Source organism: Nyctereutes procyonoides, unplaced genomic scaffold (assembly GCF_905146905.1).
Source record: "Nyctereutes procyonoides isolate TBG_1078 unplaced genomic scaffold, NYPRO_anot_genome, whole genome shotgun sequence".
Lineage (NCBI taxonomy): Eukaryota > Metazoa > Chordata > Mammalia > Carnivora > Canidae > Nyctereutes > Nyctereutes procyonoides.
In genome coordinates this window covers 9481892-9622975 of record NW_026575040.1, presented here as the reverse complement: position 1 = coordinate 9622975, position 141084 = coordinate 9481892, and the positions used below count along the sequence as shown (strand labels likewise).

Below are 141084 nucleotides of genomic sequence, written 5' to 3'. Positions count from 1 at the left end.
AAGAGGGCGAGAGAAGCAAGGTGGTGATGTGACGTGGGGAGACAGGGAGAGGAGGGCGCCGCCTCAGGGACAGCCCTGCTGTGGGAGGCAGGTGAACCTGGGCAGGTCACTTAGCCTTGTAGCATCTCAGTCTCACTTCAGAATGAAGATGAGGGGATCCCTGGGTGGCTCAGTGGTTAAGTGCTTGCCTTCGGCCCAGGGCGTGATCCTGGAGTCCTGAGATTGAGTCCTGCATCAGGCTCCTGCGTGGAGTCTGCTTCTCCCTCTGCCTGTGTCTCTGCCTCTCTCTCTCTCTCTCTCTCTCTGGGTCTCTCATGAATAAATAAAGAAAATCTTAAAAAAAAAAATCAAAACAATAAAACAGAATGAAGACAATGGCCTCTTTCTTGCAAGGATAGTGTGAAGACCAGAGATGACGTGTGTAAAAGTGTTTAACATCGATCCTTTACACCGGCGGCGGAAAGAGGGAAAGCTATCATGTCCCGGGGTAAGAATCAAAGCTTGGACTTCTGTGAACTTCCCAATTTTGAAAATTATTTTTCTCGCTGTGAAGTAGGGTAGGCTCATCGTCAAAATGTCAGTATGGTCCCCGACTTACCGCGGTCGGACTTGGGATTTTTCGACTGTGAGCGTGGTTGGTACACATTCAAGATCGAGTCATGAATTTGGATCTTTTCCTGGACAAGAGATGTGTGGTGGGAGCGTTTCTGGGGACCCCAGGCCGGGGCAGTGGCTCCCAGGCAGCCACGCCAGCCACGCCATCACGGGGGTAAACGACCCATACGCTTACAACCACTCTACACTCAGACATCCGTTCTAGATTTTTCCCTTTCAGTAACAGGAGTCAACAAATTACATGAGATATTCAACCCTTTCTTATAAACGAGGCTTTGTGTTAGAGGATTTGCCCAACTGTAGACTAACGTAAGTGTTTTGAGCACGTTTCAGGCAGGTGAGGCTGAGCTATGGTAGGTTATGGGTATTGGATGCATTTTTGATTTACCATACCTATATATTTTTAAAGATTTGCTTTATTTATTCATGAGAAACACAGAGAGAGGCAGACACAAGCAGAGAGAAAAGCAGGCTCCATGCAGGGAGCCCGACGTGGGACTCGATCCCGCAACCCCAGGATCACGCCCTGGGCCCAAACCATTGAGCCACCCAGGGATTCCCCAATTTACCATATGTATATTTGTTTTAACTTACCACATTTTTAACTCATAATGAGTTTATCAGGATGTCACCTCATCATAAATTGAGGAAGATCTGTATAGAGATAAGGAAAATAGCCATTGGTAATCTTTACCAATTATTATTATTGTTATTTATCATTAATTATTAAGTGTTAATGGTGGGGTTTAGGGCATAGGAGGGGAGCTGATGGCCTCATATTCTCAGAGTGCCTCAAATTATTCTGCTTAGGCTGAATGGATGAGCTACTGCCCTCTTCCGAAGGAGGGCAGCCTGGGGGGTGGGGGGGTGGCTGGCCCTTGATTTGGTGATGCAGGGAGCTGGCTCTGCCGGGGGAGGACACCCAGCCTCAGGCTGTGGCAAGCCTGCCCAGCCCACTTCCTGACAACATTTCAGGGACATGAGAGGGAAAAGAACAAAGAATTAAGGGTTGCAACCTAGCTTTGGTCCTAAGGTGCTTAATTTAACATTTTTATTATTTTGGGGGCACCTGGGTGGCTCAGTGGTTGAGCGTCTGCCTTTGGCTCAGGTCGTGATCCCAGGGTCCTGGGATCAAGTCCTGCATCGGGATCCCCACAGGGAACCTGCTCCTCTCTCTACCTATGTCTCTGCCTCTCTCTGTGTCTCTCACAAGTAAACAAAATCTTAAATTTTTAAAATTATTTTAATAGAAATGATGCAAGTGATTATAAAAAATATATTTTTGGGATCCCTGGGTGGCGCAGCGGTTTGGCGCCTGCCTTTGGCTCGGGGCGCGATCCTGGAGACCCGGGATCGAATCCCATATCGGGCTCCCGGTGCATGGAGCCTGCTTCTCCCTCTGCCTATGTCTCTGCCCCCCCCCTCTGTGACTATCATAAATAAATAAAAATTTAAAAAATATATATATATATTTTTAAATATAGGAAACGTAAGGACAAAACTATAAACCTAGCACCCAGAGGTAGCCGTGGTTAACTCGGGGAACATCCTTTCAGTCAAGTCTCTGTGCAGGGAGACGTGTGTTTATGCGACTTATGTAAACCAGGTCAAATGATGGCAACTGTGTGAGCAATGTGTCACTTGCCTAATTCAGCCTCACAAGGCCACCTGTGGAAGGGTCAAGTAGAGATGAATGGCCATCGCTGCAGCATGGACCATGGTGGGGGTCAGCAGGGGGATGCTGCTCACTTGTCCCTCATCCCCCCCAACCCCCCCATTGTATCCCGGTCAATGTATGCAAGGAGAGAAGGAAAGCTGGCAGCTGAGACAGAGATTGAAGAGCTCACATGTCCTGGACTGTTCTGGGAGCCAGTGTAACTCAGTGGTTAAAGAGAGTCAATGCTGGTGCCAGGCTACGTGGGTTCAAACCCTGGTTCTGCTTTAAAAAAATAAAAATAAAAAAAAAATCCTGGTACTGCCACTTGCTAGTTACCTCACCTTGGGCATCTTACTTGATCTCCCTGTGACTCAGTTTCCTCATTTGCAAACCAGAGCATAATAATAGAACCTCCTTGCCAGGTTTGCCTGAAGTTTAAATGAGTTAATTCAAATAAAGCACCTACTGATCCTCGCAGAAGGTGAGTAGTTCTTAAGTGTTGGTTGTTGTTAATGCCACTATTATTATTCGGTGGCCACATTGCTCTGTCTGTGGAGCCAGAGGGAGAAGCAGGCTCCCTGCGGGGAGCCCGATGTGGGACTGGATCCCAGGACCCCAGGATCATGACCTGAGCCGAAGGCAGGTGCTCAACCACTGAGCCTAAGGTGCCTCTGCCCTCTTTGGCTCTTGTTCACCAAAAAGCATGCACCTTTGGGTGCGTGAGTGATGACACTGGTACCATCTGTCAAGGGCTAGGCCCATGTGGGCCCACTGTTATCCTTGGCTACCACTGGCTTTCCATCTCCCAGGCCAGAAGCAGAGCCAGAGAAACTGTTGTTCTTGTGGCAGTTGTTTTCTAAAAACAGGCCATTTGGAGTCCTCTCGGCTGCCCTGCCATTGTACATAGAGGAAACGTGAGGCCCAGAGAAGTAAATACCATTGCCCGCTGGTAAGCGGTAAGCTGTGGCTCTAAGCGCAGACCACGAGCTCTTTCTCCAGACCCGGGGCAGTGAGGTGCCCGACCCCGGCCTCCGTGTCCACGGGGCAGCCTCACTGCTGCTAGGTCTCCGGAGGCTCTGTTAGCAGTTCCGTGCTCACTTCATGCTTGCTCTTCAAGGACCGTAGGAATGCATCCTCTGCCCTCTTGTTATACAGAGGAGGAAACTGAGGCCCAGAGAACTGGCTGGCGGCTCTGGGTCACACAGTGAGTCAGGACAGGGGGCCAGAGCCCAAGCCTCCTGGTACCTGGGCCGATGCTGTGCCCCCTCCACCCCCCTCTTGCCTTCCAGTCAGTGCCCTTGCCGAGCGCCTCCACGAAGGAGCCAGGAGCCAGAGGGGAGAGTGTCGGACCAAGAAGAGGGCAAGGGAGGATGGCACTCAGGGCCAGGCCTGGGGCACAGGACAGAGAACAGGATGGGGCTCAGGCCCACACCATATTCGTGGAGGGAATCCCTCCATTGGTCCATCTGCCTTAGGATGGAGGGGTGGGGAGGTAAAGGCCAAGCGGGTTCTTGGGCAGTTGGGAAAACTGAGGCAGTGAACTTTAGAGCAAGATAGTGGTTCGTTTGGGTCCAAAAGAGTCTCTACCAAAGCCTTCTGCTCTCAACTTCTGGCTTCCGAAGCTCTGGTGCAGGTACCCCAAATCCCTGAGGGTATCCCCACATCAGAAGGATCTCGAATTATGGGAGAAGGCCACTCAGCCTCTCACTTGCAGGCTCCCTTTCCTCTGCACGAGGTCCAAAGGGAGTCACTGGCCTCGCTCATCCCTCAAGGACTGAGATCACAGATGTGATTTTTCTTTAAAAATTATAGAGTGGGGCAGCCCGGGTGGCTCAGCAATTTAGCACCTGCCTTCAGCCCAGGGCATGATCCTGGAGACCTGGGCTCGAGTCCCATGTCGGGCTCCCTGAATTGAGCCTGCTTCTCCCTCTGCCTGTGTCTCTCATGAATAAATAAATAAAATCTTAAATAAAAATAAAAATTGTAGAGTGAAGAGCACGTGTGGGGTTCATGAAGAGAATCCAGAAAAGCTAGAGGGCTAGGGTTGGGAGTGGGTTACAATCACCCCAGGAGAGAAGTTATTATGGGAATTGTCCAAACTCCGTCGGTGTGTCTAACATCACTCTGTTTTTCGTATTTGTCTTTTGATTGCTCTCAAAACAGACTTTACCATGAGTGTAAGGAAACAGAAGTAGAAAAAAGGAAGGAAGGGAGGGAAGAAGGAAGGACAGACCCTCATGGTGTCAACTCCCAGGGAAACCACTGTTCATATTTGGTGGAGCTCCTTTTTCTTTCGATGCTGGTGCATTAGAAAATCTTTATGTATGTGTATGTTGAAGACTGTAGCATAGTATTCTGTGTATTATTAAAGTTTCCTCCTTTTTTCACTCACCAGTATTTTGATAACACTCTGCCTTGCCAACAAATGTTTATCTGCAGCACCCTTTTGTCCCTCCCAGCTGTGGGGAATTTGTGGCTAGGTTACTGTGGTCTGGGGAGCCGGCCGCAACAGGTCCAAGTGGTTTCAGTGACAGACCTTGCAACATCTTGAGGTTCCTGCCTCCAGGCCTTTGCCCCAAGTGGTGAGGCTGGGTGTGGAGCAGGAGGCCGGGGAGGCCTTCCAGAGGTGAGGTCTGTCCCCTGACAACACTGGCTGGGACCGTGGTGCCAGGACCTAGGCACGGAACTGCCTGCACCCATGCCCCTCCTTTGCCTGCTCTTGGGGTCTCTTGAAGAGCTGGGATGGTTCCCCTAAATAGACTTCACTACCTCACTGGGCTATAAAGTGCTGACCCCTGCCCCCCCCTCCCCAGCCAGAGCCACCCCAGTGTGGGCAGAGCAGGGGCGGAGCATGCATAGGGGTAAATGTGGCCTAGAGCTTGCTTGCTTCACTCCCTGCTCTGCTGGGTCCCCAAGAGGCGACTTTGTTCCACGGCAGAGAGGCCAGACACTGTTCTTTTGTACCCGTGGAAGGCCTTGATGCGGCAAGGAAGAGGGGTAGCTTGCCTGGGACCCAAGGGTCATCTGATCTTACGTGTCCTCCAGCAAGTGGAAACACTGAGGCCCGTGGGCTCCCAGCATGTGATGAGCAGCCTAGGGCTTGTCTGCGGTGCCTCATTGGATGAGAGATCCCAGTCCTTGGAGCCGGGCTTCTCCTGCTGCTGCCGTGTGGGAGGGACAGTGGGCGAGCCACTTACCTTCTCTGTGCCCGTTTCCCCTTTCCTGGAGTAGTTACAATAACTGTCACATATATCATAGGATTGCTGTCAGGTTTAAGCAGGTTGGCACAGGCACAGGGTCTCTAACGAGGCCCCCACACGGCAAGCGCTCGTTAACGCCAGCTGTTTTCTATCTGGCGCTCAGAGGAGAGGACGTGTAAGCCTGCCTGTGTCCCCTCCCTGCCCTCACCAATGTCTTCAGTCCCAAAGTTTTCTGAGCTGGAAGAGCACAGACAGGAGGATGTCACCTTTTAAGGGAGGGGCTCAAGATTGTCCTCTTTATACTGTCTTCACTCGGATTCCAGGAGCCTGGATTTTATGGATATTTGTCTTTTTAAAAATTATTTATTTATTCATGAGAAACACAGAGAGAGAGGCAGAGACACAGGTGGAGGGAGAAGCAGGTTCCCTGCAGGGAACCTGACATGGGACTGGATCCCAGGACTGGATCCCGGGATCACGACCTGAGCCGAAGGCAGATGCTCAACTGCTGAGCCACCCGGGTGTCCTGGATATTGGTCTCTGCTGTATCACCTGGGATAATCACTTACCCTTTCTTAAAAAACAGGAATTGGACTTCTAGATGGTTCTAGCTCCTTCCAAGGCCAAAGCGGAGGATTCTGGGTTGGAGCCTGGAACGGGGCAGCTTGGCAAGAGATGGACTTGGTGGGTGTTAGGGGCTGACTTGCGACCCTCCGGCATTTATCTTCCAGTAGCTGAGAATGGGACTGTATTTGGAGAGAGGGTCTTTAAAGAGGTAATTAGGCTAAGACGGTCATTAGGGGGCCCTGATCCAATGTGACTGATGTCCTTATGAGAGGAGGAGATCAGGACAGACTCACATGGGGGGAAGACTGGGTGAAGTCTGGAAGGGAAGGATGGTCACCTGCCAGCTGAGGAAGAGGCCACAGAAAGAACCGGCCCTGCTCACCCCACGGTCCTAGACTTCCAGCCTCCAGGGTTGTGAGAACATCTGTTCTTGAAGTCACTAAGTCTGTGGTTCTTTGTTATGGCAGCCTAGCAAACTAACAGGTGAGGGGCTGTCTGGTCCCACAAGGACTTTTGATTGACCAGGCTGCTAGAACCTGTTGGGGACAAAGAGCCTGTGTAGCCAGATGCTTCCAGAAGAGGACAGAGTCCTTCATCATTGGGCCGATGGACCCTGGGTCTCTAGGATGATAAAAACTGGCCCTGCAGCGTACCTGGCCCTGGCCATCCCTGGCTCCCCTAGTCATCCCTACACCTCAAGGTCGGTAATCTTAGTCATGCTGCTCAAAGGTGGAAGCAGAGGCTCAGAAAGTGCCCTGGCCAGGGATCCCAGCCAGCCTTGGTCTGCCCGGCCCTCGCCCGTGCTCTTTGCCCTCATACCCTGGCATCCTCCCAGAAGGCCTCCTGTAGTGCCCATGCCCACGTAGGGGCCAGTGCCCCGGCACCCCCGCATCCTGGAGACGAGGGAGAGGGGGAAGGCCCGAGGCTCTGGGCAGGAGTGCCCTCCCCCAGCTTCCTTCAGCTCTTTTTCTGTTGTTTCTTTGCTCAGCCGGGCCCTGTTATCTTCCGCTGAGTCTGACGCCTAGTTCTTCCTGTTTAAAATTCAGACTCTGGACCTTTCCTTTGGGGGCGGTTATGTGTTTGTTTTGTGTTTTGGATCCCCCCCCCCCCACCTGCCTTCGCCATAGCCCCTGCCTCTGGTGCTCAGGTCCCCAGGCTCAGCATTAACCGTGATCAATACCTTAGTACCCAGTGAGCTGGGGCCCTCCACCCGGGGCCCTCCACCCCGTGCCCTGGGGCACTTTGGCGGTGGGAGAGTGGGGAGGCATCTGTTGCTCTTTCCCTGGTGTAATATCCAGGCTCCAGTAGCCCTGCCCTGCTGCCTCCTTGTCACCCCAGCCCCTCCTCTACCCCAGCCCAGGCTGAGGGTCTCCAGGGTCCCAGGAGCACTCTGCTTTGAGCCAGAACAGGAAGGAGATTCAGTCATAGAGCAAGAAAAAATGGTTTGGACATGGGTCACTCTGGGGAGCTCTGTTCTTGAGAACCTAGCATGGGCTGCCTGCATGGGTGGGGGGGGGGGGCGCTGAACCCAGAGCCAAGAGACTGGGGCTCCCATCTTGACTTTCCACCCCGTACTGCGTGAGCCTGGGCACATCGCACCCCTCTCTTGGCCTCTGCTCTGTCACAGGAGGGTGGCTGAGGAGTGGAGCCAGCTGGCTCCTGAGTGCCTTCCAGCCCGACGAGCTGTCACCTAAAATGACCCAAGGTCTTTCATGAGATGCTGGTGGGGACTCCAGGTGGGGTGACTGTGTGAAGACACAGGGGACAGAGCAGACAGGGGGTAAGTTGTGCATGGCCTCGAGGATCAGACCCAGCATTGCCTGTCCGGGCTGCTTCCCTTCTTTCTGGCCCCACAACAAACACCAGGAAGGCCTCAGGCTTGAAGTGAGACTTTGGGAAGGTTCTTTTTTTTTTTTTTTTTTTTAAGATTTTATTTATTTATTCATGAATGAGAGAGAGGCAGAGAGACACAGGCAGAGGGAGAAGCAGGCTCCATGCAGGGAGCCCGATGCAGGACTTGGTCCCAGGACCCCAAGATCATGCCCTGAGCCCAAGGCAGACGCTCAACCACTGAGCCACCCGGGTGTCCCTGGGAAGATTTTTAAGCTCTGTGGGCCTCAGTGTTGTCCTCCGTCACATGGAGATGATGTCATCTTAGGGTTGCTGACAGCGTCTTGTGCACGAGAGGTGCCGAGTGTCCGGTGGTCCTGGTCATCGTTATCACCTGGTCGGGGGACGCATGTGAGGGCTGCTGACTTCCTGGAGGGCAGGTGTCGGGTCTGAGCCATCTGTGGGTACCCTGGGCCCGGGGAGCGCCTCCGTGGGACGTAGTGTCAGGCACCTCTCGAACCCCACCTTGTCTCTCGGCTCACCCTGGTACCACAGGCCTCACTGAGGCGGCTCTAGCTGTGCACAGGTGTCAAGGGCTGGCCCCTTGGCTTGCTGCCCCACTGATGTTTGCTTTCTGTCCGGGGTGATCAGAACCAGCAGGTCAGGTACCCTTCCAAGCTGCGGAGGCCTGGTTCTGGGCCCATCCCACACCGCTCCTCCACGGGCCTGACAGGACAGAGTCGCAGCTGCCCACAGTGATGACTGGCTCACTCACACCCTTAGACTGGCTCTCCGTCTCCGCCCCCCCCCCCCCCGCCCCATGAGGGAGAGGGGCTCATCCCAGTTCCTCATCCTGACTTTGGGGGCATCTGAAGTGGAAGTTTTGCAGGGATTGGGGTCGGTGTGCGAGCTGTGGCCCCCTTCTGGAAACCTCAGGCTGAGCCCGTGGGGAGCCCGGAGCTGCCAGAGGGAGCCCCGCTGCCCAGACTCCCCCCCTGCTCCTCTCGCCGGCCCAGTGAGCCCAGGAGGCACTGCCCTGTGTGGATGGAGCAGCTGGACATGAGCGGCAGAGCCGGGCACCGAACCTGCAGAGTCCCAGTCCACCCAGGTGTCCTCTGTTTTACCAGGCCCTTGAGGAAGGGCCTGAGCCCAACCAGGCTTCGCTCCAACTCTCCCTCTGTCTGTAGGCTTTATTTTTATTTTTATTGTTTTTAAGATTTTATTTATTTATTCATGAGAGACACACAGAGAGGCAGAGACACAGGCAGAGGGAGAAGCAGGCTCCCCGCAGGGTCATGCCCTGGGCTGAAGGAAGGCGCTCAACCACTGAGCCACCCAGGCGTCCCTGTCTGTAGGTTTTAGATATTTCTCTTTTTCTGGTTACTGATAAAAAAGAAAGTCTAGCGGCTCGTCCCCATCCCTCGGCCCTCCCCTCGGAAGGACCCATAGCTGAGGGACAGGGGCCCTGGACGCCCCCGCTCAAGGGGAAAGCTGACCGCCCCGAGAGGCCTGCAGACAGGCCCAGCCGGCAGGAGCTATGTTCTCCGAGGTTCTCTGGCTCCTCAGACAACAGAACCAGGCTTTGCAGGCTCGTTGAGGTACGGGGTGGAGGGCGCCTGGTGCTCGGGGCCAGAGAACCGGCTCCCAGCCCGGCCCTGCCACCGGCCGCCTGGGAGGCTTTGGCCCCGTCCGAGGCTCCCAGAGTCCCCTTTGGAGGAGGACAATCTCGAGGAGGCTCCGGGGAGGCGGGAGGGCCGGAGTGCTGGGGCCTGTCCCGCTGGCCCCGTCCCAGTCCCCACCCCAGCCAGCTCGGGCCCGGGACAGGCAGGCACGGTGACCGCGGGCGGCCGGCTCCCAGCCTCCTGCCGCCAGCTCCGTCCGCCGGCACGTCCTGCCCTGCCCGGGCTCCAGGGTGGCTGAGGGCCTGGAGCCGATGGAATCAGCGTGCCCTTCCCTCTTTTGTCTGCTGCCGCTTCCTTCCCTTCGCAGCATGCTTTCTTGTTTCTGGTTTATCAGGCCCTGGGGAAAGCGGGGGCCAGCCAGGCTCACAGCCGAGCACCCCTGGGAGGCCGCCAGGCAGGAGCAGCCGTCGCATCCCTGGGGCCAGAGGCTCAGCATCCCCGCCCTCCACCGGAGGCAGCTCCAGTCTGGGGGCCAGGCCCTCTCCCAGTGTGTGTGTGGGGGCCCAGAGATGCCCCCTTTCAGAGGCTTAAAGCCTGGGGGATGCTTAGGGTACCCCAAGGCCTTCTCTCACTTTAGGAGAAAAGGAACCGCCCTGCTTGTACCCGACTCTGGGAGGTGGGGGGAAGCTCTGTGACCTTGCATTTGGGCCCCAAAGCAGGAATTGCCTGGAAGGGTCTGACTCTCAGCTTGGGGCTCCTGCCCTATCAGCACACAGATGCTCCTTGTCTCTCTTAGGATACCTGGCGGGGCAAGGGACCTGCATCTGGAAGTCCCACTTGTGCACCCGATAGCCCCGTCAGTCACAAGCTGGGCGAATTAACACCAGTGCCTCAGTTTCCAATTTGTACGGTGGGGACATTGGTGCCTGCCTCACAGGCTGGGTAGAAGGCTAGAGGAGATCATGTGCAGGATTGCTCACCCTGGAGCAGGCATTCTCACGGGGGCAATGTTGCTCCCCCCTCCCCAGGAGGCAGAAATGGGTTCTGAGAGGAGATATGAGAAGATCTAGAAGATTCTCAGTCACAGATACACATACGGTACTCAGACAGGTAGACAGTATAACAGGGCCATTAGGATGTTGTAGTGGGAGTGACTAGGAAATGAAAAACTGTCCCTAAAAAGGCTCTTTGCTGGGTGGGGGTGGGGGTGGGGGTTAGGAAGCAGGTTGAAAATCACTGCCCTTGAGCTAGATCTCAGTTCACCCCTCCTCACAGCGTTTTCCTCTCACCTCTGGCTGGCCCCGTCCAGGATGGGCTTTTGAGTAAGATTAGGAACCAGGTTATGCTCATCTTTTCAAAAACTCATGAGAATGGGGAGTGAGATCCTCCAAGTTTTGACACTGAAAAACTCGTTTGTTCATCCACCCATTTGAGATTTGCCCAACGTCCCGAAGCTACCCCTCCGAGGAGGGTACAAGGTGGGCAATGACAGCTCTGGTCCCAGCTTCAATAAATAGCTGAGACACATGGTAGGTAAAGGTGATAAGTCCGTCTTGGAGATAAGACCCAAGCCCTGTGGGCAGCCTTGGTGTGCTGGCAAGCTTGTCCAGCTCAGAGAAGAGGGGACATTTGGGATGGGCTTTGATGGATGGGTAGGATTTTCTCAGGTGGAGCTTGGGGCCCTTCTCATGGGAGTCAAGGACACACAGTTCCTTTGGGGGTATGGGGTGGGCACCACTTTGGCACAGGGGAGAGAGAACTCAGTCCCATGGGGTCTCTTCTTTGGCTTTAGTTCCTATGCCCGACTTGGTCTGCCCTCAGAAAGTTCTTCCTCACATCTACCCTAACACTGTCCTGCAGAAGCTCAAACATATTTTTTTTTCCTGCCCTCTCTGCTACCTAAAAGTAGAAACTAGCTCCAGAGAGGTGCAAAAGCTCCAAGTTCCTGGATGCTTATACTCGGAAAGGTAACTAACCAAAGAAAGATGAGCCATAAACACCGACCCTCCCAACACACGCATGCGTGCGCGCGCGCACACACACACACACACACAACTCCCTGTAGGTACCTTGGGAGGAGACAGGTTTTCCCTGAAACACCTGCCTTCAGTTTCTCCTGACCCTCAAGCCTTTAGCCAGCTAAGCCTGGTGACTCACACCTCCTGTAGCAAAGTTTTCAGGTCCCTCCTGCCCCAAGGCAATGCCAGCTGCACTTGGGTTCTGCTCGGGCCTCCCTCTTCTCATCTGTCACATGAGGGAGGGGTACAAGTTGATCTGTTTGGCTTTTCTAGTACTCACTCTGTGATTTCAATGATCAGTCACCAATCACAGCTTTTGTTCATACTGTAGCCTCTGCCAGGGATAGCCTACCTCTCTCTCTCTCTCTCTCTTTTTTTTTTTTTTTTTGTCTGACCTGCTTCTACCCATGCTTCAAGGCCTGCTGCAAAGGCCACTGCTCCTGGGAAGTCTTCCCTGGTTTCGCAAACCAGAAGCAGCTCATGCTTTATTCTGGATCTCACCTTGCAGTGCTTTAGCTTGACAACACCTCTGGGAATTATGTCATTGCCAGCCCAGGAAAAACCTGAAAGCTGGGGCTGTTTTGCTCGGATTCCCCAGCACTAGTGTGATGCCTGACGTGGAGGCAATGCTCTGTGAGTTTACTGAATGAACGAACGAGTGAATGAGTGAGTGAGTGAGTCAATGAGTGGATGAATCTCCAGGCACCTCCTTTCCCCGGCCCCTAAGGGTCAGTGGCCTGGAAAGCCTCCTCACCGCCTATGTCTCAGCATTTTGGGGTCATTGGCCGATAGTCGGTATTTCATGTGGCTCGGCTGGGAAGGCTGGGTGAAGTGCATGCACCCGTTTGTTTGCCTTGGCTGGCCTGCCATGGGGCATAATGCCGCCTTAGTCTGGGGAAGCTCCCAGGGGCCAGGGGGAAGTGGGATGGGAAAGGCTTGCAATGGTCTCGAGATTCAGACTGCACCCAGCTGCCCAGGTCACCAGTCGCCTGGATCAGCCTCCTGGCCATCTGGCGTATCTCCAGGAGCAGGGCACAGAGATGGTTCAGCTGATCCTGGGGGCCACCAGACTGAAATGATTCCTGAGAGCACCTGCTTCAACTCTGGGCCAAGAATACAGTCGGGGAAACTGAGCCTAGAACCTATCATCAAATGTGCTAGAATCAGAGAAATTGAGTAGGGTGGGAACTCAGAGTTTTCTCGGGCCAATTCTATGAGTTTTTCTCTACATTTGTCTTGACAAATGGGGGGTGGGGGTGGCATCTGGAAGGCCACACAGCAAGTGAGCATCAGCCTTTGGTCTTCTGGCTGTTGCATGTCAGACATGAGGCTAAGTGCTCCACTTCTAGAACAGCACCCATTTATAAATGAGGAGACTGTGGCTCAGAGAAGGTAAGCAACCTGCTGAAGGTCTCACAGTTGCTAAGTGACAAGCAGTACCGAACCTGGGTCTAAGCACACGCTTGGGCTTGCACTCCCGGCCACTTGGCAGTAATGCCTCTTTGTCAGTTGGGGTGGACTGGACTGTGAATGAATTATATCACTTGGTTTTGTTTATCTGCACTTTCTCATTTTTCTTCAGTGACTATGGAATACTTGTATAATAAAATCAGCTAAATGAAAACAGCAGCCGTGTATGAGTTTGTGTGTATAAGTGTGTGTTTCAGTGATTTTAAACTAGGAAACAGAGGATCTATGCAGCTCTAAGTGTCCCTTGGCATCTCTGTACTCCCTCCTCCGAGCTGGCGGTATTGTTCTTTAAACAGCAGCACCCCCCACAAATTAATTGGGAAGCAGAAGAGAGGCCCCGCAATCTGCCCTCCCCACAACTTAACCAACTGCAAAGTAACTGGTGCCTTTTGAAAACACAGCCCCTACTTAATTCAGAATGTTTCCATGCCCAGACGCCAAGGCAACAGGGAGACCACTGGCCTGGGAGTCTGGCAGCCTGAGGTCTGGCCTGGAGTCCTGCTCTATAGGCCTGCCCCACGCTAGGCCTCAGTTCCTCCATCTGTCGATGAGAGGCTGTAGCAGGTGAGCACTTCCTGGCCTCGCGGTCCTGTTTGTGGAGCGTCCTGTCAACTGCAGAACCAAGGCAGAGATGATAGACCAGAGATGATCCGAAGGTACCTTGGATTAGAGCCCAGGTCTCTAGGGCAGCCAGAATTTCAAATAACTCTACCCCCCAAGCTGTCAGCAGAGCACTCCCTCTGGGTGACAGCCCTCTAGGTAATCCCTCCAATGTGTGTTGGGGAACAGAGTTCTCTGGGGTCCTGCTCTGTGTACAGAGTATTGAAATGTAAATAAATACTCTCCTATAATACAGCCCTAGGCCGCCACTAGCTTATCAGGTTTGGGTGCTATAGATTGGGGCTTGATGTCTAAGGGGGAATCTAACAAAGGAAGTGGCTGTTCCATATGTATATCCTTCTTTGGAGAGTTTGCAAATGATCTAGGAAGATGGGAAGACAGTGGTTATCAAAAAAGGAGTAGGGGTCTAAGGAGGTTTTCAGGATGGGAGATGGGCAGTGTCTTTCTGAGGCCCCCCCCACGGCACCTCCACGTAACCCCGTCCAGCTGGCATGAAGGGTTCTGAGTTGGTGGGGATGTCCCCATTTTTTAAAAAGATTTTATGTATTCATGAAAGACACACACAGAGAGAGTCAGAGACACAGGCAGAGGGAGAAGCAGACTTCCCATGGGGAGCCTGATGTGGGACTCAATCCCAGGACCCTGGGATCACACCCTGAGCCAAAGGCAGATGCTCAACCACTGAGCCACCCAGGTGTCCCAGGATGTCCCCATTTTCACACAGCCCCCACCCCTGCAATCATCCTGCTGGTCCAGCCTAGGGCCATGCTACTTACTCTCTGTCCCTGACATCCTGCCTTTCTTTGGCCATGACTCCATGGGGCCAGGTCTCTTTGGCCAGACCTCTTCCCCATGGTAGTCCTGACTTCCCAATCCATCACCAACACCATCAGAGAAATACAGGGAGCAAGCAGAGCCAGGAGCCAGGGGAGGCTTCCTGGAGCAGGGTGTCTCGGAGCAGAGTCTGCAAATAACCAAGCAGAAGAAATAACTGGTGCAAAACTGTGTCTAGAGAATGGCAGGGTGAGGTGGGAGGGGCTGGCAGGAGAAGAGAGCATATGTTTGGACCTTGGAGGCCATGGATGTTGTGCCAAGGAACCTGGGCTTGTTATGAGGCTGATGGGGAACCAGAGAGCCAGCATGGAGAGGGGAGCTGGGGACAGATCTGTGTTTTAGAAGAGCAGTTTCTATGGGGAGGGAGAGGAGAAGATGAGTTTGAGATACAAGGGGTAATGGGAGTGGGGGGTGGTTAGATGTGGGTGAGAGAGAGAGAGAGAGAGAGACTGAGAGGGGTCAAGGAAGACTCAGAGTTTCTGGCTGGGGAAAGGCAGAGAAGCCTAAGCGTCCTTTGGGGCAGGATGCTTTGACAAAGGCATCCAGAACAGGGAGCAATGGTATTTGAGAGTCATTTGTGTCAAGGAGGTAGTTGAATCTGTAAGCCTGGGCGAGAGAGGGGGAGAGGGAGGTGAGCCTGCAGCCGACGTTAGCGGTGGGGTGGAAGGTCAGGGTCCTCTTCAGGAGCCTGAGCAGAAGCAGTTAGAAAGGGGAGAGGGGGGCAGGGGGTAGAGGGCACGGGCCCTAGAATGCCATGGACAGGGGCAGTTCAGGGAGGGAGCAGCCACCGGGCCCAAGGCACAGAGGGTCACATGGACGTGGCCACAGGGGGAAGTCACCAACTGAACCTGTCAAAAGCTGTTCAGTGGAGGGGTGATGTGAGGCAGAAGCCAGACAGACCAACCAAGGCCAAGCCCCTGGCATCTGTTTTGTGGGCTCCTGCCAAAGCCTCCTGTCCGGTCTCCCTGCTGTCCTCACCCTCGAGTCCACTCACCACACAGTGGCCAGAGGACCCTTAAAAATGTCCCCAGTTCCCAGTGCTCTCCGCCTTCCCACCACCACCTTTCCGTGGACCACCTTGACCATCTTGAAGCCCTCTGCCTCTGCCTCCTCCCCATTCACGTTTTGGGGCTCTGCTCTGAACAGGGGCTAGCTTCAAGCCTCTCCACTCGGCAGGGCTGTCCCCCACAGCTTCAGCACACAGGAGGCCAAGGGAGCCCCCTTCCCCAGGGGCTATGAGCAGTCAGATCTCTGGGCAAACTGTCTTCCTGCTAAAGGAAGCACCCCTGGGGCACCCCTGCCTTCAGCCCAGGGCGTGATCCTGGAGACCCGGGATCCCTCTGCCTGTGTCTCTGCCTCTCTCTCTCTCTCTCTCTCTCTCTCTCTCTCATGAATAAATAAAAATCTTAAAAAAAAAATAAAGGAAGCCCCCCTGAGCCCCCCTCCACGCTCCAAAGTGTGGCAGTTTCTGCTGTCCTCACACCGTACCCCTCGTGAAATACTCCTCACGGCTGTAATTAAGGTTTTGTAGTTGAGTTTTGAACTGTGTTCCTCCGAGGCTTTCCCTTTAGCATGCAAGCTACCGTGAGGCGCAGGGGCCGGTCTGCCGCGTCCTCCACACGCTGCAACAGCCGACCGGTGCCGGCCTGCAGTCTGGGCCTGGGCACAGTTGAATGAATCAGTATTAATGAATGAAAACACGGATACAAAAGGATGAAAGGAAAACACGGATACAAAAGGATGAAAGGAAGTATGTTGAGCAACTGCAAGGCCGCTGAGAAGTTTGAGTGAGGATTGTAGGAGGGAGTGAGACTCCTGCAAGGGGCAGGGGTGGGGGGCTTGGCCCGCAGTGCCGGTCTCTCTCTCTCTCTCTCTCTCTCTCTCTCTGGTCTTTCCATTTTAAGAGTAATAATGATCCTAATTGTTGGGCAGACAGTATGTGGTCAGTAAGTGCTGGTAACCAGACCCGCATGGTCCCCTGGGGATGGGGGGGACCGGTGGGCCCCGAGGAGCCCATCCCTGGGACCCACCCCACTGGCACTGCTTGCTGGAACCCAGCACCCCACCCTCTGCTCCATGGCGAGCTCGGGGATGGGGAGGGGACCCAGCAGGCTGGCCCGCGGCCTGGGAGGAGGGAGCCCCAGCCCCCACCGGAGCTCGAGGGCGGCTGCTGTCCTCCCGGGCCTGGGAGGGGCCGCCGCCTTATCGTGCCCTGTCTCCGCACTGTCTCCGAGCCGGCCTCCAGCCCCGCCGGCCTCTCCCCCTCCCGCCCGGCTCCACGCTGGCGCTGGCGGGCTGCTCCCCGCGGGATCCCCGGGGCGTCGCTGGGGTTGGGGGGGGCCTGGGAGAGTGGGCGAGGGGCGGGCAGCTGGCCCTGGGTCCCGAGGGCCCTCACCACCCCCTTGGCAGCCACCCTGGGACGGGCTGGCCAACTTGGAGCCCGGAGGGCCTTTTTGGGAGATTGCCCCATCCTCATTTTATAGCGGAGACACTGGGGTGGGACGCTGGGATGGGATGGGATGGGATGGCCGGTGGGGGCCCAGGCCCTGACACAGCCCAAAGGGCCGGGCTCCTTTAGCAGTGGCCATGGAGACAGATGGCTGAGTCCTCTCTGTCCGGTGTCACACGGGCCACCTTGCCTCTCGTTGCTCCCTCTGCGTAGAAGACCCTGTTCTTCTCAGCTTATAGGACTCTTCCCCTCTGAGATGCCACCCAAATACCACCTTCAGCCCCTGAGCCATGGGGGGGCTAGAAGCTCCTGCATGCTAAAAGTCCCCTCCCTGCTGCAGGCAGTCTGAAGGAACCCAGGACTTTGCAGGTGAAGACACCTGGCCCTGGGGGTGGGGGCAGGGAGAAGGGTGGGGGTGGGAGGTGGGATGGGAGGTGGGCACTGCAGGGGAGACCTGAGCATGAGTCTGAGTCCAGATTTCACACAGCCACTCAACAGCCTGCTTGCCCCCTGCCTGTGCCCTGTGTCGCCTAGGCGGGCTGCCAAGCTGAGGGGCAGTGAGGGGTTTCGGTGGGAAGGGGCAGGCCTGGCGGAGGAGAGAAGCCAGGTAACACCCAGGTGCGGATGTGGGAGCGGGTCTGGAGCTGACTAGGTAAGCGAGGGCGGGACCTAGAAGGCCCTTATATCCCAAGGCAAGGACTGAAGAGCAGGTTTCATATCACATGACCGTTACCTCACCACATTATTAAGTTGATAAATGACAATAATGGGTGTTATGCCCATCTTCCAGATGAGCAGACTGCGGCTCAGGCAAAGGACTTGGCCAAGGCGACTAGAGGTGGAGCCAAGAGCATGCTGTGCACAATCCGGGGGCTGCTGCCTCCCTGTCACAGCCTCCAGGGAAAGCAATCCCGGCGATGTCTTTGGTGTCATTTGCTGCACTTTGCTCCCACCCTGTTTTCCTGGATGAAGACACGCAGGTCGGTCCCAAGAGGAGCCAGGCTTGGCCCAATTTTCCTTCTTCCCAATTGGACGCCCCCAGTACCCCTGGGAGCACCAGGTCAGGAGCTGGATAACAACACAGATTTTGATCCCCCCCCCTCCAGCCTCCCACCGCCCCATTTAGGGAGTTCCAGGCAGGGCCTGGGAATCTGTATTTTTGGCAAGCGGTTTTTGGTGGTTCTGGGTCTGCCGCTTGCCATTAGGCACTGGGGACCCATAAACTTTCCTTCGAGCCTCTCCCTGAGCCTCCTCTCAGCGGGCTGCCTCCTTCCTCCCTTAGCTCGCCCCCCAAGGGCACACATTCTCCCCATTCCCCTCCTCTCTTGCGCACCCGGGGCCCTTCCTCTTTAGGCTCCCCTCACTCAGAAAAGTGAAAACACATGGTTTCCTAGGCAACCGCATCCCTCCTCCCAGCTTGCCCGGAGACCTCCCAGCGTCTCTCAACCGTTCAGAAGAATATTTCAAATACCAGCCTCACCAGGCGGGGCCTGACAAAGGCTGAGTTCCCCTCAAAGCCTCTCTGAGGGGCAGGAGCCCTGCTCCCCTGGAACCTGGGGACCTGGGGTCTCAGGGGCAAGTTCCGGGCCGTTGCCTTAGTTACCACCTGGGCCCACTCCACTCACTAGCTCTCAGCAGAGAGCAGACATCCCTTGAACGGGGAGGCCGGAGCCTAGAGAGGGAAGGGACTCAGGACCCAGGTCACCCGTCAAAACCGTGTCCTGAGTTAGGGACTGGAGGGAAGAGGAAGTAGGATTGGTGCTACCTGCTTGCCACGGTGCCGGATGCTCCAGAGACATGAACATGTTACCCCTCCCCACAACCCTGTGAGGTCGGTTTCATTCCCATTTTATAGTTGAGAAAACTGAGGCTCGGAGAGATGAAATTCCTTCCCTGGTCACCCAGAGAGTGAATGTCAGAGCCACATTTCAGGAAGGCTGATCTGTCTTCCCAATAAGGCCACCGTCTTTGCACTTAGACTCTGCTGTTCTCAAGGCTGGGCGGCGGTCGGGGAATTACGGGGCTCTGTGAATTCCTTCCTGATTATTATTTTTACATTTCCTCATTAGAAGATTTGGCTGAAGTTCTTTGGGGGCTGGGCTCCAGATGAGCTCCTCTCTTGCGCCTTTGCTCAGCCCTGACCCCCTGGTCAATATTTCTCATCCCAAGATGCCTTTAATCGCGTGGCTAAGGATAGAGAGGTAGCGTCTGGGCAATTCACGGCCTTTCTCTGGGCCTCAGTTTCCCTGTTGGTATTGTGAGGGTGTTGGAATTGAAAACTATGAAGATCTGTCCTAGCTCAGATATCCTTGGGTTCTCACATCGAGTGTATGTGTATGTGATGGTGCATGCGATTGAAGGCAATTAAGCGTGTGTGTGATTAGGTGTGTGCTTGTATGTGGGGGCTGGCGAGTCGGGGTGTAATGGGTGTAATTGCATGTGTGAGAGTACATGTGTGTGGACTACGTGTAGGTGATTGTATGTGTGTGAGTGATTGTGTGAGTGATTGTATATGTGTGTAGGGAACAGAGACTGTGAATGTATCTGTGTATGTTTGGGGTGAGTGTGAGCATGTGTGCAATTGTGTGTGTGCATGTGTATGTGGGTTGTGTTATGGGGGTCTGCGTGCAGTTTGGGCTGTAAGCATGTTATTGTGAGAGATTATATATGTGTATGTGGACGTGTGTATGAGTGGTTATATATGGGCAATCTGGAGTGACTGGTGTCTGTGTGTCACTGCGTGTGAGACGGCCATGTGGCCCTTCTGAGCCTGGCTGATCAGGGCCTGGAGGGGGCAGGCCAGGCACAGGAGGGGACCCCAGCTGCCCATGATGCCAGCAGGGCAGCAGAGCATATCCCCTCGGTAATCAGCTCCAGACGTGGCTGCGTCGCCTCCCTCTGACAGGAGGACGCTGGAAACACACTCTGCCCCAGCCAGGTCTCTTTGGGGGAAAAAGTTAAAGGGGGAGGAAATATTCCCAAAAGGCAGATCTTTATTGAAGCATTTCGTGACACGCACACCAACTAATTGATTTCCTTATTAGTAGCAGATTTTTCTCCCGGCCTTTTCTCCTGCCTGAACTTATAAAAATGAAGGGTGGAGAGCCAGCTCGGTGTAGACCCAGGGCCAAGTTTCTCCGGGATCCTCCCAGGGCCAGGGAGTCAGCAAAGGCAGGATGTTTGTTCGCTTTTCCTGGTCTGATTATAGGTAGAGAGGACCTGAGCACCTGTGGGATCAGGCTTCAAAAACCTGGGGAAGCCCCCTTACCGTCCTTCAGTTTTTTCTGCCGTCCCTTCTGCCTGAAATCCCACCCGTCCATTTACTGGGCTTCCTTTGGGTAAAAATGTAAATGTGCGCAGGCAGGAGCCCGGGCACCCTTGGGTCATTTCTGTGTAGCTCGTGCTGGGGGACCCTCGGAGCCTCTGTTTTCTCATCTGTACAATGGGAGGCTCCTGTTACTGAGGATGCAGAGCGCTTGAGAAAATTAGATGTGACTCCCAGAGCCCTTTGTAAATGTCCGTTGTTCCCATTACGATGACAGTGAGCAGCACAATTCAAGGGCTGGGCAGTCACAGGGGACCTTCCATTTAACAGAGTAAGAGGTGTTGTGCGGCAGCCAGATTCAAGTGGGGTCTCTCAGGAGATCCTTCACCCTCTGGCCAGAAAACCAAGGCTACCCCTCTATACACCCAGACCCGTGGCGGGGGTGGCTCAAGTTTCATCTAAGGGTTAGTGAAAAGAGAGGGAAAGACACTTCACCCAGATGGTTCTGACCGATGCTTCAGGCAGCAATCGATAACCCCATTTGTTGGAAGGAGGAAACTGAGGCACAAGGCAATTTACGGACATCCCAAAGAGCACGTAACTATGAGAGGAGAGGCAGGGATGTGAACCCAGGCCTGAGTGGTTCTGAACGTATGTGATGCTTTTTATTCATTAAAAATAAATGCAGCCCCTTTAGTGGAGGTAGAGATGGAAAAGACATCCTGCGCTCTTCCCCCCAGAGTATCTCAAGGGACAGACAGATAAGGGAACAGGTATTGGAGATCCTGGTGTGACAAGTGCTGTGATGGGGGTAAGCATGGCCACTGGAAAGGTTACCAATATTATGTAGTAGGATCAGGGAGGGCTTCCTGGAAGCGGTGGCACCTGAGTAGGCAAAGGGGCCTGATCCTGCAGGGCTGACCTTCAGCTTGTGCACAGGCATGTCTGTACCAGTGGTTAAAATATTGACACACTCACATATGTGCTGTTAATTGCCAAGGTCGGTGTCCCCTCCCAGCTCTGGCTCAGGTTACGGGCCCCTGCCGCAGGCCCCTGGACCTCTCCCTACCCAGAACCTCTAAGGACACACCCGGGACCCCGCTAGAATAGTGAGTGACCCTTCTGACTGGGGGCCCCAGGGCCTGGCTGGTGTCCCTTTTCTTTTCTTTTATTTCTTTTCTTTTTTTTTTTTTTAAGATTTATTTATTTGTGATAGAGAGAGAGAGAGAGAGAGAGAGAGAGAGGCAGAGAAACACGAGGAGGGAGAAGCAGGCTCCATGCCAGGAGCCCGACGTGGGACTCGATCCCAGGACTCCAGAACCACGCCCTGGGCCAAAGGCAGGTGCTAAACTGCTGAGCCACCCAGAGATCCCCTGGTGTCCCTTTCCTGATCGTGTTCTCTCTCCCTGGCGCGGGAGGGGGGCACAGGGGCAGTGGCTGCAAGTGGGTGTCTAGGCTGGGCAGACAGGCCTGCCGTTCGACATGTCCCCTCCGTTCCACGCGGACTTCCTCGGAATGACTGGGGGCCTCTGCGCAGTTCCTGTTCCCAGCGGCTCACAGTCGCCAGGCCCAGGGAGACAAAATGTCCCTGAATGTGGGGGGGGGCAGGGAGGGAACAATATGGGGTGGGTGGGGGAGGCCACAGGAAGCAGGGAGGGACAGCCGGGGAGGGGGAGCTGGCCGCGGGGCTGGGGGTGACTCAGGAACTGGTGACTTGATAAGGTAAGATGATTCCAAAGGATCGCGGCCAGCGGCCAGGGGCTGGGAAACGGCTGACAGCCGGGATTTCTGGCATCTGCTCAGACGCTGGCTCTCCAGTCCTCCCGTGTCTCCGCACAGCAGAGGACCTTCAACCCCGGCCACGGTCTAGTGACAGTGTGTGTGTGTGGGGGGCTACGACCCCAGCTTCCCGGGGGCAGCAGCCAGGGCTCGGGGAGGTGGGCCGGTGAGCCTCCCCAGGTGGCATAGGAATGGCAGCGGACCAGATCGCGGATGGCTGGGCTCCAGAGCTGGGGTGCCAGCCCAGGCCTCCCGACGGCGCTCACCCCCAGGAACCAGGGGCACCCCTACCTGTGCACAGCGCCTCCCACCAGGTCTTCCCTTCTTGCCCACAAAGCCAGAGCCCCCCAGCACACCCTGAAAAGATCCCCAGACAATAGGGCCACTTGGCCATCAGAACTCGGAGCTTAAGAAAATGTCTGAAACTGGGGAAAAGCACATGTCTTGGCCCCCCAAACAATGAGAACAGTGCGTTTGAAATGAATAAACATGGTAAAAATCATATTCATTTCAGGATCTGTGGGCTGAATGTGCCTCCCGCCCACTGAGTGGGGTGGGAGCTGCAGAGTAAGACTGCCCAATGTTGGGGCGCCTGGGTGGCCCAGTGGTTGAGCATCTGCCTTTGGCTCAGGACGTGATCCCGGGGTCCTGGGATCGAGTCCTGCGTCAGGCTTCCTGCATGGAGCCTATGGAGCCTGTTTCTCCCTCTGCCTGTGTCTCTGCCTCTCTCTCTGTGTCTCTCATGAATAAATAAATTTAAAAAAAAAAAAAAAAAAAGAGTGCCCAGGGTTGAGAAAAGCTAGCAACGGCCCTGCTGAAACAGGTCTTCCCGCCTGCCTGTGAGCACCCCCAGAGGCCTGCTGTGGCTGGAGGTGCTGATGGCTACTACCCTCTGGACAGCCTGTCTCCTTGTTCAGCCTCCCTATCGTTACTAGCAAAATGGGACCACTATTGCTAGCTCACTCCTGGGTGACAGGAGGGTTAAATTCAATCCTGTGCGCAGAGCGCCTGGCTCCATAGTTGGGGCTCCACTATTGTTTTTGACTCCTCAGGCCCTGCCCAATTTCAGGAAGTCTTTCTTGGCTGGAAACTTCTTAGGATGAAAGAATGTTGGAGAGAGAAGGCTGTTAGAGATAAGGCATAGCCAGCCTCTCACGTGGGAGGGCGACTTCAAGAACTCTAAGGCTGGAGTCTTCAGCCCGGCTCCTGCCCTCCCTCTGGACCTAAACTCTGCCCTTGCAGCTTCTCCTGTGAGCCTTCCAGCCTCAGACTTTGATTAGGTTACAGTGCTAAGTGCTCGTCCTCCCCACACAGGGTTCTAGGAGCAGAGTCCAGGTCAGATTGATCTCTGTGTTTCTTTCTCTAATGTTTAAAAACAGCTCCGTTGAGATGTGGTTGACATACAAGAAATTGCACGTACTTACAGTGTACAGCATAAGTTTTGACATATGTTTACACTCATGAAACCATCACCATAATCAAGAAAATGAACATGTCCATCACTGCCAAAAGTTTCCTCACGCCACTTTGTAAATCCAAGATGAAACATGGCGAGGAAAAAGAATTAGGGAAAAATCAAGAGAACATTAATGAACTGTGTGGGGCTTCAAGAGGCCAAGTAGACGTGTGATTGGAATCCTTGAAGGAAGAAGATAGTTAGAAGTTAACAACAGAAAGATCTCTGGAGGAATGACCAAATATTTGGAAATTAAGTAACACACTTTGAAATAAACCGTAGGTAAAATAGGAAATCGAGTGTGAATTAAGAAGTATTTTGAATATAAAAAAAAAAGTATTTTGAACTGAATGTAAATGACGGCACAACATCTCCAATTTCTGCGAAGCATCTAAAGCAGTATATGGAGAAAAATTATACTACTAAAATGCCTATATTAAAAAGAAGATGCCCACAGGGGTGCCTGGGTGGCTTGGTTGGTTGAGCATGCAACTCTTGATTTCGGCTGAGGTGGTGATCTTGGGGGTCCTGGGATTGAGCCCTGTGTGGGGCTCTGTGCTCGGCAGGGAGTCTGCTTTGGATTCCTCTTTCTCTGCCTCTCCGTCCCTCAAATAAATGAATAAATAAATCTTAAAAAATACTTTTTTTAAAAGATTTTATTTATTTATTCATGAGAGACAGAGAGAGAGAGAGAGAGAGAGAGAGAGGCAGAGACAGGAGCAGGCTTCACACAGGAAGCCTGATGTGGGACTTGATCCTGGGACCCCAGGATCATGCCCTGGGCCAAAGGCAGGTACTAAACCACTGAGCCACCCAGGCGTCCCTTAAAAAATGCCCACAATCTATTACTTCAGTGTGTACCTTAAAGAAGTAGATGAACAAATGAAACCCAAAGTAAGTAAAGAAGGAAAATAATAAAGATCAGAACAAAAGTCAATCAAATAAAAAAATAATAACAGAAAAACAATAGGTTACGAATTACTAATATTGGGAATTAGCGCCACTACAGAGTCTACAGATATTAAAAGGATCAGGGAATGTTGTGTACAAAAGGTGACTTGACAACTTAGATGAGATGAACAAAATCCTTCAAAGACATGAACTTCCAAAACTCAAGGAGTATGTAACTCAAATAGCCCAATATCTATTAAAGACATTGTTTGTAGTGAAAAAACCCTCCTGTGATGAAAACTCTAGGCTCCAGATGGCTTCACTGAAGAGGTCTAGTAGACATTTAAGGAAGAAATACACAAAGTCTTCTAGAAAACTGAAGCAGAGGGCATTCTTCTTAACCCATCCTATTAGGCTGGCATTACTCTCATAGCAAACCAATGACATTACAAGAATAGATCAATATCCTTCGTAAACATAGATGTTAAAGTTTTTTTTTTTTTAAAGATTTTACTTATTTATTTGACAGAGAGAGAGTGAGAGAGCACAAGCAGGCAGAGTGGCAGACAGAGAGAGTGGGAGAAGCAGGCTCCCCACTGAGCAGAGACACACGCCCACCCACCAACTCGGGACTTGATCCCACGGCCCTGGGATCATGACCTGAGCTGAAGGCAGATGCTTAACTGACTGAGCCACTCAGGCACCCCTAGATGTTAAAGTTAATAGCAAAATTTTAGCAAATTGAATTGAGTAATATACAAAAAAGATAATATATCAAGTGGGGTTTATCACAGGAATCCAAGGTTGGTATACTATTAAAAAAATCAATATAATTCACCATATTGATACCCTAAAAGTGAAAAACCATATGATAATTTCAGTAAGTACAGAAAAGGTTTTTGGCAAAGCCTGACATCCATTCCTAATGAAAACTCTCAACAAATTAGGACTAGAAGGGAGCTTCTCATCTCAATATGCTTAAGGACATCTGCAGAAAATCCACACCTAACATCTTAATGATAAAAGACTGAATGCAAAAAAAAAAAAAGAAAAGAAAAAAGACTGAATGCTTTCCCTCCTAAGATCGGGGATAGGACAAGGTTGTCCACGCTCACTATTTCTATTCAACAGTGTACTAGAGTGTGTAGCTCATGTAGTTAGGCAAGAAAAAGGAAAACATCCAGACTGGAAAGGAAGAGTCCAGTTGGCTGCAGCTGGACCACAGACTTTTCTGGGCCTCTCTGGAGAATGGCAATATGTGTGTGTGGCCATGCAGTGTTGTGTTGGTGCATGTGGCATCTTGCTTCTCTGAAATGTCCCTCAGTGTTGGGGAATGGAAAAATGTACCTCTGAGACTTGGCCGACAGGGCCTATGCAACCCCTACAGTTTCTCTTAGGTCTCAGGGTTTTTCTTAAAATTTCAGATGGTTTTTGCACTTTACTTCATAATATTTGTGCTATTTTAATAAAGAAGGAGTATTTTGGGTAGCTAAAGCCCAACCAAATATTACAGTGGAGGCAAGGAGGGTCACGATTATCTGAATTCCAGGACCCTGGCCACCTGGATGGTGGAAATACCTTATTGTGAAATGCAAGGTTGCAGGAGAATGAGCAGATGATTCAGAGCATGTGCACATGTGCTACGTGCAAGACACTGGGCACCTGACCTCACTTCCCCAAGCCTCCTTTCCTGTCCTTTATGATGGGAATAAGAATCTCTTTGTGGCCTGCAGCTCAGGATTGGTGAGATATTGATACCAGGTGAAAATGCTCTGAGGGGCCACTTTCTTCTTGCCAAGTGGCCCACTGCGAGTCCCTGGCTGGCCCCCACGTGTTCTTCCTTGCAGATGGTGAGAGGCGGCCCAGCGCTGGAGGCCTAGAGGGCACTGGGGCCCGAGCTGTCCCACTGTCAGGTCTTTGGAGAAGCTCCGGTGATCTCATGGATATTTAGGGACTGAGAGTTTCAAGAAACAATCTGAGAAACACCTGTGTGGTAGGCAGAAGGAACCAAGCGCTCCCTCCCCAGCCCCTCCCCAGAATGCCCATGTCCCAATCCCCAGAACCTGTGAATTGTTAGCTTACATGGAGATGGGGAATACGGCTGTAGGTGAAGTTAAGGTTACTATCAGCTGATCTTAAGATGGGAAGATTACTTTCAATGATCTGGATGGGCTCAGTGTGACCACAAGAGTCCTGAAACATGGAAGAGAGAGGCAGGAGGGGAGAGGTCTGAGGAAGGAAGCAGAGAGCCGTGGCCTAAGAAGAACGTGATCTGCTGTTGATGGCTTTGAAGGTGGAAGAGGCCCTAAACTAGGCAGTGCGGGAGGCTGCTGGGAGCTAGAAAAGGCAAGGAACTGAATCTTCCCCTAGCAGGCCCAGAAGGAGGAACACAGCCTTGCTGACATGTTGAGTTTAGAGACCCATAGCAGACTTCTTTTTTTTTTTTTTTAATTTTATTTATTTATTCATGAGAGACACACAGAGGCAGAGGGAGAAGCAGGCTCCCTGCCAGAAGCCTGATGCAGGACTCGATCTCAGGACCCTGGGATCATAACCTGAGCCAAAGGCAGACGCTAAATCACTGAGCCACCCAGGTGTCCCCATGGCAGACTTCTGAGCTCCAGAACTGAAGGTAAGATGCCTGTGTTGGAGCTTTGTGGCCATTTGTGACAGCAGCAACAGGAAACTATTCCAGAAGCTACTGCCCTGCCAGCTCTCTGCCTGTACTGGAAACCCCAGTGGATTCAGGGGCACGGCCTCCATCTGTGGGGCTTCAGGTGCACCAATGCCCCAAGAGTGGCCCTGAGGCCCTTCAGGCCTGCGTGTGGTCAGAAAGAGGTGCTGACCAGCCCGTGAGGAGGCCGAAGTTCCAGCAAAGCCCCAACTCACCCAGAGCCCCAGGGGAGAGCAGCCCTGCCAGCAGCCTGGGGGGAAGAGAGGGCCCTGACTGAAAGGACTGAATCCAAATCCTGGACTTGCCCTTTGTTAGGCCTATGACTGTGGGCAAAGTACTTCACTACTCTCTGCCTCAGTTTCCTTACCTGTGAAATGGGGACAGCACTACACACGTCACAGGATCATTGGAAAGGGTAAGTGAGTTCATGTAGAAAGCTTGGAACAATGCCTGACACATAATGCTCAAAAAATGTGTTAGTATTATTTGTATCAAGATGACATAGTTGCTGTCTTGGGAGGTGGGATGGAGACCGTGAAGCAGGAGGGAGGCATCCTTTCTCTTAGGGTTGGGGGCTCAGGAAAGGAGAGAGATCCACTGAAGCTTGAGCTGAGCTTCCCCATCACGCATGCACATCCCTGTTCCTTTAGTCATTCAACGAACCTTTATGGAGTCCCTACTTTGTGCCAGGCGTGGTGCTGGGAGCTAGGCATGCGTCTATGTACAAGAGAAAGTCCTGGGGAGGGGGGGGTGAGGTGACTGGGTGATGGGCACGAAGGAGGGCATGTGATGGAATGAGCACTTCACTAAATTCTACCCTGAACCCATCATACAGTATATGTTAACTACATTGAATTTAAATAAAGAATTTTAAAAAAGAGAAAGTCCTGCCTGCACAGAGCTCACAATGTGATGAGCAACTCTGACAATAGAGACCAACAAGGAAACACAAAAGATCAAGGTGCACAACTGCTCTGATGGAACCTAAGGAGGTAGGAGGGGCAAGCTGTGTAGGGGGGGCGCTTTCTACAGGGCAGTGAAGGGAGCAGCAAGCCATTCAGATGGGGTCAGAGTGAATCCCAGAGTTTTAAATTCCAGGTCTGCCACTGCCGTGAGGCCTTGAACAATCCCTTCTCCTCTCTGTGCCTCAGTTTACTCATCTGCATGATTGGGATAATAGTATCTATCTGTAGGGTTGTGGAGAGGAGTAAATGAGTTAATATCAGTGAAGTGTTTAGACAGTGCCCGGCACGTTATTAGTAAGTGCTAGAAGTGTCTGCTGCTTTGACTTTCTTGCAGAGGGAATGGCAAGAGGTGGAGAAGCACCTAGAATGTTGTAGGAGGAACAAGGTCAAGAGTAAACAAGGTGGGCATTCCCGGTGGCCCAGAGGTTTAGCGCTGCCTTCAGCCCAGGACATGATCCCGGAGACCTGGGATCGAGTCCCACGTCGGGCTCCCTGCATGGAGCCTGCTTCTCCCTCTGCCTGTGTCTCTGTCTCTCTGTGTCTCTCATGAATAAATAAATAAAATCTTAAAAAAAAAAAAAAAGAGTAAACAAGGGGAGTGTGGCGACGAGTGAAGTTAGGAAGGCGGGGGTATGGGTAGCTACCCCTCCATGGCCAGACATCCTCCAGGGTCAGCCTGGCCCCCTGATGGCTCAAAAGCTTGCCATGGCTCCCAACTGCCTATCCATGAAATTCCCACCTCCCGGCGTGGTTTTCAAGGATCTCTACATCTCAGCTGCGTCTCTCTCTCCTTCCAACCTGATGTGCCTGCTTCCCACCCCACCATCTGCTCAGTTCAGTTGGAGCCTCTTCTTCCAGAAGTGCTTGGTGTCTGCTCAGCCAGGCTCTTCCTTTCATAGGGGGGCCTGGAGCCCAGAGAGGGATGTGACTAAGCCTGGGCCACACAGCAGACTAGGGGCCACGTTGGGAGCCCAGGTTTTCATGATGGGACCACAGTTTCTGGTGGGTCATTTTAACAGACGTCGTGTGTCTCACAGTGTCACTTGAGTTGAGGAAAGTGTGGAGAGGCAGGGAATGAGGAGGTGGAATCCACTAATAGAAATTACTTCTCCCACAAATACATTTGTGTCCGGGCCCCTTTAGTGCTCAGCATACTGTTCCTGAGAAACAGAAGCCATTCGTGAGGCCGGGACATGGCGGGAGCAGATAGGCTCCATCTGCCTTTGCTTGTGTCCATCCACCGCTCCCCTGGGAGAGCCGAGATCGCTCTGTGCTCCTGGCTGTTGTTCAGGCTCCACGGTTCTGCTAGGGAGCAATGGCAAAGCCTGCCACAGCAGCCTGAGGAGGAGTAAGCTTTAGAAAGGGCAGGCCGAGCGGAAAAGATGCCATTCACCACTTGAAAATCTGTATTAGTCTATTAGGGCTGCCATAACAAATACCAGACTGGAGTCATACATATATATAAAGATTTTATTGATTTATTCATAAGAGACAGGCAGAGACAAAGGCAGAGGGAGAAGCAGGCTTCCTGCAGGGAACCCCATGTGGGACTCGATTCCAGGAGCCCAGGATCATGACCTGAGCCACCCAAGTGCCCCCAGACTGGGGTCTTAATAGAAATTAGCCTCCTCACACTTTTGGAGGCTGAAAGTCCAAGGTCAAGGTGCCCCTGAGTAGGTTTCCTCTGTGGTTTATTTTATGTATTTGTTTATTTATTTGTTTATTTAAAGATTTTATTTATTTATTCATAGGGGCCCCGGGGGTGGGGGGTGGTGGAGAGGCAGAGGGAGAAGCAGGCTCCATGAAGGAAGCCTGATGCAGGACTTGATCCTGGGACCCCAGGGTCACACACCCTGGGCCAAAGGCAGGGGCTAAACTGCTGAGCCACCCAGGGATCCCCCTCTTCTGTGTTTTAGAGATAGCCTCTTCATTGCCTCTCACGTGGTCTGTTCTCTATGGGCACACATCCTCTGTGTCTCTTTGTGTGTCCAAATTTCCTCTTTTATCAGGATACCAATCAGATGGGATTAGGGACCACAGTGACAGCCTTATTTTAAGTGAATCACTTATTTAAAAGCCCTCTCTTCAAATAGAGTGACATTCTGAGGTACCACAGGGGTTGGGTTTCCACATACAAATTTTGTGTGTGTGCGGCGGTGGGGGGCGGGGGCACAACGTAGCCCATAACAAAACCAAACACCGGGCACTGAAGGGGACACTTGATGGGATGAGCACTGGGTGTTATTCTGTATGTTGGTAAATTGAACACCAATAAAAAATAAATTTAGTATTAAAAAAAAAGAAAAACAAACACCAACCAATGCTTATTCCTGGGCAGGACTGCAAAGATTGAGGACTACCAGGAGGGAGGCATCAAGAGTTGGGAATTCTGGGAAAGTTTCCTGGAAAAGAGAAACTTGGAGTTTTGGGCAAAAGAAAGAAGCCATTTACAAGTGCCTGGACACACATGCAGGATATGTTCTGGGGAAGACAAGTGAGTTGTTTAGGATGGTCCTAGGGGCTGATGGTGGTTCTAGGGGGTGAGTGAACCGGGGGGGGTGGGGGAAGGTGAGCTGTGAAAGGCCTGGGATCACAGAAGAAGGGTTTGGGCTTGATTCTATGGCAGTAGGCAGCCCCTCATGATACCCTTGAGCATAAGAAAGATGGTAACTGTGGTTTAGGCCAGAATCAGGAAAATGACAGATTAATGGTTTTCAAATTTGAGCATGCAGCAGAATCACTCGGAGGGCTGGTTATACCAAATTGCTGGACCCAGTCTCCAGGGGTCTTAATTCAGTGGGTCTGGGTGGGTGGAACTTGAGAATTTGCGTTTCTGACAAGCGCTATAAGTTTAGTGCCCACCTTCATTGCCACTTTCATTGGCAGTTGCAAATACAGTTGCAAATACAAGTTATGAGTATCACTGGAGAGGGTTTCAGAACCAGTAGCGCAGCAGTCACCTGCTCTGCCTACTGCCAATTATCAATGGTAGAAAAAGAAAGCTGACTTCAAAAATTACCAGGGGATCCTGCTAAAGCTGTGTATCTCAACATGACAACCGCTGGAAGCTTTGCTGGAGGCCAAGATGGGCAGTGGGGAGAGGGCAGGGAGGGGTCTGTTTCATCTCCCGAAGAATCCCACGCTCAAGGGTGGAAGGTAACGCCCCCACCAACTGGCACACTTTGCAGACACGGGAACTGAAGCCCTGAAGGTGACAGCTTTAGTAGGGGGTATTTCCAGGCCCTGAGCCGAGAACCTTGGTTCTGGGTGGCCCTGGCATCCAGCGCTTTGTGCAGGAAGGCTCCCGGGGCACCTCCTCCTGGGTCCACCGGGCCAGGCCCCTGCGAGGGCACTGCCATTTGGGGTTGGAAAACAGGTCCCAAAGAGCTGGGTCTCTCGGAGCAGGCAAAGGACAGCTGGGCAGCGAGCCCGAGCAGGGGGCGGAGCTTTCCCGCAGTTCTGCGGGAAGGCAGCCCCGGCCCCGCCCCGCGCAGCGCAGGCCCCGCCCCCGCCCCGCCCACACAACCCAGGCCCCGCCCCGTTCCCCGCCCCGTGCAACCCGGCCCCGCCCCCACGCAACACAGGCCTCGCCCCCGCCCCGCCCCGCTCCTGCCCCGCCCCGCTCCTTCCTCGCCCCCGTGCAACCCCGGCCCCGCCCCCGCCCCACATGCGGCCCCGCCTCCCTCTGGGTGGTGTCCTCAAGCCGGTGCCGCGAGTGTGGCCGCCTGCCTGGCTCCGCTGGTCTGGCTGAGTCAGGCTCTGCTGCCAGCATAGTGACCCTGGAACAGCTGAGAATGGGGACTGGCGACAAACAGGAGGGAGAGGAAGGGGTGTGGCCAGGTTGGGGAAGGAGCGCTGGACCAGGAGCTGGCCCACCAGATTCCTATGGGAGCCTCCTCTTGGAGGACTGTGTGACCGAAAAGAACTCGCTGAACCTCTCTGGGCTGCACTCATGCAAGGAAAACTTACAGTAGACTTGGTGTGCGCCCGGGGCTGGGGCTGCTGCGGTGACCAGGACCCACGTGGCATAGAAGCCCTGGTTAAGGATGTGACCTCGGAAACCTTTTCCTAAGGAAAGCTACCCCAGTAGCTTTCACACCCTACTGACTGGGTGACCTTGGGCAGGATAACCAACCTCTCTGTACTTCATTATCCTCATGGGTAGTTTGGTAGTAACACCTGCTCACGGGGCTGTGAGGATTAAATATATGCGTAGGTGTGAAATCCTAGGACTAGTGTCTATTAGGCACTATTATTAAGTGTATAAGACCCTTCATTATTAGCTATTGCTATCTTTACCCTCCTGGAGCTTGTATTCACTGACTTTAATCTTAAAATTTCTTTTTTATTATGAACCATCTGATATATAAAAAAGAACACTAACAGTGTGTTCCCATCCCCCTATTTAAGAAATAAAGCATTATAAATCCACTCTCTTTGCTCTAACTTTAGTCAAGCCTTGATATTTCCTGCTTCCAAAGCCTCTGAAATCTGCTGCCTCCGACCCATCCTCTGCAGTGCTCGCAGTCTGGGTGAGATCCACATCAAACACAAATGGGACCTGGCCATGACTCTGCTTGAAAATGTCCACCTATAAGATGAAGATAAAGTCATACACACCCCCTTCACTTCTGATCCTCACTGACTCTTCCTGTTTGGTCTCTGCCACCCACTTTGGTAAGTTCCTCTTACTATTTCTTAAATATCTCTGTTCTTTGTGTATGTTGGCCCCTCTCTCTGGGGTCCTGTGCATTCCTTTCCTCTCTCACTCATTCCAGGAGAAACACCATCTTTTGAATCCCCCCGGGCTCCTGAGCACCTTCCCCACTGCTGTGTGTGTGTGTCCATCTGTCCAGTGTCTGTCCGTCCTCCCCTAGACTGTAAGCTCCTGGCAGTGGGCCCTCCAATGACTCATTTTCATCTGCTCCTAGTAAAGGAAAGGCATGTCCTACACTACAGTTGTAGTTGACTGTAGTTGACTGTGTCTGGGGCACCCTGTCCTAGGGTGTCCATCCAGTGACTCCAATGCCATCCTTTTCATGGGATGACATTACAGTCCCTCAGCAGTAAAACCACTGGGGAAGAATACAGAGATTGTTAAATGGGGTCCCCATTTTAAAGTCACTCCAGCACAGTGCCGTTTTCCTACTGTGCCCAGTCCCCCTTCCGAGCCCGTTCCTACTACTTCCCGCTTCTTGCTCCATCCCTGTCTCCTCTCACTGAGGACACTGGGTTCCTCATGAGGAGTGGATCTTCCCCAGGGACTAAGATACAGGACATGCAGTGACCGTGTCATGGATCCAAGAGGCTTGTGGATTTGGGGAAACCGAGTGGATGCCAAGCCTGGCTCCAGAGAGCCCAGGTTCTAGGAGCAGAGAAGAAATGCTCCCAGCCTGTTTCTAACCGGTCAGCTATATTTGCGAAGCAGATTCTTTTCACAGAAAGAGGGAAACCAAAGTCCCCATTTAAGCAAATTGGAAATAAACTGGCAAGTGTCCCCGAACTCTAAGGAGGAAGCTAGAGGGAGCTGGATGGAGGGGGGAAGGGGAAGGGAGGGTGAGGAGAAAAGAAGACACTTCTATGCCTCCATGGATATTTTGAATTTTGTACTATATTCACATCTGACCTATATTTTCAGAAATGAAATCATACATTGGGTGGTAATCAGAAAAGCTAGGTTCCAGTGTTGCAAATGCCAATTACCAGTCTGCTCACCTGGGTCTCCCTGAGCCTCACTTTAATAACCACCCAGTTCCCAGCTCAAAGAGTAGGTACAAGGAAGACCTTTTTAAACTTGGTGGGGCTGGGCACATTTAATTATTATTTACTCTTCATTCAGCTCGTCTCAGTAGACAATAACTGAGCCCTTCTCTATGGCCACAGTGTATGGGTCTCTCTGTATGAGCGTGGGTGTGTGTGTCTGGGTATGAGTGCGTGGGTCTGGGTGTGTGCGCTTCTGGACATGTCAGGGTGGCGTGTGGGATGACTGTGAAGTTGGCCATCACAGGATCCCTGCCTAAAGGAGCTTTGGCACAGCAGGACAGGTGACCAAGTAAACAATGTCCTCTCGAACACCTCTTGAACTCAACACTCTTGAATCCTGTTAAAGGCCAAGCAAGGGGATGAAAAATGTGGGTGCACAGGGGAGGGAACATAAATTTAGGCAGGGGCCTTTGCACTGGCTGTTCCCCCTACTGTTCCCCCAGGATCCTCAAGGCCCACCCCCTTGCATCCTCCAACTCTTTGAGCAGATGTCACTTTCTCAAGGAGGCCCACTTGGGATGCCTGGGTGGCTCAGTGGTTGAGTGTCTGCCTTTGGCTCAGGGCGTGATCCTGGGGTCCTGGGGTCTAGTCCCTCATTGGGCTCCCTGCATGGAGCCTGCTTGTCCCTCTGCCTATGTCTCTGCCCCTCTCTCTGTGTCTCTCTTGAATAAGTAAATAGAATCTTTAAAAAAAAAAAAAAAGACCCACTTGACTGCCTTGTTTAAATAGCAACTCCAACCTGCACTCATGGAACTCGCCTCTTTTATTTTTAGCCAAAGGCCTCATTTTCAATGACAGTAAAGTTACCTATAATAAAACTAACTTGAAATACTGTGTATTTTACTCATTTTAATTATGTTTCCTTCATGTCCTTCATTAGAATGAAAGGGACCATGTCTGTTTTGTTCACTGCCATGCATCACCCCACTCCGCCTGGAGCCTAGAACAGTACCTGGCATAGAGGAGGTCGCTCAGTACGTATCTGGGAATATGGTAGTGATGGGGTGGTGCTCAAGGGTGGATGGCAGAGTGGCCGTGGCCATGTCTGTGTCCAAGGCTACAGCCGTGGACTAAGGGAGCGCCCTGTGATGTGGGATTGATGAGCTGTGGATGGTGGAAGTGGGAATGCTCCAGTGGGCACGGGGAGGAAGATCTGGCCTGGAGAAAACCTGAAACATTTTGGGGGACATTCTGTAAGCTCCAAATTCCAGCTCAGTGGGCATCCCTTCCCTCTGCTACTCTGAGAAACTAAGCCTGTTGATGTGGAGGAGGGGAGATTCAGGGGCCCTGCTGGTTTGTTGGGGAAGGTGATGGTGGACCCATTTGTGAAAACCAAAGCCCACTGGTAGGTCCCTTGCCTATGAGAGAGAACCTGTGGTGGTGGTGGTGGTGGTGGGGGTAGGTGTTGAGAAGGTAGGAGACAGCAGAAGTCCCTGTGCTGGTGATGGTGGTGGCTGGATTGTAGACTCAGAGCAGAGATGTTTCTGTGAGTGTCAAGGACAGAGAGTAAGGCCCTGGTAGAGAGCACTCTTAGGGCCAGAGAAGAAATAAAGCAGACACTGAGGCCAGGTTGGGAAGGGCCCTGAAGACCAGGCCAAGGAGTCAGTAGAGAACTGTGGAGGTCCAGGGAACATACGAGTATCTGGAGCTGAGAGTAGGAAGTGAGCAGCAAAGGAAGGAAGCTGCATTTGGGAAGAATTGCCACTCAGAAGTCTCTTCCAATCTTTACAGAAGAGGAGGAGGAGGCGGCATGCTGTCTAGGGCTTGTAGACAGAGAAGAGGGCAGAATGAGCATTTCACTTTGGTGGCCTATTCATTGACTTAGTGTGTCTGGACTCTATGCTGGGGCCTGGGGGTGCCATGAGGAATCAGTCCTAAACTTTGACCCCATGTAAGGGAGAGGATGCCCCGGGTGAGATGTGATAGCATCAAAGAGGCTGTGATTATGCCCAGCTCAGAGACCAGGGAGGGCTGCCTGGAGAGGAGGCATCTGAGCTGGGCACTGAATGATGGTCTGGGGTTTGAAAGACAGTTGATCCGTAGGAGACGACTTTTGACTTAGGAGCCCCAAACCAAGGGGTTTTGATATGCACTAACTGTTGTATTTAATTCCCCTAGCTATTCTCAGAAGAGGTAGCCAAGGCAGAGGAGGGGATTTATTTAATGGATGAGGAAATAAAGATCTTGGGACCAAATCCATAGAGGGTAAGTGCCCAGCCCTAGGTCACTAGCCTGAAAATAGCAGTTGCTTGGAACCCAGGGCTGTTGGACTTCCAGCCAAGTGCTCACCCTGCAAGTCCACAGCAGCCTCTGGCTATTTGGAGTTCTAGTCACTGTGGCTTTCCAAGGTGTGATGGAGAAGCTGTCAGCTAATCTTCAGCTCCCAGGATTTTTTTTTTTAAGATTTTATTTATTTATTCATGAGACACACACACACACACACACACACACACACACACAGAGAGAGAGAGAGAGAGAGAGAGAGAGAGAGAGAGAGAGGCAGAGATACAGGCAGAGGGAGAAGCAGGCTCCATGCAGGGAGCCCGATGTGGGACTTGATCCCTGGTCACCAGGATCAGGCCCCGGGCGGAAGGCGGGGCTAAACCGCTGAGCCTCCTGGGCTGCCCAGCTCACAGGATCTTGATCTGCTTCCACCTGACCCCGCAGAGAGGATCCAGGACACAGACCAGTGACCTAGTCTCAGCTCCTCAGTGGTCAGCCAAGGGCAGTCACAGGCCGGGGGGAGACTGAGTCTGGGGGCTTGTGGCTGAGATGTCCTGGCTGTAGTCTTCAAGGCATGTCACCCACCCAGGGCCTTCGAGTCTGCTTCACCATCAAATGGGGACACCATTCACCCCAGCATTTCCCACCTTTGGTGAACCAAGAAACTGAGGGCGTAAACTGAGGGAACATAAATTCAGGCAGGGGCCTTTGCACTGGCTGTTCCCCCTACCGTTCCCCCGGGAATCCTCAAGGCCCACCCCCTTGCATCCTCCAACTCCTCCAACCTGGAGCCTGACTATCCCAGAGAGCAGTGAGCCCTGTTGGCTTTGAGGGGCTGGGGGTTGCCTGCAACACTTGCGTGATTACGAGAATGCAACCACTCTGCCTCCTGCAAGCTAACTTTCTCTGAGCCCTCACCGGGCCCAGAGCTAAGTGCTTTCTGCACGGTAATTCATTGACTGGAGCATGGATTGGCAAACGCTGGAAGGAGAACTATCATCAATATGTACAGTCTGTGAAGATGATGAAGTGGGCTCACAGAGCATTGTGATTAATGGATCCAGAAGTCTCTGAGAGCAACGGGGAGCTTTGCAGACCGTGTGCCCTGGCTCCTTGGCACAACTCTGGTCCTTCGCTTCCTTCATTTGAGTGACTGACGTCCTCAGTACACAGGCAGCCAGCTCCCTACCCTCAGCCCCCAACCCCTGGATGAGGTATTTAGGCCCCGAGCCAGGCCAGCTCTAAGATTCCTATTCCCGGGCAGCTCGGCTACAGCCCCAGGAGGACAGCCAACAAGGGGCCCAGCAGCTTATCGCTCTGCAGAGAGTCTCCAGCGGGCAGACTGTCTCCACTGCTGCTGAGCCAAGCTGATAATGAGGACAGACCCTTGTGTTTACTGTGGCTGGGAGAGTGGGGCCTCCTGGGGGCGGCCCTGGCTCCTCTGGGAACAGACTGTCTGTTTGCTGAGATACCATCGCATTCCTGCAGCCGCAGCCACCCCAGGATGGATGGTGGGGGGAGGTGGGCGCGGGGAGGGGAGGAGGAAATAGGACAGCTGCTGGCCCTTTGCTCCCCTGGGGCCCACATGGAGAAGGCTGCCTTACTGGGTCCTGGCGTGGGGGGTGGGGATGGGGGGGTCTATGGTTTTCTGGCCTGCTTGTTAAGTACTTCATAAAGGTCAGTAATAGCCAACGCGGGCACTCCCCTCTACAGTTTACAAGTCATTTTCTCAACAATTGTCTATTTTGCTCTTCCTGAACCTTCTGTGTAGGTAGTCTGGGGTGATGATGTTTCACAGGACAGAGCTGCGTAGGCAGGTAGGAGCAGAGGCCGACAGCATGGCCCCTGACCGGGCCAACCCGCCATAGTAGCTAACACTTAGAGTGCTTACTGTGTGGCAGTGACTGTCAAAAGCTCATGAAATGTGTTAGCTTGTTTCTTCTTCACCAACCACCCCTATGAGGTAGGTGCTATCAATATGTCCGTTTTACAGATGGGGAAATTGGGGTAGACCCTGGCAGAAAGTTGGAAGGCTGGGATTTGAACCCCAGTAGCATGGCTGCAGAATCTGCAATTTAACCACAGGGCTGCACATCCAGCTTAAAGCCCACTAGTGATAGATAGCTTTTGGACTGGTTTACAGAGGCAGATTTGGGATTAGGCCTGGGGTCAATACCCAGAGCTGACACCAATGAACCCCCGAGGCCAAGCCTCCCACAAGTCTCTGTTTCCTCCTCTGGAAAGTAGAAATGATGCCTGCCTTGGCAGTGGGGGTGAGAAATGCTGGGTGAGAAGGTTCTGGCACATGGCAGATTTTCTTTTCTTTTCTTTTTTATTAAATATTTGATTTATTTATTCATGAGAGAGAGAGGGGCAGAGATATAGGCAGAGGGAGAAGCAGGCTCCATGCAGGGAGTCTGATGTGGGACTCGATCCTGGGTCTCCAGGACCATGCCCTGGGCTGAAGGCGGTGCTAAACCACTGAGCCATCCAGGGATTCCCCCCAGATTTTCATTAAATAATTATTATTATGACTTTGGCAGCCGAGTTGGGGAGGGGTCTGCCCAAAACTGAGACTTCAGACAACTATCTCTTCAAAGAGAAGCCCAATCTTCCTCTGCTATGGGAGCACAGGGGAGGAGGGACATCTAGTTGAAGGGATCTGGTGGCTTCAGAGGAGGCCCCATAAGTGAGTGGTTGGGACTCTGGCTTCAGATCTTGGCTGACTTGAATTCAAGTTCCAATATCCAGCGTGTGCTCTCTGGGTGGCCTTAGGGAGTTGCTTAACTTGTCTGCAAGATGAGAACACTGATAGAACTTTCCTCGAAGGGGTGTGAGAATGGGTGAGATCATTCAGGGAAAGGAGCACTGTGCACACTGGCTGGCATATAGTATGTGCTCAATAAAATGTGGTTGCCATCAGTGGTCGTGGAGGGGGTGGTAGAGCAGTGGCCCCCAGCAAAGGCATCCATGTGCTAGTACCCAGAACCTGTGAATATGTAAGGTGACATGGACAGGGGGGTTGTGCTTGCTGCTGGACTTGAGGTTGCTAGTCAGCTGGCCCTGAGATGGGGAGATTATCCTGGCTTGTCAATGTGGACCCACTGTAAGGTAATAAAATTTGAGTTGTTTAAAGCTGCTAAGTTTGTGATAATTTGTTATCGCAGCAAAAGGAAGCTAATACAGGGTATAAGTTGGTGCTTGAAGACTGGCAGAATGATAACAAGCCGAGGCAGGGCTCAGATGTATGAGAAGAAACTATACCCAATGGCCTTGAGGCTAGAAAGCACAAAGTATTTTTTTAAAAAAGATTTTGTTCATTCATTCATAAGAGACAGAAAGAGAGAGGCAGACAGGCAGAGGGAGAAGCAGGCTTCATGCAGGGAGCCTGACATGGGACTCGATCCCAGGTCTCCGGGATCATACCCTGGGCCGAAGGCAGATGCTCAATTGCCGAGCTCCCCAGGCGTCCCAGCACAAAGCATTTTTGAGGACTGGTGGGCAAGTCTGTTTGGTTCTTTGCAAAAATGGACACAATTCTCCATCCTTGCTCATATGCCCTTTGCATTGTAACTGGGCGACTCTCCTCAACAAGAGATGGAGTCCACCTCCCCCATGCCTCGACTGTGTGCTTGGCCCTATGGCTTGCTTTGCCAAACATATACACGTTCTGAGCCTGGGCCACAGGAGGTTTTATACACCTCTGCACTCACTCTTGTGGATTTGAAACCCTGTAATGATCAAGCTCAGGGGTGACAGACTCTAAAATGGGTCCCAGTAATCCCCACCACCTGAGATGAGAGTGCCCTGTGTAATCTGCTCCCATTGAGGGTTGGTTGGACCTAGTGCCTCACTTCTAATGAACAGAACGCAGCAAAAGAGACGTATTGGCTCTTCTGAGATTAGCTTACAAAAAGACTACGTGACCTCCATCTTGCTTTCCCTTTCTTGCTGTCTTGCTGGCTCGCTGTTGAGAGAATCCAGCTGCTGAGCTTTAAGTGCCTATGGAGGACCCCACCTGGCAAGGAAATGATACCTCTGGCCAGCAGGTAGCAAGGACCTGAAACCTACCCAAATCCACATGAGTGAGCTTAAAAGTAGATCTGCCCTTGGAGCCTTTAGATGACGGAAGCCCTACGTGATACCTTGACTGTAGCCCTGTGACAGTCCTTGAGCCAAAGATATCCAGCAAAGTGGCACTAGGCTTCCTGACCCCCAGGGACTGTGAGAAGATACCAGTTTGTTGCTTTTGGCTGCGTAATTCGTTATGCAGCTATAGATAACTAATACATCACCAGACTAGTCTGCTGGATGATGAGTGACATGTGGCCCAGTCACTTCCTTTCACCCAGACAACCACTGGACATGGGAGTGAGGCCGTCCTAGACAAGCTAGCCCTTAGCCAAGCCCTTGGCTGCTTGCAGACATGCGGGTGGGCCAAGCCAGGATCAGTTGTGCCTGGCCCAGAGTAGCAAAAATTCTAGCTGACCTTGGACTTGGTAGCAAGAATATACGTTGTTGTTTTAAGCCACAAAGCCTTGGGATAACTTTGTACCCAGCAGTAACTGACTGATATAATCTGTGTAGCCAGGGGGTCACATGTATAGCAGGAAATGGGGCTGGGAAGCTGTGTAAGGGCTTAATATGCAGGGTTTTGTTGCCAGGTTAAGGCATTTGGAATCTTATCAGCAGGCAATAGGGGCAGGTTTTAGTGGGAGAATAAGATTGTGATCAGAGCTGTAGTTGGGGACTTTTCTTATGGCAGGGGCCTGCATCAGGGGTAGGGGGCTCACCTAGGAGGCTGCTGTCACAAGGCAGATGAATGGTGATGGAGGCCTGAAATTGGGAAAAGGTGAGGAATGGGAGAGACCAGTAGAGGTAGGATCAGTGAAGTCTGTTCTGGGTTGGGTTGGGGATAGGGCAACGGGAGAGTGCCAGTCCAGGTTTTGTTTCCGGGAGCCTGAATGGTTCATGGTGCTGTTGACAAAGATGGGGAAGTCAGCATGAGGGACAGGGAGATGCTGGCCAGGATGGATTTGAGGGTTCAGTGCTGAAGAGGCTTGAGAGATAATGATTCAAGACTGCAAAGGGAGCTTTAGCCCCTGCACAGTGTACCATCAGGTCTCGGGCAGCATAGAGAATGGCACCTTCAGACGGATAACTGAGAGAGGTGGATAGAGGCCTAATGACAAGGGCATGTGAAGGATCTGGGCATTGCCCAGGAGTGGTGAATGAGCCTGGGCTAGCGATGGGGGGCAGCTGTTATCACCCCCTAGGATGGAGGAGTCCTCCAGGACTGGAGCAGCAACCAGAACCAGGAGAGAGTGTCTACAGAAAGGGCTGCCTTACAGGAGCCGGGCCTCCGGTAGAAGATGCAGATGACACATGGCAACCTGGCAGGGAGGACATGGGAAGTAGCACTCTGACCACTCCTTTGTCCTGCCTGGGAGCACTTCCTGGTGTCCCCCACTAGTTGAGTCCAACCTGAGGCCAACAGCAAAGTTGTGTGTTGATGCAGCCCCTGCGTACCAGCCTCCCAAGATGCGGGGGGTGGGGGGAGCAGGTGAACGGAAGATACCTAGCCACCTACCAGATGAAACTTCTGCAGCTTAAGTCAATCGGTGGCCCTGTTCTGGCAAAGGAGATTTGAGGGGATATCTGCTAGGATATTCCTGGGAAAAGATTCTTGACTTTTAGAAAGGAGAAGGAAGGAGAGCTGTTCTTCTTTATGTCTGCTGTGATGCCTAGAACTGCAGCAGCTATCTTGTCATGGTGGGGGAGCCATCCCAAGTCGAAACCAATCCATTGAGGATGGAAAAGGAAAGAGAGGGAAAGAACTGGGTCCTTGATGACTTTGTGGAACTGCTCTGAGAACCTATCAGAGGTTCTATCTCTGAGGTTCTTTCTTTTTTTTTTTTTTCATGAAATAATAAAAGTTTTTTTTTTTATCAGAACCACTTTGAGTTTGATTTCCCATTACTTGCAGCTCAAGGTGTCCTAAAGGACAGAGCTTTCCCGCATTATCTCTAAGCCCATGCGCAAACCCTCTTGCTTCTCAGAGCTTGCAGGCCAAGCCTTCCTCTTTCCCTCTGCTGACTGCAGCAGATTCAATGTAGAATTGCAAATGCTTTTTCAATCTGTGAGGAAAAGAGTCAGAAGGCGGCAATGGGCTCTGCTCTGCAGTGCTGCCCCGTTGCTACAGATGACTTCTGTCCAGTACTGACCGCAGCACACAGATATCTGGGGAGGCAGGTGCAATAGCCTTGCAGATTGTCATAACTGGCTTCAAGTCTACATCTACTGCTTCCTAACTGTGTGACTTTGCGCAAATTAGTTAACCAGAGCCTTGGTTTTCTCACTGGAGGTGGTAAGGGTTGAATTAGATAGAAGAGAACAACAAACAACCCTTACATGAATCCTAGACCTGAGAAGCTGTCCTCTAAAGACTACCACCCCTCTTCCTATTCCTTTTGACTGCTGGGTTGGATGTGAGAGAGGTTGGGAAGGGTCCAAAGAGATATCGGCGAGAGAACCCAATCAAAGGAAGAATGTGAGCTCCCAGATAGCAGTGACTTGACCTGCTACACAAAAGGGCCCCCCTCCACGTGTTTGATGTCTGAATGAATGAAAGAATAAACGGGAAAAATAAGAATGAGAGGGTTAGAAAGACAGGGATTTCACCCACAGGGAGACAGACTAATGGAGGGCTTTGTCAAATTCCAAGGATCAATACCTAGGATGCAGATGAGTCAGGAGAGGCTAGGTAATGCCAGTGGTAACAACCAACCCCCTCCAATCCCAGGGGTTTTATAACAACCATGTTTATTTCTTGTTTATGTACTACACGGTGAGTTATTCAAAATCACTCAAAGATTTAGCTGAAGGAAGCTCTATGTAGACATGCTTCTATAATGATAGCAGCAAGGCCCACAAAATGTGGTAGATCCCACACTGGCTCTTAAGTCACCTGCCCAGAAGTGGTTCACTTCACATCTGCTCATATTTTATTGGCCAAAGCAAATCACATGGCCACACTTGAGTCCAACTGATGGAGAAACCTAATCCTCTGTTCCCAGAAAAGAGGACGGGCAGTGTGTCAGCAATCCTGACCCCTACCATCAGTGGTATATAGGTCATCAGAGGGTCCTTGGGCTGAATGCAGCTCAGATATGGCTTGTTTGGCCTGTTCGTATTTTAAATATTTTTTATAAGGTTTCTAACCTATATGATATTAAGATAATGTCATAGATGAATCTGCATAATCCTGGCTAAATTTGGAAAATTGGACTCTTTGGTAATAGGGTGCCCAGGTATATTAATTAGGATTAAGTTGGGTAGATTGTAACAGGAAAACTCAAAATAACAGAAGCTAAAGTAAGATAGATATTTCTTACATGCAAGAAGGCTGGAGATAAATAGGCAACCCAGAACTGGGGCTGTGGATTTAATATTAGGGGCTCAGGCTCCTTTTCCTCTCTGCTCTGTTGTCTACAGTGTGTCACTCCCACTTGTGAAGATTGTTTCATGGTCCATGATTGCTTCTGGGGCTCCAGCCCGCACATTCATACTCTAGGCTGAGTTGGCTCTCTTTCTACTGCCTTTCCAGAATCTCTGCACAAAGCTTCTACTCACATGTTATCTGTCAGAAATAGTCATCCCGGCTATACCAAGTGCAAGGGAGGATGGAGGTAGTCACGTGACTATGCTCAGGCCAAGGTAGTCTTGGGATAAAATTTGCCCAGCTGAAAATAAATCCTCATTCTACTATTAAAGAGAAAGATCTGAGGTTGCCATAGGCACCTACGAGTCTCTCTGCCAGGGGTTTACAGTCCTGATTGCCTGGACCAGAAGAACAAATCCCTTGCTTACACTGGGCTCTCCCAATTTGCCACAGACCCCACCGCCCCCTAATGCTTCCTACCCCACTCAGTGTCAGTTGCTATTTATCACTGGGCTTGTGCTGGCTTTATCTTTCTTAGTGGAATTAATTAGAAAAAGAAATATTCCCATGTCTCTATTAGAAATCAAAAGAGCAAAAGATATACCAACAGAGACACATGTTTCAAGCAAAATGAGAGTGGAAGCATATTTCTTTGGGGAAGAGAAAAATATTCCTAGCTATGTATCATGCAAACAAGGTGTATTGAAAAAAATCAACTTAACACTATTAAGAAACAGCTGACTTGGGCAGCCCTGTGGCTCAGCGGTTTAGCGCCGCCTTTGGCCCAGGGCATGATCCTGGAGACCCGGGATCGAGTCCCATGTCGGGCTCCCTGCGTGGAGCTTGCTTCTCCCTCTGCCTGTGTCTCTGCCTCTCTGTGTGTCTCTCATGAATAAATAAATAAAATCTTAAAAAAAAAAAAAAGAAACAGCTGACTTGCTTTTGCTCACCACTCTGGCCTGGCAGGCATTTTACCAGTTGTACAGCTCCCTGGGAAGACAGTGGCCTCAGATCTCCCTGGTTCTGCACAGCTCACCCCTCTCTCTCTGAGAGGAGAACAGCCCCATTTTGTCCAACCCCTCTCACCCTTCATTTGGAATGATGTTGCCCTTCTTTGTATTTGGGGCTTATTTTGAGCAAGTTCAAAACCGTCTTGCAAAGTTCAAGATCATTATGGCAGGCAAAAATGCAGTGAAATAGCACACCACTGTCAGTTAATTACTAAAAATCCTTTAATAGCTGACATTATTATAAATTATATACCCATTATGACAGGGACAATTGGGCTCTCTGTTTTTCTTGCCCTGCATTGGAACCCCAAACAATGCTGTCTTGTTGGGGAGAATGACCTGGGTGCACTTGGAGGCAAGTTGGGAGTTTACATGGGCTACCTATGCTGACTACAGCAGCCTGTGGGCCTCCGAGGACCTGTGGGTGGGGGTGAGGCTGCTGCCTCACAGGGCTCCAGAACCAACCCCCTGTCTCTGTTCCTACCTGCCACCCTCACTGCTATGGCCACAAGTCCCTTCCCCATGGGCCTCCCAACTCCCTCTGCCCTGTTCCCCACTCCTCTCTGTGTCTAGGCGTAGCTCAAAGAGCTCCTCCTCCTGGCAGCTTTGCCTGATTCTCCTTCCAAAGCTCCAGACACATGGTAGGCTAGTTCTCTTTTTCTTGATTGATTTTTAAAAGATTTTATTTATTTGAGAGAGAAAGAGAGAGCAAGTGAGGGGAGGGGCATATAGAGAGGGAGAGAACATCAAGCCAATGTGCCACTGAGAGGGGAGCCTGATATAGGGCTCAATCTCACGACCCCTGAGATAGCAACCTGAGTCAAAAACCAAGAGTCATATGCGTAACTGACTGAGCCATCCAGGTGCCCCAGTGTTTATATTTGTCAGGTGCCCCTTACGTGCCAACTTTCATGATTTTTTACATATGTGCACATTGTGTAACCCCCCTTGCAAACCAAGATGTAGAGCTAACTCAGAAATGTTCCTGTGCATGGGAATCCCATCAGAAGCATGTAACAAATGCAGCTTCTGACCTGACCCAGAGATGCTGATTCAGTGGCCCAGGACGGCAGGTTAACTGCACGGGATCTCCAGGTGGAGGGGCCCCCACCGACCCTTGGAGAAGCCCACTCAGTGCTTGCTGGGAAGGTCCCTGGGTCTTAGACGGGAGGCATCCTCTGGACCTTTTATGTCAGTGTGTCTCTCCAGCAAGATTCTGGGCCGGGAGTGGCACCCAACGGTGAATCCAGGCTGGCTACAATCTGAAGCTGCACAAAAAACTGCACTTTTTAAGAAAAGTGACATTTGCCCCACTGCCTCTGGCGGCCACTAAAGGTTTGTGGTCTTAGATGTTGTCAGGGTGAAAAGTCATCTACTGGACAAGATAGAGTGTCCCCCAGCTCCCTCCCTCCCTCCCTCCAGGCTGAGGTGGGATGCTCAGCCTCGCCCCCTGTTAGAGTCACCCGGGGAAGCTGAAAACCGAAAACTAGCCCTGGACCCCCATCAGATATTTTGATTTAATTGGTCAGGGGGTGGGGGACCAGGCTTTAGTATTTTTTTCAAGCTCCCAAGTGATCCTAATGCATAGTCGGTGCTGAGGACCCCTGAGCAGAGAGATCTGACTCAGAATTTTAAGCTGTCTTTTTCTGGCTGTGGTCCGTGTCCTTGAGGCCACCTCCAGGGGTCTTCCTCCATCCTGGGGACAAATCAACCAGTAATATCAGGTGATTATCAAGCACCTAATCCTCATGGCTGCGCTGCATGTTTGCAGGGAGGATGCTGAACTCAGGAAACCTTAGTGATTGCTTTCAGAGCCCTGGTGGTGAGGCTGGAGCTGTGGCTTTGCCTGGCCTGACTGTCCTGGAAGCAGTGCCTGCTTACTGACCACCAGCTATGCCTAGGGCACAGGTCCAGGGCCATCTTTATCCTTTAGGCACAGCAGATACAGGACCTAGGGGCTTAATTTTAAGGGACTGATTGGATGTTTTAATTTTTATTTCTTTTTTAAAGAATATTTTATTTGTTTGAGAGAGAGAGAATAAGCAGGGGTGAGGAAGGGCAGAGGGAGAGGGACAGACTCCCCACTGAAAGGGAGCCCAACACGGAGATCGATCCCAGAACCCCAGGATCACGGCCTGAGCCGAAGGCAGCCACTCAACCGAGTCACCCAGGTGACCCCTTAATTTTGAGTTTTGTATGAAATCAGAAGAAAAAAAAATGATGCATAATAAATATATAACAACAAATCTAGCCTGGATTACATTTGTCTTTATACCAATACACTTGTAAAATATACTTCATTTTTTTTTTTTAAAGGAAGAAGTGACTAATGAAGGTGGAAGTGTCCAGGGCCTACGGAAGTTGGAATGCAGCTCTGCACACAGTCCTGGGCTCTGGAAGGCAGGCGTTGGCCACTGTGCCAACTTCCCCGACTGAGCATGGCTGGTGCCAGTGGGCATTGAGACCAGAGATGTTTAACACACACCTGCTGTGTGCCATCAGGTGTATCCCGGTCAGCCTGGGAAGAGAAGATATTACATAGAAAACCAAGGGCAAGACAAGATAGGATGCGCTCTCCAATGGTGGTCAATTATTACTTTTATCTCTTCTTGGCTTTGTCATTTTGTCTGTCACTAACTAGGTCATGCCCTCTTTGGTGATGGATTGATTTCATATGTTGAATTCTACAGCCAACCATTTTTTGTTGACTTATTCTTTTCTTCAGCCAATGTTTACTAATATTCATAATTCAGGTTTTTAAAAAGATTTATTTATTAGAGAGAAGGAGAGCACATGTATGAGGGTGTGTAGGAGCAGCGGGAAAAGGAGAGAGAGAACTCAGGCAGACTCTGCGCTGAGTGTGGAGCCCGATGCAGAGCACGATCCCACAACCCTGAGATCACGACCTTGAGCTGAAATCAAGATTTGGGCACCTGGGACACCTGGGTGGCTCAGCATTTGAGCATCTGCCTTCGGCTCAGGGCTTGGTCCCCGAGTCCCAGGATCGAGTCCCACATTGGGCTCCCTGCATGGAGCCTGCTTCTCCCTCTGTCTATGTCTCTGCCTCACTCTCTCTCTCTCTCTATGTCTCTCATGAATAAATAAATAAATAAAATCTTAAAAAAAAAAGTCGGACACTTAACTGACTGGGCTACCCAGGTGCCCCAATTCAGTTGATTTTTTTTTTAAATACTGGATTTAATTATTTTTGAGTGGCTAATTCTGCCCATGTTGCAGAGATTCAGAAGGTACCAAAGAGGGCAAACCAAGAGGGCTAGAAGCAGGAGAAAGAGGGACATGTCTTTTGGACTGAACCTTGGCCTTATTTAGATTTTGCACCATGTGTAAGCAATACCTATTTAATAGAATGAGTTAAAACAAGCAAGGAAGCAAACAAAATAACCAAACAGTTATGGGTTGAAAAATAATCCCCATCTCACCTGGCTTCCACCCCCAGCCAAACTCTCCAACCCCATAGACAACTGCCTTGACCCGCTTATCCTGCCTCTTTCCCAAGATAGTTTATGTGTATGCACATGAGACTTAAAAAAAATTATGCAAATTGTAGCATACTGCCCGCATTTTTTTTTAATAAAGACTTTATTTATTTATTCATGAGAGACAGAGAGGCAGAGATATAGGCAGAGGGAGAAGCAGGCTCCCTGGCAGGACTTGATCTCAAGACCTGAGCCTAAGGCAGACTCTCAGTCACTGAGCCACCCAGGTGCCCCTTGCCCACATTGTTGTGCATCATTTGCTATCTTGATTTTTTCATACTGAAAATGGCCTCTTTTCCACAACTGGGTGATTTCCATTATTTATTTAACTAGATCCTCTACAGATAAAGTTAGGGTTGTTCACAATCTCTTTCTTATAAAGTGACCTTATAGAGCATAATCCCCCACTGTAAGTTATGCATATGTAACTGCGTATACATCATTTCACTCCTGTGCAAGCACATCTGTATGGTTTCTGTAGAAAGTGGAGCAGTAGTGTCAGCAGGTGTGGGCATGGCTCTAGGGAGACGAGTTGGGACCGCTGTATCTATCAAAAATGAAATCCCCACTTCCCAGTTTCTAGCACCTCCTGGGTGCTAGATGAGGGGTCAAGAGATGAGGAGCACTCAGACTGAGCTCTCAAGGGGCTCTCAGGTGTGGACAAATCACTCTTGGCCCAGGAAGGAGGGATGTAAAAACGCTAGGACAGTGCAAGGAAGATAGCCTTGGCCCTCTCACTGGGGAGAGAGAAAGAGAGAGAGAGAGAGAGAGAGAGAGAGAGAGAGAGAGAGAACGTTTGTTCAGAGAAGGAAGGTCATTCCAGGCAGAAGGATCAGCATATGTGAAGATTGGATGTCAGAGAGCAGGACACAGGGGAACTTTGGGGCAGTTCGAGGAGCAGTCCCTCTCATGGTCAGGGTCCCTGTGGTGGGAGGGGGATGTGAGATGGGACCTGCAGCCGGCAGGGTCTAGAAGGTCCTTTTGAATGTTCTGGTCATGAGGATCCATTAAAGGGTTTTCAATCTGGGAGCCTCAGGATCAGAGCGGAATGCTAGAAGGCTCTCTCTGGCCATGGTGGTGTAGAGGAATTGCTGAACGCAGACATTTATTTGAATAAGTTCCCAGTCCCCGAGGGGCATTACATAACTGTATGTATGTTCACAAAATACCTTTGGCCTCTAGCAAATGCCCAGTAGAAACCTGTTGAAGTAAAATGAGCCACATTGTTGTCTGTGGGTGTTGTCTCTCCAGTGAGGGTCCCTGTATTCCCCTGAAGGCTGAGGGGGTGAGCCACATCCAGGAGGCCCAGGGTTAAGCCTGGGGCAATGGTCTGATGCCGTTCATCAGAAGTCGCCCTTCTCTGTCAAAAGCTCATGGGACCCTGCATTCTATTCCTTGATATATCTGGGTTAGCTTTAATATTAAACATGGACTATATTACAATATAAAAATAAATTTCTCCAACATATATATTTTTTAAAGTAGGTTCCACACCCAGCTCGAAGCCCAACATGGGACTTGAATTCACAAACCTGAGATGGAGACCAAAGCTGAGATCAAGAGCTGGATGCTTAACTGACTGAGCCAACCAGAGGCCCTTTCTCCATCGTCGTTGAGTCAAATGAACTCTTTGACTTCAAGAGGCCACCACCCCCACCCAGCTTGAGAAGGATGTGTGGGTTAGCTACTGGGTGGGGGTTAGCCTGCTGCCCCACAGGAAATCCACAGTCCTCACCCCGACCTCTGCACAACTGCCTCCAGCCCTCTTAAAAATCGTGTGAGACTTACTGCACTTCACTCATTCATGCCTCCATCCATCCACCCATTCATTCATTCTGTATTTCTGAAAGCTGGTAATGTGCAGAGCGCTGCCCTCTCCTGCATCATCCATGTGGAGCCAAATGAGAGTAGCAGCTCTAAATGCTTTGCATAGGGGATCCCTGGGTGGCGCAGCGGTTTGGCGCCTGCCTTTGGCCCAGGGCGCGATCCTGGAGACCCGGGGTCGAATCCCACGTCAGGCTCCCGGTGCATGGAGCCTGCTTCTCCCTCTGCCTGTGTCTCTGCCTCTCTCTCTGTCTCTCTCTGTGACTATTATAAATAAATTAAAAAAAAAACCTTAAATGCTTTGCATAATAATCTCAGTGAGTACGACAGCCCCTATGAGACAGGTACAATCATTACAGAGGGGGAGCTGAAATTCAGCGAGCATAGGTAAAGTGACAAGGCCACTGTGTCAGGGGCAGAAACAGAATTCGAACCCAAGCAATCTGACCTCTGGAGCCTGCCTTCCTACTTCCTGCACCACATCCTCTGGGCATTTGGGCTGAGACGGCCATAAGCACTGGGAGAAGGAGCAAGGAGCTCAAGGAATCAGAACCTTGGCTGGATTCCTGGCTTCCCTGCAACCGGTCCTGTGACCTTGAGTGAGTAACCCTCCTTCCCGGGTACTAGGTAATCTCCCCAGCCATCCCTTATCCCTGCCACTTTCTGCTCTGTACTTGTGAAAGGCTGCTTAGAGAGTGGAGGGTGTGATCCATAGGGGGTTCTCTTGGTTCCCTTACACAGCCGACCTTCCTTCTCCCGGTCACTTCTCATGGTGGGCTGCTGAGTCCTACTGTGCCGCAGAACTTAATTCATCTCGCTCCTGCCTCGGGCCAAGTAGGTCCACTTTATAGATGAGGAAACTGAGTCTCCCAGAGGCTAGTTTTAACAACCCTGCGCACCCAGGCTTACCCTGGTAGAGATCGACTCTGTGCTCATTTCAGCTACTATCATTTACTCAGCACTTGTTAGGTGCCAGACATAGTGTGAAGAATTTTAATCTTCAAAACTGTTTCCCAATATTTTTATTCCAGGTTATATCTCAGGCTTTCCATCTGGAATCTATAACCTGGGAATGAAGATGGCACCCACCTGGTTGTAGGGGTTACCAAAGGAGTTAAAAGAAGTTGCCCAAGGCCACACAGCTAAGAGGTGGCTAAACAGGACTTGAATCCAGGTCTGTTGGGTTGAACAAAGTAATGGTGAAGAACCACTTCTCTACTGCCCAAGCAGAGGTTGCCTGGAGTGGCCAGAGATAAACCAACATTTAATGCATTGGGTCTCTGGTAATGGGTCCCATAATTCCATAATTGTAGACAGGACCAGGAAAAAAAATCATTTTTTTTTCTGCAAGAAAGTAGTAAAAAAGAAAAAAAAAGAAAGTAGTAAAAAAGCAAGCAAATAAACAAGCAAAAGATCCTGAAAGTGGGTGAGATTGGCGATTGGTTAAATCAGTGTTCCCAGCATTGCAGGTATCCAGGTAGTCCTGGGCTAATTTTAAGTGATGCACAAACATATTTTATGTCTTTATTTTTTAATTTATTTATTCATGAGAGACACAGAGAGAGAAGCAGAGACATAGCCAGAGGGAGAAGTGAGAAGCAGGTGCCCTGTGGGGAGCCTGATGTGGGACTTGATCCCAGGACCCTGGATCACAACCTGAGCCAAAGGCAGATGCTCAACCACTGAGGCACCAGGTGCCCCTTATGTCCTCATTTTAAAATGATAAATATAACTAGCACACTTCTGACTCTGTGGATATTATTGCTTATGAGAAGGCCAAGTAAGAGCGAATTGATTTTTAACATTAAGTGTGAACAGATGTGTTCACCGTTGAGATGTCCTCACACACTCAGATATATAACAGCAATTCATGCTGGTTCTATCTTCAAGCCGCTGAGCCACTCAGGGATCCTCTGGTTCTATCTTCAGATCTGTTCAGGACCCAACCACCGGTCCTCAAGCCAGCGTGGTCTCCTCTGGACCACTGCAACAATTACCCACTGGTCCCTGCTCCCTGGACCACTGCAACAATTACCCACGGGTCCCTGCTCCCTGGACCACTGCAACAATTACCCACTGGTCCCTGCTCCCTGGACCACTGCAACAATTACCCACTGGTCCCTGCTCCCTGGACCACTGCAACAATTACCCACTGGTCCCTGCTCCCTGGACCACTGCAACAATTACCCACTGGTCCCTGTACCCAGCTCTGTCCCCTGCAGTCTAGTTTCCACATGGCCACTAGAGGGAGCCATCTAAAATAAGGCCACCCATGCCCCCCCACCCCCCCTTCTCAGAACCTCCAGGGGTGCTCCCCTTGCTCACCAGGACAAGCCAAAGACCTGACGATGGCCTGTGTGACCCTTCAACCTGTCCCCCCAGTATTTCTCACATAGTATCACCTCTTTGAGGGTCCTGGAGCGCGCCAGGCACATTCCCACCTCCAGAACCTTGTACTTGGTGTTCTCTGTGCCTAGAACATTCTTTCTCATAAGTAGTGACATAGGGGTTCCCCAGCCACCATCAAGACTTTGTTCAAATGTCACCTTCCCAGGGAAGTGTTTCCTGACCACGTTCTCTGTATTGGTGCTACATACATAACACACCTACCCTCTCTTGGTATTCCTCTCTCCTCTTGTCTGCTTTATTTTTAATGTTGGCACATTTACCTCCCAATATACCATATACCTGGTTATTTTGCTTATGGTCTGTCCTCCCACTAGACTCTATGAGCTTAGGAATTTTTTGTATTTTGTTTACAGCAGGATCCCGCACTCATAACATGCCTGGCACCCCATGGGAAGGATATGTTGAACGAATGAACACAAAGTTCCACCCATGTACATGTGCATTTTTCTTTTTTTTTTTTTTTTACATGTGCATTTTTCAAAGAGGGTCCATAACAATCACCAAAGCCTCAGAAAGGTTGTCTACCATCTACAGGTGCCCTGACTGCCCCATAGGGGCCATGTTGGCCAAGTAGATTTACCTTCCAAAGGAGCAGAAAATACTACTTAGCCAGTCAGGCCTACAGTTGTTCTCTCATTATGAAAGTTAATAAGTGGGGCCTTGGTCTATCCGTCACTCTCCCAGGCGAAGTGGGAGAGGACGCATCATTCACCTTGCCAATCCATCTGACCATAGCAGGAGGTTGCCCAGACTCTCTCTGCGATGCTTCTGTTCATAAGCAGTCGCCCCTACAGCTTGCCTCTTCCCGCCACCAAGAAGCAAGTGCTGCCTTGTGTGATTTCTGCTGTTTCATGCCTTGTGCCTTCCCAGCTAATATGGAAACTTTCCAAGGGCAAAGGACCACATGTTCTTTTCCAGGACCAGGTACTAAGAGGAGGAAGATTCAGCTTAAGCAGCCCCAGGTTCAAGTCCCCAGTCTGCCACATAATGGACTGTGTGACCAGAGACAAATTACTTATGCTGTTTCCTTCTCTAAAAAAACAGGTCTAGTAAGAATGATTACTTCTTCACTGTATCATTTTTTGGGGGGTGGATTTGACAAGATAGTGCATATGGATGTTTGACACAGTATGATGATGAGCACGAAGCTTGGCGAAGCGAGAGATCTGAATTCAACCCACCCCACGAATTCTTACCGACTGCCTACTACGGGGTAGGTGTTGAGCTAGGGACTGGTGAGAAGGAATCGGGCAGGTGCTGTCTTGTGTGAATTACCTTCTTTGATGGCACAGGGTGTTCTCATATGGCCTGTTTCTGACTTCAGTCCCTCAGCGCTGCTGCAGGTGGCTGGGGCCTAATAGCTTCACCATCTCTCCCCACGTGGGGCTCATGTTCCAGAGGCAGAGAATGGACACAGAATTAGGTGGTTATGAATTGTGAGAAGGACTATAGAGAGAAAGCACCGGGTGCTTTGGGAAAATACCAGGATCATGGGAAGGGAGCAGATTTGAAGCTGAGAGGTTAGGACTTATTCTCTGTGAGTTACTTTGTGAGAGAGGTGGCTGCAGAGAGCTGAGGAGCAGCAGCTGGGGTCCCCCTTGCCTCCTCTCCTATACCCCCTTGGAACTGGAGCTTGTTTTCCCCCGGGGTGGTCTAGGAGGGTGCCCTTAGGCTGCAGCTCACAGTTCTGTCCTGCTGGGCTCTCCCTCACACACCCCCTAGTGGTCACTGTGCACGCCGATGCTCTGCGGGATGGGCCCTGGAAACCCAAGGACAGTGGAACTGACGGTCACTGCCTTTCCCTTCCGGATACTACTCTGCTAAGAGGCATCTTCCTATAATGAGGCGTCTTTCTCATGTCATTTAATTTTGATAATGGCCCCAAGCATGATTCCTAGTCCCATTTTACAGATGAGAACCCAGAGGCTCAGAGAGCCGAGGGAGGTTTAGGAAGGTCAGTACTGAACTCAGGCCTACCAGACTCTGGTTTCAGGGCTCCTCATGTGGCATCAAGCAGGCACCCCACCCCCTAATGTCACAGCTCTGCATGAGCAAGAGCAGAAGCCAAAATTTGAGTTATCGCTCAGAGAAGAAGGTAGCCTTCCCTAAGAAGGTAACCCATCGCCAGCCTGCTGCCCCTATTACTTTTGCTTCCCACATACCTGCACCATATCCCCTGCCCCCAGCTGGCTGGGTTCAAATTCTGCCTCTGCAGCAAACTAAAATCTTGTGCAAATTGAAGCCTCTATGCCTCTGTGTCCTTATCTGTAAAATCGTGGCAACAACCATATCTACCCCCAAAGTGTCAAGTGGCATTTGGGGCCTCACCCCACAATACTTTGATTCAGCAAGTCCAACGGACCACATTTTGAAAGTGACTGCCCTGGAAGGGCGTGCTTTGGCAACACAGACCCACACACCACTTTCTAGCTGTTGGGGGTGAGCATTCATACTGGTTTATGCCTGGTCTGGTTTTAGCATTTTAGCACTCTCAACAGTATCTTCATGTCAGTGGCAAATTAAATGGCGAGTTCCCGTGCCTCAGTTTCCTCATCTGTAAAATGAAAATAATAATAGAACCCATCAGGATTGTTGTGGGAATCCAATGACTGAATCCTTACAAGGCCTGAAACATTGCCTTGCCCACAGTAAGCAGTCAGTAGGCGGGAACTACGGTTGCTGCAATCCCCAGCCAAACCAGCAACTACCCTGGTAAAAGAAAAATACTCTGCATTGCCTTGAGTGTCTCTTAGTATTTCCTCCCCCGCCCCCCATCCACCCCGGGGTTGAGAAATGACCCGAAAGGAAACAGGAGAGGGGCTTCTGGGTGCTGATTACGCAAGTGTTGGAGTCTCTTGCGAAAATCCATCTTGCCATTGACTTGCGATTTGCGCGCTTAACATGTACTATCTCCTAGGATCTTCACGGTCCAGTGAAGAACGCAGGGTAGGCATCGTCATTTTTTCAAACAAGAAGCTGACAGCTATTTTGATTTGGCCAGGCCAGAGCGGTTAGGGGGTGGGGGTGAGGAAGCTTCTCGGCCCGGTCTTCCTTTCATGAGCACCACGCAGCGCGCACAGCACCTGGCTGCAGGTAAAAACTTAGCAAATGGTTCTGAGTCCTTCCTGCACACACCGCCCTTCCCCCCGCGCTCACGCGGACTTCGGGCCCCGCGGGGTCCTCGCAGGGCCGCACAGCGCAAGGGCCAGCCCCACACGTGGGCACCCCGGGGGCGACCCGCGCGCCCGCGCGCCCGCGCCCCAGCCGCCCCAGCCGGGGCACGGCGCCCAGCCCCGGGCCAATGAGAGTAGCGGAATTTCTTTCATTCAGTGCGGGGCCCGGCTCCTGCCCGGAAAGGGGCGGGGCGCCGCGCCGGGGGCGGGGCCGCCGCGCTTCGGGGGAGAGGGCGGTGCCCGCCCCGCGGCCGGACCAATCGGCGCCGCGCCCGGGGGGGGAGGGGGGGACCAGGCCTTTTTTCCCTCCGCGCGGGACCAATCCCGACTTTACAAGCTTGAACTTTTGCCACCCTCGGACGAGCGAGCGCGCCCGAGGAGGTACCCCGCCGCGCCGGCTCCAGGGGCAGGAGCGGCCTTAACCCTTCCCGCGCCGGGCGGCCCCTGCCGCCGCCGCGCCCCCCAGCCCCCCCCAGGGCCGGGTGGGGCGGGACCCTGCCCTGCCCCCAACTCACTCGTATTTCCCTGGGGGGAGATGTCGCGGGGCGGGGTGGGGGGGGAAGCACGACCCCTATCCACATCCCGCTCGGGGGTGCAGAGAATCAATTTGGGGAAAGGGGAGGAGGAAGCGCCCGGCCTCGAGGGGGCCCGGGACGGCTGGCGGTCCGCCTAGCTCCGAGGGAGGGCCGGGGCGACCGCGAGGAGCCGGAGAGGAGACATTCCCCGCCTCTTACCCCACCCCCTGCAACTCCCTACCTCGGGCAAGCCCGGTGCCCCTGTGCGCCCAGCGCAGCGACCCCTGACTGCGCAGGGGGTGCGGAGACCTCGTGCCATCCCGGAGGATCCCGCTACCCCAACAAATCAGCCTCCCCCCCCCTTCTCCCCAGGGACTCCAGCCGGGAAGGCACTCACGCACACCCTTTTTTTTTTTTTTTTTATTAGCCTTCTCGGGGATGGGGGTTTGCACCAACTCTAAAGTGCAATGCGTGTTTGCAAGTTTGCGCACACGCCAGGGAGAGGCGAAGCGCCGCGTTTGCATCCAAGCCTCGGTGGGTCCACGGAGCCCTCGCGCCGCTTGCCCGTGGTTTGTGTAACTCGCGCGCGCGCGTGTGTGTGTGTGCGCGCGCGCGGGCGTGTGCGGGTGCTCGCTCGTATCCGTGCCCGCGGCGCAACGCGGGCCCCAAAGCGGGCCGTGGGCGCTGTCAGGCTCGGGGAGGGGGTGCCGCGGCGAGCGTGGGGCGGGAGCCCGGGCTCGGCCCGCCCCGGGAGCCGGCCCCTCGGAGCCTCGGGCCCTGCAATGGGACGTGTTCTCCTTTAAGAGTTAAGAAACTTGAAACCTTGTTTGCGCAACAATCAGCGCCGCGGAGCCGCCAAAGTGTCTAGACTGGCATATGATGGGAGGCAGCCAATGACTCCGCGGCGCTCCTCCGGGGGCCCTCAGTGTGCGTTTGAGGAGAACAAAAAAGAGAGAGAGCCGAGCGGGGGAGCGAGCGAGAGAGCCGAGCCGAGAGAAAGAGCCGCCGGGCGCTGCCTCGCCAGACCTCGCAGGGACCGCGGGGCCACCGGGAGGCACTTTTTGTGGAGGGGGGAGGGGGCCGACCTCTGCAGCCGCGGCGCCCCGGGCGTCCGAGCGCAGCGTGGGGCGGGCTGCGACCTCTGCCTCGGTGGATTGCATTTTTAATTAAGGATCCCCAACAGCTCTTTGGGATTTTTACAGTCTCCACTCATGTGTTGACAACCCGCGTTCGGGAGAAACTTGCTCCAAGTGCATCTAGCGCCTGGGACCTGAGACGGAGTTGGCTTTCCGTGCATGCAATTCCAGGATTTTGGTTTTTGTTTGGGGTTTCTTTTTTTCTTTCTTTTTCTTTTCTTTCTTTTCCCCCCCCCTTCCTTTTTGCAGGGAGTAAGAAGGAAGCGGAGGGTATCAACGAGCCTGCCTTTCGGCTCCTGCAGGAAGAGCCCATGTAGTTAAGCGCCTGGGTTTCCAAGGCAGGGCTGCCCCGACACCTCGGGGGGGTTCGGCGCGGGCGCTTTGTGCTCATGGACCAGCCGCGCAACTTCTGAAGGCTCGCCGGCCCATGCGGGGTCTTTCCGGGGCGCGGCGCCGCCTGCAGTCCCCCCGCCAGCGCCGGGGCTGGAGTTGCTGAGCAGCCGGGCCGCCGGGGTCCATGTAGCCGCTGGCCCAGCGCGGACTGCGGCTCGGCGCGCGCGCGTCCCCCGCCGTCCCGGCCCGGCGAGCTCCCTCATGTTGCAGCCCTGCGGCGCCCCTTCGACGACAGGCTGTGCGCGACCTGCACGGCGCCCGGCGGCGGAGCTTCATGTGGGGCTGCGGCCCGCGCAGCCGGCGCCTCGCTGACCGAACGGACCACCGGTAACCGGAGACCGCCTGCCCCCCACCCCCGGCGCCAAAGGATATCGTATGTTCAGGTCCAAACGCTCGGGGCTGGTGCGGCGACTTTGGCGAAGTCGTGTGGTCCCCGACCGGGAGGAAGGCGGCGGCGGCGGCGGCGGCGGCGGCGGCGGCGGCGAGGATGGGAGCTCGGGCAGCCGCGCTGAGCCGGCCCCGCGGGCACGAGAAGGCGCAGGCGGCGGCCGCTGCGAGGTCCGCCCGGTAGCCCCGCGGCGGCCCCGGGACGCGGCGGGACAGCGAGGCGCCCAGGGCGCGGGGAGGCGCCGGCGCGCAGGGGGGCCCCCGAGGCCCCTGTCCGAGCCGGGGGCCGGCGCCGGGGGCTCCCCGCGGGACGTGGCGGAGCCGGGAGGCCCGGGCTGGCTGCCCGAGAGCGACTGCGAGACGGTGACCTGCTGCCTCTTCTCGGAGCGGGACGCCGCGGGCGCGCCGCGGGACGCCGCCGAGCCCCCGCCCGGGGCGGCCCCGGAGGCGGCGGGCGGCGGGCGGAGCCGCGAAGCCCGCTCGCGGCTGCTGCTGCTCGAGCAGGAGCTCAAGACGGTCACGTACTCGCTGCTGAAGCGGCTCAAGGAGCGCTCGCTGGACACGCTGCTGGAGGCGGTGGAGTCCCGCGGCGGCGTGCCGGGCGGCTGCGTGCTGGTGCCGCGCGCCGACCTCCGCCTGGGCGGCCAGCCCGCGCCGCCGCAGCTGCTGCTCGGCCGCCTCTTCCGCTGGCCCGACCTGCAGCACGCCGTGGAGCTGAAGCCCCTGTGCGGCTGCCACAGCTTCGCCGCCGCCGCCGACGGCCCCACCGTGTGCTGCAACCCCTACCACTTCAGCCGGCTCTGCGGGCCAGGTGAGCGCGCGCGCCCGCGGGGGGGGGGCTCCCCTCCGCGCCCCTCGCCGCGGGGAGCCCTCCGCCGCGGGACCCCGCGGGGCTGGCCGAGCTGCGGCTGCACCCGGCTGCCCCGCCCCCGCCCTCCGCCCCCGCGGGCTGGGCTCCCGGAGCGCGGGGACCCCGGGGGCAGGCGCCTCGCCCCGGCGCCCACCCTGGGAAGCGGGTCTCCGGGCACCTTCCCGAGGCTCCTGCAAACCCAACAGGGTCCGCGTTGGCGTTCCCGCCGCGGCCTCGGGGGTCTCATGTAGGCCGTGGAGGAGGAGGGCAGGCCTGGGAGAAGCCGCACGCAAGTGTCATCCAACCGCGCCCCCCCCCCCCCCCGCACACCCCACGCCCGCCCCGTTTACCCCCAGCCTGTGCCCAGGCCTGTAGCATTTTGTACACCTATGCTCCTACCTATGCTGTACCTTCCTATATCCAGGTAGATACAAGTTGTGAAATTGGGCGTAGACAGTTCATGGCTAGAGTCAGAAGTGTCCATAAATTGCCACACTGGTTCCTTTGTATAGTTTGGAGCAATGCTCTCTCCAAGTGGAGACCACCTTCTTGCCCTGCCTGGTTGCTCCCAGCATCCCTTGGGTGTCAAATGTCAGCCCCCCACTCCCCCCCGCCTCTCCTCCCCATCATTGTCAGTTCTGTGTCCAGTCTTTCTGGAGTTGAGGGTCCTGGAGGTGTCCCGAGGTGGAGGAGGGGAGGAAGCCAGGTATTTTATTTACCTCTGAGAACTGCCTCCCTTCTTTGTTCTCTCCCTGGGATTTCCCGCACCACACCCCACCCCCAGCCCTGCTTACCTGAGTGGGCCGGGAGTTCTGGAGCAGAGATGAGGACAGGTGGAGGCTTCTGGCCCCCCGGAAGCGTGCAGTTCCCCTGCTCTGACCTCTGTACTGCAGGGCTCACACATTTCAGGCCGTGGCATCCTAGGGGTGTATGCACCTTAGGTGGCATTGGGGGTCCTTCCGCGGCGGTGGGGCTGCTGGAAGATTAAAGGCTGTTGGGACTGGAAGGGCTCTGAGTTCCCTGAGTTCCCTGTAGCTCTGTCCTCTCTGGAGAGTCAGCATCCAGCCTCGTGGCCTGGACAGGGTCAGATCACAGATCTCCGGACTCCCAGTAGGGAAGGGGTGGCGGGCTCAGGATTTGTGTCGGATGTCTTGTTCACATGTGGGTAGTGGCTGGAGGGGAAAGGAAGGTGTTTCCGTGGTTCCACTGATTGGGGAGGGTGGGGGCGGCTATGGGAGAAGCAGCGCTGATCTGGCTGCCCTGGTCCCCACATGGTCACTCTGGGCCTGATTTGAGGGCTCTTGGCAGAACCTGACCCGTGGTCCATGGTAGGCTTTCTGTGCCCCTTTTTCCTCTTCCAGGCAGCTTCTCCTGGAAGTGGCTTCCTTCTCACCCATCTCTCACTCTGGGGACGGGGGTCCATCCTGTTTCTGGTTGCCTGTCCCTGGTCCTTTTTGTTGAGCGGGAGAGAATTGGTGGCACCCACGCTGTGCTGTTAGCAGGCGCTGGCAGGTATTTTTCTCTCTTACCAGATCAGTCTTTCCACAAATATTTGTTGAGCACTTACTCTATGCCAGGCACCATGCTGGGTGCTATAGCGGGGAGAGTGGAAATATGAGTAGGATCCATGCCCTTAAGAAACATAATCTTCCCCCCCCCCCCGGGGGGAGATGGGGCAGAGATGGGGGAAGAAGGGCCAGGTCATTGGGTCTGAACTCTCAGAGTGCTGTGGGATGTGTAGGTAACAGGATCCCCTCCAGGAGCTCCATAGCTCTCTCTGGAGACAGCTTTGGAGGATGGGTTGGGGAGGTGGGCAAGGAGCAGGAGGAGGAGAGAGCCAGCTGCAAGTCGAGGTGCCAAGCACGCTCAGGTGTGGGAGCATGAAGGGATGCACCCCGCCCCTGCAGGCTTAGAAGTCTACTTAGGTGGTGGTTTGAGTTTGGCACTTGGGTGGCTACAGGTTGAGGGGCGAACTGCGATGGCACGGTTCTTCCCCACGGCCCAGGTCCTAGGCTCTCTAGTAAGCCTGACCTTGGATGAGTAACCTCTGCTCACAGTCTCCCTGCTGGTTAGTGGGTGGCTCTAGGAACAGTCCCCACATCTAATTCTAGACGGAGCATCATCGGCACTTGATTCCCTTCCTCCTCCCAAAAGGAGGCACTGTTGCAGGGGCTGTGTCTGTCCTCCTGCTTCTTGGCCAGCCCTCTCCTCCCTCTCCCCATTCAGGCCACCCTGGAGGCAGTTGGGAGAACTGATGGTCTGGGAAGAGTTTTCAGTAGGCGCCAGGTTGACCCTCTTGCTTCATCCCCTGCCCGATGGCTTGGGCCGCTGGGACTTAGCACTGGGGAGCCCTTTGCTGTCCACCCCACCCCTGCTGCCTGGCCGCCAGCCTGGCTCCTAGAGCTGGGCGGGTGCATAGCTGGAGCTCAGCCGTGCGCATCCTGATAAGGAGACTGCTCCTTCCAGGACTCTGGGGGAAGAGGGCTGGGGCAGTGGGGCGGGCAGTCGGGCAGGCAGGCAGACAGATGACGGACAGACACACTCATGGAGACCAGGCACTTGGCTGGAGAGTACACTGGACAACCTAGCAGGCCAACCGAGGGGTTGGTCACCCACCAGTCACCCCGGTGCCCACTTGACCCCCACAGGGAGCACAGGTGGCAGGAGACCCCTTTCTGGGCAGTGCTGACCCCTGCTGCTCCCATCCATCAGCTTGCTTTGGGACTTTGGGGCCAGTTCCCTTCTCTGGGCCTCTTTTCCCATGTGTAAAGTGAAGGGGTGGACAGACTCCCTGGGGTTGGATGGGCAGATTCCAGGTGAGGCAGGCCTGCCTCCCCTCCCCTGCCCTCTCTCCCACACTTGTCTCAGAAAGTAGGGGTCCTCCCTCCAGGTCAGACTCTGTCCTGCACCCCCGCTTCCATGGGAGTCAGACCCCCAGCTCTCCTTCCCTTTGGTGTGTCTTTCTGTCCCGGGAGAAGCCAGTTCGCTGAGCTCCGTGCCTATGTGGACGGAAATGTGGAGAAATACTTTAATCACAGTTCTAACCTGTGTTTATACAGCTCCTTTCTCCTGAAAGTATCCATTAACTTTGGAATAAATCTCCTGCTCTTTGCTCCACCACTTTTTTTTTTCTGTAATTATATTCAGTAAATTACTATTATCCAAATTGCGCCAGGGAAAGAGACAGAGCGAGAGAGAGAACTTCTAAACGACTGGAGGAGGCCGCCTAGGAAAACACAGGGTTCCCAGGCCAGGACTATAGGAATTAGAATGGGCTAAAAAGTTTTCCTTTTATTTGGCCTGGCATTATCCCTTTGAAATGAGATCAATTTCAAGTTGGGCTTCCAAGCCCCTGCCCCGCCCCTCTGGCGGCCCCTCGGCCCGCCCGCCCTGCTCCTCGGAGCTCCTCCTTGGAGGTGAGGAAGGGGTGATAATGTGCAGTTTGCCTCTTGCTGGCGCCAGCCGGCCGCGCTGTTTATCTGGCTGCCGGGGGAATCTGGGCAATTAGGCTCAGCCGGCCTTAAAGCGCCAGGAGCTCCTTTTCTGAGGCTCCCATCCTGGGCTGGAGGTTGAGCCTTCCGGTTCTGGGGACAGGCGCTTGGGAGGCCCCCTCCCCACCTACAGCCACCCCTGGGAGGGTGGCAACTGAGAGGCCCCGGGGGAGGCCTGTGGATCCCTTCCTAAGGGAAGATGCTGGCTGCAGAGATGGGAGTGGAAGGCATTGTCCCAAACCCAAACATTCCCAGGCACGGGGAGAGGCTGGGAACTCTTCTGGCTTTAACGTTAGGGTCTAGATCCCTAAAGGCTAAGTACCCCCCAGGGGCTCACCAGAGGCGCGTCTGGACTGAGCCGAACTGAGCACTAACCTTCTGGTACACTCGGCCCCTGGCTGACTGCTCTTCACTTCTAAAGGAAGTTGGAGGAGATTCTTGAAGTTGATGCCTGAGGCTGGAGTGTCTGATGCCTGTCTGTCTGTCTGTCTCTCTCGTCCATGTCTTTCAGAGGGGCCCGCGAGGCTCTAGGAGCTTTCCCCTTCAAGTTTAGAGCATCTGAGTTATTACTAAAAAATCAATACAACTTCTGCAAGCACGAAGGTAGCTAGCTTCTAAGAGGGGAGCGGATAAAGTGCCTGGAGGCAGCCCGCACTCTTGTGACCTTCTGTCTCCCACTTGAGCACCCGCCTTGCCCAGCAGAGTGAGGGACCTAGGGGCTCCTCTCTCCCAGAGCAGTGGGCCTGGGAGTGTGGGAGTGAAGTGGATGTGCCCGTTAAAGGTCGCCCAGTCCTGTTTGGAGCAGCATTATTCTTAATAGACCTTAATAGACCCCAAACGGAAAAAGCCCAAATGTCCAGTAGCTGCTGGCTGGCTAACCGAATGTGGTATATCCATACAACGGAATATCATCCAGCCGTAAAAAGTGCCGTGAGTGCTGCTCACAGACGAGCCTTGAAAGCATTACACCGAGTGAAAGAAGCCAGACACAAAGGGCCACATGCTATTATGTGAACCTATTTGTGTGGACTGTCCAGAGTAGATAAACCTACAGAGAGAGACTGAGGGTAGATTTGTGGTTGCCTAGGGTTTGGGGTTTGAAGGAATAGGGACCCTCTGCTACTGGGTCAGGGCTTCTTTGGGGTGAGGGAAATGCCCAGTAATTACATGATGGTGTTGGTCTCACAACGCTGAATATATATACTAAAAACCACTGAATTGTACACTCTAAAACTGTGAGCCTTAGGGTATGTGAATGAGAACCCAGTTGTTTGAAAAAAGGTAAATCAGTGCTGGTCCCCAAATGGTCTCCCCCTTTGTTTAGCAGAAGTGAGACGACATCCTCTGCCTCCCCATGTGGCTGTGGATGGGTCCTTTACCTGGGCGGACCTCAGGTACCCTGCCAGTTCAAAAGGGCTGCTGAGCTGGGTGACCATGTGACGTTATCAATCCCTGGGTCTGGGGGTGGGGGTTTGTAGGCCTTCATACTTTTAACTTGCCCAGGATGGAATTTAGTATTCGGCTTCCAGCCTCTGAAGTTATTCCCCAGTTCTGTGCGAACCATCCTGCTGCAGCAAGTGGGGGCCCGGTCTGGTCCCTCCTAAAAACTCTGCAGTTCTTCAGTAGCTGGCGCGATGGACGTTTCAGTATATAGGTTTGCTTTCTGCCTCATTCGCATGAGGACACACCCTGCCCAGGAGTCGCCAGGGGTGGTGGGAGACTCGGGTGGCTCCTTCAAGAAGGGAGTTCAATAGCCCTTCTGCCCTCCTGCCTCCACGTTTTGGGTCCCAGATAAACAGCCCCTGGGAGAAATGACAGTGGCCTGGCTCCAGCTGCCACTGCCCACGGCTGCCAAATTTCACTTTTGGGGGGCAGATCTGGGCGGGCAGTTGTCCAGAGCTCCCCACCGCGTGTGGCCTGAGCCGCAGCCAATCAGATTTTTCAAAAGGAGCCCTAACACAGGAATTACAGGCCTTCTGATAAGTGAGTGGGAGAGTGGAAAGGGCACGAGGCCGGGGATCAGGAGACCTGGCTTCTGGCTGTAGCTCCTGGCTCTGCCACCAGTTTGCTGTGTGTCCCTGAGGGAGTCCCCTCCACTGGCCCGACCTCTGTGTTCACTGCACGGCCTCATTTCTCTTTCCCCTGTGGGGCTCTAGCCCTACTTGCATCTTGCCTCTTGTCCTTAGAGGCTGGTCCTCACTCAAGTCTGGTCTCTAGCCCCTCCAAGGCCTGAGGACCAGTGGGCAAAGTGGCTCCTACTTGTTGTGGGGTCCCCTTTGGGTCACCCCTTTCAGCCACTAGGGCCTTGCCTTCCACACCTTTGTCTACAGAGGCCCCCACCTCTCCATTATCTTGGTCACCATTGTCTTTGTCCGCAGATGTTTACTGAGCACTTTCAGTATACGTGATGTACTGGGTCCAGCTGGGCCGAAGGGATGTGATTTGGGGTGCCTCTTGTTGCCTGTGTCTTTGGGATGTAGAGCCAGAGTCAGGCCAGGGCCTAAATTCCAGTTCCACCATGAATGATTGGGTGGGGGTTGGGTGGGGACACCAGGCAAGTCAGTTTTGTCATCTGTAAAATGGGAATAATAATGACCATCTTACTTACTTTCGAGAAAGGATGAAATAAGAATAGGTGCCCATAAGCCTGATTAACCACGCTGTTCCTAACATCCAAAAGAATAAAATCACTTACAATACTTGAAGTTGAAAATGTCCAGCATGGAGAAAGACACAGGGTAGGCATTCAGCAAATGTTTGCTTCTCTCCCAGTGGCTATTCCATGATTCACTTTTCCTTCTCCCAAACTCCTGTCCACAAAAGATTCCCTGTTTCTCGACCTCAGAGCCTTGACTTTGTTGAAATAATTTCAGGCTGGAAAAGCTGGGTGGGGAAGAAGTGAAGCTGCATTGGGTGTATGGAGCAAAACAAATGTGCCTACAACTAATTGTGCCTTATTATAATTGCGAAAAACACTTATTACCCCTTGTGTCATTACTGATACCTGCCTAATAATAGTTATTACCGCTTTACTACCACTGAGAGTTTGTTTTAGTTTGCGATTTGATGGTGTTTAGTTTCATTTAGGGAAAATGAAGGGTCATTTCATTCATGCAAATTGTTACTTAGTTTAGCAAATTGTTACTTCCCCTAAAGCAAGAGGCTAAGGAATTCTTCTGAAGACAAAATATATGTTTTTAAGGAGGAGTATTTTAGGCAAATGAAAGGAAACTAAAAGAAAAACACCGTAGACAACGAAGAATCACAGAGGGTCTGAGCTGGGGGAGGCCATGGAGAGCTTGTGGTCCACCCTGTCTCTTTAGAAGGGGGAAGACTGAGGCTGAGAGCTGGCTGGAAGTGACTGGCCTAAGGTCTCCCGTCTGGGAGGGAAGCTGGGTTGACTTCCTTCCTAGGTTCTCGCCAGTCTCGCCCTCCTCCCTGCCCAAAGAATGTCACTTGTAATGCAGCTGATTTGGAAAGGAGCTCCTGCATCTCTCACACTCAGTTCTGATTAGAGCTGCCAAATTTAGCAAATAAAAGGACAGAATGCCTAGTTGAAGCTGCATTGCTGGTGAGCAGCCCATAATTTTTTAGTATAAGTATGTCCCAAATAGTGCAAGGGACATACGTACACTGAAAATTACGCCACGTATATCCAAACTTCGGATTTAACCGAGCATCCTGTGTTTTATCAGGCAGCCCTAGCTCGGACTTGCCCTGCACCGACGTTGCATTTGTTATAATAACAACAGTTAACAGTTTGTGCAAGTACTTTTCTAGAGTACCAAGAGCCATCTTCCGTGTATCATCTCCATCTGCCCTCCTGGCAAACCTGTGAGGTCTTTATGATTATCATCCCTATTTTAGAGCTGAGAAGGGAGACCGGCTCAGAGAAGTGAAGTAACTTGCCTGAGGTCACACAGCCAAAGGTGGCAGAGGAGGGATTAAGTCTGGTTCTGAACCTCAAGCCTCTGGCCCTTCCTGCTGGGCAGCAGAGGCGGTGGGAGACAAGAGTTTCCTGGGGGCTGGGTTTATAAGTTGAGGACACCGATTATCAAAAGCTGGCTGAACCCCCAGGTATGAAGTTCCCCTGCCCCAGCCGTGACATGTTGTGTCTCCTGTCTTCCAGAATCACCACCACCCCCCTATTCTCGGCTGTCTCCTCGCGACGAGTACAAGCCACTGGGTAAGTGTGTCCTCTTCTCAGTCCAGGGTCCCAGCCTCACTGCTGAGGGGCTGGCGGGGCGGTGGGGGCGAGCAGCAGGCCTGGCTGCCTTTGAGATGGGGCGAAGTTTTCCAAACACACCTACAGTTGGGCCAAAGCAGACCCAGGCTCTGCAGCGGGCTATTTACATCTTGAAATTCCTCCGCTCATCATTAACCTCTCTGTGACCTTTAAACATGGGCCTGCGGGAGATGAATGAGTTTTGGCTTAAGCACCTCATTGGAGATGGGTTGGTGTTTCTCCCTTTTATTCTCTCCTTCCCCCAACCCTCGGTCGGTTCTCCTTTAGCTTGCAGTAATTAGCGCTGTGACATTATAGGTAGAGCATGGTGTCACTGTTGAGAGGAGTGGTGTGTCCCCCCCCCCCCCCCCATTTTAAGCGAAGATGTTCACCTGGGAGGAAGCAACAGTGGGGACTGTGTAGGAAGCCTGTGTATTGGTGCAGAGAGCCCCTGGCATGGTCCGTCCCCAGGTGAGCTCAGTGGAGGCAGTGATGTCGCTTTAGGCAGGCCTGGTTCGGAGGCGGAATGTGTTTTCTGGAAAACGTTGTGGCTCGATGAGCAGCTCCTATTCTGGAGTAGACAAAGCATGCGGTTTTGCAAGTAGTGATGGCTTGTTTTCTGGCCCTGCTGTAGCCTCCAGTGGAGGATCCCAGGGGTGGGGCGAGTCAGTTTGGCTTTACTAGTACCAGGAGAGCCACTTCATGACCCAGGCAGTTCCCGTGGGATTCAAACTCTTCAAAGTCAGATAGCACGGCAGTGATGCTAATACATTCCACCAAGTGACCACAAGAAGTGGGTTTTGTTTTGTTTTGGGTAAAGGCCTCTTCCCAGTAGCCTGTGTCAGCATCATCTGGGAGGTCACTTCCAAGTGTCACAGACTCTCAGGCATCCAGGCCCCCTCTGGGGAGTCAGAAGTGCCCACCGGGGCCCTTCGGGACTTTGACCTCTTCCGTCTAGGAGGACAGAGGCTGTAGCATGACGGCGTGTGAGTCAGTGGTCTAATGATGGCGATCCCCTCATTGTTTCTCCCCATGGCTGGTCATCCCCTGGTCGGAGGAGCTTTATTTAGTTCTCCAGGGAACCAGAGAGGTCATCTGGTGGGACCCTGGCACTTCAGAGAGGAGGAATCTGGCTGAGGGATGGAGGGGGGGCCCCCCCAGCTAAAGAGCAGCAGCATTGAGGCAGAAACCCACGAGCAGCTCCCCTATTCAGCTAGGCCATCCCGCATCCCTCCCTCCTGGGCCTGTTTCAGCATCTCCCAAGTAAATATAATTGCACCAGTTGCTTAGAAAATCCCTAGTTCCATTGGCGGGGCGATCCCCAAATGTTCTCAGTAAATGTAACCCCTCGGTTTAAATGTCAAGGATCAGTGCCCCAAGGAATAGCAGGTCAGCCTGTGATAAAGCAGCAAAAATCAGGACACCGCCTGGCCCTGCAGAGCGACCATTTGGAAATCAACAGATATCCTGGTTATTTTACAAATGGGACAACTGAGGCCTAGAAAGAGGAAGTGACAACTTGCTGGTGGTCATACAGCTCAGGAGTCTGCACACTCCAGCCCACCATCTGTTTTTGAATGGCTCGTGAGCTAAGGATGGTTTGTACTTTTTTAGATGGTTAAAAAAAAAAAAAATCAGGAGAATACTATTTCCTGATTCGTGTGAAGATTATATGACATTCCAAGTTTAGCATCCGTACAGAAAGAGTCCTGCTGGAACATAGCCGTGTTCACGCATTTCCATATTGTTTCTGGCTGCTTCTATATGATAGTGACACAGTTGAGTAGCTGTAACAGAGATTGTGTGGCTCACCAGGCTGAAAATTTTATTTACTGTGGGGCCCTTTGCAGAAAAGGTTGGTGAGTCCTGGTTTTTATGACTGTTTTTATGGCAGACATGGGACTCAAACTTGGGCCTCCAGCTTCCAGACAGTGTCCCTCCTTGGGGTGGAGCAGTGATCAAGTTTGGGAGTGTTTTTCTCCACCAGCCACTGTGGTGCTTCTGAGGTCAGGGCTTCACTAGAAGCAGTAAATGGGAGAGTTTGGAAGAATGCATACCTGAAAGGTGGAAGCCTCCCGGGACCCTCCCAAGCTGTCCATGTTGGCTCTTTAGTGGTTCCCTTAGAAATAAGGTTCAGCGTGCGATGTTGCTACTTCAAACAAGAAGTGGCAGCAAGACTCAGGACGCTGAACACTCTGGGAACATTAGATATGAAAAGCAAAACTCTTAAGTTCCCACTTGGGCATGGTGGGTATTATTTTTATTTTAAGGAGATTTTTCGATCTGTCCTTATTTCCCTCCTAACACGTTTTACCAGCAGATAACTTTTTTGTGCCTTGATAAATAGTCCGAGCTATTTTCTGTATTATTTTCTTTTCCTTGCATTGTTGCTTTTTCATAAACAAAAAGTCAGTTTGCTTCTAAGCCTCTGTGATCACATGAGACCGAAAAACAAAATAAAACCGAGAACACCCAGTCAGCATCTGGCAAGTGGGAAACAAAAAACAAAACAAAACATAACAAAACCCCAAATTGGTTAATGTTTCATCTTCCCGTTCCCCAAACCTTGTGGTAGAAGGGGGAAAAAAAAATCCTGCAGGATTGAACAGAATTCTAGCTTGCCAGGGCCTTGGCTAATGGTTTCTGCCCTAGGAATCCCCAGCTTGGAGTGGCTCTCCTGAGCCAGGTGGGACCAGCTGAGCCAGACCTGGGCTGAGCTGGGTAAGAAGGTGACGAGCTGTCAGCCTCACAGGACATGCCTTATGACTCTTTCATACGGATGACAGCCCGTGGCTGGTAGCTGAGGAAAAATTTTGCAAGTCCACCTGCCCAGAAAGGCATTGGCTTATCTGAGTAGCAGCTCAGAGAAAACGTGCAAGAGTGTTTCCTTTCCCCATCTCGGTGCCCTGCAGACAGGGGAAAACAAATTCCCCTGTGCATTATCATGCCATTTGAAGTACTTAAAATGACTTATAAAAAAATAAAAAAAATAAAGAACACCTAAAAAACAAAAAACCAGTCCAGGCATTTGAAAGTTGCTCTGTGAGTAGGTTTGGATATTATGGAGTGGAAGAGGGAAGAGGGAAAAAAAGTTAATCTGGGAGCAAATGCTTGAGCCCTTAATTAGAGGGGTGTAAGCAGGATAGAGGAGGATGGCTGCTAACTTGTTAAAACAGAGCTTCCCCAGCTCCAGCAGGAGGAAGGAAGGAAGGATGGAAAGAAGGAAGGAAGGAAGCAAGCAAGCAAGAAGGAACAACTTTAAGAATTTTAATGGTTGTAATTAAGCACAGCAACTATGAATTGTTTAGGGGCTTAATTTATCCTTACCCGTGGAGGCTCCAAGTTGCTACTTGCTCAGTCCCCTGAACTTGGGTTATTTCTGTGGTCAGGGTAGTTGAGACTTTTTCAGGTGCCAAGGCTGCAGGAGTCAGCATTTTCCAGAGAAGTTCCAGGGCTGGCTGGCCTGGTCTCCTTATGGGACGAGGTTATGGAGTGGCATCAGAAAGTGGGGAGGGACATGTTACCCTTTGCAAGCACCCACGTGCGGACACATGTGCACACGTCCGTGCCCATGTGCACGCACACACATAGACACACACAGATGCACAAGAAGGAAGAAAAGAGAGGAGTGCCCCACAGCCAACTAAGTTGTCTTTCTCTTTCCTCCATAGATCTCTCTGATTCCACATTGTCTTACACTGAAACGGAGGCCACCAACTCCCTCATCACCGCCCCGGGTGAATTCTCAGGTTGGCATTTCTGTCCTTGCACACTGCTGTGTGTTGAACTTCACAGAGGGGACGGGGGTGGGGTGGGGGGCTTGATGGAGGCTGTTTTGGATTCCTCTCTCCTTTTCTTTCCCCCTTTCCTCCCACCTCTTGAAAGGGAAGACTCATAGTCTTTGTCGCCAGCATTGTTGGGGTTAAGGACCATCTGTACAAATGAGATCTAAAGATGGTCACTTTGAAAGTGCCTGTTTCCCCATATGTTCACCCATTGTCTCCCCTTGGCTCTCGTGGAACAGGGGAAAGCCCAGCACAACTCTCCATCCCTCATTTTAGCATGGGGAGCCTCTTCTCCCAGCTGCTGAGATGCCACAACATGCATGTTTGTATACATTTATGATGTGTGTTTCTCCTCCTGTCTCCTCTCTGGGAAAGGCTGGACGGAGAGGGTCAGAAGAGGGGAAATGGAGCGGGTCGAATGAGCTTGGGGGAGGATCTGGCAAGTGAGGAGTTCTCCAAAGGCTGGTGGCCTCCATGCTGTTCCCTGAGCAGTGGATACTGGGCTAGGAAGCAGTGAGAACCCCAGTTTGGAGTCCCCCAACCCGCTGCAATGAAGAGGTGGCCATAGGGATCCTCACATTCCTGGGAAAACCTAAATCAAGCTTAAGAAATGAGAGGTTGGTGGTGACTTGGGGGCGTCGGGGGCCAGGAGGGACTCTGGTGCCCAGGTCTCTGGGACCCTTTGGGAGTGTGGTGGATGGGTGTGCTATGAAGATAGCTGGGGCTCGTGGCCTGGGTCTGGGCTGCATGGCGTGACAGCCGTTCGGGCCACAGCTGCTTCCCCAAGTGGGCATGGCTGGCTCTCCACGTGAAGGCCTCTGTTTGTGTGCATCTGAGCTGTCCTTCCCCCGTGCTCGTGGCATAACAGCAACAGCAGTGACATAGCAGTTTATGGAGTGTTTCCTGTGGGCCACATCCTCTGCTCAGGCCCCTGTACCTGCGTCATCTTACAATAGCAGTAAAGTATGACCCAGGTCACATAGCAGCAGAGCCGTGTGCCACGATGTCACTGTGCTCCTGGCTGCTGTTCATACAACGTATCCTACAAGGGCTGAATGTACCTCCAATTCCTCTGTCCTCTGGATGAAGTTCAGTCATTCTTGTCATCCCCTCCCTGTGACCATAAGGGGGATGCGATGCTGGCTGCATGCGGCTGCCTGGCCACTTCCCCTGTCTGACCCCTTCCCCGTTCATTCTGTATTCCCTCACAACCGTAGGAGATCGAAGATTCTAGGAAAACGAGAAGCTGGAGCAGAAGGTGACTTGCCCGGGGTCACACAGTAGGGCTCGTGGCACAGCTGGTACCGGCATCCTGGTCTTCTGGGTTCCCTTTGCCTTCTGGTCTCTGGGGGCTTCTCAGATGAGGGTTCTCTTCTCTGTGCCTTTTGGCTTCTACTTGGTTATAATGCCTTTCCCTGAAAGACCTTACCAGATGAGCATAAGAAGTCAACATCTGAATCCATTCTTTTTCTTCTGTACTTGTGTGGAAGGAAGCCACATGTAATTTTGAAGCAAGAGATTTAGCAGTGTTTCTGAATGCTTGATTCTGTGCCCCTGCCAACCCTCAGAATGTATTCGATTTAGGTGGATTGCATTGGCATGGGTAGCCTGGATGGATGGGTGATTTTTTGACATCCCCTGCCCCCCTTCCACCCTAGTAATGGTGGAAACTCCCATTTGCCGAGGTGCTTTAGAGCTCCAGGTTCTGGGGTCTGTTCACAGATATAGTCTCTTTTGATCTCTGTCTTCCCAGAGCTTGGCCTGATGTGTGGCTCAGGCAGGAAGCAGCAGACCCCAGAGCACCTACGAGAACCAGGAGAGAGCACCCTCTGGAGGGGCATCTCCAGGGCCCCTGTGTCTGGGATGACCACCCAGTCATCCCTGAGCACTGTGATACTGGCCCGAGAGCAGACCCCTGCTGCTCCTTACTGTGGACGAGAGCTGCATGGTCCACATGAGAAAATGTGCTGCCTGGTGGCTTCAAATTCTGAGGGGCTAAGGGAACTGGGAAGGAAGTTTGGGGTTAGTGGTGTGGGGATGGGGGGATCAAATGGGGTTGCTGGGCCTTGGTCTGAGTTCGAGGTTATTTGTCTCAGGAGGTGAGTGGAGCATTCCTCACGTGGTCACCCAGGTACCTGCCAGGGATATCATGCACATCCTCCCATCCTGGGGGCTCGCGCTGTTCAGCTTTTCCAGCTTGTTCTTGCTGTGGGAATCTGAGGGCCCATGGGTTGACACTGCCCTTGCCTCCTGGGAGCTCATAGGGGTTATGAGGCCTCCAGGCCATCACCCTGGAGGACAGGCCCAGGGAGGGAGGCCCTGCAGGGTGAGGAGAAGGCCCAGTGGGGTGACAGGTCTCGGGATGAAGGCAGGAGTCATCTGGCTAGGATGGAATGCAGGGCTTGCCCAAGGGCAATGCAGGAGGTGAGGTTAGAAAGCTGACAGACAGAATGTGTTGGGCCAGGCCAGCCTGTTTGATGTTCAAGGACAGATAATAATGCTGCTGCTGACAACATTTGACATTTATTGACACTCATTACTTAGCACTTTGCTAAGAGCTAGTCATCCTCCATTTCATTGACTCCTTATTGCAACGCAGTGAGACAGCTATGACTCCCCCTGTTTTATAGGTGGGGAAACTGAGGCTCACTGCTGGGCCAGCTGCCCAAATTCCTGAATTGTAAGTGGCAGGCTCCAGGCCTGGAGCTTGAGCGGTGTGACTGCCCAGCCCTCCTGCCCTGAGGGTCCTGCCTGGCATTCCACAGCTAGGGTTCCCATCCCCTTTGCTGAGACATACCCTGCCAGGGACGGGGGAGGGGGGCACAAGGGAGTGTGATAAAAAAGATCCCGGGGACAGCCTGGCCCTGATTTAGAACCGGGGATAGGGGTTGCAGGGGTAGCGAGAGGCCTAGAGCTCTGTGCTCCTTGTCACCACTGGACAAACCCTGCAGACTACCCAGAGGCCACAGCGGCCAGCTGCCCCAGCCCCTCTGTTTCCCTGAGTCCTGGCAGGCTGCTGCTGCTGCTGAGAGGCTGGCCCCTCACCTGAGCAGGACGTCTGCAGCCCCAGGACAGAGACCCGTCTTGTCTGCCTTACACCACGGCAGTCCAGTGCCCAGCGTGGAGCTGTTTTTTATCCAGCTCCAGTGTTGCTGCTTCACCTTCTTGGCTGTTGTTGGGCCACTTTTGGGGGGTGGTGGGCATTGTGAGGCACAGTCATAGCCAGGGCAAGGAAGGACACGTGGGTGGCCGGGTTGGGGGGATGGCAGGAGAGACTTTCTAGTTGTGGCTCTCTGCTGAGTGATTAACAGGACACTCTCATCTGATCTGTTTATCAGCTCCTAGGTGCATGTTTCCTGCTAAACAGATAACCAGAGCTCACAGGGGACAAGTGACTCCACCAGGATTGCTCAGTGACGGGTAGACACAGAGTTTCTGCTAGATCTAAAGACTCTTGACGCCCAGAGTCTTGAAGGCCTAGAAATCCCTTTTGGGGTGCCTTCAGATGCTTGACACCCTGGATTCCTTGCCTAACTCAGGGCCTGGGTGCTGCCTCTGCCTATCTAAAGTCCCCTCAGGATATCCCCCACCCACACGCTGCCCCAGGCATAACCTCTACCTTTCTCTCATTCCCTTGATTTCAGTTTAGTTTGGGGAGGACAACAAGGTTAGCTAGTTAAATTCATACTAAGGTGTGAATGGCTGATTGACAACCCGTCTGGGCAATTTGAAGGTGACTATGCCATAATTGCAGGATAAAGGGCCACACAGACATGGCCATTGTGAGGAAGGTTGAGGGAGGAGGGCAGGGTTCTCTTGGCTCTTGACTGCTCTAGGCTAGAAGAACAGAATGAACACCACACAAGGAGCGTTATGCCCTGGGTGAGGAAGAGAAGCCAGATTAGACTCCGTGCTCGGTGCTGAGTGGGCGTTGGGCCATTTAAGGAGAGCCCGAAGTGCTGTGTTGCTGTAGAAGCCAGGCCTTCTTCACTCCAATGCCATGGGGCCCGGGGTGCAGCACTAGGCCAGCTTCTTCAGGGACCAGTGACTTCCCTCTGGTATCCTATTGCAGTGCCTATTGGGTAACTCTTTGAATGCTTTATTGAGCACCTACTGTACACTAGGTGCTGTGTAAGCTGCCAGGCACAGGGACCGAGCTGTCCCTTCGCTGACCTTGGATGTGTGTACTGGTATTTCGGTCGTCAGAGCATGCTGCGTCAGTGAGAGCGAGCCCCCTCATTTTAAAGAGGGGGAGGCCCAGCGAAGGAAGGGGGCTACGTGGGATCATGTGGGGGTTGGGAGCTCAGCTGCATGTGGGTGCCTTTCCTCTACCAATCAGATCGTAAGCTTCTCGAGGGCACACCACTCATTCTCTAGGATTCCTGCATTCTGTAGATTGACAGAGTTTGGGAGCAGAGGCTCAGAGACGTTAGAAGAGTGGCTGAGGGCCGCACTGCAGGCATAAGCAAGTATGGTCACAGCCCCGGTGGGGCTGCACTGCTCAAACACCTGCCTCCTTTCATCTCCGTGGTCTCGGGAGAGGTACCCTTTGGGGTCAGTGCGGTCGATGCTCCTTGTCAGCGCCGACGAAAGCTGGGGGAGGAGCACATTGGCACAGTGCTGGTTCCTGCGCCTTCCTCCTTCTCGGGCCCAAAGTGCTCTCCTTGGATACTCCCATCTAATAGACTCTAGAGCTGCTTGGCGAACACCAAGGTGCCCCATTCAGGTCAGGCTGTCTGTGCTGAGCCTCTGTAGCCTAATCGGCTGAAGAGCATGGGCTATGCACCCCTGGGGCCCTGGGTTCAAGTCCCAGCTGTGCCCTTCCTTCCCTAGTTGTGGGACTTTGGTGGCAGGCACTTAACCGCTATGAGATGATGCCTGTGAATCAGCCGAGGCTTGGCACGACAGCTTATGGTAGATGTGGCCATGACAGCGTGGCAGCTGCTGTGCTTACAGCTGGAAGCACAGATTAAAAAATGACATTATCTCCATTCTCGCGGTACTCAGATAGGTGAAGACATGTTAATAGTAAGAAGTGGTAGAAGAGGCAGTCTAGGGGAAGAAGAGATTAGTGATTGACCCTTGGTGTGGTAGGGAGGCAGTCCCAGAAGTCTTCCTGGAAGAGGTGATACCCAAGTTGGGTTTTATGGAATAAATAGGAGTCTACAAAAGAGACGATTTGAGGGGAGTAGACGTGTTCCAGGTAGAAGAAATAGGAGGTGCCAAGGTCTGGAGGTGTGAAAACAGCTTCATGCTGAAAAAGCAAAGAATTTAGAGAGGTTAGGAAGCAAAGCCTGTGTGACAGTTAGAGCCTGGGTGACATTGCTGTCCTATGACAGTGCTCATTGCCCATAGGTCTAGCAGTGCTGCGTGCCAAGTGAGTGGTTTAGGAGGGATCGGGGAGGGTGGGGGAGTTTTAGCTGCAAAGAGGGTTTCACTTGGCTTTGGGAAGCAGGAAGGAAGTCTTACCTGGAGTTCGAGGCAGATGGTACCCTGACAGAGTTAGACTTGAACCCACATTGGTTCAAGTGGGGACAGATTCGGAGCTGGCTTTTGGATCAAGTGGCCCACACTTGCCCTGCCTACCCCACAGGTCAGGCTCCGACCTGGAGGTGGTGGGCCCGGACTGACGCTGGACTCCCGGGTCAGGACCACCTTGCCGTCTCCAATTCAGAAGTGGCCCCGGACTCCTTGCCTTCTCCCAGGGCAGGGTGGGGGAGAAGGACATTCACCTCTGAGTTCAACGTGGGCAGCATTTGAAACTTGCATCAAGCCTCTTTCATGTGTTTTTTTTTTTTTAAAGATTTTATTTATTTATTCATGAGATACACAGAGAGAGGGAGAGAGAGGCAGAGACAGGCAGAGGGAGAAGAAGCAGGCTCCACGCAGGGAGCCTGACATGGGACTCAATCCAGGGACTCCAGGATCATGCCCTGGGCCGAAGGCAGGCGCTAAACTGCTGAGCCACCCAGGGATCCCTCTTTCATGTGTTTTTGTTAGTTTTGACCAACCAACCAAAGTGGGGAGGGGAAAGCTGCCTTCTCTCCTTCAAAACTCCTGGGTGTGTCACAAAAGGACCCTTCTTCCTGGGCTGTTTGGCGCTGGAGTAGAAGTGGCAATGGGTGAAGGGCAGCAGTGACAGAGGTGCCTGCAGCAGCCCTGGAGGACCAGGCAGCTGTGGAGGGGTCCGGCCAACCTGGTTTGCCAAGAAGCAGTGTAGGATGGCGAGCAGCACACTGGAGTGGCTTCCAGGCTTGGCTTTGAGCTTTATCCAGTGGCGTGATCTGGGGCAAGCACCTCACCTCTCTTGTCTCAGTTTGCTCAGCTGTATATTGGCCATTGGGCCACTGATCTCAGGGGCTCCTTGGTAATGATGTGTTCCAGGCAGAGAGTACCTGCTCCAGGGCCACAAGGGGTTGTGCATGGAGCTGGGGCTTCCGGCCTGCAGTATCTTAGCTTCCCATCATTGGCCCAAAGCTACTGTGCCTGGGACAAGGCCATGAAGAGGCCATGCAGAGGGAGGGGCTCTGTCCTCCCGGCTTTGGAGCACTAAAGCTCAGGGACTGGAGTAGGGGTCCACTTGACTGATGAAGAATCCAAGGCCCAGAGAGGGCAGCTGATGTGCCCAAGATCACACGGCTTTTATATCCTCCAGGATCCCTGGCAAAGGACCCCAGGGCCAGTGTGTTTCCTGATGCTGGGCTTTGGGATGACAAGTCAAAATATTGAACATTTATTAAGAACCTACTGCAGGTGATATAAAGCGAAGAAAGCCTGGACCTTCCCCTTTAGGATCTAATGGTTTAGAAGGAAAGGTAGACAGCAAGCAAAGAATGCTGAATGATTACGTGTCCTCAGTGCTGTGGAGATGTGGGCAAGGCTCAGCACCAGCACAGAAACTAGGGCAGGGGATGCTGTTGGGGTGGGGACGGTGTGTTCAGGGAAAGCATCAAGGAGAAAGTGATCCCCGGTTGGGTTTTGTAGGGTGGGTAGGAGTTCACCAAGAAGACAGCAGGATATAGACAGCCTGTCAGGTAGAAGGAACAGCTCAGGCAGAGGCAAGGAGGTGCGCAGTAGCCTGTGTGTTCTGAATTTGTTTGTGGCTAGAATATGTGAGAGATGGGGGGAATAGGGAAAGATGAATCCAAAGAGATTGTCATGAATCTGGAAGAATGGACTGGAACAGAGGGACTGTGATCATTGGGATCAGAGGAACCCCGGGATATACCCGATCCTGAAGGGGCCCTGGACCTTGTCTGGCATCCAGCGTGGGGCTTAGCCTATAGCCGGAGGTCACTGTAGAATGAATGAAGGAAGGAAGGAAGGAAGGAATGTTTTGGTTTTGGTTTTTGGGTGTGTGTGTGTTTGTTTGTTTTCCCCCGCCTGGGACAAAGAGATCCAGAGTGAGAGAGAACACATAAGATCCTAACACACATTTGAGAATCACAGTTAACGCAGAGCTCTGTGCCAGGCTCTCTCTAAGTGCCATGTATGCATTCATTCATGGAATCCTCCCAACAGCTCTGTGAGGTAGCGACTTTTGTTAGCCAAATTACAGAAGTCACTGAGGCTCAGAGAGTTTATCCAGCTAGGAAACAATAGAAGTGGCGATCTGGCCCCTGCTGGGCTCCCCCCGCCTCTGGCCTGGCTCCCCCTCTGCCCCCTGGAAGATGCGGGACTGACATAATTCTTGCTTTTCTTGGCACATCTGTGCCCGTGGGTACCTGAGATTTGGCATGAACAACTATAACCAGGTCCCAGAGCCACTCGGCTCATTGGATGGTTGCCGGATGAATAAAAGAATGAGTGGTATGGTGGGTGGGTGGGTTTCTGAGGGGTGTTGTGGAGTCAAAGGGGCATCCTCTTCCCATCCGAGGTGGTTTGGCTCGAGCTGGAGGCAGCCAGCACCCCCCACCCCTTCCTATACCTCAAGCGGTCTGTGTCTCTGGGAGAACCAGCAGGTTTTCTGAGCAGATCTGAAATTCAGAAAATGCACTTGGTTGCATCCAGCCTAATCACAACCATCTGTGTGCCGGGCTCTGTGGCTCGCCCTCCTCCTGTCCCCCTGGCACGCTTTCCCTGGGCGTCTGTAACAATCGGGAGCCGCACTCGAAAGTTTCCTTGTCAGGGTAGAGTGGTTGTTGCCAAGAGCTCCTTCTTTGATGCAGAAAATATATCCTGAAGGTACTTTGTCAGATGTTTTTATATTAAACATTCTCCCTCCATGGCCCTTGGCTGCCAAGGGAAGTGGAGATGCATCGCTCTCCTGGTTGCTCTTTGTGGAAAGAATTCCTGGTGTTTATGGGCCCTTTCCCCACACCACCCCAGTCAGGGCCTGGCACCCTCGGCCAGCGAGGGGAAGGCCTTGGGGGTGGCATCCCTTCAGAGCAGAGGCTGCCCTGGCCTGAGGGCAGGATGCTGCCCTCACCCCATGGTGGAAGCTCCTGGAAGCTCCTGGGTTTGGCAAAACAGAGGTCTCCTGTCTGGAGGAGGCATCAAAGCTACTGCCCCAGACTGCAAGGTGAATCATTGCCAGGACTTTAATTGATCTTTAAAGGGAGAGGTAGGAGCTCAGAGATGGGAGCCTGGAAACCATTTTAATCTCGGAGTTGTCCAGGGTTGTGCCAGTGTGGGACAGAGCTGGGGGGAAGTGGCTGGGCTTTGGGCCTTCCGTGCCAGCTGGGGGAGAAGGCGGGGAGGTGGGCTCCAGCACACAGCCTGGGCTCCGGGCAGGGGCAGAGAGCACCTGTTCTAGCGCCGGCCCTGGCCCCTTGGGCTGAGTGGGCTGAAGCAGGGGCACCCAGAGGCACCTCCGTAGACAGGCTGTCTGCATCAGGAAGTCCCAGGGCCGTGTCTCTCTCCCCCTCTGCCTGTCTCTGCTTACCTTCCTCCATCCTCTCATCCGCCGCCTACCAAGAAGATAGGCTCCCCAGCTGCCGTGAGGCTGTGTGGTCTTCTGCAAAGCATGCATCTCTCTGGGCCCTAGGGTCTGCCCTGCTAGGCTGAGGGGTGTGGAGGGTCCTTCCAACCCACCCCCAGGGTTGCAGGAAGAAGAGGGGACCCTTTATAAAGCAAGGACTCCAGGCTTCTCGCAGGGGGCAAATGCTGGGAGTGGGGAGGGGGCTTGACTCTGTGCCCGGCTCAGGGCTGGTGTGCAGTAGGTACTGGGATTGTGTCTATGATTCACAGAAGGGCCCCCAGAAGGCTTAAAACAGAACAGAACAGGTTTCACAGGGATGCTGTGGTTTCTCCACACCCCTGGACTCACTCAGCTCACGTTGTCTGTCTCAGGCTCAAGGAAGCCCTGATTTGGGGGAGCCCTGCTCTTTGACCCGAGAGAGGAGCCGAGGATGGCAGGGAGGACCCATCTCCTCCTTCCTGGCTGCTTAGCTGTGTCTTGGCTGCCCACCCTCTTCCTCATGGGGCAGAGGCCAGAGAGAGCCCCAGGGGCTTCCTTCTGAGTTTAATGGTAGTGCCACACTGGTCTGGGGGCCAGGAGACCCAGCTCCCAGTCCTGGCTCTGTCCCACATCTCTTGGTGGTCTCAAACAGCTTTGGCTTCTCCATCTGTAAAATGGGTCAGTTAGTATATCTCATTGGTCCTCTACCCTCTTTACACATTAGAGTTCCCTGAGGAGGTTTTAAAAAGCCCAGACCCCCTTCCGGAATGGTTGGGGAGGGACAGGCCATCAGGATTTTTTAAAATTCCCTAGGTAATTCTAATATGCAGCCAGAGCTGAGAACCCAGTTCTAGGAGCGCCTGGGGGAGCTCAGTCGGTTAAGCATCTGCCTTCAGCTCAGGTCACGATCCCAGGGTCCTGGGATCAAGCCCCCAGTTGGGCTCCCTGATCAGCTGGGTGTCTGCTTCTCCCTTTCCCTCTGCCCCTCCCTCTGCTTGTGCTCTCTCGCTCTCAAATAAGTAAATAAAATCTTTAAAAAAAACAAAAAAACAGGGGATCCCTGGGTGGCGCAGCGGTTTGGCGCCTGCCTTTGGCCCAGGGCGCGATCCTGGAGACCCGGGATCGAATCCCACGTCAGGCTCCCGGTGCGTGGAGCCTGCTTCTCCCTCTGCCTGTGTCTCTGCCTCTCTCTCTCTCTCTCTCCCTGTGTGACTATCATAAATAAATAAAAAAAAAAAAAAAAAAAAAAAAAACGACCCCACAAAAGAACCCAGTTCTAGAGGGATCTAGAACATCCAGGCCATCTTCCCATCAAGGCAGAGCCTTTTCTATAGCAGGCCCCCAGCCTATACTTGATCACTTCTGGGGATGGCTACACATCTTAAAACAGGTGTTGTAACTTCCCATTTTCAAGTAAGAAAACCGAGCGTGGGAGGTAGTTCCAGGGACTTGCTCAAGTCACTCAGCAGACGTTCGCTCAGCTGCTCCTTGAGGCTGGTGTAGTTTTCGTCTTCTGCAGTCAGGTGGGTTCTCTGATGGCTCAAGAAAGCTCGAGGCAGCCTCACCTCAGCCCCGCTGCCCTCCGTGTTGCCCTGACGCCTCCCTTGGTGTGAGTAGCTTTACTAAAAGGTAAAATGGGCCACTCAGCTCTGCGTAGGCCTGCTTCTGGACCTTGAAGCAAGGTGTGGAGTGAGGTGTGTCGATGATGGGATGCTTGGGGACCCAGCAGGCAGGGATGGAAAGCTCAGGCTTTGGGGCCAGACAGACCTGCAGTGTAAATCACTTAGCCTCCCTTTTGCAGCCTTACTCCACTTCTCACAAGTGGGCACCATGGAGATCTCATGTGTGTGGTGCCTGGTGCGTGTTTGGTGTTCCGTAGATGATATTGAGGTGCCCCGGTGACCGAGTACCAGCATGCAGGATAGGATTGCATGAAGGAGAAGGTACCCAAGGTGGGGCCTTCTCAGGAAACAGAGCCTAATTGGAAAGATTGGGGGGAAAATCACTTCCCAGAGAGGCAGGGTAAATGCTGTTTCCTAGGGGAACAGTAGAGGCTGGGAGATAGCAGCTGCCCAGGGTGGCTGCAGGGGATGCTGGGAGCAGAGCTGGGGCAAAGGTCAGATGGAGGGTTTCACCAGGCCACGGGGAAGAGGGCACCCCAGGTCACGGGGCTGATGAGCAGAGGCCAGGTGATGTCAAGATGCTTCTCTGGGAGTGGTCCTCGCGGAGCATTCATAAGTGAGGCCCATGGCAGGCCCTTGACATCGCTTTGGGGATGGCCAGACTTTTCTCTGTGGTGGGCCATGGCTGGGTGCCCCAGATTGATTGATGGATGGATAGACTGTATCCTTCGAGGACGGGTTTGTATGGCCCAAGAGTGTAGAGTTTTGTTTGTGTAATGTAAACTTTTTATTGGTGTATATAATATGTGCACGGAAAACCGCATATATCACAAGTGAACGGTTTTTCCAAACTGAGCATATTTGTGTTACTGTTGCCCAGATCAAGAAACATAACGTGACCTCAAAAGCCCCCTTTCATGTGCCTTCCCAGTCATTTTCCACCCCACCGCTTGCTCCGCATGGTTAACTGAGCTCTATTCTGACTTGGAATAGGCTAATTTTCCTGTTTCTGAAGCTGGCACAAATGGAAACCTATACTAAGGGCTCTTCTTTTTTTTTTTTCTTTCTTTTTTTTTTTTAATTGAGATATAATTGACATATAACATGGTATTGGTTTTAGGTGTGCAGCATGGTTTTTGATGTACGCATATATTAAGAAACAATCACCACGTAAATTTTGTTAACATTCCTAACCACATAGTGACAATTTCTCTTTCTTGTGATGAGGACGTCTAAGGTCTACCCCCTTAGCAACTTTCAAATATACAATCCAGTACTGTTAACAGCGTTGTACATTATATCCCCAGGAATATTTATCTCATGACTGGAATTTTGTCCCTTTGGACCACTGCCCTCTACCCCTCTGCTTCTGGCAGTCACCAGCCCTGTGGGTTCTTCTTTAATGCAGCAGAATGTTCCTGAGGCTCATCCGTATTGTTGTGAATACCTGCGAGCGCTCAGTCGTTGCTGGAATAGTATTCCATGGGCGCGTGCCATGGTTCTCCTAGGCTGATGTATCCATCTGGGTACTGATGGGCCTCTGGGCAGTTTCCAGTTTTTGGCTCCTACCCATGGCGTTACAATAAGTGGACATAAGGACATATCTAGCTGGGAGCGGAATCGCTGGGCTGGGCATTAAATGTGTGGTTAGCTTTATTCCATGCACTACCCGGCTGTTGTTCCAAGACCATGGTGTTCAGTGAGAAATGCTTCTAGGATGAACAGTCGGTTCATCCCACCCATTTTACAGATGAGACCGGAGAGGGGCGGTGCCTGGCCTTGGCCACGTGGCTCCCAGTGGATTCAGGTCCCACACTCTACCTCCCCGCTTCACCCCTAAGGTAGGATTTTAGCTCCCTGCCCTTTCCAAAGGCCCTGGGCGGTGCACTCTGGGAAAAACAAAAAGGAGAAAAGAGGGAAAGGAAACCAAACATTGGAAAAGAAGTGTGTTTCCAATAAACTGGGCCTTTCACCAGTAGCCAAACTATTACATTCCTGTACCCCGGGAGCAGTCGGCCGGTTTTGCCGCTCTGGGCTGTAAATCTTGCTGGGCGTTGGGCTGGGACTCTCGCATCGTCCCCCGGACACACAGACAGGCAGTGTCCTTCGGGGCCTCGGATCCTGGGGCATCGGGGTGACATGTCGTTGTTTGCGCGGTCTGGCCGTGCCCCAGGGGGGGGCTCTGGCAACCGGGGAGCCTAGCCCTTCTGAGGGAGCAGTGTGTGAGTTACCGTAAGAGATTTTCTATGCCCACCCACCCCCTCCCTTTCTTGGGTGCTTTGATGGGTTGGAGGTGTTTATAGGCTTGATTCATGACCGAGTTACCAGGGTTTTCCACGGAAATAACTTATTAAAGGGGCCGTGCACACTGCGACATTGAAGTCTGCAGAGGGGCACGCATCAAAGGCGGCCCTCTAGAGCCAGGCAGTTCCACTGGCCGCTGCTCAGCCACGGCCCAGGAGGGGCAGGAGGGGGCTGGGCCTCGGCTGCAGGAAAAACACTTGGGCTTAAGAAAACACTCCCCAGACAAACCCAAATTCAGGTCCACGGAAAAAAAAAAAATAGGGGAAAGTGAAAGCGCAGCATTCCAGGCCAGCCCTCCATCGGACCCTCCTGCCCAGATGTGGGGACATATGTGGGTACCTGGCTGACGTATGGTGCCCAGACTTCTGCTATCATGCCTGCACCTCCCCTTGGCCCCAGGCTGTTGCTTGGAAGGCAGTGCCAAGGCGCAGGCTGCCTGCTGCCTTTTGCCAGGGATGGGTGGGGGAGACGTTAGGGGTGGAGGGATCTTTGGGTTCTCCCCTTCCTGAGAGCACCCTTCCTTTGACTTAATTACATCTGATTTGTCCTTTGAGGCTGACTAAAAGCCTTCCTTTTCCAGGAAGCCTTCAGGGATTGGACGGCCCACAGTGGCTTCTCTTTTTTTGCTCAAGTTTCAGTGGTTTTCACCTCCATACTGTTCCCTTGCAGGGAGTCGACTTTGCTTTGAGTTTATCAAACCTTGGCCCCAACCAGACTGTGTGAATGCCTTCTGGGCAGGACCTGGGTCTGCTTCTGCCCCTCGGGGTTGTAACCACGAAACTGGTGGCCCTGCTGCCTGGCATAGCCTACCTCGTGCAGGAAGAAAGACATGGCTTGGAGTCGTTCCCTGAAACTCAATCCTGGTTCTTTCACCGAAATAACAATTGTAGTAGAAAGAGTAATAATAATGGCCAAAATCTGAGGGTGAAACATGTGTCAGGCACTATACATGTTTCTTGTTCCTCATACACTTTCAGTAGATATGGCCTGTTACTACGTATCCCATTTTACAGATGAGAAAACAGAGGCCCACAGGGAAGAAGTAATTTACCCAAGGACAACAAGCTAATTAGTGGCAGTGGGGTTTGAACCCAGATCTGCCTGACTCCGGAGCTTGTGTCCTTGGACAAGTCACTACCATTCTCCGGGTGGGACCACACCCTTATTCTGGCAGTGAGTTCACAGACTGCTTGGAGAAACCAGACGAGCCCTCATGAGGCTGCACAGGATTTATTTTTTGTTTTGGTTTATTGAGATACAATCTGTATACAATAAAACGTTTTCAAAGTGTTCTAGGAATTTTGAGTTATGTAACCACTGTCACCCAGTGAAGATATAGAACATTCCCATCAGCCCCAAAAAGTTTCCTTGGTGTCCTTTGTGGTCAGCTCTTACCCCAGCCCCTAGCTGCTGGAAACCCCTGATCTGATTTCTACCTCTGTAGCTTGGCCTTTTCTAGAATGTCCTACAGATTTCATCACACAACACGTAGTCTTTTGTGTTTTTTTTCTTTAACTCAGAAAAATGCTTTGAGATCCAGCCATGTTGTTTCATGGATGGACATTTGGGTTATTTCCAGTATTTTTGTCTATGAACATGTGTGTTCAGGTTCTTGTGTGAAGGAAAGTTTTTTTTTTTTAAAGGTTTTATTTATTCATGAGAGACACACACACACAGAGAGAGAGGGGCAGAGACAGGCAGAGAGAGAGGGAGAAGCAGGCTCCATGCAGGGAGCCTGACACGGGACTCGATCCCAGGTCCCCAGGATCAGGCCCTGGGCTGAAGGCGGCGCTAAACCACTGAGCCACCCAGGGATCCCCTGAAAGAAAGTTTTCACTTCACTTGGGTAGATACCTAGGAGTAGAATTGCTGGGTGTATGGTTAAAGGAATATTTACTTCACAAAAAAACTGCTCCACTGTTTTCCCAAATGGTTGTACCATTTTGTAACCTCACCAGCAGTGTAGGAGAGCTCCAGTTACTCTACATCCTCACCAGCACTCAGTGGGGTCTGTCAATTTTTTTTTAAGAATAAATTTATTTTTTATTGGTGTTCAATTTGCCAACATACAGAATAACACCCAGGGGTCTGTCAATTTTTATTTGAGTTATTCTAATAGATGTATAGTGGTAGCTCTTGGAGGTATTAATTCACATTTTTCTAATGATGAATGATGTTGAACACCTTTTTCATATACTTATTTGCGATCTGTGTATCTTTGGTGAAGTGTCTGTTCAAATCTTTGCACATTTTTTTTCTGTTGGGTGGATTTCTTTCTTATTGAATTTGGAGAGGTCTTTACATATTCTGGTTCTCTGTCCTTTAAAAGATATGTGTTTTGCAAATACTTTCTCCTAGACTGTGGCTTGTCTTTTCATTTTCATAATGGAATCTTTTGAAGAACAGAAAATTTTAATTACGCTGAAGTCCTGTTTATTAATTGTTTCTTCTCACGCTTTCTGTGTTGTATAACTCTGCCAAACCAAGGTCAGAATGATTTTTCTCCTGGGTTTTCTTCCAAAACTTCTGTAGTTTTAGGTTTTATATTTAGGTTTTTAATCCATGATAAGTTACTTTTTGTATTAGGTGTGAGAAAAGGGCCTAGGTTCTGCATGCATGTATATGTGTGTGTGGAAGTCCAATTGTTCTAGTCCCATTTTTTTTAAAAGACTACTCTTTTTCTTTTGAGTTATGTTGACCCCTTTGTCAAAAACCAGTTGATGTTACGTTTTCTCTTTCTGGACTCTGTTGTGTTTCATTGTCTACGTTGCCTTTCCCTTTACCAATACCATGCTGTCTTCATTACTGTGGCTTCATAGTAAGTTTTGAAATAAGTAGCATGAGTCTTCTGACTTCTCTCTTTTTTTCAGAGTTTTGGCTCTTCTAAACATTTGCATTTTTTTTAACATTTGCATTTTTATATTAATTGTGTGATCAGTTGTTGATTTCTACAAAAAAGGCCTGCTGGGATTTTGACTGGGATTGCGTTGAATCTATATACATCAATTTGGGCAGAATTGACATCTTGACAAAATTGAGTCTTCCCATCAATGAATATGGCATACCTCTAAATATATTTAGATCTTTGATTTCTCTCATCAGTGAATACAGATCTTGCCTATCATTGTTAGATTTTTACCAATGTAATTCACATTTCTGGGATCCCTGGGTGGCTCAGCTGTTTGGCGCCTGCCTTTGGCCCAGGGCGTGATCCTGGAGACCCGGGATCGAGTCCCACATCGGGCTCCCGGTGCATGGAGCCTGCTTCTCCCTCTGCCTGTGTCTCTGCCTCTCTCTCTCACTGTGTGCCTATCATAAATAAATAATAATAAAAAAAAACAACTTGTAATTCACATTTCTTGGTACTTTTGTAAATTATAAAACATTTTCCAATTATTACTAATATATATAGAAACACAATTAGTTTTTTTTTTTTTAAGATTTTATTTATTTATTCATGAGAGACACAGAGAGAAAGAGAGGCAGAGACACAGGCAGAGGGAGGAGCAGGCTCCATACAGGGAGCCTGATGTGGGACTTGATCCCGGGACTCCAGGATCACACCCTGAGCCAAAGGCAGATGCTCAACCACTGGGCCACCCAGGTGTCCCAAACACAATTGGTTTTTAAATATTGACTTTGTAAGCACAGGATTTTAATGGCTTGGGTGCTGGTATTGGGTCCCATGTTTCAGAGGAAGAGTTGCAAAATGGAGATTTTTGTTTCTCCTGGACTCTCAGGAATATCACCTCTGCCCAGTGACAATTCCCTAATATGCTCAAGTGTGAATTTATCCTACTAAGACATGTGGCGTCTTGGATGAGTTGCCACAGCCTCAGTCTGTGAAATGGAAAGCAGTGGAGAGAACTGGATCAGATGACTTGGTCAGATCCTTTCCAGCTCTGAGCTTGAGGCTCACACAAACTACAGGGTGGGAGCTTGGGAAGGGAGCTGGGTCCGGATCCTAGGGAACCCTCCCTTTATTTCACAGAACTGAGGGGGGGAGGGGGTACTTGCCTGGGGTCATACTGGGGCTGACACTGATGAGAGGATGGGTCTCCTGTTCCCAAATCTGGTCCCTCACCCCTGATTCAGATGGGAAAAAACAGCCCAGCAAGGCAGCCCAGCGGGAGGTGACTCCACAGCTGGGAGGGAGGGAGAGGCTGGGGAGGAGGCCATCAGTGCTGGCAGCCATGAGGCTGCCAGGAGCTGTGACCCTCAGAAGTGGCCAGTTCACGTTTGGCTGTTTTCAAAGTATAAAAGCACCGTGCTTGGAAATGCGGGTTTTGGCTGACCTCACCCCAAGTGTGGAGTTTAAAGGCCTTTGTAACTCTTTGGTTTGGAACCGGGTCTGGGCATGGCTGAGGAAAACACTGGAACCCATTAGCGCTCGTTCCAGTTGCTCTGCCTCTAGGAGAGGGAAGCAACCTCCTCTCCCCTTAGCACTACTGACAGCCCAGGAACCTGAAGGGTACAAGCAAGGGGAAGAAAGGAAGGGCAAGGAGGCGAGTCCTCGGCCATCGAGGACCCAGCCTGGCCTCTGTTGAATAGTGCCAGGAGCAGCTCAGCATTTAATGCCTCTTTGCCTCAATTTTCCTGGTGCCTTTCTGAGTTATCCCATTTTACAGTTGAAGAAACTGAGGCTCAAAGAGGTTTCACTTCTCTACCAGAGCCACACAAGGAGCAGGTGAAGGAGCTGTGACTTGAATCCAAGTTTTCTCTGAACTCCAAAGCTGGTGGGATGGGGAGGAGCTGCTAATGGGCACGGGCTTTCTGTTGGGGTGATAGAAATGGCCTGGGACTAGATAGTGGCAAGTGTACTCAGTGCTACTGAGCTGTACATTTAAAAATGGTCAAGTGATTAATTTCGTATTAAAAAAATCTGATGTGCCCTTTGACCCCACAGCAGGCTTGTTGGTGTGGGTGAGAGTCTGGGCCCTGGAACCTGGGCTTCCTGGTTGGTGGGACTGCCCGGGCTCCAGGCAGAAGGGCAGGCAGGGGCTTTGGCCAGCTGAGCCACAGCTGGGTTGGCTTTTGCACACCGTCCCCTTCTTTAAGGTTAGAGAAAAACATAGACCCTGGCAGCCTCCCCAAGAGGATGCTGGGACACTGTCCCAGAGCTCTTGATCCACACAAAAGAGGTAGGACCCAGGGTGACCGTGGCTTGCTGGCCACTAAAGCCATGCCATAGTCCAGGACTGGGCTGGAGCCAGAGTGGCTGCCCTGGTGCCCGCTTGGTTGGCCTCTGGTCTCTGTCCCTTGGCACCGCTGGCAGTGATGGCTCTTTCCCCCACAAGAGCCTTCCCCTTTGGGAGGGAAATCGGGGAATGAAGTCAAAACCTAACTGCCCATGTTTTTTAGAGATGCATAATGAAGGATGTTGGGGAAATAATTTGAGGTACTTCGGCCAAAACAAACAAGCAAATCACTAAATAAAAGGGGCTACACGAAGCCATCTTGATCATTGTTGAAGCTGAGAGTGAGTGCAGGTTGGGTTCTGAGAAGCAGAACCTGCGATGTGGACAGACGTGGCTAATGGGGTGGGGGGCATGTTTTCGGGAGAAGGGGGTGAGGGAGGCAGGATGGGGCGGCGGCAAGGACGTGGCCTCCAGCTGGAGTCCAGCCTCAGCCTCATCCAGGGGAGCTCCAGAGCCAGGACCGCACGGCGGAGTTGGTCAAGCGGTGAGCCACGGGGTCAGCCTTCTGTTCCCACGTCAGTCATTGGCTGTCAGCACGTGTGTGTATGTAACCACGCGTGCACACACGCAGACACACACCCATGTTGGGAGGCTAATAAACACCTGACCAGGATGATTCTCCCAATAAGGGGCACCTGTGAGCCATTAATGGTCCTGACCTCCCAGTAGCCCTGGGTGGGGCAAAACCAGCACCCACTGCATGGATATATGGGAGTCTCTTGTGACTCATCCTTCTGCTTTTGGTGTATGGCTGAAAACTTTCATCATGGGGGAACAAAAAAAGAACTCTCTGCTGAAACAAGCTTTTGAGAAGCTAGGGAGAAAAAGGGAGCTCCCGCCCCTGCGTGCTGGCTTTATGCCAAGCACCTCACTGCCTTCCTTCACCTGGGTGATCTCTTCAATCCCTTTGGGGTAGTCAAGACTCAGAGAAGTTAAGTAGCCCTAGGTCTAGGGCTGCCAGACTAAGCAAATAAAAACACAGGATATCCAGTTATATTTGAATTTCAGATTAACAGCAACAACACCTTTTGGTGTAAGCGTGTCCCACATTGTATCTGGGGGGGGGACAAGTTATCTGTCGTGTACCTGAAATTCAAATTCTAACGGGGCGTCTTGCATTTTACCTGTCTAGGCCACGAATCCTAGGAGGTAGGAAGCTAAGATTTATACTCAAACGGGGCTGAGACTAACGCTTATGTTTTTCATCCCCAATGGGTCCAGCGCTAACAAAGGGTTTTCCGAGACAGCATCCTGCCCTGGCCTCATAAGGGTGCTGCTGATGGCAGAGCACAATTAGAATCATTTGGTCAGCTCTGAAAAATTCTGATGCCTGGGCCCCACTCCAAACCAATGCCATCTGAGTCTCTGTTGGACACCTCTACCCCCAATACTTTTTAAAAGCACCCCCGGTGAATCTAACATGCACCCAGGGCCGAGGATCATTGGCCTGGGTCCCCAGCTCTCCGTGTGCATGGCTGTGGAAAGGAATACACCAGACACCAAGAGGGGGCCCTCTGGTGCCTGAAAGGACCCCAGAGCCCCTGCCCTGCCTTGGGCCCAGGAATGTGTTTGGGAGACGCAGGGAGCCCGGCCCTGTTCGTCACCTTCCCCAATTCGGCATCCTCCCACGGCTCTCTGCCACCAGCAAGCGGAAGTTCGGCCTGGCTCACAGGCCCTGCCCCAAACTGCCTGCATGCTAGGCCCTTGCATGGCTCCATAGCTTTGCTCTTTCCTCAGAATGCCCTGCCAGTCTGTTTTTATTTACCTGGCCAACTCCTGTTCCTTTCAAAGGTCTAGGTCACGTAGGACATCCTCTCTGGAGCCTGCCCTAGCCCCCGCAGCAGAGCCGGTCACCCCAGCCTCCATCGGCTCATGGCAAAGACACAGTGATAGGGGTTCACTTCCTCGCAGGAACGCGCAAGGGGTCTGCTTGCCCCTCTCACTGCTAGCTGGGTGCTTGTCCCTGTCGGATGGTGGTGCTTGGTGCCGTGAGGTGCTCGGTAAATGGGTGTTGGATTGGAGGGAGGAGGAAGGATTTTGTTGAGGGGGTGGGGTCCCATCTTTCCTCGTTACTCCTCTGTCCCCGGGAGGGTCCGCTCTTCCCTGGCTGACGCTTACGACCATGTGCCTGGAGCCTAGGCTCTGTGCAGCCCAAAGGTAAACAGGTTTATAATGACTCGAGGGGAAAAAAAAAGCATGTGAGCCAGGAAGTTGGCAGCTTCGGGCCTGGGTAGGTGGAAAATTAGGCCCCTATGGCAAGCCCTGAGCCTTGGAGCCGGGCCCCGGCGGCCTGGGCTGAGCCTCTGCTTCCCAGAACTCCTCTGGATAAACACGGAAGGAAGTGAGGAGGGCAGCCTCCCCCCTTCTGAAGCAGGCCAGAAGGAGGCTGAGCGGCTGGGGAGGCTGGAGGGGGCCAGGACCCCACTTAGGAGAGGCCTAGGGCGCGCTTGCTCTTTTGGTATTAAAAGAATGGCTCTTAAAAAAAATTGTGGTAAAATACACATAACATAAAACTTATCGTTTTAACCGTTTTTAAGTGTGCAGTTCAGTGGCATCAAGTCCATTCATGTTGTTGTGCAACCGCCCCTGCCGTCCGTTCGCAGAACTCTCTTCATCTTGCAGAAGGAGGATGGCTTTTTAAAGCCTCCTATTAAATTCTGTTGAAAATATAACTGAGAGATGATTTTTACAGCACTGGCCAGGGAGATGGATAAATAAAAGAGCCCCCTGCCCTCAGGTGACCTCCCCTGTTGGTGTGACCCCCGTGAATATGGGGGTGTGTGTGCATGCAGCAAGGGTCACAGCAAGCCAGGATGTTCCGAAGTAGAACAACAGCTCCCCGTTACATGGCCACCTCGCTTAGCTTCCTCTCTGTCCTCGTGTATTTTCACACCGTTGTGATGCCGTGGCATACAAGGTGACATTTTCTTTCTCTGCCTTCCTCAAGGACCATCACATGAGGATCGCTTTTCCGGGTTGCACCCCCAGGCTTCCAGATGTTTCCTGGCAGCCCTGCTTTGCCCAGGGAGTGGTTCTATGTGGGGCCTTTGGCTGCACGTGGGGCCAGAGGACAGGTTCCGATGATGAGCCGAAATGCAGAGGAAGCAGGCCCCTTCTTTTTGAGCAAGGTCCTGGACAGTGGCTGCAGGGCATGCTTAGGTGGCATCTTGGAGGCCATGCAGGTGAATCCACAGGCACCAGTCTCGTGATCCTGTGTCACCCGTGGGGAGCCAAGGCCCTCATTTGGCTGCAGATGGAACCCAGATGTGGATCCCTGAACCTGGCATCCTTGAGGACACAAGAGATGGCTGGTGGATGTCTGGCATTATGTGTGCATCTTCTTGGGGTTTCAGGTTGCCACTCACAGGGCCTCCTGCAGAGAGAGCCTAACCCCGGCTGTCTGTGTCCCAGCGTGGCTCCCTGGTCCTTCACAAGGAGGCAGAGGCAGGTGGCGCTGCTTCGGGACCTGGGGGGGGGGGCGGGGAGGGCGGCGGGGTGCAGCGCTGAGGGCCCCTGATGAGGGAGGGGGCCGGGGAAGGCTGCCAGCGGCATCATTTTGGTTAGCTTAAAACACACCTCATGGCTTTTGTTTTTCAGAGAAACATATGGCTCAGTATGGAAAATTTGGGGGAAGCATAGAAAAGTGCAAAGGGAGGCAGGGAAGGGACCATAATCCTACCCTCCAGAGAGAATCACTGTTAATATTTGGCTTATTCTGTTTAAATTTTTTTTCTGTTAAAAAAATACAATTTTGTATCCTGCCTTTCCCCCACAGCATTATATAAATATTTTCCTGTGTCATGAACACTCTCCATAAACATGGTTTTTCATGGCTGCGTTCTATTCCAGCCTAGGGATCTGTTAGCTCTGACTTAGCAGCTGGTAAGTTGGACCCCCTGGCCCCCCAGGTGGGAAGATGAGCCCCAGCTGTGAGGAGGGCCCTGCCCACAGGGTGGGCTGTGGCTCTTGTGCCTTGAGCTCTCTCCGGCCACTCCTGGGCTGCACTGCTCCCTGCCCGGGGCCTGACCCCAGGGAGGTGGACATGCAGCATGGGTGGCATTAATCACTGCCTCCGGGGATCCCTGGGTGGCTCAGCAGTTTAGTGCCTGCCTTCAGCCCAGGGCATGATCCTGGAGTCCAGGATCGAGTCCCATATTGGGCTCCCTGCATGGAGCCTGCTTCTCCCTCTGCCTGTGTCTCTGCCTCTCTCCCCCTGTATCTCATGAATAAATAGATAAAATCATAAAAAAAAATCACTGCCTCCTTTGAGCTTCAGAAGCCCTCGGCATGAATGGTGTGGCTCTTCCAAGAAGCCTTCTCTGGTCACCCCAGTGTGGGGTGGCAAGTGGGTATCTGCCCTCCTCTCTCAACTCCTGGGAAGGAGGAGCCTTCACACACACTGCCCAGATTGTGCGTGTGTGTGTGCATGCGTGTGCGTGCGTGCATGCAGGGTGAGCATCAGCCCTGCTGTGCCTGGCCTCTTCTTCCTTCATCGAGTGCTGGCTTTAGAGGAAGGCCGTGGCATTCACGAGCTGTGTGACTTTGGGCAGGTTCCATAACCCCTCTCTGAGTCTTGGCTTCTTCGTCTGTCAAATCAGAGTGATAATGCCCTGTTAGTTCGGTGGTCCTGTGAAGGAAAAGACGTAATAATATATCCCCAGTGCCTAGTGCTGTCTTAGGAGTACGGTGGGTGCTTGATAAGTGGTGAGGGTGATTCTGGGTCCCAGCAGCTCTGAGATTGTACTGTCCTGTCGTCTCCCCTTTCACCCGCAGGAATGAGCGGCCCCATGGGGAACGGTTGACCCGAACGGCAGTTGACTTAGCCACAGTTGAGTGAACTATCTTTGCTCCCTGTTCCTCTGCCCACGCTTTGGTTGGGGAAACTGAGGCCACCCTGAAGTTCTGCCTACACTCCATGACTCTTGGCAGATCCCTTGAGGGGTGGCGTAGGAAACGTCTTTGGGGATTCAGGAACACACTGGATACATCAGTTGGTAAGCCAGGGAAATTAGCAGTAACGAGCTCATTTCGATAGCAATGAGCTGAGTCTCCCTCCAGCTGCCAGACATTTATGAGGCTGGCTGGGTGCCGGCGGCCCAAGGCCTCCAACGGCCCTCATCCCTCTGCCTTCCGGCTGGAAATAATTCGTATTTAAAAAATAACAATAATAAAAAAAAAACTCCATCTCCTCCAGCTCTCTGATTCCTTCAGGCCCAGGTGGGGAGATGGTGGGCGTCTTTGCTCTGTGAACTCCGTGCGGGGCTGTAGACAGGAAAGGTCACCTGGCTTCCCCTCCCTCTCCCTTATCAGCCAAAAGGTAGGGCCACTCTACCCATCTGAGCAGAACTCCAAGGGGCTTTGCCTGGCAGGGACCCTCTCTGCGGCAGACCCTGCTCTTAGTGAGGGGAGAGTTGTTAGGATTCCGGGAGGATCCTGCAGCAAGGGCTTTGGGTCTTTTTCCTGCTCCAGGCCTGTTTCCCCATCTTTAAAGAAAGAAGAGATTGACAGGAGGATGTGTAACTTTCAGACCCAGCCTTATATGGAAACCAGAGTTCAGGGGTTGAGAGCTTCCAGTCCTGTCGAGGAACCCTAATTACCCGGGGCATGGGTTAAATGCAGATTGCCAGACCGACTGAGTCAGAATCTCCAGGGCAGGGCTCAGCAGTATACATTTCTGGGGAAATTTTGAAAATCAATATTAAATTAAACCAGCATACAATTTACCACGTTAAAGTGTGCAATTCATTGGTCCTTGGTATATTTTCAGTGTCAAGCCACATTGCCACCATGGAATTCCAGAAGGAATGTACATTTTTGAATAGGTGCCCCCAAGAGATTTTGTTGCCACCCATCCGTCTGGGTACCTCTGCAAGCGAGCGTCCCTGAGGGGTTGACTTGGACCCCAGGGGTACCAGGCAGTGAGGCAGAGAGAAGCTGGTGTTCAGGACCTCTGTGAGCTAAGGTGGAAGGGTCTCTGAGAGGAGGAGGCCAGGCCAGGGGAGAGGGGGTCTTATCTCCCCACAACTTCTGAGGGGAACACAGGCTCTTCCCCCATCTCTGGTCCAGTGTACCTCATACCTTGCGAGCCAGGCAGTGCTCACTCAGATCTGGTGACTATAACTTCCAGCTTGGGATGCTGAGGGCGGCTGGAGCTGCACAGTGATGGCCCATGGGGCTCCTCCCACCCCAAGGACACCCTTCTCCTCTTTCTCAGCCCACTTCTGTGGGTGTCGGCATCCTCTCACTGCCCTGATTACCCACCCCTGCTCCGGACACTCAGGGCTGAGGTCCTGGTCCGTGTGAACCACTCACGCCACACCCATCCTCTACGAACTGCCCTCCAAGCAACTTGGGGCAGCTGGGAACTTCACCTCCTAGCCGATAGGACTTTGCAAGGGTCACAGAGTCTGGGGGTAGGGGCAAGTTACTGTAGTTTCCACCTTGTCAGTGAAAGGGACAGGTTCTTTCCCCATGCACCCTCAGCTTCCTGTAGACGGCACAGGAGGCTCTGCTCTGGCTTAGGATGTGTCTAGTGGTCTTGGGCAGGTCACTTCCCTTCAGGCAGCGAGATCCTGTACAAGGGCCTCTGCAGCCCTGAGCTTTGTGGTCTTAAGGCTCTCTGGGGACTCAACCCATAGCCCTCTGGCTGGTTGACCCTTCTCCTGGGGAAGGGGTGGCTGGATGGCTCTGTGCCCCTTGTCTGATGCCTCTCACAGCTCTCAGGGTCACCATGGGTATTTCTGACCCAGTCCACAGTCAGCACCTCTTCCTGAGCCCCCAGCCTGACTGAAGGAAGCCCCCGTGGGTCAGTAGATGTGGCGTTCGCCTCTGTCCACTGGCCTCCCTGGCCCAAGACCTGGCTTTGCTTCTGGGCTTGGGTGCTTTTACAGAGTTCCTGCCTGACTCATCTGCACTGAAATTCTCTTTCCTTGGAGCTCTGGTGGGTCTGGCAGTCCCTAGAGGCTGTGCCTCCATGATTAGTTAGCGTGTGGTGGGCTGCACTCCTGCATGACCTTTGCCTCTGTGGGCCTCAGTTTCTACATAGGACATAACTGTTCCTTTCTAGCCCTGCCCCTCCGTGAATTACCCCTGCCCTGGATGCACCAGCTCCCCGGGGAAGGCTGAGTGAATGGATGGTCGTACCCACCAGCCAGAGACCCTGCAGGGCCTTATTCCCATGGGATCCTGAGAGTCCTTTGCAAGTTTGTAGTGAGAACGTAGCAGCTGGGTTTGCTTTCTTAGAAGGGTTGGTGGCTCTGTGGTAGGCCAGTTTTCTCCCAGGGTTCCAACCAATCCCCCACTCCCAGCCAATCCCACAAGGTTGACTTGGGTGGCATTCTCTTGGGGTCGCTGGTGGTAGGACTCAGCTGAGCAAGAGGCCTCTGGGCTGGCATGGAGCCAGTTTCTGCACCTGTAGAATGGGTCTCTCCACCTGAAAGGGCTTTTGTGAGTAGGAAATGAGATGATACCTGCTGAGACCTGAGGAGATCCTCTCTTCCTGGCCATCAACATCACTGATGTTCTCGTTATATACAGAGGAGTGAAGAGGCTCCCAAAGGCATCCAGTGGCTTGTTCATACTGCCAGTTAGTGAAGGAGCCCGACCCACGTTTTGCCCCATTGCAATAGCACTTCCTCTTTCTTTGCTTTTTTTTTTTTTTTAACATAACACATGATTAACACAGCACATTTAGAAAATAAGCACGAAGGAAACACAAGTTATCCTTAACTCTACCAACCTGAAAGGAAATCATTATTATTTTTTAATTAGCTTGGAATATTCCTTTTCTTGTCATTCTCTTTGTTAGCAAAAGACAGGCAGCAGAAATCGGCTGTATACTATTGCCAAATGGAAAGAAGATAGCCACACAGAGTGCATCTAGCTGTCCCTGTGACAACACCGAGAATGTCTATAATTTGGCAAATATTCTGTGTGACTTTTAAAGGGCACTTCATATCTGTCTCACGGTTGTGCAATACTCACCAAGCCCCCAGGTCTGGACATGTAGGTTGTTGCAGAGATTTTTTTTTTAGAAACTATCATAAATACTGCGGCTTGGCGAGCATCCTCGTGCATATGTCTGTGTGCATCGGTGGTTATTTAGGATAAGTTCCTAGAAGTGGGGCTGCTAGGTCAAAGGCCATGCAGTTAAGGTCAGAATGCCCTCCGGAAAGGCCGTATCCGTTTTCTCCCCCAGCAGCCATGGAAGAGAGGGCCCGGATCTTGTAACTCACAACCCTTTGCTATTTCCAAACTGTGAGCCCAGAAAGAGTTGGAAAAAAAAAAACAAAACAAAAAAACCACTGCACTGGGAGCGACTTCCTGCCAGAGGAAGGGAGGCATTTGGTAAATAGTCCACTCCCAGTTTTTGAGTGGATGCTCTGAGGCCTGCCTTCGGGCCAGGCCACTTGGGAACCTACAGAAAAGCCGAGAGCTGCTCCGTGGTCCCATCCACTGGGCCAGGGGAGACGGTGAACACCTGAAAGGCCACCGGAGCCTGAGCCCTGGTCATGGGACAAGTTCAGGCGGAGGGCAGGGCCACGGCCGCCTGGGCCACCTCCATCCCTAGCATCTGGTCCAGTGCTTGGAAGGGACGAGACGTGCGGTGAATATTTGTCGAATCACAAACAGCAGCTTGTTACCAACGGAAGCCGGCGTGAGCTCTTTGAAGTAGGCTCTGAGTCTTGTTCACAGCTGGCTGTACTCCGCGCCTAGAACAGTGTCCGTTCTCCAGAAATACTGGCCAGGCGGACGAAGGCTCCGTGGGACAGACGAGCCCGAGAAGGTGGTGAAGGGGCAGTCCAGGTCTCCGTGAGGAAGGGGGACGAGGTGTCACTGTGCTGCTGCTCATACGCCCCTCGCCTGTCTCGTCGGTGCTAGAAGGCACTGGCCAGGGAGTCTGGTGCTGGGTTTGTGCCCCAACTCCTGTGTCACCAGGGTAGCTGGCCACCTGTTGGAGCCTCAGTTTTCTTGAGGGACCAAACTTTGTTCTCAGGGCCTCCTGTGGCTCTTGGGCCTAGGATCTGGGCATCTGTGGACCAGATGGAGTCAGGGAAGGGTGGCATTTGGCAAGACATCGGCCCCATACCTCCAGTAAGATGGGAGCCCCGCAGGTGACCTCTGTCCTACCCTAGCCCTGACCCAGCCCTCAGCAGGGCTCTCTCAGATGGCTGGTGGCCTTCCCTGAGGAGGGGGTATGGAAGTAAGGTGATCCAGCCCTTCTCCAGTGGTGTCCCTCTGTTTTGAATAAGGTGGTGGACTGTTTGAGAGAGGTCTCCTTCTTCCCCTCTCTCTTCCCTCCCTCCCTCTCTCCCATCCCTCCACCTGATTCTCTATACTCCCCCTCTGCTTAGGCTAAGAGAAGCTCTTCCTCCTTTTACTTTGCCATCTTGGGCTTGTAGCCTCAAGATCTGAGTGCTGAGCCCATTTGGTTGGTGAGGACACTAAGCACCAGAAGAGCGAAGCTTGCTGCAGCACCAAGCCCCTGGTGCAGCGGTGGCCCTGGCACAGGGCAGAGAATCAGCCCGGGGAGGCTGGGACTTCAGCCCAGCCTCTGCCTCCAGCTTGCCGTGTGACGAGTCCTGTTTACTCTCTGGGCCTCAGCTCATCCACAGAGCGAGAGTGGGTGCGTGGTACATGAGCTCTTGAGCTCCTTCCCACCTCTGCTTCTCTGTCTCTAGGTGAGGATCACGCGGCATCAGATGGGGAGGCCCCTTGCAGTGCCTCTGGGGCCCCGTGGCACCCCCACCCCTCCCCTGCGCCCCACTTCCTGCAGCCACTTTGGAGCCAGAGACAAAGGCCTGCTCTGGGTGGAAGGTGCGGCCAGTGGGGATGTGTGCTGGTGCCTGGCTGGCGGGCCCTGATAAGAGGCCTAGGCTCCCTGTGAATCAGCAGGAGGTGCTGGGAGCTGGGGGAAGATAGGGTGCGCTGGCGCCTGTCTCTTCAGCCTCTGCGTGCCCCCTCTGGGACGTCCCCAAGCCCTCTCGGATGGTGAGAGATCCCGTGGCAAATGCCAGACCTGTAGAGAGAGCTATGTGTAACTATGGTGACTCCTGTCCCATTATGTGTTTGCAAGGCTGGGGAATGTTCTGGCCCCAACAGACCCGAGATTCAGAAGGCCGTGGGACCCTCGGGTCCTCTCCTGGCTTGCAGGACAATGTGTAGGATGGGACATGTGTGGGTTTCTGGAAGTCAAAGGTCTCCCTTCCCGGTGAGCTGTTTGTTCCACATCCTCAAGGACCCTGACTTCACCCTATTGTTCCTGCTGCTGATAGAGAGGTTCCAAGCTTCTCTCTGGGTCTGTGCTGGGGTGGGGGTAGGGGGGTCCTGGTGTTAACAGCGGGGGGGCCGGGGGTTTGGGGTTGGTGTGTGTGCACCTGCTTGTGAAAAGGCATCCGGTCACTTGTTTGCTTATTCAGGGAAGATGTCATTTGGGGATGCCCTCTTGCTATGCGGGAGGCTGAGATAGTGACTGCCTGTGCTTATGCATCTTGAGTTTTGTCCAGCTGAGGTTCAGCTGCTTCTGGCTATGGCCAACTTCATGCCCTTGGTGGGCATGGTGGTTAAACTGCTCAGGTGGTTCGTCAGGGATGAGCCATTCCGGTGACCCCAGTGGTGAATCCAGCATCTCCCCACTGGGGATTCAATGAGACAGTTGAGTCAGCGTTAAGTGTGTAGAATTGAATTCCCCAGAGTTGGCGTTGGGGTGCAGAGATGATCCCAGAATTCAAAGGCACTGGCTCTGAAAGATTAATCTTGTTTTAAAGCATTAATAAGGGAAGGCTATATTCAGGCTACTTTCTGGGAGATGCAAATGCATTTGGGTGTTGAGTGTGTCAGTTACTGGTTTGACAATAATCATAACGCAACATTCCTCTGGCCTGGTTTTCAGTTTACAAAGAACAATTCAATGATCCAATTGATCTTCTATGAGAGGCTCCAGCTGGGAAGACAAAACTCTTAGCTCCACTTGGCAAGTGGGGAGACTGAGGCTTGGCAGAGGGTACACGGTTTGCTGAGGTCATGCATCCAGCCAGTGGGGTGTAGATGAGCCTTGGGCCTCTGGCTTCCAAGGCCTGGCCCTTGCTGCCACACACCCCGAGAGCCTCATCTGCCCCCCTGCCAACGAGCCCATCCTGGTTTTTGGCCCCCTTGGTGAGCAGGAAACTTGGATCGGACTCCTTGACAACCCTGTGGAGGGCCCGGCCTGCCCATCCCAGCTGGTCTCAGAGGGTCCCTGGCCTTGTTCTCTGGGGTGTTCCCCAGTGGTTGAAGGACTTCACAGCCAGGGGGCTGGAGATGCTGTTTACAGAGCTCACCGGGCCGTTGTCACCCTCCCACCCATCCGCTAGCTTTGCTGCTTCACCTGGAGATTATTCACAGCAGATTCTTAATTCTGGGTTTGTTTTGTCCTGACACCTGGTTTCCCTCACGGTCACATAGACTTGTGAAAAAGTTGAAAAGTGAGTGGCATGAATTTGGTAGAGGTTGAACAGAACACCCCACCTTGGAATGCGGGGTACATGCAGGAGACTCGGGGGTCATCAGGCAGCAGGGGTTATCTCCAGTGGTCACTTCTGCTCCAGCCACCAGTTCCTCAGAGGATGGACTGCAACCATCCGACCTGTGTGGGGGCCACTGGGTCACCCTTCTCACTCCTGCAGACTTGGCCAAAAGTTTTCCCTGAGGGCTTTTTGGGTCCTCCCCCTCCCCTTTACCCCAGCGCTAGGCTGTGTTTGGAGGGCACACACAGCCACCCCCATAGCCTAGCTTGCCCCCCCTGCATCCAAACCTCTCCCCAAATCATGAATCCTGCCTGGGTTCCATAAATCACCCTAAGAGCACATTCCTTGGGGGATTTGTAAAATAATCAAAATATTTGGGGAAAAGACCTTAAGATTACTTATGGCTATTAGTGGGATCCATATATTTTGGCACCAAGCATGGCTTAATTGAAAAAATATGTGTGCTTGGTGATTTCTTTCTTTCCTTTTTTTTTTTTTTATAAGGAGTAAGCCCAGAGAGAAGGGTGGTTAGGGAAAAAAAAAAACGGAGGAATTGAATATCAAAAGGGTTTGTGTGGAGGAGCTGTTTACAGAATTGTGGAAAATATAATGCTAAATGGAAAGTAAGTCCTTGCCTATATAGTCTGGGATTATTAATAGAACTGAATTACCACGCACATAATGAACCTTTTAAGAGACCTGGGACAGCTTTCCCCGTTGCAAAACTAGTTTCCTTCGAATAGCACCATTCACGCTGCTAAGGGCATTGGGTTACAACAATAAATAAAAATGAACAGTGCCCTGAGAAATTCAAGGAATGCACCAACGTTTCAGTGATTTAGTATGAGAAAACACTACTTAAACATTTAATTGAATCGCGTACTTTCATCTTTAAAATGTGAGCGTTTGAACTGCCACCTGAGTCTTTCTCTTCGCTTCATTAGATTGCCAGGCTCCTGGGGGGAGGGGTCGAGCTCCTGCCCCTCCCCGGGCTTCCCCCCCTCGTCCCTCCCCCTCCACTGCGTCCAAACTCACTTTTGCCCAGATCATCAGGAAAAGGAGACTGGGCTGGGAGTTCCCTTGCAAAGCTGTAGAGAGAGCTGTAGAGATGAGGCAGGCTTTTTCAGATGCCCTGACTTGGTGTTAGCTTTCGGAGCCTGGGTAAGTCACTGCCCTTCCCTGAGACTCAGTTTCTCCTCTGTTAAAAGAGAGGCTTGGATTAGAGAGCTTCTGGATCTTTGTCACAGGACACATGCCTGGTGCTCAGGTTCCCCAGGTGCTAATGTTGTGCCTTCCTGGTGAAAGATGATTGGCGGAGGAGCTTCTAAAGGCCCAGCCGGGTCTGGGAGGTCAGGGACACACTGACCACTGGGCACCTCCTGGGGCTGGGCCATGTGCTTGCTACAAGTTGCGTCATTGGATCCTCTAGGATAGGGACGTTATGATTCTTTTTTTTTTTTTTTTAAATTGTATTTATTTATTCTTGAGAGGCAGAGACATAGGCAGAGGGAGAAGCAGGCTCCCCATGGGGAGCCCAATGCGAGACTCGATTCCAGGACCCCGGGATCACACTCTGAGCCAAAGGCAGACGCTCAACCACTGAGCCAACCAGGGACCTCATGATTCTAATCCCGGGAGGTGGCCTGGGCTGACACCTGCTGAAGGACGCCGTGTCCCAGGGTTGAGTCTGTGTGTGTACCCCGTCGTTCCAAGTTCCAGACAGTAGAGCCCGTGAGGGCCTACTGATGGGTTGGGCTCTGCGTCTAAGAGAATCGGGGGAGATCATGAGTCTCCCACACATGTGCCACCCTTGGCCAGGTGCTGTCCTTCGAGGTTACTGTATGTAAATGAGAAGCACACATAGGCACTCCCTAGACTGTTCACTGCAGGCGGGGCTGTGGGTCTCTCCTCAGAGATTAGCCAGTGGCCCTTACGGAGTGCCTGGCCTGTCCGGGGCCTGCTCTGAGCTGCTGTGGGGGATACAGAGAGGCTGTGCTCCACCTTGCCCTCGAGGGGCTCCTCGTGGTCTGTTTTTGCACTAAGAGGAGCCGTGTGACCTTGGGCAAGTCGTCTGTCAGTAAGACTCATAACCTCCATCTGGATGCCTAGGAGCCTCCCCCCCCCCCCCCACCAAATACCTTTTTCTTGGTGAGTGTCTTCATGAACTGTTTTATGTCTTGCCTCCCAGCTAGAGTCAAATGTTTCCATGTGGCCAGTGACTACTCACGGAATGAGCCGTCCCAGGTTCATTTTGTTCCATCTGTAGGCGTCCCCCAGGAGCTTGGCCTGTGCCTGGCACGGAGGGTGCAAAGCAGAGAAGACCTGACCCCTGATCCCGTGGCACTTCCTGTCTCTCTAGGAACCTGGGCTTGGAAATGGCTTCTGCAAGCTATGATTTGTTTGGTGCCAAGGCAAGGTTTTCTTAGCTTGGCTATTCCCAGAAGCAGACCCTGAGACAAAAATCTGAGTGCACAGTTTATGGGGGTATAGGGTGGGCTCAGGAAACAGTAGTAGGAGAGCGGGGAGGGGGCAGGAGCATGAGGAAGCCAGGTAGCGTGTGGGCACTTGGAGCTGAATCCTGCTGTGAACTTGGGGGAAATAAATCCAGCTCCCCTTGAAGTTATCCCACCCGAGGGCCAGCTGGGGCATTCGCCTGCCAGTCCTGGGGTATTCATTTCTAGCACTTCCCAGTCGGCAGGCAAAGCAAGGACCCGGTGGCCAGGGCGTGGCTTTGGACAGAAGCAGGTGTTGGCATTAGGAAGCCAGGCCGTGCGCTGGCTCCGTGAGGGCCTAGGGGACGTGGGCAGAGCGCCAGCAGAAGCTCAGCTCATTTAACCGGTGTTTACTGAGCACAGACTATGCGGCGGCAGGTGGGATGGGGTCTGTCGCTGCCTCTTTCACAAGGGGACACTGAGGTTCATAGAAACTAAGACTGAAACCCGGGGCTCTGGAGGGCCTGGGCCACACTGCCTTCCCTGACGGGTGTGGGTGTCAAGGTCAGCGCAGATTGCAAAGCCAGCCTGGGGGCGGGGAGGAGGGGAAGCCCTAGCAGGGTGGGGAGATGGACCAGCCGAGTCCCCTGGTGAGTCCCCTGGCGGTGGCCCTCACCTCTCGGGCAGGCTGTTGCATCAAGATCTTGAGCTTGCTAGGGCCCTACGCACTCAACTGCAGCTCCTGATTCTTGCAGGAGGTATACTCAGCCTCTGAACCCCCCTGGTCGTGGCGGGGTAGCAGTGCTGGAGGGGCTTTGGCTGCCAGCCAGCCCAAACCTTTGTTTTGTTGAGAAGAGGAAACAGTCCCGGAGACACCAGTGACTTTCCCAAGTCACACAGTGACTTACTGACAACTAGAAGCTCAGCCAGGCCCTGGATGGCCAGCTTGCTTTTCTTCGCACTCCTTCCGTAGCAAGCTGCTGTGTGAAGTACGTTTTATTGTAGTCGTTTATAAATAATAAAAATCTCTTATATTTAGTGGTGCCTTTTTTTCCTTTTTCTTTTTGGATGGTGCTTTTTTTTTTTTTTTAAAGACTTTATTTATTCATGAGAGAGAGAGAGAGAGGCTGAGACACAGCAGAGGGAGAAGCAGGCTCCCTGCAGGGAGCCCAACGTGGGACTCCAGGATCACACCCCAAGCCAAAGGCAGATGCTCAACTGCTGAACCACACGGGGGTCCCTGCTTTTTTTTTTTTTTAAAGCAGTTTACCTGGGGCGCCTGAGTGGCTCAGTTGGTTGTGCGTCTGCCTTTGGCTCAGGTCATGATCCCAGGGTCCTGGGATCAGGCCCCACATTGGGTTCTCTGCTTAGCAGAGAGTCTGCTCCTACCTCTTCCTCTGTGTGCACTCTCTCGCTCTCTCTCAAATAAATAAAATTAAATCTTTTAAAAATTTTTTTAAAAATGAAAGCAGTTTCAAACTTAGCTCTTCATTTGCTCCTTAAGCAAACTGGCATCGCCCACTTCCAAGCTGGAGTGATTGAGGCCTGCGAAGCTTGCTTGGGTCGTGGGATGCTCAGGGCAGTGGTCGCTCTGCCATAAGCAGGACTCAAGTGGGTCAGGTGGGCCAGGTGGGTGCCAGAAGCCTTCTCTGTGAGGTTCCCTCCCTGCTCTACAATAGACCGCAGATGTTGTTGCAGGGAGGGTTCTGGGGAGAAAGTTGTGGGCTGATGTCGGAAGTTTGGGGTTTGAGGCTTCTGCTGGCCCTGGCTTGCTGTGTCACAGTTGGGAGTCATGTCACCTCTGTGCTCCGAGTTCTTTCCCGAGGGTAGATGGTTTCACGTAACTCCCTCCTCCCGCCGTCGCTCTAGCCCTTCTCTCAAAATGCTCACAGTTAATGGAAGCAGATTCCTAAATTAAAGATTACGTCCAGAAATGTGTAATAAAGGTCTGAACAGATTGCTGTGGGATCCCAGCAGGAATTGCCTAGGTGAGTGTGGGAAGGCTTCATGGAGGGGGTGATGTTGCACTCTGGGCAGGGGGCAAGTGAGAGATACTCCAGGGAAGGGGCGCAGGGGATGACAGTAGCATTTGCCATACATGTACCACAGATGCCATACTTTCTGCATGTTGTCTTACGCAGACAACCCTGGGAAGGTTGTTTAATTACTACCATTTTGCAGGTGAGGTTCTCTCTCGGGCACCAGAGAGGGGAGATAGCTTGTTTAGGGTCTCGGGATCAGGTTTTAAAGTCCCTTGGCTCCCTCCTGCCTGTCCCTAGCCTCCCATGCCACTGCGACAAAGGTGCCAAGGCCTGATCAGACCTTCCTGGCACTTTTAGCATCTTAGATCTGCAAGAGGTGAGGCTGTGAGTGGTCCTGTAAATAGGGCATGCCCAAGGTGGAAGGGGACAGTCCCAGTGCCCACCTCAGTACCAGCCACCTCGTCCCCATAGCCTGTCCTGGTGTCATCCTAGCTGTAGGATCTGGACTGATTTGGGCCTTCTATGAGTTGGGCATCTCCAAGGAGCCCCAGAACCCTTAGCACCATACCTCGGGCACATCTCTCCACCTCTCTACTCCTTTCTTGGCTCCCTTGGGAGCCTCTGACATATGCCAGGGGCAACCAGGTGTGGCCAGGGTGGCCTCGGCATGCCTGCTCCTCTTCTAAATCCCCGGGCAGCCTTTTCTAAGGGTCTGGCTTCATGGGCCTGAGATGTCGGGCCTCTTTCAGCTCAAGACTTCATCCCACAGGCAGGGTCCCTGAGGCTCTAAGAAGGGAAGTGACTTGCTCCAAGTCCTATCATACTAGGGACTGGGCCAGATCCATGGCTAGGAGCAACCGTGGAGGACCTCTAGCCCTTCGCCATGGTAGGATGGTTAATGGGATCCAGTACTTGCCCCCACCTTGCACAGCTCAGGGACCCTCCATTGCAGAGGTCCTCACAGACTTGAGGAGGAAACTTTCAAAATTGTGTCTCTCTTTTTCTTGCAAGGGCTTCACCACTCTTTTGGAGATTTGTGGCATAGGGGTTTGCTGAGGGAGAGAGCCGCAGCTGGCCGAGGCAAAACTTCCATTTCCTCGCCTACCTTCCTGGCACTGCCTGCCTTCATCATCAGGGGGTCCCAAAAGGCAACATGTAGGGTGCTCGGGAGCTCACGCTCCAGGGCCACAGGGCAGCCTGGCCCCTCCCATGGCTCATCTGTCCTAAAAAGTAGGAATAATGGTAGTCTGACCTCAGGGGAATGAGTTAATAATATAGGAATATGGTAAATGCTCCATAAGTGGGTAATATTGTTACCCAGTCCTCTGAGACACACCCCTCGTCTCTGTCCATCTGGCTCTGTTGTGTGTTCTCTGGACTCCCTCAGCCGCTGCCACTCTTACGGAGTGGGCTGGCCTCATGCTAGTGCTCTCCTGAAATTAAAGACGGGTTGAGCTCACACGCCTCCTTGCAAAAAGCTCAAAGTTTGCCACGCTGCAGGTGACACTACCTGGGGAGTGGGCGGGCCTTGCTGCCCTGCAGGAAGCCTTTTTTTTTTTTTAAAGGATTTTACTTATTTATTCATGAGAGACTCACACAGAGAGAGGCAGAGACACAGGCGGAGGGAGAAGCAGGCTCCCTACAGGGAGCCGGACATGGGACTCGATCCCGGGTCTCCAGGATCATGCCCTGGGCTGAAGGCGCGCTAAACCGCTGAGCCACCGGGGAAGACTCTTAAAGTGGACGGGGGTTAACACTTACTTCTTCCCGGACCAGCTGCTGCTTGCACACAAACACACATAGTGCACTCGATTCCTCATGGGATGTATATAACGGGCAGTACTTGGCAGGAGCTCAGTAAATGCATGTGCCCGCTTTATTCTATGTCCCCCCTTATCGGGTGGGTGCCTTCTGTGCCAGGTGTTGTAGGGTGATGTGGGAAAAGGCCTCCTAGCTGTTGAGCACAGAGTCGGGCATTTTATCTAGAGTACCTCCTAATCCTTACAACCACGGGTTGGCGGGTAAGAGTGTAGTTAATTATAGTCCCCATTGTACAGGTGAGTTCACTGAGGTTCAGAGAAAAGACACATGTCGTTGCACATTCACTGAGGTGACAGTGCAAGGGTTAAAGGTCTGTTTGAGACAACACTGCAGGGGATCCCTGGGTGACTCAGTGGTTTAGCGCCTGCCTTCAGCAGTTTGATCCTGGAGTCCCTGGATCAAATCCCACGTCAGGCTTGGAGCCTGCTTCTCTCTCTCTCTGCTTCTCTCTGTCTCTCATGAATAAATAAATAAAATGTTAAAAAAAAAAAAGACAACAGTGCAGAGGACAAGATGAAGGCTTATGGCTCCCTGCAGAGGCAGCAGTGAGTAGCAGTGGGGCCGGCAGGGGGACTTCTGTGGTTTGGGGGTATTGTGTGTCTCATCTTACCAAGGAGGTAAGACTTGGGGCTGCGGGTGGCCTGCTTTGTTCTGATCCCCAATCCCCCCTCTGCCACTCACGTGCTGTGTGACCTTAGGCAAACCCCTTTCCCTGTCTGGGCCTATAAAGATTACACACTCATTCAGTCCCTCTTTGGATTTTCTGGAAACTCTGGCAGCAGATCAGTTGTGTGCAGAAAGGAACTGTCTCTTTATTGGTTCCAGTACTGTCCTTGCTCTTCAAAAGCTCCTTTGAGGTGTGGGGATCATGGCTCAGCCCTTGAGGGTCACCTTCATGTCGAGCGGCCACCACCAGGCTGGGGGTTGGACAGAAATTCCTGTCACAGGAAGGTGCCCAGCGGGCTGTCATGGATTCACGAGCTCTGGCAGCATGAGTGCAGGGCCACACCCACCCCGAAACCCACAAACCACGGCCACTCTTGGTTGCTGGGCCTCAGTTTCCTCTTTTGTACCAGGAGAGGAGAGGGGATGACTTGGATCTGTGGTTTTCAAACTTCTGGGTGCTGCTCCAAAGCACGAGGGGTGGAGTTGCTGTACTCTTAAAACTACCTTAGATCCTGGGCTTAACAGAGAGATTCTGTGTAGGGGAGTCGGGGTGGGCATCCCCCTGCTAAATAAGAAAACACATTTGAAGAACCAAGTAGATGATCCCTTCCCGACCTGGTCTCTTTTATGATGAACATATTATTCTGCTAAGCTCATCCTTGGATGAACCCCCTGGGATCCGCAGAGCCAGAGGACGGGGTGCTGGGTGGAGGATGGAGGGCAGGATCCTGAGTATTACAGGCCATATCCGGGATTGCTTACCCGTCTGTGAAATTGCCACAGCAGCCATCTGCTTACCTGCAGATATGGCCCTCTGGGCTCCACGTGGAAGAGCCCACAGCACATCCTTGGGCTTTGTGAGTGCTCCGTGTTTTACCAGGTGCTCACCAGTCATCTCCCAGCACCGGCCTGGGCAAGCAGCCACTGTTTCCGCCTGCCGCCCCCCCCCCCCCCATTTTAGGGATGAGGAGCTGAGGGCCAGAGAAGGAGGAGCCCTGGCCCAGGTGAGGGTCTGGGTGAGTGGCAGGGCAGTGGCAGCACAGGACGGGTAATCCCTCCTCCCTGGGTGCACGGGGCTTGGCCCCCACCTCCATATGGGGCTTCAAGCCAGGGGAACCCACAGTGGGGTTAAACAGAAAGGCCTCCTGGAGGAAGGAAAAGATTCCCAGAGTTCTGTGCTTCAAGCCATTTTGGTAAAAAAAACCTAATTAGAGGTGACAATGGTGACTTTGTCTGTGTGCTCACTTTTTCCCCCCTCTTCCCCACACCTCCCCCTTCTCTCTGTCCCTCATTTGTTACATCCATGGGAAAACTAGGTAACATTATAATTACTGAAAATATTGTGGGTCCGTGGAAGCTAGGGGGAGGGGCGTCCCTGGGAGTGCAGGAGGCCCTTTTTAAAAAAAATTTTTTTTTTTTTTTAGGTTTTATTTTATTTTTTTCCTTTTGTTTGGAAACGGAGCCCTTTGCAGTCATGCTGTCACAGTTAAAATAAGGTTTAAATTACAGGCCAGCCCGTGGCTTTTCCCCTTTCTTTCAGAATTTTTGCCAACTTGCAATTTACTTAATGAAATCCTGCTATTCCGTTTAACAGGGATATTTTTTGCAGATGTTGATTTAACTTAGCTTTGCAAAATATGTGAACTGTACCGTTTCTTTTCCTATTTTTAACGGTCTCAGGATTCTGGTTCAGCAACTCCACAGGCTTTGCCATGCCAACAGCGGTGTTTACTCCCATCCCTTGAAAATATTTGTTTTCCATTGCTCTGTCTGCCCTCCCCTCGGTCCCACATATCCACAAAGGGGAGGGGTCCCCTGCCGCAGCAGCGTCTTCCAGCGGAGGCGCAGTCAGGTTTCGGAATGGTTGGAATTGGGCTGATGGAGCTGGAAGGAACATCGGAGCTTCTTACAGTCCAAACCCCTTGTTTTGAAGAAACAAACGCTCAGAGTGGGGAAGTGACTTGCCTAAAGTCACACAGCAAATTAGGAGCAGGGTGGCTTGAGGCCTAAGCTGGCTCCTCTGGACAGAGGTGAGAGTGGGGGACTGAGGGCTCTTGCCTTGTGGCTCTTTTGGCTGTTTCTGCTCCCCAGGAAGAAACTTCTTCCCCCAGGGAGCTTTGGGCCTGGAGCATCCTGTGCTGGGAGGGAAGTTCTACTTCATGTCTATCCGAGGCAGCTATGACACATCTCCCACGAAGAGTCCTGAGACCCTTGGGGCTTGGGGCAGGGCTTCTGCCGCCGATTAGCTTCTGTGACCTGGGGAAATTGCTTAATCTCCCCAAGCCTCAGTTTCTCCTTCTGTACTGTATGGGTCAGAGTCTCCCTCCCAGACCGTTGTAAGGATCTCAGGGAGGAGGAGGATGTGAGAAGGTCTAGCATGAAGCACAGCAGGTGTCCAGGGAATGCTGCTGTAAAATCCTCGCGGACTTCCAACTCCGGTACCCAGAGTAGGACACCGGTGGAGAGGTGTCTTTGGGTGTCCAGCGTCTGTGTCAGAGACGGCAGGAAATGCCCCTTCCCTTTCTCCATTGGGGACCTCCTCCAGCCACCGTTTCTTTAATGAGGAGTCACCCAGAATGACAGGGACTTGTGTGGCGTCAGGAGACAGTGGGCAAATATTTGGCATCTTGGGGCAGAGGCCCAGAGACAACGTGAGGCCAGGACAGCACTCCTGATGGTTCCTGGAGGGGGGAGCATCTCACCCCCTGGGGGGGGGGCCTGTTCCCCCACTCCCCAGGGATCACTCCTGATGGCTCCTGGAGGGGGGAGCATCTCACCCCCTCAGGGGGGCCGTCCCCCACTCCCCAAGCCCCTGTCAGGGCCTCGCCCACAGCCTCTCGGGGGTCTCAGAGGTCTCATGTGGCCCCTGCTCCGGGAGGGAGCCCCAGGCCATCCTGGGGGCGGGGCTGGCAGGAGAGCAAGGGCAGTGGTTCAGCGCAGGGGGCGCGGGGCTGGGCCTGCCCGGAGCACGCATTCCGCACACACACGCCCTGGATGCCGGAATGTCCGCCGAGCTGGAGGAAGTGCTGGCAAGACAACAGAGCCGCGGGGAGCTCAGTGGGCCGGGCACTGGGGCCTGGGCCCTGTGGAAACGTGGAGATGGCCTGGCTGGGGCCAGGGCGGGAGGGCCGCCGGCCGCCTGTGACCTCAGGGAGCCGCTTCCCAGTTTCTGGTCGGCCTGACGGAGAGGCCCCGGAGCCTCCCTGCAGCAAACTGCCCATTATATAAACTCCATTTATATAAAGTTGTTGTTGTCTTCGTATCTGCGGGTGGAGGTGGTGGGAAGGAAAGTGTGACTGGGACTTTTGTTGACTCTAGAATTCATCATACGGATCCTTGTGTGTTCATGACTCTTGGTCCTTTAAAGCTCCTTTCTGTCGTTAAATATAAAATCGTGTGTCATCGCACAAGTAATGGACTTATATTCTCTTTATATAAAATTCAAAATACACTGATAAAGCAGAAGTCTTCCTTTCTGCACCCCCCACCCCCAACTCCCACTTTCCTCCTGGGAGTTAACTACTCTAAACAACAAAACATGGTAGATTAAAAAAACAAAACAACAACAAACAAAAAGCAGGTAACAAACGTAAGGCAAGTCTAGACACTAGCGACAATAGATGTAATAGAAGCTCTCAAGTATATGCTGGATTTCCAGAAGAGACACCTAAACAAAATTATATAAGAAGGTCCAGGGGTACCTGGGTAGCTCAGCGATTGAGCATCTGCCTTTGGCCCAGGGCATGATCCTGGGGTCCCGGGATCGAGTCCCACATCGGGCTCCCTGCATGGAGCCTGCTTCTCCCTCTGCCTGTGTCTCTGCCTTTCTCTGTGTCTCTCATAAATAAATAAAATCTTAAAAAAAAAATAACGAAGCACCTTTATACACCTAACAGCGTAGCTTTGAAATATCTAAATCAAAGATCGACAGAAATCAGAATTTGACAAACCCTCAGAAGAATAAGACTTTATCACACAGGGCTTTCAGAACTTGACAGATCCAGTGGACAGACAGAATTGTGAACGACACTGTAAACTTGTTGATATATATGTATTTTCAGACCCTTGTCTCACCGTACTATACCAGGTCTTTGCTCAAACCTTGCATTTTTTAAACTAGAGCGGTCTGTCTTATCTTAAACGGGCTTCTATCATAAATAAATAAAAATTAAAAAAAATTTAAACGGGCTTGACAAAGATCAGAAGAAAAAGCTCCAGAGCTTCAGCACTGCGTGCTTTGTGCAGTCCTAGATTCCCACTTAGAAAATCCACCTGCCGCCTTGTATTCATCACTCCCAGGTGTGGCCACCGTTCCTACCTTTAATGAACCAGTGGTCTTTGGGGGCATGGGGTGTGCACACCATGAAACAGTGGGGAACTGTTAGGGCCCTGACCCTCCATGCCCACCTTTGCTTGCCTCCTTATGCCTGCATCGCGACACAAGTGTTCAACACCAGTTGGATATTCGAGATCTTGTATGGTCTGGCCCTTGCCAACCTCTGTATGCTCTTTTTTCTCCATGAGCCCTACTGTGTTGTGTTGTCTGGCCCCAGGAGACTGTTTTTGCCTTGTCTTCTCCTGCCCGAACGCCTTTGCCCAGGCCATTCCTCACCCCGGAGCACTGCTTTCTTTCCCCTTCCCTTCCCCTCCCCTCCCCCACGCTTGGCTGTCCTCCCCTAGATGGATTTGGGGGTCCAGCCTTCTTTGCCTTGTGCCCCTCATTCATAAATGAGCATTCTAATGCCCTTCGGTAGCCTCATGCTCTCTTCCCTGGACTTGGAGTTCCTAGGGCAGAGGTGCAGCTGGTCTCCTGAGCCCCCGGGAGGACAGTTTTGTGCACAGTGTAGGTTCTGGGCAGTCCCGCGGGAGGAAGGCAGCATCTATGGAGAGCCTTGCTGCCCGCTGCACTCCTGCTGGAGCGGAGAGAGAGGCCAGACTGAATGTTTGTGATTCTGGGCACCACCTTGGATTGGCCAAGAGGCCTCAGGGTCCCCCTTGTCTGCGAAATGGGGCACTAAATACCATTACCTCCTAGGGTTGTTGTGGGAACTAGGTGTGCCTGGCACATGATGAGCTTGTAGGACATGTCAGCTATTAGCACAGAAGTCACCATCTGACAATTCTTTGTTGTGGGTGCTCTTTTTTTTTTTTAACATTTTATTTATTTATTCATGAGAGACAGAGAGAGAGAGAGAGAGAGAGAGAGAGAGAGAGAGAGAGAGGCAGGCAGAGACACAAGCAGAGGGAGAAGCAGGCTCCATGCAGGGAGCCTGATGTGGGACTCGATCCCAGGACTCCAGGATCACACCCTGGGTTGAAGGCGGCGCTAAACCGCTGAGCCACCCAGGCTGCCCTCTTTGTTGTGGGTGCTCTTGATCCCATTTTGCAGATGGGGAACCCGAGGCCCAGAGGGGCTGAGGCCATTTGTTGGGATTTGAACTGAGGTCCTTGATTCCCAGTCTTACGTGGAGGTGCACACTGACCCGAGGCTCTGTCCTCACACACACCCAGACACAGAGTCAGGGCCATCCGCGGTGGCTCCAGAGTGTCGCCTTCCCTGCCGGTCTCCCGGCCTGGCGCTGGGACCGCCACGTCCGTCTGATGCTAGGAAGTCCCCTTTGGTTCGGTCTCCTTCCTGTCCCTGTCATTCCTCCCTCGAGGAAGCCAGCTCTCTCACTACATGCCAGGCTGGTGAACCCTCCACTCTTGGGACCATGACATATCAGCCAGAAAAGGGGCCTCTTAAATCTTGCAAAAAAACATAGGTTCCCGGGCTCCACCCAGGACCCATGAATCAGAATCTCCAGGGGAGGGGCCTGGGAATCTGGACACAAGGGCCCAAAGCAGGAGAAACACAGGCTGTCTTAACCCTTTTAGTTTTCAGGATAGGAAGCCGGGCCTCCGAGTGCGGTCTGCATTGCGGGGAGGCCCAGTGAACCTGGGCAACTAGAAAGCCCTCTCTGGACCCTTACCTGGCCAGTGGCTGCTGCCCCTTCCCAGGACTGTCCCCACACCTCCATCCCCATCCCCCAGCCTCGAATCTCCAGCAACTCTGTACAATGGAAGTGGTTGCGAATGGGTGTGCAGAGACCTTTCTGGAAACGCAGGCTCTGCTCGCAGACTTCCTGTGTCTTACAATGTTATCTTCAGAATAGGAAACTTTGCCCCATTTTTGCAACGCACATCCTTTGCCTGAGAGTCTGTGGTGGTGCCGGCCAGCCGGGGCGGGTCACTTCTCAGGCAGAGGCGGGGGTTGCTCCGACTGCGAAGCAAGGAAGGACTCTCTCCTTGTTACCCACAAGAACAAACAAACAGACCCTTTTGCAAAAATAATTCGTGTTGGCTGGACTCATCAGGATTATTTGTTCCTTGAGCTCAGTGGTATCGAGGACCGAGGCTTTCCTCAGAGAAAGGCTTTTCCTAGCTATGTGGCCTGGCCCTGCTGCCTGACCTCTGGCAAACGATTTCTGCTCTCAGAGCCTCAGTTTCTTCTTCTGTAAAGGAAGGGCCTTGGGCCGAATGGATCTATAGTCCTGACAGTTAGCAAGTCCCTAAGAATCCTGATTTCCCCTAACATCCTCCAAGTTTCGCTTTGAAAAAAAGCATGATGGTGCTGTTAGATGGTATGTTCCATGGCCCTCTATAATTTTCAGAGTTTCCACCAATCCAAGAGTGGCGTCCCCCCCTTACCCTCAACTCCCGGACATTCACAGGACCCATTCGACTGGTGGATGGCTTCCCAAGGTGACAAGGTCCCCTCTGAATTGGACCAGGGACACAGCCCTCAGAACTCACGGTGGGTGGGGCCTTGCACGGGCTTGCAGTTAGCTACAGGCCCAGGCTGGCGCTCACCTCCTATAGGCCAGCTGCAAAGAATGTTTATGCTGTTTCTTTTACTCCTCTCCGACTGGAAGTCTTAGGGAGGGCTATTTTGGTTTGAGGGAAGAAATATGTGTGTAGAACCCACTAAATAACTTGGAACTGACCAGAAAGAATGATGTTTACAAAAACAAGAGTCTCTCTGATTTCCTTTGACATCTCCGTCATCTCGTCCTCGCTTCAGCCTCCAGCACCTCCCTCACCCTGTTAGGACCTGTTCCTCCCAGGGAGCCTTGTGTCGCGGCCCCCTTGCACACAGTAGGCGCTTAGGGAGCACGGGGGAGGAGCCAGCCTGCTCAGCAACGGCTCTCCTCGTGTCTCTGTGGTACTTCTGTTGGCGGGACCCCAAACCCACAATGAGTGGTTCCTGAAAACATCCGACCCACTCTTTCCCCTCAGGGAATTTGCTTTCAGGGTTTCAGGGTGGAGCTCCACATGTTTGGGGCAGCTCGTGGCTGGGTGGGAGCGGTCAGGAGGGGGCGCTTTGAGAAGATAGAGAGGCTCAGACTGGCCGGAATGACCCACTGGGATGTGGTTCTTGGTGGGTCTTTGTAAGTAAGTGGGTCCATCTACTGGTTTTACCGTAACGACCAAGAGGAGGGCAAGGGTTGAACCAAGTCGTGCTCAGATTCCAAACGTCCGGACAAAGGTCCTCCGTCTGTGGGTCCATTACAGAGCCCACGGGGTCTGTGGCCAAATGTCCATCTGGCGGCAGGATGCATGCGTGTGCAAGCCCCTGCCTCAGTGTTTTTGTTGGTTTGACTGATAACAATTTCTGAAGCCCCAGAGGGAGGGGCAGAGGAGTTGGCGCAGCAGAGAAAAAGCATCCACCAGTACGCCCGGCTTCCCTGCCCCACAAGATGAGTCCACCCCAGGGGACGCAGCCAAGAGGCCCCTGCTAGCCTCGGGAGCCCTCCGAGGCTGGCTCCATCGCCCAGCGGATGCTCTCAGGGTCTTGATGATGCAGAAGACATCTGAAATGCTCACAAGGCCAGGAGCAGTCGGCCCCACGTGGGCAGCAGTCCCAGGGGGCTCTGCTGAGCCCCTCCAGAGCTAGGAGACAGAAGGTGGAAGGAGAAGAAGAATCTTCTGGCCTGGAGGCCAGGCCTGACTCCCTGCCAAGGTCAGTGCCACTTCAGGGGCTCTGCGTTCCTTGGGGGGGGCGGGCTGAGGCTGGCTGGCCGCGGGGTAGCGCCAGGACAGAGGCACCCCAGGGAGACTGGCGGCTCTGGGTCTCCCTGGCACGGCTCTAGTCCCCACGTGCCCGGAGACGCAGGCGGTTGCTCCTGACTCGGTGGCCTTGGGGACCCGCCCGGCCGGAACCTGCCATTCCCCGGTCAGTGCCGCCTCCCCGACTTGGCAGGGCCGCCTGCTGGAGCTGGAGCGGCCCTCGGTATTTCCAGCTTGGCCCCCTGCCCGTCTCTCTGGGGCCTTGCAGTCTGTCCCTCGCGGGCCAGGACCAACACGCCCTCGCAGCTTGACGGCTTCCCAGCCTCCCCCGGGGCCTCTTCCTGCCACCCCGCACTTCTGGGCCTATCTGCGGGCCCCTCACCTTGCCTGCTCCCCAGGAAACGGTATTCATTGAAAATGCAGCCGCTTCCCGGGGAGAGAGCAGGGGAGCCTGGCTGATGTGTCAGCCACCAAGGAGGCCAGGACTGGCCTTGGTTCATCTACTGCAGTGGCCGCCCCAGGGGTTTCTGCATGGGGCGAGGCCCTCCCCTCCCGCGCTCATGTGCAGTTGCCCTGGTTGGCTGGGGCCCTGGGGCGCCAGGGCCCAACGCCCTAGGAAACATTGCTTCTTTAAGCTGGGTGCGGAGATAACTAGGTGGCAGGGTGGTGTGCTGGAGCTGAGGGCTCCACTCCACGCCTTCCTGGGCAGCCGCTGAGGGACCCTGGGGTGCTGGGGGTCCAGCCTTCCAAGTAGCTTCCTCTCCCAGATACATGGAGAGGGAATAGTGGCAACTTGGGGACTCCTCACCGATGCAGGCAGATTGGATTGTGGGGGGGGGGGGGGTGATTGCAAAGGCTGCTCTCTAAGAAACCAAGTTTTGTGATTTTCAAATACCACAGACTGTGATGCTAACCGGATAATGTTTCCCGTTGGAGGTCATTTAGAGATGTGCTTGAGTGAACAGATAAGAGCGATTTGTAATCGGTATGCCAGTTGTTTATACAGCCCTCGTAGGATAAACAGTTCTCCCGAACCTTATTTATATTTTGCATTTGTTTATCAAAACTTTTTTTTTTTTTTAACTTCAACCCAGCTGCTTTCGGAACTATTACAAACTCTGGATTTAGGAGTCCTAATTAATAGTACTTTATTGTATGTGCACAATCATTTATCTTGGCAGCATGCGTGCTTTATCCAAGAGCCTCAGCGCTGAGGGTAAGGGAAGCAAAAAGTGTTCCTTCCTCCTCAGAGTGTCAACGTTATGTGAAGACTCCAGGGACAGATCGTCTGTCTTTATCAGATCAAAAACAGTGTGCCAGTGAAGGAAGAAGAAAAGGAGGAAGATGACCAAGGGATACTTGTTGGTGAGGTTGGCATATTGTGGGGGTGTGTATGGGGCCAGTAGAGGAAGGAGAAAAGGAGGAAGATGACCTAGGGATACTTGATGGCACTTTCCAGCAACAACAGCTGTTCATCCTTTTTTTTAATGATCTGATGTGTTTCCTCTACCATTTTGGTCCTTCACTGGTCTTCATGGCTCACTGTCGACATTCAGCCCTCCAGCCAGCACTGGCATCAGCCTGGTAGCACTACTTCTCATTAGGAATTAAAGGTCCTCCTTGGTCCAAGGGTGTGGCACTGGTCGTAGAAGACCCGTGCTCTGATTTCACACCTGGATCTCACTGTCATGGGGGTGGGGCCCAACTTCACACCAAGGATGGTCATCTTGTTCTGCTGATGCCCAGATTTCTTGGGGCATTGCCATGCAAAAGCCTCCCAAAGACTTGACCCAGATGAAGAGAGGCCCATACTTCCATCTTCTTCCACACCGTGTCAGCAGGTGCCTGAATGACTTTAACAAACCTGAGCTCAACTGTAGCGTCTCCTGCCTTCTGTCACCCAGCTGCCTGCTCTTCTCCTTCCTCCAGTGAGGACAGAGCGAGGGAGCAGGTGCAATTAGAGGCAGCACCTTTGCAGCCTCTCATGGCCTCTCAGCTTCAAGTCTTGGGGTCTCCTTTTCTGGTTAGTGAGAATTCTCAGGGGTGGGTTCACCAGTTACCTTCTTCCTGCACGTGCGCACACGTGCACACACACACAGCAACCTTGCATGTTGGGGGAACATCTCCCCATTGTGCAGATAGGAAACCGAGGCATGTCAGGGTGTTATGGTGATGGTGGCACCCAGCTTGGGGTGGAGCTGGAAAAGAAGGAGACTTCTGGGCATTTGGGGATTGCGCTGTTATTTTAACTGGTTTTAAGCGTCCTTTCTTGCAGCGATGGCCACAAGACAGGGCTGGGATGTTGTGCGAGGCTTGATGCGACTAAGGGCCTGGCCTGGGAGCTCCAACTGACTGAGGAGGAAGTGGTTAGGTGGCCAGGAATGCAACCTGCGCCTCCCAGATTAATTAATAATTGAGAGCTGGCCCCCAGCCAGGCGGAGCTGTGAGAGATACAGTGAACAAAGAGTGGTTAACTACAGTGGGGGAAGGAAAAGTTTGACTTTGCCTGTGGCTAAAAGGGAAATTCACAATGGCCGTGATTTATGGGCTGAATTACTTGGGATCCTCCTTAGTGGGCCCAACTTGGGCATGTGCTCCAGGAATGCAGACGCTGGCGGCCTGCAGGGCCATTCGTGCCCACTGGAAGGGAGGAGGAAAGGGTGGGGGGTAGTGTGGCCGGCGCCAGCCTCGGCGGAGGAGGCGCGAGGCACACCCGTGGGAGACGGCAGGGAGAAGGACTGCACCGGCCGCCTGGCGGGGCTCGGTCTGGGCTAGTTGAGTGCCCACCGGGACATGCTCTTTGAGGAGGAACAGAAGGAATGGTGGGTGTGGAGTCTGGCTGTCCTGGGTTCCAATCCACACTAACTGGCCGTGTCACCTCCCTGAGCCTCCGTTTGCTCCTCGGGGAGATTATACCTGGGATTGTCATCAGGGTTAAATGAGGTTGCAGCACGTAGACAGTAGCTGCTCCCTAGCAGCTGGATTCCCATAGCATGACTCGAGATGAGGCGTCAGTGACAACCCAGCAAGGGCAGAGGGTACCTGCGGCAACCGAAAGGGTCATTACTTAGCAAATCCCTGTTAGGGTTCGCTGGGCCCATGCGTGCCAGGCATGTGCTGCTAGTTAGGGTAGACAAGATTATTCAGCCTCCTTCCCCAAGACTCCCTTCGTGCCTGCCTGTGATTCAGGAAAGACACTCGTCTCTCTCACTAGCACTCAGGTCTCCTCAGCTGCAAACAGCCCTCCAACAGGGGGAGGTAGTGCTAGAAGGCACTTGGGCATTGCCATCAGTTGGGTTCAGCCCAGATGTCTTCTGGGCTTCTTGTCTTTTCTGGAAGAAATCAAGGATTAAGAAGTGGATCGTGGCAAATAAGCCATATGCCCCGCTTAGCTGAAAAGTTAGCCACTTGGGAGACCAGAGAGAAGCACATCGCTCTCGTATCATTGATGCGTTGACCTGATTCCTATAGTGTGAGCCCATGTGTATTCAGACACAGGTTGAAGAATTACTTTGAGAAATAGAAGCTGTTACCGAGGGGATGGCTCACCTTCCCAGGGTGCCTGGCGGGAGGCAGTGACAGTAGAAGGAGCGCCTCCAGCCTCAGAAGACATGGACAAGCCCTGATCCCGCTTCCTGGTTAACCCTGGGCAGTGGGGCAGTCAGCCCACCCCTCTGAGCTTTAGATTCCATAACATAAAGTGGGGTCACTTATGAATGGGCTTGGAGAATTGGAAAACCCTCCATAGTTAAAAAAAAAAAATAGCATCCCACTGATTGGGGGATACAGCCACTTTCTTGGCCTGGGTTGTAGGGGCTGCAGGAACCAAGCTTGGCCTCCTGCTATTGTGGAAACGAGTGTCGGACTTGGGTTGAAACGTGGGGCCAGGTCTGTGGGACCGTGTCCACGTGCTAGCCTGACGGGATGGACAGACAGACTGGCTCCCTCCCTCCCCTGCACCTCCAGCCCCAGATCAAACAAGCCAGCTCTTTATAGGCAGCTTGGAGCTTGGGCAGGGACGCACCGGGCAGCTTCAGCTGCTTCAAGCCGCACAGTAGCACAGCCACAAACCAGAGACCTGGTCGCAAGGTGAGCTTCTGCCAAGCCCGTGGGTCATTTTGTAACATTTTTGCAGGGAACATTTAAATCTCATGTTACTGCATTCTTCACGGCAACTATTAGTATTTAATTGTGGCTTAATGATCTCTCTAGTCAATATTAGTTTTTTGCTTATTACAAAGCCCTCCTGTTTGTTCTAGAAATATACAAGAATGATCCAGGCAACCCTCATTTTAAGAGAACCCAGCGGGCAGGACTCTGTATTCACCCAAGAGGTGTGGTTTATGTACTTTTATGTCACAAAAGGATATTTTAAAGAAAAGGATTTAATGCGAGGATTATTTTTGAATTGAATGCCCCTGCCTCTGGTACTTTAATTTGGGGGTGCTTATCCTAACCTGCTGCTTTAGTGTAAATCAAGGCAGGTGTGTTTGAAGTGCAGAGGTCACATGACACTGTCGTTGGTAAATAACAACAGGCCAGTATTAGGTGAGGCTTATTTTTGAGAGCTATGCAAATAAGGAGACAAGCCTCCCACCCTGTTCTTTGGCTCTTCCATTCAGAGCCATGCCCTCTGTTCCCTTCACCCTCATACACTTAGCAAGCCAGAGAAGTTAAGTCCACCCCCATTGCCAGACAGATGACTGTAGGCTGTAGGTGTTTTGGGGGAGGGGGAGCCCTGAAACCAGACTTGCACAGAGCGAGCTCATCGGGGATTCCATCAACCAGGCTGCTTCATGAGGATCATGAAGCAAATAGGAAGGATGCCTCTCCCTGCCTGCCTCCGTGTCCTGCCTCTGAACATCAGGGTTGCCCCCTTTCAACCTTTTTTCAAACCCAGGGGAGACCCATAGATTTCCCAGCCACCCTCCCAGCTCTTGGATGTAAAAATCCACCCGGTACCCCATCATTGAGAGCACTCTGTCAGGCTCATGGTGTCAGGCCCAGGGGGAGAGAGGCAGAGCCGAGGGCAGCCTAATCCCAGGCCAGCCTGCACGTGGACAAATGGGGTGGAGACGCATGCCCTCCTGATGACAGCATCAAATAGGACGTGGTCACACCCAGGGACTTGAGGAAGGCTTTTCAAAGGAGATGACATAGGGGTCTTGATGTTTGAGCAGGAGTCTGACAAATGTTGGGGAGGAGGGGAGGAAACTGTTGTTAGGACCTTCATTGACTCGCTTTGAGTGAGGTACTCTGCAAGAGGAAGCCAGTACTCAGCAGAGCCACCTTCCTGGCATGCAGCATGTGCCCCACTCGGGACCTGCACTCAGAAGGGGCCTCTGCTCAGTTTAATGCACTACCTTCACTGCTGAAATTCTGAATAATTTTTTTAAGGAGGCTCCACGCTGGGGGTTGAACTCCCATCCCTGAGATCAAGACTTGAGGTGAGATCAAGAGGCAGACACTCAACCGACTGAGCTACTCAGGTGCCCCTTGAATAATTTTTGTACAAGGAGCCCTGCATTTTTATTTTTGTATTGAGCCCAAGAATTTTGTAGCTGGTCCTGGCACTCAGAGATGTAGGCACCTGCCCACAGTAACAGAGCTGTTTGGATTTGCACCAGTTCACCTCTCCACCGCCCGTGGTCTCGGGAGCCTGCCAGATTGAGCGAGAATAGGATGGACAGAGTAGTCCCAGAGTAGGGAGTTAAGGCACAGGGAGCTGAGGAACCCCAAAGGCGGGAGATGGCGGGGCCAGGGATTTGAGGGGTCCAAGCTGTGGGGACCTTACCTAGTTATGGGCTGTGTCTGTACCAGCATTGGGTTCCTGCACCTGCGAGCTGAGATGGGCTGATTGAGGGCGATTTTGAGGTATTTTGTTTTTCTGGCTTTACATTGAGTCCGAGTAGAAGTGTGGGGCAGGAGGTTTGCCAGCAAAAACGCCAATTGTATTTGGGAAATAAAAGTAGAGGTGCCCCAAATTCTCCCAGTTCTGGGAGCCTGCAGGACAGGAATGTGCCCCGAGAGGGGCTTCCCTAAAGCACCTACCCTCTGCCGCATACCGCACCCCTGCCCCTCTGCCGCATGCCCAGGCTGTCCACTGCACGCGCGCGCGCACACACACACACACACACACACACACACACACCGTCTGAACCCCCACAGGGCCGATTTTGTGCTCTGTGGTCTCGGATTCAACCGGGGAGTCAAGGTTGAGTTGAATCAGTGAATGTTGGCACCTAAGGCCTGAAGATGAAAAAACCCAGAACCCTGAAGGGCAGGGAGGGCCTTGGTTTGCATGTGAATTTGGGAATTCAGGCCATCAAGCCTGCCCACCTGCAGGCAGGGAGGATTTGGGGGCCCCTTCTCATAACCACCACCTCTTTGCTGGGGACCGAGGTGCCCAGCTTTATTATCTTGCCCCAATAGTGTTATTTTAGAATCTTTCCAGGGGCAATATGAAAAGCAAGGCTTTCCCACCCCAGTAGGTCTCTGGCTAAGAAAACAAACAAACAGATTCAGAGTCTGACTTTGTGATAAGACAAAAGAGGACTTGGAATGGGAGCAAAGTTCAGCAGCTTTTGTTGCAGAAACTGGTTCCTTCTCTAAAAGTGTGGGCTGATTTTATAAGCTGCTTATCGCTGTCTCTCCCTTCCAGACACTTCTCCGACCTTCCCTCGCAGGGCACAGGGAGCCTGGATTCACCCACCTGGACTCTGTCCCAGGCCCTGCTTCCTCGGGGTCTTCTGTCTCGGCTCAGCTGGCTGGGTTTTCTTGAGGAGGGCCGGGCTGGACCAGGCAGGTACACCGGTGTCCTCTGGTCCCCGGGGCTGATGGCAGCCTCAGGGTGGCCGTCTGAGGCTGCAGCTGCCTGCAGGGTGTTGTCTGAAGGGAGCTTGGACCACAGAGCACTGAGAGCCAGGGAGAAAAGCCGTGGCTCCCTTAGAGCAGGGAGACTGGAACAATCTCTGGGCGGGTGGGAGAAAGAGATGGATGCTGATGGTAGCAGGCCCGGCGTGGCTCCTCTGCTGGGTCTCCCTGCCTCCCGTGGAGCAGCAGGTCCCAGGAAAGTGGGGGCGGGGATGCTGAGTAGGCCTGTGTGTTAGGGCGCCGGGTGGGAACTTGTTTTCCATCAGGAGTGCACGAGGAGTTCACTTTTCAGGACTTGTTTGAATACTGCCCGAGATAAAGGAATGGAAACCTTACCCACCTCAGCCCGGGCTGCCACTTTGTTCCGCCAGAGACATGGGGCCGGGCAGGCCAGGGTCAGGGCGCCAAGGCTGGAAGAAAGGCCTTTCCCTAGAGAAGGCCGGTTATGGCCTGTGGCCACCAACTATCCTTGCACCCCTCGTCCCATGCCCATCCAGGGCAAAGGCTCTGGGGAGCACCCCGGAGAGCAGAGGGAGCAGATGAGGCAACAGAGAGGGCCTAGCAGAGAGTGTCAGGCTGGCCAGCCAGGATCCCCACACTGCATTGCCGTGTGGCCCCTCCATCCCGGGCTCTGTCCTCTGAGAAGGGGGAGTGATTCCACCTCTTGGACTTGGGAGTTTCCAAGGAGAGAATGGATGAAGTGCCCGGAGTGCCCAGCCCCTGCCCGCACCCCCAGGGGCTCAGCCTGGGTTAGCACCCCTTTCCCAAGGCCACCATTCTGCACTGTAGCCTCGAGAAGATGCTCACTGGGTTGTGGAGTGGTGGGAGTGTGTGGGAGAAACTATACTTAAAAACTAAGAAGGTATATGTGTTTGCAGGACTACGCGGGGGGCCACTGGTAACTGTTACAAGGCATGCCCTATGAGAACCCACTGCCCTCCTGGTTATGGTAAGGTGGGCAGCACAGATGGGGTGGTGGCCCCCTGCACTGCTGCATCTAAAGACTGTCTTTTTTTAAGATTTTATGTATTTATTTGAGGCGGGGGGTGGGGGGGAGGCATGAGTATGGGGGAGAGGGAGGAGCAGGGAGCCTGATGGGGGGCTCGATCCCAGGGACCCAAGATCTTGACTTGAGTCAAAGTCAGATGCTGAACCAACTGAGCCACGCAGGCACCCCCAGGGACCCCTTTTAATATCCAGTCTTTATAGAGCACCCCCGCCAGCTCCTAGCGGCCCTGGCTGGGTCGTTCCCGTGCAATCCCTGTCACATTACCCTGCTGTCCTAGAGCTCAGATCCCAGCTTTGCAACTTCCTAGCTGAGGGCTGAAGTTCGGGCCTGGCTTCCTTCATCTTGAGATGGGAATGAATGACTGGGAGGAGTGGTGGGAGTGGAAAGTGACTTGCCAGGATGTGGAAATAGTGCGTTTAAAGTGCTTCATATTCCGCGGCCACTAGGTAGAGGTTCATTAAGTGATGACTGGTATATATTAGGATTATTAGTATTACTGGCTGGTGTCTTTTATTATTATTATCCCTACTACTGCTATTCCCCCTTGATTCTCAACTCCATTGGCAAGTCTTATCTTTGTAGATATTATTACCTAATGTGAATACCTTTAAGAACTACGGAGCTGACTCAGTCAGTTAAATAATATATACAAATAACACACAATAGAGATAAGATTGTACGGTGGTTAACAATATTGGTAAGAGTAAGGACAGCTGTTGTTTACGGAGGGCTCATGTTGAACCAGGCATTATTGGATGCCCTTTACATGAATCCCGACAGCCCCACGAAGTGAGCAATGATTGCATCCCCATTTTTCAGATTAGGAAACTGAGGATCAGGGTGGTAAAGTCGCGTGCCCAACATTTCCCAGCGGGTGAGTGACAGAGCTGAGATTCACAGGCAGGAAGCCTGTGCTCTTAAATCCAGCCCTGTGCCGGAGACCTGAGGGGTCCCAGCCGGAAGGCGTATTTCCACTGTGCCTTGGCGCGTCACTTTACCTCTCCTGGCCTCCGTTTTTGCATCTGCAAAATCGTCACTTTTGGCCACCCCAGCTGTGTGTTTCCTGGCTTCCCTCCTCCCCTGCTGTCATCCTCCCTTGGCACTCCCATCGCGTCCCTGTCTTGGGGGTAAAAACCCCGGAGCAGAGCAGCTGGCCGGCCTACTGTCAGCAGGGTGGTGGCAAGCACAGTCCCCGGCCCCAGGGACCAGCAGCTGAAAGAGCCCCTGAGGTGGACTCCGTGCAGGCGGCAGCGGTGGCCAGACCGCCCGTGATGTAATGACCGATTAGGAACTTCCTCTTGGAAGCCTGGCTTCCTCTAGGAGCCAAAGGTGCTGGAGCTGAGGTGGAGGGTGGGGAGGGGCGAGTGGGAGCGAATAAGAGGAAACTCCTGTCAGCTGAGCCCTGCTTTTGGAAAGAGTTCAGCAGAGAGGCTCGTTCTAAGCTGTTGACCATTAACATGGCCCCGTGCACATTCCTTCTCCGCTTCTACTGCCAGAGCCCAGTGGATAAAGGACCAGTCTCCCCCTCCCTTAACAAAGGAAAAAAAAAAAAGAGCCTCTAATTAATGCTGCATCTCTGGACTTGCTGCAAAACCCAAAGCCATTTCTGCAGCTTAAAATGACAAAGGAAGGTTAAGTGGAAACTCCTTTTCCCCCCTTAAGTTTGATTACAAAAACTACTTATCTAATGGGCAAACAGGGCTTTTAAAGGGGTGTTAGGTTAACCAGATGCAGGGCCACATAATTACTCCCAGGCCTGGGAGCCGCAGATGAAAAAGCTGCCGGTTGGACGGGAACTTGAAGCCACAGGCATGACATGGGACAGAAGAAAGGAGCTTTCCAGGAGGGCAGGAGGCCCCGGTGTGGCCCAGGAAAAGGGGGTTGGAAGAGCCAGCCCCTGGGCTCCTCTCCGGCTTCCGCCACCAACTTATTGGGTGACCCTGGGCAAGTCACTTCACCTCTCTGGGCCTCTGAGTCTCCCTTCCTGGCCCTCAGTGGGGTCTGGGTCTGTCCAGCGTTGCTCTGTGTTTATTTGAGTTCGGCCTTTTCCATCCAGCCTCTGGAGAGGCAGGGAGGCTGCTGTGGCCCTGAGCGTGTGAAGCAGCGACAAAGTTTAAATACAGAGGAGTATGGGCGGCCCGGCCAGGCCCCTGGGGACCAGGAGGACTCGGGGCCCAGCCTGCAAACGCTCCGAGCCCCCATGTCCACCTCTCTTAGAGCCAGAGACTTGAATCTGGGCACATCTCTGGTTCCCTTCACAGGATGGCCAGGTCCGAGGCCCTTTGGCCAAATGGAAAGGGGGGGATCACGAGGCAGACAAACTGCACTGCGTGTGCTCAGGCTTTTGGAGCGTGCAGCCCATGGGGGAGCACACAGGAACGTTCCTGCCCTTTGTTTTGATAGAAAACTGCTGATTCGAAGAAGATAAAGGCTCTTCTTGGGATTTCAGCTCTCCCTGCCTCCCCCAGGCTGCAGTGGGCCCCTTGTTGCCCTAGCACCCCCCGCCCCCAATTACACGTTGGGCTCACAGCACACTCACTGGGCAGAGAGGCCAAGAGGAAGGCATGCCAACCACCCGACGGGCTGGCTCCCGCATAGGGGAGAGGGCCTGTTGTCCTCTTGCCCACCGCAGGCGTCCACCACCCTCTGGTGGCAGGAATGTGGGTACCACCGGGAGGCCGGGCCACCCCTGCCTGGTCTGGAAACACAGGGGCTGTCCCCTGGGCCACCACAGAGCCCCGCTGAGGCCACTCCAGGACAGCCACGGGGAGCTGGCCTGGCAGCACATTCCCACTCTCTGCCTTTTGAGTCCTTCAAGGCATCATACCTACAGCGAAATGCCCAGCTCCTCGGAGTACAGGTGGTGAGTTTTGGCGCATATACCCCCGAGTTCCCATTGTACCAATCCAGGTACATCATCCCAGGACGTTCCCACACGTCCCTCCCCAGTCACCTCTGCTCCCTGGAGGTAATTCCTGGTCTGATTTCTATCCCTGTAGGTTAGTTTTGTCTACTCAAAAAATGTTACATAAATAGAAACAAACAGCCTATCTTCTGTGTCTGGCTTCTTTCACTTGGCGCAATACCTTTGAGATCCATCCGCAGTGCTGCGTGTTTCACTAATTCTCTTGTTTTTCACTAATTCTCTCATCTTTATGGGTGAGTGGTGTTCCGTCGTATGGATGTACCTTATTTTTGCGTTTTCATTCTCTTTCGTGTGCCTGGACTGCTAGAACAAAAGTGTCATAGCTTACACAACACGTATTTCTTTCTTATGGTTCCTGGGGCTGGGCGGGGGTGGGGGGGGTCCCGAGATCAAAGTGCTGGCAGTTTGGGAGTCTAGTGAGGGCCCTGCCCCCAGTTCCTAGACAGCTGTATTCTCTGTGTCCTTGGATGAAGGTGCTGATCCCATTAGTGAGAGTTCTACCCCCCTGTGACCTAAGCACCCCCGCAAAGGCCCTGCCTTCAAAGGCCCTCACACTGGGGGGTTATGATTTCAGTATCTGAATTTCAGGGGTTCACTAATATTCTGTCCATAATATCCATCCTCCCGTTGATGGACATCTGAGAGCTCTCTGCCGAGTTTGAGTGACTGCCGGAGAGCTGCTGTGAACATTTCCCGGAATCACAGCAATCTCGAGCTCGTTGTTCAGATGGGAAGCCTGAGGCCGGGCACGAAGGAAGATGAACTGGCACCAGGCCCCGGAGGCGGACCCCTGACCGCAGGACTCCTGACCCCCGGCCTGGGGCCACTCTGCTAGGTCTGCCCCAGACACAGCACCAGACCGAGCCTCCCCCCACCCCCCACCCCCCAGAGCCCTCCCAGCCGGGACCCAGAGCCTGGCTGGGAACTAGGCCAGGCCCTGAGCAGGGGGTAGTGAGCAGGAGTTTCGGTCAGAGCGCGGTCATCTTTGATGTTGTTCACTCGGGTCTGACTCCCTGGTATTTATTTGCAATTAAGGAGCTGGTGCCTAATTAGGTTGATGGCGGGACCACAGCCTTGGAGCCACGAGGAGAAAAAGATCTGCAAAAGACTGTCCCCTTGCACCCTGAGTGGCAGCCTGGCGGAGGAGTGGGGCTTTGCCACCGCGGGGAGGGCAAAGGTTTGGGGGCCCTGCTTTCTCACTCGCAGAGAGCATGTCGGATTGCGGCAGCCACACTGCATGAGACCCGAATCCACACGTGTGTGTATGTGTGCGTGTGTGTGTGTGTGAAAGTGTGTAAACAGAGCCACAGCGGCACTTGACTTAGTTCTAGACAGTACCAGTACCGTGGGTTACAGTTCGTGAAGGTGGGGGGGTCGGGGGGGTGGGGAACTGCCATCTGCTATCCTGTTGTAACCTCCCCTGGTGGTGACCCTGGGTTGTGACTCCCGACACCCCTCAGGAGCCCTGGCCTTTGAAGGGTTAGGGCCAGCACTGGGGCCAGTAAATGGACAGCTACGTCTTTTTGCGCCCCATTGATCTCCTGCTGGAGTTTCCCGAAAATCCAAAGATGATCTGTATAAATGAGGCGCTGGATTATGAATAAATCCATCTTACCTGTGGGAGACTGAGGCTTAGGGACACTCAATGGCTCGTCCATGGCCACACATCCGACCAGTGGTGAGAGCCTGAGGTCCATCTCACTCTGAAACCCTTCGGCTCATGTGATGAGCATTAGATTAGAATTCTAGGTTCTCAAGTTCTGGCCCCAGTTCTGCCCTCTGCTGCTGTGTGTGCTCAGGTGAGTCGCCCTGTACCCCTGGGGTGCCATCTGTGTGGCGTGAGGACATTGGATTCAATTAGTGTTTCCCACAGGCCAGTCTCAGGAGTACGTTTTCCCTGATTCACAAGGAAAGAAGAAAATTTCTTGTAATCCACTTGGTTAACTTTGACATTTCTGATATAGGCCTTATCTGTTTTATTAGTATCAAATTACACTTTCTTTTGTGCTAGTGGTAGTGGATGGTTTTGGGATTTGTAATAAGTCTACACATGACAAAATAAAACAGTAGTAACCCTGTACATTCACAATCCCTCCGTTAAACAATGTATTGGTTTGAGAAAGGCCAGAGTGTTGGGGTTCCCTGGATAAGATGATGTCACTGGGTCCCCCAAGCTCTGGAGCCCCAAGACCCCAAAAGCTGGATGGGGACCGGGAGGTCCTGACCATGGTGATGTGCTTATTTGCTGGCTTGCTCTCGGGAGACCTCAGACCTTGTCCACCATCCCTTGGGGCCTGCGACCACTGGCCCCAATCCAATGGGAGCTGGAGGTGAGGGCAGTGGGCTGACTCTTGGGATGAATTTTTATTTCCTCCCTCCTTCCTTTTTAGCATGTTCTGAGAGCACCCTAGGGATACATGCAGTCTTGGGACAGAGGTAGAGAGGACTGAGGCCCACCCTTTCCTACTGGAAAGTCTAGACCAGCCAAGGGCACTGACCGGCAGCATAGACACCTGCCCAGGCCTCGGAAGTGACCATACTGAAGGCCATTGGTGCATGGGAGGGAGGGATCAGGGAGGGCTTCTCAGAGGCAGCAGTCCATGTCCTGGAATTTGCAAGCCTTGGCCAGGAGCCCAGGCATGATGAAGTGTTACCCAGTCTGCTTAACCAGAGAGGCTGCAGGAGGTAAGGCCTGGCCCAGCCAGTGTCCCTGAGCCAGACACTTGGGGCAGGCTGTGTCCTTGGGTAGCTCTGTGGGGTTCATCTCCTAAGCACAGGATCCGGTCCTGTGAGGAGTAATGGGGCAGGGCTGGGATGGGGGTAGATAATGAGGGGCATTTGGCCTGGCTGGGGTGGGAGGAGCTAAGGGGAGGGGGACAGGGCCCCCCAGCACCGGCCCTGAGTTCCATTACTCTCAACCTCCCTCCTTCCCTCCTTCCCCCACCTCCCCCTGCCCCAATTCTGACTGCCAAAGTGCTTCTTTGCCTTTTACTATGGAGGGGCTCCACCCTGGGGCAGAGCTGCCACTTTACGACTGGGTGGCCCTCTGAGCCTTATCTGTAAAGCGGGGAAAGCAGTAAGTCTCACTCAGTGAGGCTGCTGAGCCGTCGGGAGCGAAGGCCTTTCAGTGTGGGGCAGGGGAGTGACTCACCGGCTGTGGGTGGGCACCCCTAGGACTCAGACCGTGAGAGCAGCCTCGTTACACACAGGAAGACTGCGGGGGGCTTCAGGGGGGAGACTGCCTGGAGTGTGGGCAAGAGCCCCGCTCTGGAGTGTGGCCTGGCACCGATGCTGGCTCTGGCGCTCGCTCCTCTGGACCCTTGACCAGCTCACAGCCCCTCCCTGCGCCTCAGTTTCCTCACCTGTAAAATGGGGTGATGATAGAAATGAACCAAGGCTGTTGGGAAGAAGGCGCCTGGCTGATGGAAGGCTTTCGGTGATGCGCGTTGCCTCTCCTATCCCCCAGCATTCTCCAGGCCCAGATGTTTGCCTCCCTACCTCTCCGTGTCTCATGCACTAGAGGAATCGTCACCGCTCCCGAGAAGGCTGGCGCTGAGGTTTCACGGCCAGGCTGGGACAGCACTGCTTTCCTGGCACTTAGAAACTCCCAGACCAGGGATCCCTGGGTGGCTCAGCAGTTTGACGCCTGCCTTCAGCCCAGGTCGTGATCCTGGGGTCCCAGGATCGGTCCCGCATCGGGCTCCCTGCAGGGAGCCTGCTTCTCCCCCTGCCTGTGTCTCGGCCTCTCTGCGTGTGTATCTCATGAATAAATAGATTTAAAAAAAAAGAAAGAAAAGAAAAGAAACTCTCAGACCTGTACCGGATGGATGCCTGGAGAGAGGGGCGGTGGCCTGGAGTGCCCTGGCTGCCCACCTGCTGGGCCTGGCCTAGTGCCTGCAGCTCGGTCACCCCCCACAGGCTAGACCTGTTGCTCTACCTGCTGGCCAAGGGGCAAGGATCAGAGTCTCTTCTCTCCCCACTGGCTAGACCCAGGAGGAGCCTGCAGGAGACTCTGAGGCAAATTAGTACATTCCCAGGGGGTGGCCTAGGGACCTGTGTCTGGGACCTCAGCAACCAGGCAGAGGGTGAGGGGCACGCCCTTTGGTGCTGTGCCCAGTCCAAGGCCTCAGCGGAGTTGGCGGCCTACAGGAGGCCCTTGGGGAAGCCGGTTTCCTGCTAGGTGGCTGGGCGGGCCTCCCAGCGCATAGGAGGATCTGAGGGGCCCTGTCACCCTGCTGCCCTGGGCCTTCTAGGCGGGGCTGGGCGACAGGCAGACGGAGTTGACCTCGCCCAGGCTCCTGAATGAAGTTGTTAGCAGTGTTTTCTACCTCGGGTTTGGTTGGACTTCGGTCCTTTTCTCTTGGGGCAGACATGCCCTCAAGTGCCTCGCTGTGCTCCCATCACATTCTCAGGAGAACTCCCCGTGCGCGTAAGCCCCATGCAGGAGCTGTGTGGGAACGTGCTGCCTCACTCCGAGCAGTCATGGGTGCCCACCTGCCTCTCAGAGCTGTGGGCTCAAAGGAAAGACCAGATGTTCAAAGCCTTCAGAATCTGAGAAGCTGGCCACACATGAGAGCAGCAAGGACGGGGCTCAGGCCCTGGCCTCTATCCGGTCTTAGGTCTGGGGTCGGAAAATTATTCATCCAGACGTGCAGAAATGCCTCCAGCTGGAGGGGAAAGGGATCACAACCATCTAGGCCACCCCTTGGCTGTCCAGAGAGGAGCAGCACACACCTTGGAGAGAACTGGCCATCTCTGGAGCCCCTGCAGGGCAATCTGCTTTAAGGCTTAGAGCCCCTCAGCTTCCATGTCTTGCAGAAGGGGCTGCAGTCTGGGTGAAAATGTGCACTTCATGCCAGGAGAGCCGCCTTGAAGGGTGGGCCGCGGGGGTCACTGAGAAACAAGGCATCACGCTCAGCGCCAAGGCTGGGAACAGTCTGGGCTGGAAGGAGGATTCTGGGGGCCGTCTGCCCCACCCCACTGCGCCTTCCCATGCCCGCGTGCCCTGGGAGTGGTGATTTATGCCCCTTCTAACAGCTCAGCCCCTCTCTGTTCAGGTTGAGGCTCGGCCTGGTGGGCTTCAGATCCTGGCAGTGCCACTCACTAGCTGGGTGGCCTTTGACAGGCTGCTCCCACCTGCCAAGTCCCAGATCCTCCTCTGTAAACTGAGGAGAAGGTGGCTTCCTTGTGGAGTGATTGAACACCCAGTGAGGTCAGGTGTAGAGTCAGAAGTGCAGTGTGCAACACCTGCAACCTTGTGGGTGCGCGGTGTTCAGCCCCTCCTTTGGGTGTGTGGGGCAGAGGGATGACAAGGCAGGGGGGTGTTGTCCTGCCCCTGCTGGCTTGAGCTTGGAAAATTCTCCAGGCAGGAGCCGGGTGTGGTTTGTGTTTGTGTACCCGGGGCAGTGAGCACACAGTGGGTGACTCGCCCTCCCTGTGAGCTCACACACGGCCTTCGGTTCCTCCTTTGCTCACGTGTGGACAGGGCTGTTCTGCACACTCAATGCTGGAAACAGCCCCCCCCACCCCTCATCCTCCCCTTGCAGCCCACCCTGCCACCTCCTGCTCCTCACCTCTCCCCCCGTGCACCTGCACCCCACTGCCCCCCACTAACCCCACCCCGCACCCCGTGCCCTGTGCTTGCCCCACAGACGCCAGCATGTCTCCGGATGCCACCAAGCCGAGCCACTGGTGCAGCGTGGCCTACTGGGAGCACCGGACCCGCGTGGGCCGCCTCTACGCGGTGTACGACCAGGCCGTGAGCATCTTCTACGACCTACCTCAGGGCAGCGGCTTCTGCTTGGGCCAGCTCAACCTGGAGCCGCGCAGCGAGTCGGTGCGCCGCACGCGCAGCAAGATCGGCTTCGGCATCCTGCTCAGCAAGGAGCCCGACGGCGTGTGGGCCTACAACCGGGGCGAGCACCCCATCTTCGTCAACTCCCCGACGCTCGATGCACCCGGTGGCGGCCGCGCCCTCGTGGTGCGCAAGGTGCCCCCCGGCTACTCCATCAAGGTGTTCGACTTCGAGCGCTCGGGGCTGCTGCAGCAGGGGCCTGAGCCCGACGCCGCCGACGGCCCCTACGACCCCAACAGCGTGCGCATCAGCTTCGCCAAGGGCTGGGGGCCCTGCTACTCGCGGCAGTTCATCACCTCCTGCCCCTGCTGGCTCGAGGTCCTCCTCAACAACCACAGATAGTGGCGGCCACCGAGGCAGCGGCCTGCCCCCCCCCCCGCCCAGAGACACAGCCCCCCTTCCCTCCACGGACGAGACCCTCCTCCCCTCCCCTCCCCCAAATATCATCTACCTAGATTTAATATAAAGTTTTATATATTATATGGAAATATATATTATACTTGTAATTATGGAGTCATTTTTACAATGTAATTATTTATGTATGGTGCAATGTGTGTATATGGACAAAAGAAAGACGCACTTTGGCTTATCATTCTTTCAATACAAATATATTTTCTCTCCTCTCCTTCTTCTTCCTCTGCTTTATTATTATTATTATTATTATTATTTGTTGTTGTTGTTGTTTTTGGTCTTGTTTTTGTTTCGTTGTGTGTGTGTGTGTGTGTGTGTGTTTTGGTTTTTGGTTTTTTTTTTTAAAGGAAATGATACAGCAGAGCTAGGTGGAAGAGCCTGGGTTTGGTGTATGGTTTTTGAAATCTCATGCCCAGACAAAAAAACAAACAAAAAACAAAAACTAATACCAGTCACTTGTTGATAATAAAGTATTCGCATTATAGCTTTTTTTTTTTTTTAAATGTCTTCTTTTTTAACAAAGAGGGGGCATGCAGGGCTTCAGTGAGTTTCTGGCCTATGGATCCAGCATCCTGAAACTTGATTTCAGTCTTTTACCAGGTAAAGAGTAGAGGTGATAGATTGAGAAGGAAGGAAGCGCATGTGTTTACTGTCAAGGTCGGAGAAGGTTCTGATGCGCCCTCCTGCCATGGCCCCACTGTGTCCTCAGGATTGGGGCAGGGGGCTGGGGGGTGGGGGGAGCTAACCCATCCTGGGTAGTAAGCTCTGCCAGTTTGATGGAGGAGGCTCAGGTCCATGCCTCCCATCTCTGAACTGTGCACAAGCCAGAGGACATTACCTCTCACCACTCTGGGGAAATGGCCTGAGAAAGAAAGACAGGTCCTTGAGCCCACCTGCCACCTTCAAAAAACCCACCCGAGTCCCAGGGTGAAGCTCCTTTGGGACCTAGACAAACCACTCTCCCACCCCTCACCAAAGAGCTCAGAACTAGGCCATGGGGGTTGTATTTAGGATTCACACAAAGGCAGGTTGTTTCTTTCTACTCTATAAAAGGGAAGAGAGTTGAGATTCTGGAAGAGCAAATGACTAGTTCATAACAGATCAGGGTTAGAAGTCACATTTAATGGTAGGACCAGAGCCATATTAAAGCAGTTTTCTCTCTTGAGAAAACTCAAAAAAAAAAAAAAAAAAAAGGCTGCCTTGGCCAGATAACTAAGGGGAATGTTACATTGTATATCTTCTTTCTTGGAGATTTACATTAGCATATTAAATGCTCTGAGAAGTCGTGTGTATTATCTGTCGCTGCGTAATAAATCCTCCTAAAACGGAGCAGCTTGAAACTGACATTTCTTATCTCGCAGTTTCTGTGTTCAAGAATGCAGGAGGGCTCGCGGGGTGCTGGGGTTCAGGGTCCCGTGGGCTGCAGTCGAGCTGTCGGCCAGGGCTGCAGGCATCTGAGGCTTGTCTGCAGCCCCACGACCCGCTTCCACGCTCCCTCACGGGGCTGTTGGCTGGAGGCTTCAGTCCCTCACCACTCGTGATGTGGCTTCCCCCAGAGCAAAGGGTCCAAAGGAGAGAGACCAAGAGGGCAGCCGCCGTCCTTTATCCCCTTACCTCGAAAGTGACGAAAGTGACGTGCGTCTCCTCGCCAGAGTCTACTGATCCTGAGACCCACTCCTGCTAACGACGAGGGAGGGAGCACGAGAGAATGAATGGCACGGGGCGGGGGACCGTGGCCACCGCATCCCCTGAGAAATACACCATTTTATTTTCTTTCCCCGAGTTACTTCCCGATGGAGTCTGGTCCCCACCCCTGCTGATCCTGTCCCCGCACCCAGGCCTCCTGCACCTCTGGCACGGGCAGCTGCTGCACACACCGGGGACCGCACACCGAGGCCCTGTCCTGAAGGTGCCCACCAGCGATGCTTGCCTTCCTGGGCTATTCTTGGTGTGGGGTCGGTGTGGGGGCCGCTTCGGTCTCGGGCAGTTAGCAGAGTGTGAGATGGAATAAGGAGCCGGTTCTCCGGCCCTGGTCCTCACAGGCAAGTGACAGGCTAAGGGTGGCGGAGGGGACAGGAGCAAAGGGCTGACGCCGTGGGAATGGAAGAAACCATGGGGTGTCCATTGCATGGAACACCCAGGAGGCAGGGGAAGGTAGTCTTCAGACACTCGTGCTCTGGAGCCAGGTTGCGTGGGTTCAAATCCTGCGTCTGCCACTACAGAGTGACTCCAGAGACCTCCCAGCGTGCCTCGGTGTTACCATGAGGTGGTATAAAATGGGGATAGGATTGTTCCTGCCTGGGGAGTAGGTTCAAATTGGGAGAAATAAGGACATCACACAGTTCCTGGTCCATCATCAGTGCGTATCCGCTGTTAGTAATATGGGGCTGGGATGGGAGAGGGAGGCTGGGGCCCTCCGATGTCAGGACAAGGAGCTGGGGTGACAGGTGGGGGGTGGGAGGGGGCTGGCTTCTGAGTGGGCCAGGGAGGGGATCATTGTGGGCCTTTAGAAAGCTCCTTGTAAGGGCTTCCCAGCAGGAGGGCTAGGCTGCAGGCCGAATGAGCGGGCTGAGCCCTGCGCCCAGCCTGGCTCCCCAGCACCCAGTGGTCACCAACGCCAGATTCGAGAGGGACTCTTCACTCTCAGAGGAAGTGGCCAGTCACCCCATGGTGCCTGGGTGTGGAAGTAATCATCAAAACACTTTATCAGGGATCAAGAGGGATCGGAATCAACTCTCCCATTTCATAGATGAGGAAACTGAGGCCCAGAGCAGGGAAGCACTCCCCTCAATCCCGTACTCATGGATGTCTGGATGTGCCCGGATTGCCTACCCCCGACCACCAGATCTACTCTGTGCAGACCAGATAGGGACACACTTTTGCCACCTTCTGGATTATCAGGGTGCCCAATTGGCTGGATGACATCAATTCTAGAATTCAGCCTCACAGGCCATGCTCTTCCTCAAGGACAACTTTCCCCTGGTTCCCTTGCCAGGCCACACCCTCTCACTCTCCCCCACCACTCTCAGGCCTGTGCCTCCCAGAGGCCCGACTCCCTCTGCCGTCCAGTACTGTCCAGGCCTTGGTCCTCCTCTCGAGCACTGAGCAGAGCTGAGCTGTTCCACGTGAGGGTGAGCCAGGAGTCTCTGGGTTTTTCTTCTTTTCAAGTCAATAACTGGCAACAGGCACTGTGAGCCCTTTCTACATGCTCAGAACTGTGCACCTGGTGTCCAGGAGCACCTCCGTGGGCAGGGTCTCAGCCATGCCCCCTTTGCAGATGGAAAGACTGAGGCTTACGCGAATGCTGTCATTTGCTCAAACTCCGGGAGGACGGAACAAGCCCTCTGTGTCAAGGGCCAGCTGGGGGATCCTCCTGGGTGCTGGATGTCATCGGCCTAGCAGGAGTGGACCTGACCCTCAGGGACAGTGTGCCAGCACGGGGGGGCTGATCTGGGGCCCTGGACCATCAACCTCCCAGCTCTTGTCCCAGCCCCATCCCGAGGCTGCAGACTGCTCCGAGGTCCTTGGGTGGCCTGAGACTCCACCTCCAGCCCCTCCATTTACAGGTGGGGAAACCGAGTCCCAGACACAAGAGGCTGAGTAGCCGAGGTCACAGAGTGGGGGCAGGGCCTGCCCCCCTCCCCCCGCCCCATCCCCTCTCCCCCAATCACAGTAAGGTACTCGCAGTAACTCTGTGGTTTCCCCCAGACCACCCAGGGACCCAGTGACTCAGGCTTTAAAGGAGACACTTTCTAAACAAGGCCTGGTCTCCGGATAGTGTGGTAGGAGCCTGGTCCCCACGGGCCCTGGGAAGCCTGGGCGGAGAGGGGGGGCCTCACTGCCTCCAAACCCAGGCTCAGGCCTGGAACGAGGAGGGAGGGATTTCCTGCCATTACTAGGCTTTTGGAGACGGGCGAGTCCCTCCACTGCCACCTCTCTCTGTTCCACAGCCCACCCCCATCTCCACCCTCCCCTGCCTTAGTGTCTGGGGGTATAGAGGGGAGTAGGGGGGTTGATCTAGGAGGGAGAGAAGCAGAACTAGGAAAGGGGGTCGGGACACCTGGTGGCTCAGTGGTTGAGCGTCTGTCTTGGGCCCAGGGCGTGATCCTGGGGTCTTGGGATCGAGTCCCACATCGGGCTCCCCGCAGGGAGCCTGCTTCTCCCTCTGCCTGTGTCTCTGCCTCTCTGTCTCTGTGTCTCTCATGAATGAATAAATAAAATCTTTAAAAAAAAAAAAAAGGCAAGTGGGGGGCTGGAGATCTTGATTCCTGCTTCAGGTGACAAAACCCAAGGCCCAGAGAAAGGTGTGAGTAGCCTGAGGTCACACAGCAAATTCAGGGCAGAGCTGAGCCTAAACCTCAGGTCTCAGATCTCCTGGTCAGGCTACTTCCCGTGTATTCGGGCAGATTCCATCGGTGCTCCGGAGGGCAGGCGTGTACCTCTGTTCCCCTCCGAGAACTCCCCTGTTCTAGAAGCCCCTATTCCACTCCCGTCCTCCCCCGACACACGGTTCAGGGGGCTTAGTGGCTGCAGCTGCCTTGTTCAAATTATGACCGCTGCTTACCAGTTATGTGAGCTGAGGCAAGTTACTTAACCTCTGTGCCTCAGTTTCCCCATCTGAATGCTAATAAGAGTGTTCATCTCCTAGGATTGCTGGGAGGACGACAGCATGAACATGTGCTTGGCACTCAGAACCGGCATGGATTAAGCTCTCAGCAAGGACGTTTACAAATTAGAGTCAGTAGTATAATCTGGGGCCTGGCACAGAGCTCAGGGCGGTAAGGAAGGCTTTGGCTGGGGGTGAGCAAGTGTTAAGAACTCGGATCCAGACCCCTCGACTTGCTGTTGGCATTGGGCGATCCCCCGACCTGTGTGGCCCTCTGTGCCTCAGTGAGAAAGGAAGTCTACCATCCACTGGGACATCTGTAGTCGGGGACACAAGGGCCTCCCCAGACAGCTGCTGTGGCCTCTTTTTTTTTTTTTAATATTTTATTTATTTATTCATGAGAGACACAGAGAGAGGCAGAGACACAGGCAGAGGGAGAAGCAGGCTCCCTGCGGGGAGCGTGACGCGGGACTTGATCCCAGGACTCCAGGATCATGCCCTGAGCTAAAGGCAGGCACCAAACTGCTGAGCCACCCGGGGATCCCCTCCTGTGGCCTTTTAACCGGGCCTCCTGCCCCCCTCCTGCCTGCTCCAACCTACCGTCCACCCGCAGTGATGCTGTACGCCCAGTGTGGCAGTGCCCTGCCTCTGCAGGACGGTGACCTCCCTGATGCCCCTGCACCCTCTGGATAGAGAATCGCCTCTTGGAGTGCCTGGGGGGCCCTAGGGAGTCTGGCGATGCCCCAGCTCCACCTGGCCCACCCCCTTCATACGGCACACTCCAGACCTCTCTCCCCTGGGCCTTTGCCCAAGCTGATCCCTCCTCCTGCCATGACCCCGTCTGCCCAGTCCAAGTTCTGGCCATATTGTCCCCTTTTTCTTTCCAGGGAGTATTCTGGAAGCCAGAGCTGTCTCTTGTCCCATTTGCCCCCCTATGGCCCTGGGTCAGCCCCATGCTGAGCACAGACTCCCTGACTGTTTGTGGAATAAAGGGGTCACAGAGGTAATGGATGTGGGCACATTTTATAAACTCTAAAGGACCAAGAGGGCCTCCAGAGGGGGGGGGTGTTAACTGTTCTCATGTGTCTCCATGACAACGCCACCTGGCTCCTCCTTACAGACCCCTGAGAACCCTCACTCATCCTTATCTTAGGCCATCAAAGAGATATCCCCCAAATTTTAGGATATAGACTCAATAGACATCCAAGCTGAAAAGGCCTTAGAGTGCATCTAGTTCCATCACTGTCACAGAACTGAGGCCCAGAGAGGGGCAGCATGCTAACCAGGGTCACACAGCAAGACAGTGGCCAGTGGAGGCCAAGCCCATGACCTGGAGCTCCATCCAGAGCTGGCATCTCAGTGATGCTGCAGGGGCTTCTGTGAAGCCAGCATTGGCCTGAGCAAAGTAGTTGAGAGGCAAGAAGGCAGAGGCACAGATCATTTTTTATTTTGCTTGTTTTTATTTGTGGTAAAATATATACATTGCATATAATGGGCTAGACTGACCATTTTTAAGGATATAATTCAGAGGCCTTATGGACATTTGCACTGTTGTACAACTATCACCACCACTTCTAGAATGGTTTCATTTTCCCCAAACCCTTTCTTTATGTTATTGCGGCAAAGTGAGAGTAATGTAACATTTGCTACTTTAATAGTTTTTTTTACATGCACAGTTCTGTGGCCTTGAGTGCATTCTCATTATTCTGATCCCTATGCTTTGTAATAACAGGGAAATGAAGACAAAGTTTTGAAACTCTCCACCCGGGGATTTTGAGGCTTTTGCCGACTTCTGGCAGCCAGATGACCCAGAGGAAGCTGTGTGTCCCCCTGGCCCGGTCAGGGGGTCGGCTGAAGGTGCCCGGGAAGGGGCTGTCCTGTAAGGCCGACCATCACCAGGGATACAGGCTAGAACAGCCTCGCAGCCTCGCTGACTGTTCTCAGAGTAGCTCGTGGTGAAGCTAGTGGAGTAGAGATAAAATGCCTAGAATTTCTGGGGATCCCTGCCTTCAGCTCAGGGCATAATCCCAGGGCCCTGGGATGGAGTCCTGCGTCAGGCTCCTGCAGGGAGCCTGCTTCTCCCCCTGTCTGTGTCTCTGCCCCTCTCTCTGTGTCTCTCATAAATAAATAAATAAAATATTTTTAAAAAATGCCCAGAATTCCTGAATGTGCGACTGGGGAGATAGATGGTTTTTATTTTTTTTTATTTTTTTATTGGAGTTCAATTTGCCAACATATAGTATAACACCCAGTGCTCATCCCACCAAGTGCCTCCCTCAGTGCTCGTCACCCAGTCACCCCAACCCCGTGCCCACCTCCCCTTTCCATTATCCCTAGTTTGTTTCCCAGAGTTAGGTGTCTCTCATGTTTTGTCACCCTTACTGATACTTTCACTCATTTTCTCGCCTTTCCCTTTATTCCCTTTCACTAGTTTTTATATTCCCCAAATGAATGAGACCATATAATGTTTGTCCTTCTCCAATTGACTTATTTCACTCAGCATCATACCCTCCAGGTCCATCCACATCGAAGCAAATGGTGGGTATTTGTCGTTTCTGATGGCTGAGTAATATTCCATTGTATACATAGATCACAGCTTCTTTATCCATCATCTGTCGATGGACACCGAGGCTCCTTCCACAGTTTGGCCATTGTGGACATTGCTGCTAGAAACATCGGGGTGCAGGGCAGGTGGTTTTTAATGTGACCCTCCGTGGCCTGGAGGAGACCTGGCTCAGTGTGCTGTGAGCTCCCCTTTGGGCCTGTTTCCCCTGGAAAACAAAAGGTCTAAACTAGAGGGCTCAATGGTGCCTCTACAGAGCCCCTGCTGCTCACCCCAAAATCTTATGTCCCAAGAGGGGCAGCTGGGGCGGACTTTCAGATTGGACCTGCTGAGAGGCCCTGGGACAGTCCCTAGTAACAGAACACTTACTTTGTTTAGCAATAGTCATAATAATGTTGCCACCTACTGAGGGATATGCTATGTTCTATGCACTTTGTATCATCGCTTCTAATCCTCATCCCTGTGTGCTAGATGAGGCTCAGAGAAGTTGAGGAAGTTGCCCAAGCTCACACAGCTAGTAAGTGTCCGAGCTAGGATTCCCATCTTGAGATGGTGTTCCTACCCCCTGCAGAACTTCTGAACCTGACTTTCCATGCTGAGCATGCAGGCTTCGAAGGCAACTCCCCGGGCTCCAGGCCCAGCTCTGCCTCCAGCTAAGTGTTGGACAAGTCACTTAAAGTCTCTGAGTTTTGACGTTTGTTAGAATGGACATAAAAATAATACCCACCTCATGGGGCGGCTAGGAAGATTAAATTAAATGAGTTTACACTTGTGAAGCAATTAGAATAGGGCCTGTTTGTAGTGAGTAACATTCAGCATTTGTTGAATTTTTAAAATATTATGTTTGTCACCAGCTTTTTTTTTTTTTTTCTTTTCTGGTCAGTTTTGTTTGAACCAGCAAATTGGAAATGTTTATTTTTAATAGTTTCGCTTTCTATTTCTCATCACCGAGCAATGAACAAAATGTGGCTTTAGGAATGCCTAGAAAAACACACAAACAACACTGCATGCGTGCACACAGCCCTAAATGTATTTTCTTATTGTTTTAACAGAAACATACCCATGCGTGATCTTTTGTAGAGAGAAAAGTTCTCTTCCATAGGTCACGCAGTGTTGGCCAAGTTCTTTAAATTGTCTGAGGGGATCCTGGGTGGCTCAGTTGGTTAAGCGTTGGCTCTTGGTTTGGGCTCAGGTTGCGATCTCAGGGTCTTGGGGATCCAGCCCCGTGACAGGCTTTGAGCTCAGTGTGGAATCGGCTTGAGATTCTCTCTCTCTCTCGGCCCCTCCACGTGCGCACATGTGTGCATGCGCTTTCTCTTGCTCTCTCAAATAAATAAAATCTTTTTAAAAATGATCTAAGATGGGCAGCATTTTGGTGATTTCCTTTTTTTTTTTTTAAGATTTTATTTATTTATTCAGAGAGAGAGAGAGGCAGAGACACAGGCAGAGGAGAAGCAGGCTCCATGCGGGGAGCCTGACGCCAGACTCGATCCCGGGTCTCCGGGATCACATCCTGGACTGAAGGCGGTGCTAAACCGCTGAGCCACCCAGGCTGCCTGGTGTTTTCTTTTTTTAAGATTTTATTTATTTTTTATTTATTTGAGAGAGAGAGTATACAATGGGGGGAGTGGTGGGGGGAGGGAGAAGAACAAGCAGACTCCCCGCTGAGTGCGGAGCCCAAAGGAGGGCTCAGTCTCATGACCTTGACATCATGACCCTAAGATCAGGACCCTGAGGTCACGACCTGAGCCGAAACCAAGAGTCGAATGCTCAACAGACTGACCACCCAGGTGCCCCATTCTGGTGTTTTCTACGTTCACGTGTAGGAAGTAGACCCTTTGGAAACAGTGACCTCGCCCACTCCTGGTTTCCTATCCTCCTCTACCCATGCAGCGGGGATGGCTCCATTCCTGGCCGCGGCAGCAGCTATTTTGACTCTTTAAGAACCCTCTGCTTTGTGCTGCCTCAAATATAATGTCAATGAACGTCAAAAACCACAACAGACCCCCAGGAAGCCGAGTGGCGCCGGGCCTGTCGTGGTAACAGGCCTTGGCTGTCTCCTGGGTTTTCCGCACTCTGGGGCTTCGGGGGGCTGAGGTCTGACCCCTGGGACCACTTGGCCTCCTGTGGGACCACGGTCAGGATCTCTGCCATGCCCTAGCCCTGCTAAAGAGTGTCCCCACCATGGTTTACAGGGAAGAAGAGCCAACTTGAGCCGCACGGGGTTTTAAGTTGAGGAACCATCAGTTCACATATTTGGGATCCCATTCTGTCTGAGTCCGAGCCTGGAGAGTCCCAGGGGTGCTCAGCGAGGGGAGGACTCTGGCTGG

General features: G+C 52.9%; 1 protein-coding gene and 1 long non-coding RNA gene across 2 annotated transcripts; both read left to right on the top strand.

Annotated features, from left to right (window-relative positions):
- The first annotated feature begins 32525 nt into the window (after window positions 1–32525).
- Window positions 32526–49881, top strand: LOC129506461 (uncharacterized). The gene is made up of 4 exons (XR_008663805.1): window positions 32526–32590; window positions 34557–34650; window positions 46667–46932; window positions 49333–49881. It is a non-coding gene; the product is annotated as an uncharacterized LOC129506461 (long non-coding RNA).
- Window positions 49882–57566: 7685 nt separating this feature from the next.
- Window positions 57567–132929, top strand: SMAD6 (SMAD family member 6). The gene is made up of 4 exons (XM_055320226.1): window positions 57567–58495; window positions 66155–66211; window positions 69922–69999; window positions 130972–132929. The coding sequence occupies exons 1-4, from the start codon at window positions 57673–57675 to the stop codon at window positions 131514–131516; spliced, it is 1503 nt and encodes a 500-aa protein (XP_055176201.1). The 5' UTR covers window positions 57567–57672; the 3' UTR covers window positions 131517–132929.
- Window positions 132930–141084: the final 8155 nt, after the last annotated feature.

Excerpts from the sequence above, each read along its gene's own strand:
- SMAD6 (XM_055320226.1), top strand. The coding sequence starts at position 57,673 with ATGTTCAGGTCCAAACGCTCGGGGCTGGTGCGGCGACTTTGGCGAAGT. Across the intron at positions 58,496-66,154 it reads CAGCCGGCTCTGCGGGCCAG|AATCACCACCACCCCCCTAT; the intron begins GTGAGCGCGCGC and ends CCTGTCTTCCAG. Across the intron at positions 66,212-69,921 it reads CGACGAGTACAAGCCACTGG|ATCTCTCTGATTCCACATTG; the intron begins GTAAGTGTGTCC and ends TTTCCTCCATAG.